This window comes from Rhinoderma darwinii, chromosome 2, assembly GCF_050947455.1.
Source record: "Rhinoderma darwinii isolate aRhiDar2 chromosome 2, aRhiDar2.hap1, whole genome shotgun sequence".
Lineage (NCBI taxonomy): Eukaryota > Metazoa > Chordata > Amphibia > Anura > Rhinodermatidae > Rhinoderma > Rhinoderma darwinii.
This window is the reverse complement of record NC_134688.1, coordinates 470,795,669-470,939,847: the sequence shown is the minus strand read 5'-3', so window position 1 is coordinate 470,939,847 and position 144,179 is coordinate 470,795,669. Positions and strand designations below refer to the sequence as shown.

The window sequence follows — 144,179 nt, the reverse complement described above, 5'->3', positions numbered from 1 at the left end:
ACACTTATATACATTATATGCGGGACACTTATATACATTATATGCGGGACACTTATATACATTATATGCGGGACACTTATATACATTATATGCAGGACACTTATATACATTATATGCGGGACACTTATATACATTATATGCAGGACACATATACATTATATGCGGGGCACTTATATACATTATATGCAGGACACTTATATACATTATATGCAGGACACTTATATACATTATATGCAGGACACTTATATACATTATATGCAGGACACTTCTATACATTATATGCGGGACACTTATATACATTATATGCGGGACACTTATATACATTATATGCGGGACACTTATATACATTATATGCGAGACACTTATATACATTATATGCGGGACACTTATATACATTATATGCGGGACACTTATATACATTATATGCGGGACACTTATATACATTATATGCGGGACACTTATATACATTATATGCGGGACACTTATATACATTATATGCGGGACACTTATATACATTATATGCGGGACACTTATATACATTATATGCAGGACACTTATATACATTATATGCGGGACACTAATATACATTATATGCGGGACACTTATATACATTATATGCGGGACACTTATATACATTATATGCGGGACACTTATATACATTATATGCAGGACACTTATATACATTATATGCGGGACACTTCTATACATTATATGCGGGACACTTATATACATTATATGCTGGACACTTATATACATTATATGCTGGACACTTCTATACATTATATGCAGGACACTTATATACATTATATGCAGGACACTTATATACATTATATGCAGGACACTTATATACATTATATGCTGGACACTTATATACATTATATGCTGGACACTTATATACATTATATGCGGGACACTTATATACATTATATGCGGGACACTTATATACATTATATGCGGGACACTTATATACATTATATGCTGGACACTTCTATACATTATATGCGGGACACTTATATACATTATATGCGGGACACTTATATACATTATATGCGGGACACTTATATACATTATATGCGGGACACTTATATACATTATATGCGGGACACTTATATACATTATATGCGGGACACTTATATACATTATATGCTGGACACTTATATACATTATATGCGGGACACTTATATACATTATATGCGGGACACTTATATACATTATATGCAGGACACTTCTATACATTATATGCGGGACACTTATATACATTATATGCAGGACACTTATATACATTATATGCGGGACACTTATATACATTATATGCGGGACACTTATATACATTATATGCGGGACACTTATATACATTATATGCAGGACACTTATATACATTATATGCGGGACACTTATATACATTATATACAGGACACTTATATACATCATATACAGGACACTTATATACATTATATGCAGGACACTTATATACATTATATACAGGACACTTATATACATTATATACAGGACACTTATATACATTATATGCAGGACACTTATATACATTATATGCGGGACACTTATATACATTATATGCGGGACACATATACATTATATGCGGGGCACTTATATACATTATATGCGGGACACTTATATACATTATATGCGGGACACTTATATACATTATATGCGGGACACTTATATACATTATATGCAGGACACTTATATACATTATATGCGGGACACTTATATACATTATATGCGGGACACTTATATACATTATATGCGGGACACTTATATACATTATATGCGGGACACATATACATTATATGCGGGGCACTTATATACATTATATGCGGGACACTTATATACATTATATGCGGGACACTTATATACATTATATGCAGGACACTTCTATACATTATATGCGGGACACTTATATACATTATATGCTGGACACTTATATACATTATATGCTGGACACTTCTATACATTATATGCAGGACACTTATATACATTATATGCAGGACACTTATATACATTATATGCAGGACACTTATATACATTATATGCTGGACACTTATATACATTATATGCTGGACACTTATATACATTATATGCGGGACACTTATATACATTATATGCGGGACACTTATATACATTATATGCGGGACACTTATATACATTATATGCTGGACACTTCTATACATTATATGCGGGACACTTATATACATTATATGCAGGACACTTATATACATTATATGCGGGACACTTATATACATTATATGCGGGACACTTATATACATTATATGCGGGACACTTATATACATTATATGCAGGACACTTATATACATTATATGCAGGACACTTATATACATTATATGCGGGACACTTATATACATTATATGCGGGACACTTATATACATTATATGCGGGACACTTATATACATTATATGCAGGACACTTATATACATTATATGCGGGACACTTATATACATTATATGCGGGACACTTATATACATTATATGCTGGACACTTATATACATTATATGCGGGACACTTATATACATTATATGCGGGACACTTATATACATTATATGCAGGACACTTCTATACATTATATGCGGGACACTTATATACATTATATGCAGGACACTTATATACATTATATGCGGGACACTTATATACATTATATGCGGGACACTTATATACATTATATGCGGGACACTTATATACATTATATGCAGGACACTTATATACATTATATGCGGGACACTTATATACATTATATACAGGACACTTATATACATTATATGCAGGACACTTATATACATTATATACAGGACACTTATATACATTATATACAGGACACTTATATACATTATATGCAGGGCACTTATATACATTATATGCAGGACACTTATATACATTATATGCAGGACACTTATATACATTATATGCAGGACACTTCTTGGGACGTAATTTGAGCCGTTTTTCATTGAATCCAATGAAGAACAGCTCCAAATTACGTCCGTAATGGACGCCCCGCAAAACGCGAGTACGAGCAATTACGTCTGAAATGCAGGAGCTGTTTTCTCCTGAAAACAGCTCCGTAATTTCAGCCGTAATTGACGCTATCGTGTGCACATACCCTGAGGGTATGTGCACACGACCTCTTTTCAGACGTAACGGAAGCGTATTACGCCTCGAATTACGCCTGAAAAGACGGCTCCAATACGTCGGCAAACATCTGCCCACTGCTTACAATGGGCTTTACTATGTTCTGTTCAGACGAGCTGTCATTTTACGCGTCGCTGTCAAAATACGGCGCGTAAAATGACGGCTCGTCAAAAGAAGTGCAGGACACTTCTTGGGACGTTTTTGGAGCCGTTTTCTCATAGACTGTATTGAAAACAGCTCCAAAAACGGCCGTAAAAAACGCAGCAAAAAACGCGAGTTGCTCAAAAAACTTCTGAAAATCAGGAGCTGTTTTTCCTTGAAAACAGCTCCGTATTTTCAGACGTATTTTGTTAATCGTGTGAACATAGCCTGACAGTCATTGACACCCTCCACAAGGAGAAGAAGCCACATAAGGACATTGCTAAAGAAGCGACTGTTCACAGAGATCTGTATCCAAGCAGATTAATTCAAAGTTGAAAGGAAGGAAAAAGTGTGGTAGAAAAAGGTGCACAAGCAACAGGGATAACCGCAGCCTGGAAAGGATTGTCAGGAAAAGGCCATTCAAGAATCTGGGGGAAATTCACAAGGACTGGACTGCGGCTGGAGTCAGTGATTCAAGAGCCGCCGCGCACAGACGTATCCAGTACGGGAGAAAACTGCCGCATTCCTGGTGTCAGCCACTCCTGACCCAGAGACAACGTCAGAAGCGTCTTACCCGGGCTAAGGAGAAAAAGGACGGGTCTGCTGCTCCGTGTCCACAGTCCTGTTTTCAGATGAAAGTCAATTTTGCATTTCATTTGGAAATCTCGGTCCCGGAGTCTGGAGGGAGAGTGGAGAGGCGTCAGTCCAAGTGTCCTGCGGTCCAGTGTGAAGTTTCCAGTCAGTGATGGTTTGGGGGCCGTGTCGTCTGCTGGTGTTGGTCCACTGTGTTATATCAAGTCCAGAGTCAGCGCAGCGTCTAGCAGGACATTTCCCAGCACTTCATGCTTCCCTCTGCTGACAGCTTTATGGAGATGATGATTTCATTTTCCAGCAGGACTCGGCACCTGCCCGCACTGCCAAAAGTGCCAATACCTGGTGTAATAACCACAGTATCTCTGTGCCTGATTGGCCAGCAAACTCACCCGACCTAAACCCCATAGACAATCTATAGGATATTGTCAAGAGGAAGATGAGACACCAGACCCAACAATGCATGAGCTGAAGGCCGATATCAAAGCAACCTGGGTATCCATAACACCTCAGCAGTGCCACAGACTGATCACCGCCATGCCAAGCCACATTGATAACACCTCAGCAGTGCCACAGACTGATCACCGCCATGCCAAGCCACATTGATAACACCTCAGCAGTGCCACAGGCTGATCGCCTCCATGCCACGCCGCATTGATAACTCCTCAGCAGTGCCACAGGCTGATCGCCCCATGCCACGCCACATTGATGCAGTAATTTACGCAGAGTCGGAGCCCCGACCAAGTATTGAGGGCAGATACTGGATAGACTTCTCAGTAGGACGACATTTCGGTATTAAAAATCATTTTTGAAATTGGGCTTATATAATATTCTAATTTCCTGAGACACAAAATTTTGGGTTTTCATTAACTGTTCCCATAATCATCAACATTAAAAGAAAAAATGCTGGAAATACAGGGTGGGCCATTTATATGGATACACCTAAATAAAATGGGAATGGTTGGTGATATTAACTTCCTGTTTGTGGCACATTAGTATATGGGAGGGGGGAAACTTTTCAAGCTGGGTGTTGACCATGGTGGCCATTTTGAAGTCGGCCATTTTGTATCCAACTTTAGTTTTTTCAATGGGAAGAGGGTCATGTGACACATCAAACTTATCGAGAATTTCACAAGAAAAACAATGGTGTGCTTGGTTTTAACGTTACTTTATTCTTTCATGAGTTATTTACAAGTTTCTGACCACTTATAAAATGTGTTGCCCATTGTGTTGGATTGTCAATGCAACCCTCTTCTCCCACTCATCACACACTGATAGCAACATCGCAGAAGAAATGCTAGCACAGGCTTCCAGTATCCGTAGTTTCAGTTGCTGCACATCTCGTATCTTCACAGCATAGACAATTGCCTACAGATGACCCCAAAGATAAAAGTCTAAGGGGGTCAGATCGGGAGACCTAGGGGGCCATTCAACTGGCCCACGACGACCAATCCACTTTCCAGGAAACTGTTCATCCAGGAATGCGACATGTCAATGGCTGTAAACAAAGAGAAGCTTGTAAATAACTCATGAAAGAATATAGTAACGTTAAAACCAAGCACACCATTGTTTTTCTTGTGATATTCTCGATTAGTTTGATGTGTCACATGACCCTCTTCCCATTGAAAAAACTAAAGTTGGATACAAAATGGCCGACTTCAAAATGGCCGCCATGGTCAACACCTAGCTTGAAAAGTTTCCCCCCTCCCATATACTAATGTGCCACAGACAGGAAGTTAATATCACCAACCATTCCCATTTTATTTAGGTGTATCCATATAAATGGCCCACCCTGTAGATCCCTCTGTGTAATGAATGTATAGAATATATGAGAGACACTTTTAGAACTGAATTTCTGAAATAAATGAACTTTTTGACGATCTTCTAATTCATTGAGGAGGACTTGTATGTGGCTCGGTTATATCTGTATCTAGACTGTGAGCCTTTATGGGGAACTACAAGCCCCAGCATGTTTACCAGATTCTGAGCAGATCCCCCGGCCCCTGTCTTCTGTATAGGATAAATCCACAGACTCGCTTTCACTTATAGATTCCATATCAGCCGCCGCTTTAGTGTAACAACCAATTTACGGCATCCAGGGATATGAGGCGCGGTAACTTCATCACTCGTCCTCAGGTTGGAGCGGATTTTATTACCGGTGACAGATTCTTCGCTGCTTTTCTAACTTGTATCACATCAGAATGCAGCAAATATCCGGAGATACAATGTAACCGCTGAAAAGCCTTTATTATTACATGTGCGGGTCAAGGTTTATCTGATTTTATATAAATAAAGCGTAATCATTAGATAATGACAAGTTCTGCACCTTTCCAATATAATTTGTGTTTCAATTCCTTAACATTTTCAAGATCTCTGATTGCTGTCAGGGAATCAAAACATTCTTGTTTATATCTATGTAATTAGACATCAGCACAGTGTAAGTGAATGGAGCGGGTGGGCACAGCTGGTGATGTCACTCACCAGCATCTGTCCGTCTTCCTCCCTTCTAAAGCTGGAAGAAGGGCCGACTCTCTGATAGTTTGCCACAATGTATCAGTCTGGAGTCCAGGCTTACTGAGGATTGTCTAGACTGGATACAATTGTAACAAACCCTCAGCTGAGAGCAGGACTAGATCTGTATGGGTTTTGAGGAATGGCCTCATTCACTGACAGTAAGCAGAGATCTTGAAAATTATAAAAAAATATGTAAACACAATGTATATTAGACAATTTCATCATTTTTTATTTTCACAATAATTGAGCTTTATTTACAGAAAATAAAAAAAACCTCTAATGGTATATTCAAACGGCGCAGTTGTGCCGCGTTTTTTGACGCAATTGGCCGTGGTTTCCGTACTAACTGGAAAACAACGGTAAATCACAGTAGAAACCAAATTACCAAAAAAAAAATTAAAAACGCGCTGTGTGAATACACCCTAAAGGGGTCTTCCTATCTCATAAATTGATGGTATATATATATATATATAAGTGAATGGGGTAGTGCTGGTGGCCAGAAGCTCCGCTATGCAGACGGGACGCAGCGCTGCGACTCCTTTCTCAGGATAGGCAGCCGGATTCCCACCGATCATAAAGTTATGTCATATGCCATCATATGCCTTTAATCGATAATAAAACTGTAGCAAACCCTCAGCTGTGGGAAGTAGGTGATGAGCTTTCAGCTTCTGGATGTAAACAAGTATGTTCCTATTTTCTGTCAGTAAGCAGAGATCTTGAAAATGGTGAGGAACTGAAACACAAAATCTATTCGAAAGTTGCGCGAACAATCATTTGTGGAGCGCCGCACCCGATGAACATCCCCTGGAGTTGTGCAAGTTGCGCCTGTTATCTTTAGTTGCTGTAATATGTAAAACTAAAGTCATGATACACTCACCACACCGTCACCACACCGCTAAAACAGCAGCAAAAAGAGAGCAAAGAAAAACACATAAAATATACCTGTCAGTATTGTGCCAAATGACAACCTCAACCCTGCTACACTGACAACTCAGCACTGCTACATCTAAACAATAAAGATGTAGGAAAATATAGAGGGCAACAGACCTTTGGTCTGTCCACCTCAACCTGTATCTTTTCTAATTTACTAGTATTTATAGGCAATATATTGTTAGAAATTAAAACAAAAACACCCATGTCCCAGTATTGACCACCAGGTGGCGATACTGTACAGTTTTACATCAAGCTGTACAAAAATGTTATGTGAGGCTCCCTTTAAAAACTGAATGGCACATATGATAATTCAGTAGGTGCCTCCTTTAGTTTATATTATATCTAAAATATGTCTCATATCTTTTTGGGGACCCTGCACCCCAACACCCTCCCACCCTGGCACACTTACGCCTGGTATTGTCCTTTTTTGTGTTACTCTGAGCCCATGGAAGGAAAATCCTTTGCATTTGTCTCCTGTTTAGAGTAATCGTCCTTATTCTGTCAAATTGGGAAAATCACCAACTCCATCCGCGTGCCCGTCCTTATCTGACCGTCAGAAAGCACGGAGCCAAATCCATGCGAGAGTCCCTGCACCGAAACATCCACCAACGCAGTGCGCTTTTCAAGTATGGCTGGAATCTGTCCTCCTTTTCATGTTCTCAGACTGTAAAGTTGTTCCAAGTTTCCTCTGCCTTAGTAAATCCCTTTTTGTGCCCCGTTGTTTGTCCATTTAGGAAGACGGGCGCGATGTCATCATTGGCAAACATACCGGCGTCCAGCATAACGACGAATATTGATATTGGAGTTAACGTTTTCACATATAGACATAATTACCACCTTCCTATTCTGATTCCACGGTACCACAGCAGATCCTGAACCAGCAGGGGGTGCCCGATATTTAACATGCAGATGATGAAAGAGAAACTCCAGCAGTCAATCATTCCCAGCACCCCTAATCTTGCCCGCATTATAACAGTTTTGGTCTATTTCCTCCATGTTATCGCTAACTTGCTTCTTAGAAGGGAAAATTGCATCTTCTGTCAGCAGGCAATAGATCTGATAACTATATGTCCCATGATGCATTGCCCAGGTATCTGATAAGGAGGGATGGGGAGGTCACATCTATCAGTAGGAATAGTTATATACAACTTTACAAATTGTGAGCAGGGTGCTGTAAAAACACAGAATGCAGGTGTAAGGCACAGGAGAGGCGACAGACTGCACCCTGTGCAGCAGCATGCAGCATGTCACAGACAGTGTGAAAACTCCAGTTTACTGCAGGAAGGGACAGATTATTGGTTGGTAATGACCTTACACCATCAGCAGGAGGAGATTCAGTGACAACAGCAGAACACACAGGCCAGAAGATTTGCAGTTGTCACCCAGTTCATTTTTGGGCCCAGGCACGTTGTGTTTGATATTTAATTATTCAGCAATGACATCAAACATCAACAACAGACATCTTGATTACTGGTGAGAAATTAGAGTTTCCCTTTAAAACACATGACTGTTCTGATATAATGGCCACTGCCCCATAATTGGAGCACCAGGGGTAGCAAATAGATGAAAGGTCATGCAGTCTAATAGTTACCTTTTGTAAAAAAAAATATATTATTTTTTCTTTAAAAATTCTAAAATAAAAAAGGAAGCAACTTTGAAAATAGTCGTGATGAGAAATCTCTTCTATCGTTTCCTGTCTACAGCTCCTATACAGAACCATGTGTCTCCATGACAATTAGCAAACCACTCGTCTGCTGACAGTTCATCACGAAGAAGAGGAGGCAGAGGAAACACTTGTAGAAAAACAAGTCTGCAGGATCAGACTACACAGGGTTTGTTTGTAGTCTGTAACCATGGAGACACTTAGGTCTGCATAGGAGCTGTATACATAAAATGGTTCAAAATTTGTAATTAAGACTATTTGCAAAGTTGCGTAATTTTTTTATTTCAGATGTATTAGGCCTTGTTCACACAGAGTTCTTTGGCGCGGTTTTTGATCAATGAGAGGCAGAGAAAGCGGTTTTCTCTGCGTTTTTTGCCCGCGGCGCTCAATTGCCACGACCGAAAAAAAACCTGCAAAGAACGCGGCAAGTTTCTGCCGGCCGGTCAAAATCTACCTCAAAATGACTGAAATTGTGAGGCAGATTTTTCCACCTGCAAAAACTCAGTGTGAACAGGGCCTTACAGCAATATACATTTTTTATTTTTTTTGCAAAATTGTACATACCCCTTAAGGGGTTAATAAATACCCTCAGCATTTAAGGCCGTACATTGTTCAGTAATGATGTCATCCGTGACTCACCTGCATTAATATCTCCACCGGACTCCCCAGGAACTATATATAGGAATTTCATTTCACAAGGCTCTCGGGCGAATCCGGCTCTTCAGAGCAATCCTGTAAGATTGGCGTCCAGGGCCATAAATCATATTTAGCCGTTTACTAATCCAGGAATGATTGTCCCAGCGCCATGCGAATAAAACTACATATTTTCTGCGCTTTTTCCCCCATTTACCATCCCGCCCCCCTGGCTTGGAGCACATTTTGGGCTCCAACATTAAACTCTGAACCGATATCTTTAACTATCACATTACATTTTTTTTTGCGCCTGGAAATGTCACCATCGGTATCGGTAGCTGCAACGTCCTAGTACAACATCTACCTTGTGGAAAGCTGAAACTGGATAATGTGCAAAATATACAAAAATCTGCCGAGAGGAATTCTGGGAAAGTGTCCAAATGACCAAAGTAGAGTAAAAACCTTATAGTCTAAGACTGTCATGATACCAGATTAGGAGATATAAAGATATTAAAAAAAAAAAAGTACAGTAGAATTCCTTTAGTGCAGAATATTAAATATTCTGGATTATCGGACGTCTTTGAAATGTACATATGGAGCTCTGCAGCCCCTTCTCGTGATGGGGGCGGTCCCAATTTTTTTTGTCCCCAAAAAAAACCCCGTAAATATTTGCTCAGTTTTCTGTTTTTGCTCCGGGAAGAAGTGCTGGATTAACAGATTTTCTGGATTATGAAATGGGGATTAAAGGAGAAATCTGTGTATGGAAAATATGGGTAGATACTGGATTACATATTTAAGGCGTAAATTCGTTGCTTTACATATATTGTACTTATTTCTCCAGTCATATCCAGACCTGCATTCAGAATTCTGCAACATTTTGAGCTCCCAGCATTCCCTGCTTGTTCGGTATCTGTACAGACTTTGCCCTGGTGCTTTGCATTATGGGAACCTTTATCTTTCCATAAGGCACTAAACAGGCAAAAACAAACTCTCCCGCTGTATTATTGAAGCTCGGCTAAGATGTTAAAGGCACACAGTTGAAGGTTTCCAATAACAACCAGCAGAATTCTGAGTTCAGCTCTGGAGTGTAATACAGGATCAGTGCAAGATAAATAATGCCATGTATTTACAAACGTTTAAGTGATGATCCAAGATGGACATACCCTTTAAGCTGGGAATAGAGGGAAACAATTGCCCTAAACTAGGGGGCACTATTGGTCCGAATGGATAACCCCTTTAAGAACCAGGATATTGTTCCTCTATACCTCTGCTGTATTACATAACTCAGTCCAAATGACTTATCACCTAGATTGCTAGTGTTGACATTCACGCAGCGTGTTATTTGTTGCCGGGGGGGGGGGGGTCTCTGTGTTCACCGATGGAATAAATGACATCATATAATGAATCTTTTAGTAGATGAGGCCTCGGTTTTATTCTCTGTGCCGCAGGCTATGCAGGAGATAACTGTATAGATTTAATTGCAGAGGATTCGGTAAAATGATCGTCTTTAATATTCACTCAGTGATTTCATTCTGTCTTTACTGGGGCCGGAATTTGCTGCAGGTTTATAGACTGATAAAACTACTTCACTGAAGAGATCAGTCAGACTGCCGCTCCTTCAACATGAGGTGGATATAATCTACAGATATAATCTTCAGTGCATCTCTATGGCACCCGCTCTCCTTTATTACATGCACCCGCTACTGTATGTTGTGTTTAGTAGATGGTTTCACTTGATTCTATTTTAGTATTATTTTACATTTTCTGTCCTGATCTCCCCCTTGCTCTGATCCTTCATCTCCTTTATTGATTACTTTTTTTCCCCTCTCCTGATCCTGTATATTTCTTCTCCCTCCTCAGATCTACTCAGATCCTGTCTATGAATTTTCCTCTTAAGATCCGATATATCCCTTCTTCCTCTTGGAACTCCGTGTATCCCTTCTCCTTGTGTCTCCCTTTTCCCTCCTCAGAGCATGTCTTCCCCCTTCTTCCTCCTCAGATCCTAGGTCTGCCTTTTTCCTACTAAGATCTTCTCTGTTCCGTCATCATCCTTAGATCTTTTTTCTCCTTCTTGGGATCCCAAGTTTCCCATCTCCATCTTCAGATCACATATTTTCCTTTTCATTCCTCATACTCTGTCTTTCCTTTCATCCTCCTTAATCCGGTGTTTTCCTTCTCCCTATTCGGATCATCTCTATTCCTTCACCATTTTTAAACTCTGTATCTCCCTTCTCCCTCCTGGGATCCCATGTAATCCTCCTCGTTCCTGGGATCCCATATATTCCTTCTTGTTCCTGGGATCTCATGAATTCCTTCTCGTTCCTGGGATCTCATGTATTCCTTCTCGTTCCTGGGATCCCATGTTTCCTTCTCCCTCCTGGGATCTCATGTATTCCTTCTCGTTCCTGGGATCTCATGTATTCCTTCTCCCTCCTGGGATCTCATGTATTCCTTCTCGTTCCTGGGATCTCATGTATTCCTTCACCCTCCTGGGATCCCATGTATTCCTTCACCCTCCTGGGATCCCATGTATTCCTTGTCCCCCCTGGGATTCCATGTATTCCTTCTCCCTCCTGGGATCCCATGTATTCCTTCTCCCTCCTGGGATTCCATGTATTCCTTCTCCCTCCTGGGATCCCATGTTTTCCTTCTCCCTCCTGGGATCTCATGTATTCCTTCTCTCTCCTGGGATTCCATGTTTTCCTTCTTCCTGGGATCCCATGTATTCCTTCTCTCTCCTGGGATCTCATGTTTTCCTTCTCCCTCCTGGAATCTCATGTATTCCTTCTCCCTCCTGGGATTCCATGTTTTCCTTCTTCCTGGGATCCCATGTATTCCTTCACCCTCCTGGGATCCCATGTATAACTTCTCCCTCCTGGGATCCCATGTATTACTTCTCCCTCCTTTCTCCCCTCTCCCTTTTCCTTCCTCAGATCCTAGGACTCTTTCCTACCTTATAATTTCCCATCCTTCTCTTTCTAAGGATCCCATGTATCCATTATTTTGTCCTCCGATCCCACCTACCGCTTCCTTCTCCTTAGATCATGTCTTTCCCTTTTTCCTCCTCAGATCCGTTTTCCCTACTAAGGTCCTCTGTTAAGGATCAGCGTCTGTATCCACGCCCATAGGTAATCAGCCTGCACCTGCTTCTATGTCTGTGATACTGACTCCATCTTCCACCACTCAGGATGGCAGGCTTAGGAGTGGGAGAGCCTATCACAGCCTGGCCAGACGGAGCTAGCTCCCGCCTTCTGTCTATTTATACCTGCCTTTCCTGTTCCTCCTTGCTTGTGATTCTTGTTTTGTTTCCTGGCCCTGCTGCAGCTTCTTTAACCATTTGACCCTGCTTCATATCGACCCTGGCTTACTGACTACTCTCCTGCTCTTCGTTTGGTACCTCGTACACTCCTGGTTTGACTCGGCTTGTTCACTACTCTCCTGCTCTGCGTTTGGTACCTCGTACACTCCTGGTTTGACTCGGCTCGTTCACCACTCTTGTTGCTCGCGGTGTTGCCGTGGGCAACTGCCCCATTTCCCTTAGCTTCTGTGTACCCTTGTCTGTTTGTCTGTCGAGCACTTATTGAGCGTAGGGACCGTCGCCCAGTTGTACCCCGTCGCCTAGGGCGGGTCGTTGCAAGTAGGCAGGGACTGAGTGGCGGGTAGATTAGGGCTCACTTGTCTGTTTCCTTACCCCGACATTACATAATCACAAGCCCATATACCTACTCTACCCTGGTCCCTCTCACTACTATGGACCCCCTTGAGACCCTGGTTCAGCAAATGCAGGGTCTCTCCCTACAGGTCCAGGCCCTGGCTCAGAGGGTCAACCAGCCTGATGCTACCATGGTAGTGCCCCTCACCTCACCTCTTGAACCCCACCTCAAGTTGCCTGACCGGTTCTCAGGGGACCGGAAAACTTTTCTCTCCTTTCGGGAGAGTTGTAGGCTCTATTTTCGTTTAAAGCCCCACTCCTCAGGTTCTGAGAGCCAGCGGGTGGGTATAATTATGTCCCGGCTCCAGGAAGGGCCCCAAGAATGGGCCTTCTCCTTGGCTCCTGACGCCCCTGAACTTTCCTCCGTTGATCTTTTCTTTTCTGCTCTCGGACTCATTTATGACGAGACTGACAGGACTGCCTTTGCCGAGAGTCAGCTGGTGACCTTACGTCAGGGTAAGAGACCTGTTGAGGAGTATTGCTCTGACTTTAGGAAGTGGTGCGTAGCGTCTCGGTGGAATGACCCTGCCTTAAGGTGCCAGTTTAGGTTGGGTCTGTCGAACGCCCTGAAAGACCTGCTAGTTAGCTATCCCTCTTCTGACTCCCTAGACCAGGTTATTGCTTTAGCGGTACGACTTGACCGACGTCTCAGGGAACGACAACGTGAACGTTTTTGTGTTTTCTCCTCTGACTCCCCCATGATGCCTCCCGAGGTTCCGTTGCTTCGTTCTTCCACGGAAGACTCGGAGGTACCTATGCAACTCGGGGCCTCCGTGTCCCCCCAACAACGTAGAGAGTTCCGCAGGAAAAATGGTCTCTGCTTCTATTGTGGGGATGACAAGCATCAAGTGAACACCTGTCCTAGGCGTAAGAATAAGCAGCCGGAAAACTTCTGCGCCTAAGTGATCATCGGGGAGGTCACTTGGCCGCACAGGTATTTCCCGTAAATATGTAATGTCGGGGTAAGGAAACAGACAAGTGAGCTCTAATCTACCCGCCACTCAGTCCCTGCCTACTTGCAACGACCCGCCCTAGGCGACGGGGTACAAGTGGGCGACGGTCCCTACGCTCAATAAGTGCTCGACAGACAAACAGACAAGGGTACACAGAAGCAAGGGAAAAGGGGCAGTTGCCCACGGCAACACCGCGAGCAATAAGAGTGGTGAACGAGCCGAGTCAAACCAGGAGTGTACGAGGTACCAAACGCAGAGCAGGAGAGTAGTCAGTAAGCCAGGGTCGATATGAAGCAGGGTCAAATGGATAAGAAGCTGCAGCAGGGCCAGGAAACAAAACAAGAATCACAAGCAAGGAGAAACAGGAAAGGCAGGTATAAATAGACAGAGGGCGGGAGCTAGCTCCGTCTGGCCAGGCTGTGATAGGCTCTCCCACTCCTAAGCCTGCCATCCTGAGTGGTGGAAGATGGAGTCAGTCTCACAGACATAGAAGCAGGTGCAGGCTGATTACCTATGGGCGTGGATACAGACGCTGTGCCTGGCAGATCCTTAACACCTCTCTATTTCTTCACCCTCCTTAGATTCTGTTTCTGACTTCTTCCTCTTTTGGATTCCATGTATCCCTTCTCCATCCTCATATCCCATATCTCCCTTTTCCTTCCTAAAATTTGATCAATCCCTGCACCCTCCTTTATCTTGTGTCTCCCTTTTCCTTACTCAGGGTCTAAATTTCTTCACCATCATTAGATCATGTATCTCCCTTCTCCTTCCTGAGATGTCATGTATTCCTTCATTCTTCTCAGATCCCGTGACTCCCTTCTCCCTTGACATTTATTACACATCCTTCTCCTTCCAAGGATCCCATGTGTCCTTTTTGGTCTTTATATCCCACCTACCCCTTCTCTTTCCTAAGATCATATATATCTTTTCTCAGACCCTCTGTCTCCATCTTCTATACTTAGATCCTCTCTAGTCCTTCATCCTCCTTGGATCCTGTTTCTCTCTTCTTTCTCTTGGGATCCCATATGTCCCTTCTCCCTCCTCAGATTCCATGTCTCCCTTTTCCCACCTCAAATCCTCTCTATGCCTTCTCCTTCCTTAATGCTATGTCCCATGTATCCATTGATGTTCTCATATCCTATTTACCCAGTCTCCCACCTCAGATTTCATCAATCCTTTCATTCTCCTTTGCCTACAATTAAATTTTTCCTCCTGAGATCCCATGACTCTCTTCTGCCTTGTAAGACCTCATGAATCCTTTGTTAGATCCCATGAATTCCCTCTCTCTCTCTTGAGAAGATCCCATATATCCCTTCTTCCTCCTCAGATCCCATGTCTCCTTCTTCACTCCTTAGTGTTGTCTCTGCAATCCCGTCTTTCCAAGGTTTCAATGTATACATTTTTGTGCTTTTGTCCCATCTACCCCTTCTCTTCCTCCTTGGATTTCATCAATCCCTACATTCTCCTTTACCCACTGTCTCATTTTTCCCTCCTCAGATCCCATCACTCTCTTCTGCCTTGTGAGACCTCATGAATCCTTTCTTATGCCATGTATCCCCTCTCTCTCCGTAGAAGATCCCATATATCCCTTCTTTATCCTCAGATCCCATGTCTCCCTTTTCACTCCTTTCTCATGTGTCTCGATTCTCAGATCTCATGCAATCTCGTCTTTCCAAGGATCCAATGTATCAATTATTATTATTTTTTTTAAATCTCTTTTTATTTGTTTAAATCAAAAAATACAGAGTTTTATCAATAAACAATAAAGACTCAAAAGACAAGAAATGACAATGAACATTTCAAAATCAGTACAGTATCACTGCAGGATAGTTTGACAATAGGAAAATTCGGATATTCATCAGCTTAATACATCATGCAAAATAGTATCGAAATTTCCAAAATGTTCACCAAAATAGTTAACTAAAAACGATATACAAATGTCCCTATCTTTTGTGAGGTATACGCAGAGGTTCAGATGAATAAGGTAAATCTACTTGGTAAGGAAGTGACAAATAAATTATGTGAAGCGATAAAGTATGACAATAAAAACGGGATCCGAATCCTAGCAGCCCAAACCAAAGCTCTGGTGGAAAAAAACAGGAGCTTTCTTTAATCTATATGTACCAGGGCACTTATTTTACTAGGTCTGAGCGAGTAAGTGTCCATGGTCTCCAGGAATTTTTCGTGTCTACCTAATTTCCAACTGGATAATTCCTCCATTCCTCCTGCACAACATATCGAGCTTGGCAACCCAGTCAGTGATGGAGAGGATCTGCTCAGATCCCCAATGTGAGGGAATGAGAATTTCCTCCGCAGTTAGAAGGTGGGTCAGCAAGTCATTTTTTGGGGGGTGAAACCGCCTGAAGGAAGCCAGAATAGGATCAGAGAAGGTGTCAGTCCAATCTGTTGACTGGTAATCAAATTACAGCAAGATTCCATTTCTGCCCAAAAAGTTTGTATACGGGGACAGAACTACCATAGATGAGAGATAGGACCTCTAAGTGTGTCGCTTCTCCATCATGTGTCCGACTCCGTCGGATAAATTTTGTGTAGGAACTCAGGAGTCCTATACCACCTGGTCACTGTCTTATAAGAGTTCTCTTGCACCCTTAGGCCTCATGCACACGACCGTAGCCATATGCACGGCCGTGATTTTCGGGTCGGACGGCTACGGAGTTCACCCGCGTGCATTAATTTCAATGAGCCTGGACCGCAGAACACGGCCGCTTCCTTCTCCTTAGATCATGTCTTTCCCTTTTTCCTCCTCAGATCCGTTTTCCCTACTAAGGTCCTCTGTTAAGGATCAGCGTCTGTATCCACGCCCATAGGTAATCAGCCTGCACCTGCTTCTATGTCTGTGATACTGACTCCATCTTCCACCACTCAGGATGGCAGGCTTAGGAGTGGGAGAGCCTATCACAGCCTGGCCAGACGGAGCTAGCTCCCGCCTTCTGTCTATTTATACCTGCCTTTCCTGTTCCTCCTTGCTTGTGATTCTTGTTTTGTTTCCTGGCCCTGCTGCAGCTTCTTTAACCATTTGACCCTGCTTCATATCGACCCTGGCTTACTGACTACTCTCCTGCTCTTCGTTTGGTACCTCGTACACTCCTGGTTTGACTCGGCTTGTTCACTACTCTCCTGCTCTGCGTTTGGTACCTCGTACACTCCTGGTTTGACTCGGCTCGTTCACCACTCTTGTTGCTCGCGGTGTTGCCGTGGGCAACTGCCCCATTTCCCTTAGCTTCTGTGTACCCTTGTCTGTTTGTCTGTCGAGCACTTATTGAGCGTAGGGACCGTCGCCCAGTTGTACCCCGTCGCCTAGGGCGGGTCGTTGCAAGTAGGCAGGGACTGAGTGGCGGGTAGATTAGGGCTCACTTGTCTGTTTCCTTACCCCGACATTACATAATCACAAGCCCATATACCTACTCTACCCTGGTCCCTCTCACTACTATGGACCCCCTTGAGACCCTGGTTCAGCAAATGCAGGGTCTCTCCCTACAGGTCCAGGCCCTGGCTCAGAGGGTCAACCAGCCTGATGCTACCATGGTAGTGCCCCTCACCTCACCTCTTGAACCCCACCTCAAGTTGCCTGACCGGTTCTCAGGGGACCGGAAAACTTTTCTCTCCTTTCGGGAGAGTTGTAGGCTCTATTTTCGTTTAAAGCCCCACTCCTCAGGTTCTGAGAGCCAGCGGGTGGGTATAATTATGTCCCGGCTCCAGGAAGGGCCCCAAGAATGGGCCTTCTCCTTGGCTCCTGACGCCCCTGAACTTTCCTCCGTTGATCTTTTCTTTTCTGCTCTCGGACTCATTTATGACGAGACTGACAGGACTGCCTTTGCCGAGAGTCAGCTGGTGACCTTACGTCAGGGTAAGAGACCTGTTGAGGAGTATTGCTCTGACTTTAGGAAGTGGTGCGTAGCGTCTCGGTGGAATGACCCTGCCTTAAGGTGCCAGTTTAGGTTGGGTCTGTCGAACGCCCTGAAAGACCTGCTAGTTAGCTATCCCTCTTCTGACTCCCTAGACCAGGTTATTGCTTTAGCGGTACGACTTGACCGACGTCTCAGGGAACGACAACGTGAACGTTTTTGTGTTTTCTCCTCTGACTCCCCCATGATGCCTCCCGAGGTTCCGTTGCTTCGTTCTTCCACGGAAGACTCGGAGGTACCTATGCAACTCGGGGCCTCCGTGTCCCCCCAACAACGTAGAGAGTTCCGCAGGAAAAATGGTCTCTGCTTCTATTGTGGGGATGACAAGCATCAAGTGAACACCTGTCCTAGGCGTAAGAATAAGCAGCCGGAAAACTTCTGCGCCTAAGTGATCATCGGGGAGGTCACTTGGCCGCACAGGTATTTCCCGTAAATATGTAATGTCGGGGTAAGGAAACAGACAAGTGAGCTCTAATCTACCCGCCACTCAGTCCCTGCCTACTTGCAACGACCCGCCCTAGGCGACGGGGTACAAGTGGGCGACGGTCCCTACGCTCAATAAGTGCTCGACAGACAAACAGACAAGGGTACACAGAAGCAAGGGAAAAGGGGCAGTTGCCCACGGCAACACCGCGAGCAATAAGAGTGGTGAACGAGCCGAGTCAAACCAGGAGTGTACGAGGTACCAAACGCAGAGCAGGAGAGTAGTCAGTAAGCCAGGGTCGATATGAAGCAGGGTCAAATGGATAAGAAGCTGCAGCAGGGCCAGGAAACAAAACAAGAATCACAAGCAAGGAGAAACAGGAAAGGCAGGTATAAATAGACAGAGGGCGGGAGCTAGCTCCGTCTGGCCAGGCTGTGATAGGCTCTCCCACTCCTAAGCCTGCCATCCTGAGTGGTGGAAGATGGAGTCAGTCTCACAGACATAGAAGCAGGTGCAGGCTGATTACCTATGGGCGTGGATACAGACGCTGTGCCTGGCAGATCCTTAACACCTCTCTATTTCTTCACCCTCCTTAGATTCTGTTTCTGACTTCTTCCTCTTTTGGATTCCATGTATCCCTTCTCCATCCTCATATCCCATATCTCCCTTTTCCTTCCTAAAATTTGATCAATCCCTGCACCCTCCTTTATCTTGTGTCTCCCTTTTCCTTACTCAGGGTCTAAATTTCTTCACCATCATTAGATCATGTATCTCCCTTCTCCTTCCTGAGATGTCATGTATTCCTTCATTCTTCTCAGATCCCGTGACTCCCTTCTCCCTTGACATTTATTACACATCCTTCTCCTTCCAAGGATCCCATGTGTCCTTTTTGGTCTTTATATCCCACCTACCCCTTCTCTTTCCTAAGATCATATATATCTTTTCTCAGACCCTCTGTCTCCATCTTCTATACTTAGATCCTCTCTAGTCCTTCATCCTCCTTGGATCCTGTTTCTCTCTTCTTTCTCTTGGGATCCCATATGTCCCTTCTCCCTCCTCAGATTCCATGTCTCCCTTTTCCCACCTCAAATCCTCTCTATGCCTTCTCCTTCCTTAATGCTATGTCCCATGTATCCATTGATGTTCTCATATCCTATTTACCCAGTCTCCCACCTCAGATTTCATCAATCCTTTCATTCTCCTTTGCCTACAATTAAATTTTTCCTCCTGAGATCCCATGACTCTCTTCTGCCTTGTAAGACCTCATGAATCCTTTGTTAGATCCCATGAATTCCCTCTCTCTCTCTTGAGAAGATCCCATATATCCCTTCTTCCTCCTCAGATCCCATGTCTCCTTCTTCACTCCTTAGTGTTGTCTCTGCAATCCCGTCTTTCCAAGGTTTCAATGTATACATTTTTGTGCTTTTGTCCCATCTACCCCTTCTCTTCCTCCTTGGATTTCATCAATCCCTACATTCTCCTTTACCCACTGTCTCATTTTTCCCTCCTCAGATCCCATCACTCTCTTCTGCCTTGTGAGACCTCATGAATCCTTTCTTATGCCATGTATCCCCTCTCTCTCCGTAGAAGATCCCATATATCCCTTCTTTATCCTCAGATCCCATGTCTCCCTTTTCACTCCTTTCTCATGTGTCTCGATTCTCAGATCTCATGCAATCTCGTCTTTCCAAGGATCCAATGTATCAATTATTATTATTTTTTTTAAATCTCTTTTTATTTGTTTAAATCAAAAAATACAGAGTTTTATCAATAAACAATAAAGACTCAAAAGACAAGAAATGACAATGAACATTTCAAAATCAGTACAGTATCACTGCAGGATAGTTTGACAATAGGAAAATTCGGATATTCATCAGCTTAATACATCATGCAAAATAGTATCGAAATTTCCAAAATGTTCACCAAAATAGTTAACTAAAAACGATATACAAATGTCCCTATCTTTTGTGAGGTATACGCAGAGGTTCAGATGAATAAGGTAAATCTACTTGGTAAGGAAGTGACAAATAAATTATGTGAAGCGATAAAGTATGACAATAAAAACGGGATCCGAATCCTAGCAGCCCAAACCAAAGCTCTGGTGGAAAAAAACAGGAGCTTTCTTTAATCTATATGTACCAGGGCACTTATTTTACTAGGTCTGAGCGAGTAAGTGTCCATGGTCTCCAGGAATTTTTCGTGTCTACCTAATTTCCAACTGGATAATTCCTCCATTCCTCCTGCACAACATATCGAGCTTGGCAACCCAGTCAGTGATGGAGAGGATCTGCTCAGATCCCCAATGTGAGGGAATGAGAATTTCCTCCGCAGTTAGAAGGTGGGTCAGCAAGTCATTTTTTGGGGGGTGAAACCGCCTGAAGGAAGCCAGAATAGGATCAGAGAAGGTGTCAGTCCAATCTGTTGACTGGTAATCAAATTACAGCAAGATTCCATTTCTGCCCAAAAAGTTTGTATACGGGGACAGAACTACCATAGATGAGAGATAGGACCTCTAAGTGTGTCGCTTCTCCATCATGTGTCCGACTCCGTCGGATAAATTTTGTGTAGGAACTCAGGAGTCCTATACCACCTGGTCACTGTCTTATAAGAGTTCTCTTGCACCCTTAGGCCTCATGCACACGACCGTAGCCATATGCACGGCCGTGATTTTCGGGTCGGACGGCTACGGAGTTCACCCGCGTGCATTAATTTCAATGAGCCTGGACCGCAGAACACGGCCGTAATAAGACATGGCCGTTCTTTCTGCGGTCCAGGCTCCTGGGCCATGCATGGACGGTCGTGAGCATGGGCCCATAGAAATGAATGGGGCCGCAATTCTCCTGTGGATTTTCGGGGGAATAGCGGCCGTGAAAGCACGTTCGTGTGCATGGGGCCTAACACAACTTGAGAAACCATGAGAGTTACTTAGAAGGCGGGGGATTTCATCTTTAGTAAAAGTCCTATCAAGTTCCTCTTCCCAGGCAAAAACAAAGTTTGACGTAGTTTGATCTCCGTTCCTGAGTAGCCCGGAATATAGTTTTGATAGTAACCCCTTTTACTGGGTTAGGGAGTAAGATATAGGTTACAAGCCAGGATTGTTCTTGGATGCTCACGAACTTTTGTCGAAACACAGAGCAAACCTTTTGAAAGTGAATAGTGTCCAGAAAGGAGGGACCAGGCAGACCCCGAGACGATAGTAAAACATTTAAGTCTAGTGAATCTGTGTCTTTGAACGCCTCAAAAATGTTTTGCTCAGTCAACTTTTCCCAAAACACTGGGGTAGGGCCCTTAAAATCTGTAAAATAAGGTAACAACTGTAACGGAGCTAGTGAGGAAATCGACCTAGATGGAGCCAGAGAGTTTAAATAATTGTGAAAAACTGAAATAATTCCTCTAATAGTTGGGCTAGGTTTGAGGGAGTGGTTAAGCTTAGTACTAGAACACCATAATTGCGCTAGTCCTGATTTGCCCAATAGGGCTCCTTCGGCATCTAGTTTAGGGGAATTACCAGTGTGTCTAAGTAATGTATCAATTTTTGTGCTCATATCCGAGCTCCCCCTTCTATCCTCCTCCGATTTCATCAATCCCTACCTTCTCCTTTAATCACTGTCTCATTCTTCCCTCCTCAGATCTCATGACTCTCTTCTTCCTTGTTAGACCTCCGGCTGTAACCCTCTTCAGATTCCTTGTGATCCTTCTCTCCTGAACTTTCTTCTTCCCCTGAGGGCTCCCTTCTCAGATCTCATGTGTTTCTACTCGGGTCCGGTGTACTCCTTCTTTCATCCTCCTCACACCCTGTGTGTTCCTCCTGGTTCTTCACATCCTTTGTTTCCCGTTTGCCCTTTCTAGTTTATTGTTCCGTTTCTCCTCCTACAACCCTATAACAGGCCTCATTTTTATGAACCAATTAACCATATAACATGAGATTAAAGATGTCTTTAGGGACTTGTGACTCAAACTCTTAATCTCAGATCTTTACTATAGGATTTTATGAGAATTTCCTTCTTTTTCATCTTGGGTTTTATGGAACCTAAACGGCTTTTCAGACAAATTGCATTACTAGACAAATGGCACTTATGGCTTCGCAATGGGATCTCTGTATAAAACACATCAAGAAAAAATGCTGTGGACAGTTGTGGAAACATAGAAACAAAGAAGGGAAGAACCAATGAAGAATAAGATGTACCGTAGTCCCACCTTGGAGGAGCACTCCGTGAAGTGAAGTTGTAGGGTTCAGAATCTCCTCGCTAAAGTACAGCAGCTGGCAATCCCATTCTAGGGTCATTTTATTCTGCATCACCAATGACTTCTGATGGTCCCACAGGGATTTTCCACCTTTTATGGCAACCCAATTAGATATGTCATAAGTGTCCCACATGGGTACAGGTCCAGCAGCTGGGATGCCAGGAGAGGATAGGTGCCGAGACTGGTATTGATAGACAACTGACCTTGCTTTTGTGGATGTTCCACCTTTAAAATTAATGGGGGTTATTGATACCTGTGGCTGCTCTGACTTAACTTTCATTGATTCTCGTGAAATGGTTACGGCCCATGGATGGTTTACTCGCCATTAAACCAGTTCCAGTACCTTCTCATACTTCTCATACTCTGCCTTGATGGGGTTCCCAGCTGTTGTACTTTAGCAGGGAATTTCTGAACCCTACAACTTCAACATCACTTCTGGGAGTGCTTCTCGAAAGTAAATCCCGGTATACCTTTGGAAATCTCTGTAGGACCAGTGGCGTAACTATAGGGGTCGCAGCGGTCGCAATTTCGACCGGGCCCCGAAGTCAAGGGGGCCCACGGCCCCCCACACCACATCAAAGAAAAGTTACTACAGTAACTAGGGCCTATGTAATAAACTCCATGGGCCCCCATTACTATAGTAACTGACAGTACTTACATTCCTTCAAAAGGTGCGAAGCGGAGGTCCTGACGTCACAGCGCTGTGCGCTGCGCACAACATCCCGACCCTGGATGGAGTCAGGACCTCCAGTGCGGCCGAAGAGGAGGGTAAGTTTTATACCACTGTCTGCTGGTGCAAATAGGTCGGGGTCCGACTACCGAGACCCCCGCCAATCAGCTGTTTTGAAGGGGATGCAGTGCTCATACGAACGCTACTTCCCCCTTTATTCCGATCACTTTCTCACACTGAATCACCGACACGGACGTGCCAGCGATTCACAGTGTAAGCAAGTAAGAGAAGTGAAGGGGAAGCAACACTCATACGAGCTATGCACCCCCTTCAAAACAGCTGATTGGTGGGGTCCTGGGAGTCAGACCATGACCCATCAGCTATTGATGGCCTATCCTGAGGACAGGCCATCAGTGTTTTTTGGGGCTGGACAAACCCTTTTAAGCCGACCATGTGTTAGGCTTAGATACAGGACCCCAGCTTATACTGAACAAGAATACTGTCTGCTGGACCCTGTATCTAAGTAATGGACGCTGTCAATCAGCCATGATACAAGGACGTAGAAAAAAAAAAAGGTTTATTGAAATAAAAAAAACACACATTCCTCATTAACCATGTTATTGATAATAAAAAAACGCCGTTATCGACGTAGTCCAACAACCGAACCTGTAAAAATGTCGGCGAGCTGGGCCCTGTAACTAATCCTATCATGTGTGATACTGTCTGCTGAGCCCTGTATCTAATCCAATCATGTCTGATACTGTCTGCTGAGCTGGTGTATCTAATCCTATCGTGTGATACTGTCTGCTGAGCCCTGTATCTAATCCTATCATGTGTGATACTGTCTGCTGAGCCCTATATCTAATCCTATCATGTGTGATACTGTCTGCTGAGCCACTGTATCTAATCCTATCATGTGTGATACTGTCTGCTGAGCCACTGTATCTAATCCTATCATGTGTGATACTGTCTGCTGAGCCACTATATCTAATCCTATCATGTGTGATACTGTCTGCTGAGCCACTGTATCTAATCCTATCATGTGTGATACTGTCTGCTGAGCCACTGTATCTAATCCTATCATGCGTGATACTGTCTGCTGAGCCACTGTATCTAATCCTATCATGTGTGATACTGTCTGCTGAGCCACTTTATCTAAGCCTATCATGTGTGATACTGTGTGCTGAACCACTGTATCTAATCCTATCCATAGCTATAGGGTCGTAGTGCTATAGATATGCAGTCTTCTATATACACATATACATACACACACACATTTTCTTGGGGGGGGGGGGGCACATATGTATTGAGGATATTCCCCCTGATGTTTTAAGTCCTTAGTGACGCCCCTGGCTGCTAGTGCTGCATTGTTGGATAACTTAGGCCGTCGGCCATGAGAAGTTTGGGGGGCCCAAGAGGAACCTTGGCATCGGGGCCCATGAGCCTTTAGCTCCGCCCCTGTGTTGGACGATCAGAGGTCATTGCTGACCCAGTATAAATGTACTCCAGAATTCTTCTATTACCTCTAATAGTCATAGTATTGACGTTTTTTTCCATACTTGGTCCATAAAGAGGAGCAGTAAAGGACATCAAGTGATTGAGGATGGTTTTCTGGTATGTGGTGGGGTCGGACCTGATCTTCAGAATGAATAGGAACTTTTGACTTAGATGGTTTGCGCGTTATATCATTGATGGTGCCAGTTTTGACCAGTTCAATCCCCAAGACGTCCTCCTTTATCATCTTCTTCTTACCTCTGCTCAGTCTTCTCCTTATTACCATAAGAATAAGTAAAGACCAGTCTTCTAGGGATGATTTTCCATCACTGATTCTAATTTCTGTCTTTTCTTTCCTCTTTCTCTTCCAGGCAAGACAGGGGTGCTTGCTGATCTGTTGCCCAGTTTTGAAGTGGAAATTATGCCAGGTACCCAGTGTCATCTTCTAAGTGTTTCTACAGATCTGTTATTCATCCATCTGTCTCTTCCATCTGTCTTCACTCTCCGCCAGGTCAGGTTTTCCTAATAGGACGATCTCTGTGTTATGCTGTTCATGTCTGAGGAAGCGATGAACTGTTACTGGGTGTATTCTATAGGATCCTATGGTTCTATAGGATTTGGGATCCAGTTAATATATTCAAGATTTGGGGTAGACAAAAACAACAGAGGGCCGCGCGTGAGAGCACTTGAGGGCCCCTTTGCTCTTAAGTCCAGAGGCATACACTGATATACATACAGACAGATATACATACATACATACATACATACATGCACTCATACATGCAGACAGACAGATACATACATACATATATACATACATACATACACTCAAACATACAAACAGATACATACAGAAACACATACATACATACATACATAGATACAGATACATCCATACACTCAAACATACAGATAGATACATACAGAAACACATACATACATACATACATACATGCACTCATACATGCAGACAGACAGATACATACAGAAACACATACATACATACATACATACATACATACATACAGATACATCCATACACTCAAACATACAAACAGATACATACAGAAACACATACATACATACATACATACATACATACAGATACATCCATACACTCAAACATACAGATAGATACATACAGAAACACATACATACATACATACATACATACATATAGATACATCCATACACTCATACATACATCCATACACTCATACATACAGACAGATACATACAGAAACACATCCATACACACATACATACAGACATATAAATACAGAAACACATACATACATACATACATACACTCATACATACATACAGACATATAAATACATAAACACATACATACATACATACATACATACCGTACATACTTTTATACACTCATACATACAGATAGATACATACATACATACATTTATACCTTCATACAGACACACAAACAAATACAGACGCATAGATATACATTCAGACAAATACAATACAAAGACCTGCATACAGACACATTTATACACACATACATAGAGACATGCATACATACATACATGCATACATACAGGCAGATATATACATACATACAAAGAGATATACTTATAGACATACATACTGATTTACGCATATACATACAGACATCATTCACACATGCATGCATAGATACAGGCAGGCACACAGACAGATATGTACATATCTACATGCACGTATTCATGTAAAGATACATATATACATAGCGACTCACAAATATACATACAGACACATTCATTCATTCATACAAGCAAACACAAATACATGCAGACACACATACAACCACACAGATATACATTTAGACATACATACAGATAATTATATACACAGTCACAGACATAAAATGACAGTATATACACACACACACACACACACACACACACACATATATATATATATATATATATATATATATATATAAATACAGGCAGTCTCATATATATGCATACATGCAAAAACAAAAAGATGCCTATACGCACATGCATGAATATACACAGTCACACAGACTAAAATATAGATACATTCATACTCACATACAGTAATACATACCCATCACATTCATACATACATACACGCACATAAATAATAGCAGAAAAGCATGTAGACACAAAAACATACATATAAGCGCACAGATATATATATATATATATATATATATATATATATATAGACGTACATATAGATGTCCAGATATACATACAGGTAATTACATACATACTCACAGACATACAGACACTCATATGTAAGCAAGCGCAATGCCTACAGACACATTTATACACGTATACACAAGACAGATATATGCATACATACATACATACATACATACATGTACAAATGCATACAGATTCTCCGACATACATAGACACATATATACATATATACAGATACAGAGAGACATACATAGAAACACACACAAAAATAGTCACAGTCATACACAAATACCTACGTACAGATGAAGACACACATACATAGACGTACAGACTAACAGACACATTCATGCAGACATGCATACAGTCGCATTCATACATGCATAGACTCACAGACATACATAGAGACACAGAGATATACATAGAGATACATTTACATACACACACACACACATATATATATATATATATATATATATACATACAGACAGACATAGAAACACACAAACATTCATAGATACACATGCATGCACACATACATGGAGATACAGACACACATATATACATACATACATACGTACACATACATACAAACACACATATAGAGACAAACATAGTTGCTTTTATACACTCATTTAGACATACATACAGTCATACTCATACACGCATAGACATGCTTACAGTCACATTCATACACACATACAGACGTGCATATAGTCACATTCATACACGCTTACATACAGACAAACATACAGTCACGTTCATACATGTATACAGATATACATACAGTTACAATCACATACACATACAGACATGCAAAGTCACATTCATACATGCACACAGACATGCTTTCTGTCACATTCATACACACATAAATACAGTTACGTTCATACACGCTAACATACATTCATACACGCATACATACAGTTACATTCATACACGCATACAGACATAAACACATTCACAATCATACACGCATACAGTCAAACATACAGTCACATTCATACATGCATACAGATATACATACAGTCACAATTATGCACACATACATAGAGTCACATTCATATACGCATACATAGACATACATACAGTCACATACGAATACAGACATACACTCACAATTATATACACATACATACAGACATACATATACTCACAATCATATATACGCATACATACAGACATACATACACTCACAATCATATACGTATACAGACAGACATACACTCACAATCATATACGCATACAGGCAAACATACAGATACAGACATACAATCACAATCATACACGCATACATACAGACATGCATACAGTTACATTCATATACGCATACATACATACAGTCACATACGCATACAGACATACATATACTCACAATCATATACGCATACATACAAACATGCATACATACAGACATACATAAACTCACAATCATATACGCATACAGACATTCATACACTCACAATCATATACGCATACAGACATTCATACAGTTACATTCATATACGCATACATACATACATACATACAGTCACATACGCATACAGACATACATATACTCACAATCATATACGCATACATACATTCATACACTCACAATCATATACGCGGACAGACATTCATACACTCACAATCATATACGCGGACAGACATACATACAATCACAATCATATACGCATACATACAAACATGCATACATACAGACATACATAAACTCACAATCATATACGCATACAGACATTCATACACTCACAATCATATACGCATACGGACATTCATACAAGCATAAACACACAAATAAAGGCAGACAGTAGACACAAAGACACATATCAGAGAAATGTCTTTCCTTAGGAGTGATGTGAAGAGTTCATACAGCGCTCTCCTCAGCACATCATCTGGCACATAATGCCTCATCCTTCAGTGAGAGATAAAAATATTGATTCACACGTCCAGTTGTAGATCTGAATGAAAATGAGGTACTTGGAAAACATATTGATATTGATCCAACTAGGGAGCCCACGTGCCAGTACCGGGTGACCATATTCATGCGGGTCCCTACTCCAATATTGATTACAACCAGGAACGCAACATGAAGCTCCGGAGCCCCAGTACAAATCTGTAACAGGGTCCCCACCTACCATGTGCCATTTATAATACTGGTGTCTTCGTACGTAGCAGGGGGGCCTTTTAACCCTGTCAGATACCAGCGCCGGGGTGCGACTGCTACCTCTGCACCCCCTATAGCTACACCCCTGATTATTACACCGTACTGCGACCACCGCCGCTGCTACTCAGCCAGCACAAGCGTGCAGACTGCGGCCACATATAGAGGTGCTATGTTGCTGCAGTGTTTAGTCTCCATTTGTTCTTCTTTGCCGCTTGCTCAACACGCCAGAACAGTCTACCAACATTATGTATGCCAGGACATAGCCAGTAACACATAGCGACCTCAGGTTGTTCCGACAAGACAACCGTTCCATGGATCCTGTCTTATTTGATGTATTATGTATTGGACAGGGCAGCACATTTATATTTTGGGCCGTTCTTGCTAATTTCACGCATAGGAACAGCATCGGAACAAAGTGCAAGCGTTATGTACAACCCGACCGTAGAACCTACGGAGAGGAAAATAAAAAAATGAAAAAAAAAATATGATCAGACTGTTTGACATCACATGTATAATAATGTTATGCCCCCCCCCCCCCCATAGACTTACATTAGGGGTGATATCACACTACGTTTGTAGCGTCAATGTATTTGTGTGATGATCGGCCCATTATGTCCCTCTGGGTCCCTCGCCTAAACTACGTACATAGAAAAGACTTGCGGTGCTACCCCTTTAAAGAAGTTGTCTCATCAAACACCCCGGCAAACAGCTGATTTTGTTGGGTGAAGCCTCAGCCGGCCAGACATATGCCCTGCAGCGCCCACTACAGGGCTAATTTAGTATTACATGGTGGAAAAACAAGCTGGTGGGGGACCTCATCCCACCTCTGGAACCTGGACCATCAGTTGATCCCCATCTTTAAGAGGCATTAAAGAACATTCTTCCAGCACTAAAGCAATCAAATGATCGCATCGTGTAAAAAATTATAAATAAAGTTTAATGAAATAAAACTTTTTTACATAAAAAGTGGTTTATTTTGCAAAAGTGTTAAAAAATGATAATACACATATATATGGTATCGCCGCGATCGTAACGGGCCGTATAATAAATTGAAAAAAAAAGCTAACAAAGTTATAAAAATAACCCCCAAAAAAGAGTTATTAAAAGTTAATCAATAATGTATTTGTACCCCAAAAAGGTGCTATTAAAAAATACAACTCGTTCCTCCTCACCCAGCTCCAACGACGCTTAAATGAAAAAAGTTACGGCTCTCAGAATATAGCGAAAAAGGGATTTTATTGTGCAAAAGTAGTAAAACATTAAAAAAAAATATGGGTCTGCACGACGGCTCCCCCAGTGGTCGTTATTATGACACTTCATGTACCACCATATGGGGCCATCCTGATAAAATTTCTAATGTACATAAAAAGTTGAGCAACTTTGCAAATGTTCTGCTTTACTTAATTTGTACAGATCTTGATTTATATCATGTCTACTCTAGTCCTATCCAAAGCTGCATTCTAAATTCTAAAACATGCTTTGATTTATCCCGTCTCCTCTGTCATACATGTGACATAACAGCGATCTCTGCTCCCGCAATGCATTGCACTCTGGTGAAAGGGAGTCTGCAGAATGCTAAACGCAGCTTCGTATGGGACTGGAGTATAATACAACTCTAGATCGGTGCAATAGAATTATACATTTACTCAACATTATATTTAGATGTAAATTGTGGTGGAAATGTTGCGTTTCGTGAACGTTCCCTTTCGGGCACCTGAATGAAATGTAAAACAAATATTAGACTTGATCTGTAAATGTTATTCCTCCGAAATCAAATTTATTCCATCAATTCCCTGTAAGAAATCCGGGATGAATAATGTATAGACGGGACTGGCGCAGAGTAATGTATCCTATGGATTGCTACTTCATCATTCATGCCCGGGAATGAAATATTCATGTAAAGAGCCGCTGTATACAGAGGAGAGGAAAGCGGCGACGGCAGACAAGGGGTTAACACCTCCGGTTGGCGATTTGCCTATAAAAATTTTAACAGAACGGGGAAATTTCTAATTTTTTTTTTCCTAAAAATGACATTTGCGTAAATGCTCTGCATGAAGAGAAGTGACGCAGCGCTCTCTCCGCTAGACCGGGGGGCACGACAAGGAAATTTCTGTGGCGCATTATAATTACATCACAAGTGGGGGCCCTGCGGATCTTGCTGTTACTGAGGGTCCTGTCGCTGTTCGTGGGGGGTCCTTTACATCTTGTTGGTCCTGGGGGAGACACTATTACAGGGGATCTTGTGGTTGTTACTGGGGGTCTTGTGGCTGTTACTGGGGGTCTTGTGGCTGTTGCTGTTATTGGGGGGGGGGGCTATGGATCTTGCTCTCACTGGGGGTCCTGTAGCTGTTGCTGTTTGTGGGGGGTCCTGCCGATCTTGCTGTTACTGGGAATCCAGTGGAGATGTCTGTTACAGGGGTCCTGTCACTGTTACTGAGTGTCCTGTGGCTGGTACTGGGGGTCCTGTCACTGGGGGTCTTGTTGCTGGAGGGCCCTGCAGATCTTGCTGTCACTGGGTGTCGTGGGGCTGTCACTGTTACTGTAGGATTCTGTGTCTCCCGCTGTTTCTGAGGGTCCTGCTGCTGACACTTTTACTTAAGCATTGTGGCATGGAAGGAGACGCGGCGGTCGAGCATGCGCTGCTTCTCCATTCAAAATGGCACTGATGGAAACAGCCAAGATCTGGGCTCACGGTCAGACCTCCACCAATTTACCATTTATCACCGGTCTAGTAAAATTTTTTTAGGTTGGAATACTCCTGTTATATATTAAAATGACCGTAATGCGTATTATATGCGTATATACTCGCTGCATATCTTTTCTTGTACTGACCCTGCTGATTGTTATTGGAAACAATCAGCAATCTTCTCCTCAAACAATCCCAAAACAGTAAATCTGAGCTCCTATAATGCAAAGGGAGAGTTACATTTGATCTGTGCAGACACTGAACAATCAGGGAATATTGGAAGATTACAGCTCTGAAGTATCAGAATTGTGACTGCAGCTTTGGAGAATAATACGGGCTGTAATTCAGGATCAGTACAGGATAAGCAATGTAATGTATGTACACAGTGACTCCACCAGCAGAATAGTGAGTGCAGCTCTGGAGTATAATACAGGATGTAACTCAGGATCAGTACAGGATAAGTAATGTAATGCATGTACACAGTGACTCCACCAGCAGGATAGTGAGTGCAGCTCTGGAGTATAATACAGGATGTAACTCAGGATCAGTACAGGATAAGTAATGTAATGTATGTACACAGTGACTCCACCAGCAGAATAGTGAATGCAGCTCTGGAGTATAATACAGGATGTAACTCAGGATCAGTACAGGATAAGTAATGTAAGGTATGTACACAGTGACTCCACCAGCAGAATAGTGACTGCAGCTCTGGAGTATAATACAGGATGTAACTCAGGATCAGTACAGGATAAGTAATGTAAAGTATGTACACAGTGACTCCACCAGCAGAATAGTGAGTGCAGCTCTGGAGTATAATACAGGATGTAACTCAGGATCAGTACAGGATAAGTAATGTAATGTATGTACACAGTGACTTCACCAGCAGAATAGTGAGTGCAGCTCTGGAGTATAATATAGGATATAACTCAGGATCAGTACAGGATAAGTAATGTATGTACACAGTGACTCCACCAGAAGAATAGTGAGTGCAGCTCTGGAGTATAATACAGGATGTAACTCAGGATCAGTACAGGATAAGTAATGTAAAGTATGTACACAGTGACTCCACCAGCAGAATAGTGAGTGCAGCTCTGGAGTATAATACAGGATGTAACTCAGGATCAGTACAGGATAAGTAATGTAATGTATGTACACAGTGACTTCACCAGCAGAATAGTGAGTGCAGCTCTGGAGTATAATATAGGATATAACTCAGGATCAGTACAGGATAAGTAATGTATGTACACAGTGACTCCACCAGAAGAATAGTGAGTGCAGCTCTGGAGTATAATACAGGATGTAACTCAGGATCAGTACAGGATAAGTAATGTAATGTATGTACACAGTGACTCCACCAGAAGAATAGTGAGTGCAGCTCTGGAGTATAATACAGGATGTAACTCAGGATCAGTACAGGATAAGTAATGTAATGTATGTACACAGTGACTCCACCAGCAGAATAGTGAGTGCAGCTCTGGAGTATAATACAGGATGTAACTCAGGATCAGTACAGGATAAGTAATGTAATGCATGTACACAGTGACTCCACCAGCAGGATAGTGAGTGCAGCTCTGGAGTATAATACAGGATGTAACTCAGGATCAGTACGGGATAAGTAATGTAATGTATGTACACAGTGACTCCACCAGCAGAATAGTGAATGCAGCTCTGGAGTATAATACAGGATGTAACTCAGGATCAGTACAGGATAAATAATGTAAGGTATGTACACAGTGACTCCACCAGCAGAATAGTGACTGCAGCTCTGGAGTATAATACAGGATGTAACTCAGGATCAGTACAGGATAAGTAATGTAAAGTATGTACACAGTGACTCCACCAGCAGAATAGTGAGTGCAGCTCTGGAGTATAATACAGGATGTAACTCAGGATCAGTACAGGATAAGTAATGTAATGTATGTACACAGTGACTTCACCAGCAGAATAGTGAGTGCAGCTCTGGAGTATAATATAGGATATAACTCAGGATCAGTACAGGATAAGTAATGTATGTACACAGTGACTCCACCAGAAGAATAGTGAGTGCAGCTCTGGAGTATAATACAGGATGTAACTCAGGATCAGTACAGGATAAGTAATGTAATGTATGTACACAGTGACTCCACCAGCAGAATAGTGAGTGCAGCTCTGGAGTATAATACAGGATATAACTCAGGATCAGTACAGGATAAGTAATGTAATGTATGTACTCAGTGACTCCACCAGCAGAATAGTGAGTGCAGCTCTGGAGTATAATACAGGATATAACTCAGGATCAGTACAGGATAAGTAATGTAATGTATGTACTCAGTGACTCCACCAGCAGAATAGTGAGTGCAGCTCTGGAGTATAATACAGGATGTAACTCAGGATCAGTACAGGATAAGTAATGTAATGTATGTACACAGTGACTCCACCAGCAGAATAGTGAGTGCAGCTCTGGAGTATAATACAGGATGTAACTCAGGATCAGTACAGGATAAGTAATGTAATGTATGTACACAGTGACTCCACCAGCAGAATAGTGAGTGCAGCTCTGGAGTATAATATAGGATGTAACTCAGGATCAGTACAGGATAAGTAATGTATGTACACAGTGACTCCACCAGCAGAATAGTGAGTGCAGCTCTGGAGTATAATACAGGATGTAACTCAGGATCAGTACAGGATAAGTAATGTAATGTATGTACACAGTGACTCCACCAGCAGAATAGTGAGTGCAGCTCTGGAGTATAATACAGGATATAACTCAGGATCAGTACAGGATAAGTAATATAATGTATGTACACAGTGACTCCACCAGCAGAATAGTGAGTGCAGCTCTGGAGTATAATACAGGATGTAACTCAGGATCAGTACAAGATATGTAATGTAATGTATATACACAGTGACTCCACCAGCAGGATAGTGAGTGCAGCTCTGGGGTATAATACAGGATGTTACTCAGGATCAGTACAAGATAAGTCATGTATGTACACAGTGACTCTACCAGCAGAATAGCGAGTACAGCTCTGGAGTATAATACAGGATGTTACTCAGGATCAGTACAAGATAAGTAATATAATGTATGTACACTACATATCCGCTCCTTTTAGTTTTGGCCTTTGGAGCTGTTACAGCGCAATAATGCTGCCGCTGGCCCACTCAGTAATGTCGGGTTTGCTTCCGCTAACCAGATGGCTGGGCCTAATTATATGGATTGTAACGTAGGGCAGGGAAAATTTGTGTAACATTAATGAACCTGAATCCCAGTCTAGTAGTCGAGGTAATAACAGCTTAAAAAATTACACAGCGCACCGCTGATTGTATTAATTAACTCTGCTGCTTACAAAAAGTTCTTATGTTTAACCCCTGAACATGCGGCATTCCACTGCCCCTGACATTGATGAGTGAAGCTTTATTTATTTATTTATTTATTTATTTATTTAGGCTATGAACATTTTGAGGGGCACTAAAATAATAATAAAAAAATCTATATGTGTCCTAGAAGGAATTGATTTTGCCCTCCCACCCAGTGCTAGATAATGTGAATCAATGTTTTTGGAAAAGGAGAGGTGCATCAACTGCTTTGTTTGTGGCTGGGAAGCAGCTTGCTGTAACAGAAACCATCCTCCATCCTCCACTGTATAATTCACCCCATCCCGATCGAGTGCCACTCTCCTGCTCACGGCCACCACCTGTCTGCTCAGCTGCAAGCTGCGATACAGGTCTTCTTGACAACCAGCCCGCTTTCATGATGTCACACAAGCGGAAGGTTTAAAGGAGAAGTGTCCTTGTCCTGTTCCTTTAGATTTTTTGTTCGACCTCCTGATATTGACCCATGGCCTGTCTTGTGGTTACGTCTTTGTCTTCCCCTCTGATTAGTCGCACTGTTCCTATCTACGCTTTTCCTACAGCGCATCAGGTGGCTACTCTGGGGACTGCGACCTTTTGCTGGAAGTTCTAGGATGAAGAACGAGGAGATTCCTTAGACCCCACACTCAGTGTAACCAGTACTAGACTGATTGTAGCACAGGGATCTAGACTGATTGTGGCACAGGGATCTAGACTGATTGTGGCACAGGGATCTAGACTGATTGTGGCACAGGGATCTAGACTGATTGTGGCACAGGGATCTAGACTGATTGTGGCACAGGGATCTAGACTGATTGTGGCACAGGGATCTAGACTGATTGTGGCACAGGGATCCACTTCTCTGGTGCAAACCATAAGGCTATGTTCACACACTTAACAAAAAACGTCTGAGAATACGGAGCTATTTTCAGAGAGCCTCTGATTTTCATGCGTTTTTGAAGCTGAAAATGAAGCTTCTTTTAATTCGGAGCTTCTTTTGAGGCGTTTTTTCATAGTGTTCAATGGAAAATCAGCTCCAAAAAACACCTCAAGAAGTGACATGCTACTTCTTTTTACGGAGCGCCTTTTTACGCTCCGTTTTTTAAAACAGCGGCGTAAAAAGACGCCCCGTATGAACTAAATGCTGTTTTTCCCATTGATTTGGCGTCGAGCTTCCGTTTTTCAGGCACTTATCGAGGCGCAAACGCCCCAAAATACGCCTGAAAACACTGCGTGTGAACATACCCTCACACGTTGGTTGCTCCACAATGGAGACCGAGCAAACTAAACCCCACCTCTTTGGTTAAGCCCCGCCCTCTTACTTTATCCTCACCCAAACATGGAAAGCAGGTCTTTAAAGAAACTAGCAAATTGATAAATAGGGAATGCTCATCAGCGGCAGGCAGTAGCTCATGGGATCACAAGCGGGATGACGGCTGTAACGGGAGCTCAGGAAAAAACAACTAATGTCTGCAGTAAAACCCATACAAGGGCACTGGGACGCATTCGGTGGCCATTTAAAATACTAAGACATTTACATTGTACTCAGCGTTGTCCGTCATCTCGTCCATACCTCTCTTTGATCCACCAGACTTAAGTTCTTCACCCCCATTTAGCATCCACTGTCTTTTGTGTTTTCAAAAGAGTCAAGCTGACTCTAATTTATGGTAACATTTCTCATCCGTTATTTAACATCCCATTTCCATACTCCCTATTAGGGGATTCTGAATTAATAGAGGGGGGTCCTCTGTTTAGGATCCTCATCTCTTGGTTAGAGTGGAGAGCGGTTACATAGAGCGTCTCTCTCTCTGGAGGACCCGTCCTGTATTATACACACACATTGATATGAATGGACACTGTGCAATGCTTCATTTCTCCTGTGGTGGCGCTGCAGGGAAATTCAACACTTACTGCCAGGTTTCTCCACAGATTACAGCTGATCACTGGAGGTCCGATCAGGAGGACACTTTGTGATCTGCTTATTGTCAAGGACACTCCTAACAAGTGGAGTTTGTCCAAAGTGAAGAACCCATTTAAATGGGTTTTCGGTAATGTAAAAATAAGAGTTCATTTGCTGAAAATGTATTAAAAAAACGTAATGTGGATTTTGACCTTATCGGTTCTGCGCCATTCTCATTCCCTGTTTCTCGTGATGTTCATGTGACGTTACATTTTGGGGATTTTGTTTTTTGGTGCAGTTACCCTTTAACTCATCATTTTTGTCATTTGCAGAATGGGCGTTTGTGTGCCTGGTCATAATCGGCACTTTCCTCTTCTTCGCCATGGTGGGTCTTTGTTGGTGCCAATGCTGCCCGCACAGTTGTTGCTGTTACGTTCGCTGCCCATGCTGCCCGGAAACCTGCTGCTGCCCAAGAGCCCGTGAGTATCACATGCATTACTACACATACCCAGTATATTACTGCCAACTTATCCCACCGATCTGCTCCTCCAATTATACTCCCATCCTCCTCATTAAAGGGAGGTAGAAAAAGGGGGATATGACTACGGCGCTGCTACTCAATAAAAATGCAGGAATTATTAATAGTGTTTATTAGTAAGAAGGCTACGCGTTTCAATGCCGCACCGGCATCTTCCTCAGGCCATATAAAATGCAGTCAGAACAAGGCAGCTTTAAATACACCACGCGGAAAAAAAAGCCGCCAATGTGATCGAGGTCAGAGGTCACCAATGACGTAATCGGTACACAGATCTAGAGTTTAACAGAAATAAAAATGTCTATAAACAACAAATGACATTAATACTTAGACAAACAACAATATTAACACATCGTAACATTTGCAGGATAGTTAATATTCCCAAAATTTACCATAACATATACAGAAAGGTTAGTAATGGCCGGAACATAAAATTTAGGTTTAAACACACTGCTCAGAGAAAGAAGAGGGGGCTCAGATGGACATATATAAATCCAATATTCACAAGATAATAACAAAAATAATAATTAGTAGTCATGTAAAGACAAATATATAAAATGAATAAATAAATAAAAACATGGGAGAAAGTAGCCCACAAATAAAAATGCCCGAAAATTTACGCCCGGTAGCTACAAAAAATCGAATGCTAAAATAAGAGCAGCTAGATGGTGAATATGCACGAAGATACAATATAAAATATGTAATGATTGATAAATGAGATCAAAAGAAGTAAAAAATGCATGAATGTACATTGTGTTATGTCAAAAACCTATTAGCATAATGAATAATCAATAGATATATTTAAATAAATTCAAATAGATATAATAGAAGCTAACATAGACAGAAAACATGTAAACATATATCTGCAATAATACAGAGAAAAACACAGAAACCCGGCGGTGAACCAACCAGGCACCCACGTAGCCGCTCGAGAATCAGAACCAAGGACAGCTCCCGAGAACTGAAGAAAGGTTGTAATGTGTACACAGACCATTATACTGCCGAAAAATCATGACGCCAATAGCAGCAAGAAGTAAAAAGACAATACATCAAAAATAATATGTATATATGTCTCTCTAGAAAAATAATCTAAACGCCGACAACAATTGTCTACAGTAATAAACCAAAAGAGTATATCAATGTAAATATGTGTAAGATCTAAACTGAATTAAAAATGAATTATTGATCAGGGGATGATTCAGAGAACAAGATGACAAGACCAACAGAAGTAAATATGTCATCAGAACATTATAATTCCTTAGAAAAATCCGAATGCCAATTATAGCAAAGAGATCAATGTCATCTTAGACAGAAGCCAAACTTATTAACAACGATCAGCCGAAAGATAACAATGTGAATATGTGAAAAAACCGAGAAACAAATTATTAGTCAAGGGATGTTTCAGAAATATCATTTAAACCATTCGGGTGCAGAGTCACTAATTTGAAAATCCAAAAGTTCTCTCTGTTTTCATTTCTGGAAACGATTTGGGACGTCACAGGATATTGGTTCTATAGGGGTGATATTAATTTTGTCAAATTGGCATTTATGAGAGGAGGCGCAGTGCCTTGAAACACTCTGCTTTAGAGAACCTTTAGTAACATTATGCCTGTGTTCATTGATTCTGCTCCGCAGACATTGGATAGTCCGTCCAATGTACTGTAAATGACAGGAGCATTCTAAGAGGTAAATGACGTCGTTACTGGCACAGTTGAGGAAAGTTCTAATGGGGAATATTTCATTAGTAATATTGGAACGAAAAGAGTGCTCTCTGTGTGAAATATTATCACAACATAAGCAACGTCCTTGTCCACATTTAAAAGATCCATTTAAATTAGGAAATTTTTTTGGGGGAATAAATGACTTGGTATTACGAACACGGCTTGGTGCTAATATATTTCTCAAATTTGATGACCGTCTGAAGGTTATGCCCGGTTTATCTGGTAGGAACTCTTTAAGAAATGGATCGTTTTTCAGGATGTGCCAGTGTTTGGACAAAATTGATCTTATGGAGTTATGACCACTATTGTAAGCTGTAACAAAATTGTTTGAGAATTTATTAGTATTCTTATTAGTATTTATTTTACCATTTTCATTTGTGCAATCAGCACATGCCGACACCATTTTTTCAGGGACAACACAGGACTTTTGAGTCAATAAAGCCGCTCTGGAACGGGCGCCCTTGATTAATTGTATTGGAAAATTCTTTTCCTTAAATCTACCCTCAAGAATATTGCATTCCTTATCAAAATTATGGTCAGAAGAACAATTCTTCCTTATTCTCCTAAACTGTCCAAACGGCACATTCCTAATCCACGGGGGGTAATGGGCACTTTTAAAATCAATATAACTATTCACATCGACTGTTTTAAAATGTGTTCTGGTGTTAAAATTATTAGTAGTTCTATCATAGTCAAAGGTGAGATCTAAAAAATCAATGCAAGTAGCAGAAAAAGTATAAGTAAAAGATATTCCATAATCATTTTTGTTGATCATTTCCATAAAACAAATCAACTCTTCTTCCCTCCCATTCCACACTATGAATAAATCATCAATAAAACGTTTATATAAAAGAATATTATTCCTATAATTATGATCGGTGAGGATATACTTCTCCTCAAATTCCCCCATGTAAAGGTTGGCGTATGACGGGGCAAACCTAGAACCCATAGCGCAGCCCTTTATTTGGTTATAAAAATTCTTGCCAAAACTAAAAACATTATGTTTGAGGATATATTCCACACAATTGGTTAAAAATTGGATTTGTGCTATTGGGAACATAGGATTAGAGGCTAAAAATGATTCCACCACTTCCAGTCCCTTATCATGAGGAATGTTACTATATAATGCAGTGACGTCTGCTGTTAAAAAACATATTTTAGTAAAAGAGGGATCGACTATTAGATCCTGTAAATCTTTAATCAACTGAGTAGAATCTCTCAGGTAGGATGGTAGTTGAAGCACAAAAGGTTGGAGATGTAAATCGATGTAGTGAGACAAATTGCTAGTAAGCGACCCAATCCCCGAAATGATGGGCCGGCCTGGAGGATTAGTCACACACTTAGGAAGATGATACATGAATGGTAAACTAGGACATGATACATTTAGAAAATTATTTTCTTTTTTGGTTAAAAGCCCATCATGAAAAGCCGTATCGATCAAATGTCTATACTCACATATATAAGTGGGAAGTGGGTTAACCATTAATTTTAAATAGAATGAACTGTCTGATAGTATCCTGGAGGTCTCATTTAAATAGTCACTTTTGTTCTGAATGATTCAGAACAAAAGTGACTATTTAAATAGATTTTTCTAAATGTATCATGTCCTAGTTTACCATTCATGTATCATCTTCCTAAGTGTGTGACTAATCCTCCAGGCCGGCCCATCATTTCGGGGATTGGGTCGCTTACTAGCAATTTGTCTCACTACATCGATTTACATCTCCATCCTTTTGTGCTTCAACTACCATCCTACCTGAGAGATTCTACTCAGTTGATTAAAGATTTACAGGATCTAATAGTCGATCCCTCTTTTACTAAAATATGTTTTTTAACAGCAGACGTCACTGCATTATATAGTAACATTCCTCATGATAAGGGACTGGAAGTGGTGGAATCATTTTTAGCCTCTAATCCTATGTTCCCAATAGCACAAATCCAATTTTTAACCAATTGTGTGGAATATATCCTCAAACATAATGTTTTTAGTTTTGGCAAGAATTTTTATAACCAAATAAAGGGCTGCGCTATGGGTTCTAGGTTTGCCCCGGCATACGCCAATCTTTACATGGGGGAATTTGAGGAGAAGTATATCCTCACCGATCATAATTATAGGAATAATATTCTTTTATATAAACGTTTTATTGATGATTTATTCATAGTGTGGAATGGGAGGGAAGAAGAATTGATTTGTTTTATGGAAATGATCAACAAAAATGATTATGGAATATCTTTTACTTATACTTTTTCTGCTACTTGCATTGATTTTTTAGATCTCACCATTGACTATGATAGAACTACTAATAATTTTAACACCAGAACACATTTTAAAACAGTCGATGTGAATAGTTATATTGATTTTAAAAGTGCCCATTACCCCCCGTGGATTAGGAATGTGCCGTTTGGACAGTTTAGGAGAATAAGGAAGAATTGTTCTTCTGACCATAATTTTGATAAGGAATGCAATATTCTTGAGGGTAGATTTAAGGAAAAGAATTTTCCAATACAATTAATCAAGGGCGCCCGTTCCAGAGCGGCTTTATTGACTCAAAAGTCCTGTGTTGCCCCTGAAAAAATGGTGTCGGCATGTGCTGATTGCACAAATGAAAATGGTAAAATAAATACTAATAAGAATACTAATAAATTCTCAAACAATTTTGTTACAGCTTACAATAGTGGTCATAATTCCATAAGATCAATTTTGTCCAAACACTGGCACATCCTGAAAAATGATCCATTTCTTAAAGAGTTCCTACCAGATAAACCGGGCATAACCTTCAGACGGTCATCAAATTTGAGAAATATATTAGCACCAAGCCGTGTTCGTAATACCAAGTCATTTATTCCCCAAAATTTTTTTCCTAATTTAAATGGATCTTTTAAATGTGGACAAGGACGTTGCTTATGTTGTGATAATATTTCACACAGAGAGCACTCTTTTCGTTCCAATATTACTAATGAAATATTCCCCATTAGAACTTTCCTCAACTGTGCCAGTAACGACGTCATTTACCTCTTAGAATGCTCCTGTCATTTACAGTACATTGGACGGACTATCCAATGTCTGCGGAGCAGAATCAATAAGCACAGGCATAATGTTACTAAAGGTTTTCTAAAGCACAGTGTTTCAAGGCACTGCGCCTCCTCTCATAAATGCCAATTTGACAAAATTAATATCACCCCTTATAGAACCAATATCCTGTGACGTCCCAAATCGTTTCCAGAAATGAAAACAGAGAGAACTTTTGGATTTTCAAATTAGTGACTCTGCACCCGAATGGTTTAAATGATATTTCTGAAACATCCCTTGACTAATAATTTGTTTCTCGGTTTTTTCACATATTCACATTGTTATCTTTCGGCTGATCGTTGTTAATAAGTTTGGCTTCTGTCTAAGATGACATTGATCTCTTTGCTATAATTGGCATTCGGATTTTTCTAAGGAATTATAATGTTCTGATGACATATTTACTTCTGTTGGTCCTGTCATCTTGTTCTCTGAATCATCCCCTGATCAATAATTCATTTTTCATTCAGTTTAGATCTTACACATATTTACATTGATATACTCTTTTGGTTTATTACTGTAGACAATTGTTTTGCGGGCGTTTAGATTATTTTTCTAGAGAGACATATATACATATTATTTTTGATGTATTGTCTTTTTACTTCTTGCTGCTATTGGCGTCATGATTTTTCGGCAGTATAATGGTCTGTGTACACATTACAACCTTTCTTCAGTTCTCGGGAGCTGTCCTTGGTTCTGATTCTCGAGCGGCTACGTGGGTGCCTGGTTGGTTCACCGCCGGGTTTCTGTGTTTTTCTCTGTATTATTGCAGATATAGGTTTACATGTTTTCTGTCTATGTTAGCTTCTATTATATCTATTTGAATTTATTTAAATATATCTATTGATTATTCATTATGCTGATAGGTTTTTGACATAACACAATGTACATTCATGCATTTTTTACTTCTTTTGATCTCATTTATCAATCATGACATATTTTATATTGTATCTTCGTGCATATTCACCATCTAGCTGCTCTTATTTTAGCATTCGATTTTTTGTAGCTACCGGGCGTAAATTTTCGGGCATTTTTATTTGTGGGCTACTTTCTCCCATGTTTTTATTTATTTATTCATTTTATATATTTGTCTTTACATGACTACTGATTATTATCTTGTGAATATTGGATTTATATATGTCCATCTGAGCCCCCTCTTCTTTCTCTGAGCAGTGTGTTTAAACCTAAATTTTATGTTCCGGCCATTACTAACCTTTCTGTATATGTTATGGTAAATTTTGGGAATATTAACTATCCTGCAAATGTTACGATGTGTTAATATTGTTGTTTGTTTAAGTATTAATGTCATTTGTTGTTTATAGACATTTTTATTTCTGTTAAACTCTAGATCTGTGTACCGATTACATCATTGGTGCCCTCTGACCTCGATCACATTGAACGCCATAAAAAAAACTAAACAATATTAGAATTGCTTTATTTTGATCATCCAGACTCCATACGCAATAGAAAGTGATCAAAAAGTCATTTGTAGACCAAAAATGGTACCAATAAAAACGTCAACAAGTCCCGCAAAAGACACAAAAATAAAAAGTTACGGCTCTCATAATATGTGACACAAAAACAAAAGATTTTTTTTAAGTGCTTTTATTGTGCAAAAGTACTAAAACATTAAAAAAAATAAAACAAATTGGTATTGCCGTAATTGTACTGACTCGCAGAATAACGTTAATATGATATTTGTACTGCTCGGTGGACGCTGTGAAAATAAAACCCCAAAAACAATGGCGGAATTGCTGTTTTTTTCCAAACTCCCCCCCCCCCCCCCAGTGCCACCAAAAAAACAAAAACCTAAATAATAAAAGCTATACAATACATTATTGCTATTAAAAAAAAAAAATTATGGCTTATGGAATGCGACATAGGAAAAATAAATAAATTGTCGCGTCCTGAAGGGGTTAAAAAAGCATGTGTTAAATTTTCAATACAAAAAAAATGTAACGTAAAAAAAATGTATTTCCATATTTTTTATGCCACCATATTTCTTCTTTCTCTCCTGCAGTATATGAAGCGGGGAAGGCTGCAAAGATTGGGTATCCTCCCGCCGTGCCCACTGCCTGCCCTCCATATTACATCTCCACCGTTCCTGTTGCACCAGTCCCAGCACCAATGCTAATGGAAAAACAGCACGTCCCACCCTTAGTCCAGAGCGACTCGTTAGGAGGGCAAAATGGTAAATCCAACAGAACTAATGTGTCCGGTGAACGAGCGCCCTTGAGAGTCAGATCCATGACATCATCATGGATCGGTGACATCACTGAACCTGGGAGGCGATTTTAGACAGAGGCTGGAATGGCATTCTACTGCTAGTGTCATACAGCTGATGAACATGGGTTAAAACTTCATTATTTTCTGCAGATCCTTTCACATTGGTCATTATTCTACTATGGAGAAAAGTGGCTGCCAGAACTACTATGCCGCTTATCTCAAGAAAATAATCAGGATCTTAAAAATCATACAACACCGTGTTCCCCCAAATAAAAGATGTCGGGTGACATTTGAAACATTAAATTGATGGCAGGATGTGTTGTTTAATACCCAATACCTGTTGCCTGCTGAAAAGTTAGATGTGGCACAGAGTATTTAAGGTGATGCATGTGTTGGTCTGACAAGAAAGTTAGTGATGATGTTAGTGAGGCCTAATTCACACGGACCTATATAATTCAATGTGGCCGTTCACACGGCTGTTGTTTCAACGGAGCGTGTGAAGGGTCCATGAGAAAATAGGACATGCACGGCTGCACGCCGTTTTTCACGTCCGAGATGCGCAACGCCAGTGTGAATCCGGCCTGAGGGCAGGACTGACCATGTCATGATGTCAGGAAGGGTCACATACTGAGCGTTACATAGTGGGAGGGCCCGATTCCTCCAGCAGCGCAGAGTATTTCAGGAGAGGAGTGTGCTGATCTTGTAGGGGGCAGTAACCTGTCCAATCGTGATAATGATAGCGAGGACAAGGCTTCATGTGACAGGGGCAGTTTCATGATGTCAGGAGGAGAAGGGAGACAAGTGGGAGGTCACAGACCAAAAATTATATAGTGGAGGAAACAGCAGTACAGAGTATTTTAGGAGGAGTGTGCTGATCTTGTGGGCGGCAGTGACCTGTCCACTTGTGATGATTTTGGACAGGACTGCATGTGACAGAGGCAGAGTTTCATAGGGGAAGAAGTGTCTTTCAGCAGCACAGAGCATTTCAGGAGAGGTGTGTATTGGCCTTGTGGGGGGGGGACAGTGACCTGTCAATTAATGTGATGATTTTAGTGAGGACAGGACTACATGAGGAAGAGTTACATAGTGGGAGGAGCTGGGTTTGGAGCAGCACAGAGTATTTGAGGAGTCAACATATTTCTGACCTTGAAATGTGCTCAGCGCAGATGCGGTCAGATACATTTCCCACGCTAATATAATATGTCCGTGTCTTCATCAGTGCGTAAAGGGTACCGCATCCAGGCGGACAAGGAGCGCGATTCCATGAAGGTGCTGTACTACGTGGAGAAGGAGCTGGCTCAGTTTGACCCGGCCCACAGGATGCGAGAACGATGTAAGTGCTCGGCCCCGTACAGAACGTCCTTTCTCTCGTAGCTAATTCCATCTCGAGTGTTTGCGGGTTTAATCCAAGATTTCTGAAACTGTTCAACGGAGTCATAGATCTGAACTCGGAGGCCGCCTACACAGTGAGTCACCGGCTCTCCGTCATTTCCAGCCTCGTGTTGTCCCAGCGCAGAAATAAATTCAGTTCAGCCGAGAGGAACGTAAACACAGACACATTAGTAGGGTCTCCGGATGAGCCACATTTATAGGGATATGGCCACGTCCCTGTGTCTAATTACTGACGCTGGGAACCCTGACGGAGCCCATTATAAGTTACTGGGATCGGCAAGATTCATTGGGATCCATTTGAATACGGAGCCGCCATTATGAACGGAAGCCATGACACTAGTGTGAACAGAGCCACCGCAAGTCAATCCAATGAATTAAAGGGTTGTCACAGAATATCTGTAGAATATGCCATCCATGTCTGATGGGCGGCGCTGGGAAACCTGAAGGCTCTGATTTTTTCGGGGGCCCATTATCGTTAATGGCCGATTATACAGCCAAAAAGATGAACAGAGCCGACCGATGATGAAGTTGTACATCGCTTTCTTAGCACTGCTCCATCCTCGTTCTAGCGATCGGCGGCGTTTACAGCGGTCAGATCCTAGCGATGCCACCAATGTCTATGTCTAAGTGAATATATAAATCCTGGACTCGTCCTTTTCTGTTGAGTCGTTAAAAATTATTTGTTAATATCTGCATGGAGGAAAGCCGGGTGACAACCAATGTGGTCGCCATTGCAGCCCCCACAGAGCTTTTTCAGACTCCTGAATGTCAAGTCTGTCTAGGCAGGAACATAAGGGAATATGACTGATGGGTGCACAGATAAGAGAAAGGGCCGCATAGTAAATATCAAAAAGGGCTCCCAGTTATGGTGCCAGGTTTTGCCACCCGGGACAGAAGGGCCTGGTGTTTGTTTACCCCTTTCCATGACCTTTGGGCCACTTATTTGGAGATGCATTGGTGGCCGTAGTTGTAGTCACCCAGTTTTCTCAGAAATATATGTAGAACTTATTTCAAACTTTTAACAAGAAGAGGGGGGGGGATGGACTCAGGGATTTTGTAAATTGGGCCAAATGCCCCTTTGTTTTTGTAAGGTTCCGGTTCATTGATTCTGTTCTCACCGTCTTCCTTCAGATAGTCACACAATCTCAGAGCTAAGCTCCCTGCACGAAGACAACGCTCACTATAACCGCTCCTATCGGCAAGTCCGCAGGAACCCATTACCTACCAGTTGCACCATTGACGGAGATAAGGAATACTGGTCAGGGGTGGTGGGGGCCACAGCCAGACCCTCGGCGTGCTCCAAATTCCGAGATGACAACTTCAGGAGTAGGTGAGTGATTCCCAGGCTATTATCTTTGTTATTGAATCAGGGAGGTACGTGATACTATGTATTAACCCTTGGAGCAAGTTATGTCTCTAAATCCTCTGCTTCCATTCCACAGCCATAAAGTTAAATGATAAAATGATGTCTTCCTGCAGCTACCACTAGGGGGAGCTCACTGCATACTTTCTTATTAGTTCAGTGGATGAGTCCTGTGAGCTCCCCCTAGTGGTGGCTGCAGGCAGACAGAATTTTATCATTACTTCTATGTCTGTGCAGGTATTTCACCAACAAAAACTTTTTTCCAATTCCAATATCTAATTAAGTTGACTGGATTCCTAAAACCTAACTTATTAGGATTTCTGTTAAAATAATGATCTCTTATTTATCGGCACCTTATTTTAAAACATTTAGATAGTGTAGCACATACCTGCCAAAAACAAAAATGAACTACTTATCCATTATAATTAAGAAAAAAAAAATTGTTTCTCTACTGCTGGTTGTCATTGGAAACAGTCTGCGAGCTTGTCGGCAAACACTCCCTAAATTGCTCAAAGAGATATTTCCATTACACAAAGTGACAGCATAACCCCTTATTAGTTTTCCCTGCAGATCCTCCTCCTCCCGCCTTTCTCTGCTGCTATTGGCTGTGTTGCTTGGCACCAAAGGGGCTAAGGGAATCTCAAAAGGTGGGTGTCCCAGAGATGAGACACCCGGCCTATCAGACGTATGACATATACTAAAGATATACCATAAATGTCAATGGTTGGGATACCACTTCAAGATAAGCCAGTGTGACCATGTTTACACTCAAGAGAACGTTAACCCCTTAATGACCGTATTAGAAAAAAAAAGTAATAATGCCCGCTAACGTGTCTGAAGGCCTAGCCCCAACATAAGTCCAATAACTAGTTTGTTATATATCAAGATAAATAGCAGACACAAATCTAAAAAAAAATTACGGTTTCTCTGTGTTAAACTTTGAAAATGTATTGTTTATTAAACCCAATAATTGTAAAAGAAATGTGTGTAAAAATTATCAAAAAAAATAAAGACCTATCTGTCACAAAAAAGACAAAACAATCACTTTAAAGGCATTGTCCAGTTTAGAAAACTCATTTTCATACCCCCTATTAGGGAATTCTGGGTTAATAGAGGGGGGTCCCCTGTTCAGGATCCTCATCGCTTGTCCAGAGTGAAGAGCGGCTACAAAGAGTGTCTCTCCTTCTGGAGGACCCGTCCTGACCTGTATTACACAGACAACACATTGATATGAATGGACACCGTGTAATGCTTCATTTCTCCTGTGGTGGCACTGCAGAGAAATTGAACACTTACTGCCAGGTTTCCTCACAGATTACAGCTGATCGCAGGGGGTCCTAGCAGGGGGACTCTTTGTGATCAGCTTATTGTCAAGGGACCCTTCTTACAAGAAGAGATTGTCCAAAGCAGAGATCTCCTTTAATAGCAAAAAAGTTATACCTATTTAAACAGCATGAGCAGAAAATCTCTAAAAGTCGCCTAGTCATTGAGGCCCAAAATACGTTCCGTATGAAGAGATTAACCCCTTCCCGCACCTTGACGTAACTGCACGTCAATGTGTGCAGTAAGTTCGCGCACCTTGACGTGCAGTTACGTCTGTTCTTTGACAGTTAACCGCCGCACGGCGCTTCACCGCAGCGGCGGTTAACTGTGCAGGGTGTCTGCCCTGCATTCCCCGTTGCTGATCAGCGGCCCATCGCCGCTGATTTCGGCAGTTAACCCCTTCGATGCGGCGGTCGATTCCGATCACCACATCGAAGGATTTTAGCGCCGATCGGCAGCCCCCACGTGAAATCATGGGGGCTGGCGATGGTACCCATGGCAACCGGACACCAGAAAATGGCTTCCGGGCTGCCATGTACAGAAGCCTATGAGGACCAGCCGGAGGGTGGTCGTCGTAGGCTTCCTGTCAGTGTGACAGTTACGTCACAATGACAGTTAGAACAGATTACACTACGTGTGTAGTGTAATGTATTCCAGCAGCGATCAGAGCTGCAAGTCTAAGTGTCCCCTAGTGGGACAAGTAAAAAAAGTAAAAAAAAGAATAAAAATGTTTTAAAAAAGTGTAAAAATAAAAGTTATAAGTGACATAAACAAGAACTGCTTTTTTTCCTATAATAAGTCTTTTATTATAGGAAAAAAATGAACACGTAAAAAAAAGTACACATATTGGGTATCACCGCGTTCGTAACGACCCCAACTATAAAACTATAATATTATTTTTCCCGCACGTTGAACACCGCAAAAAAAATAAATGAAAAACAATGCGAGAATCACTATTTTTTGGTCACCACCCCTCCCAAAATATACAATAAAAAGTGATCAAAAAGTTGCATGTACGCCAAAATAGTACCGATACAAACTACAACCTGTCCCGCAAAAAACAAGCCCTTACACAGCTTTTTTGACTGAAAAATAAAAAAGTTATGGCTCTCAGAATACGGTGACAGAAAATAAATTATTTTCTAAATAAGTTATTTTATTGCGCAAACGCTGCAAAACATAAAAAAAATATATACATCTGGTATCGCCATAATCGTACCGACCCGCAGAATAAAATATAATGGTCATTTATAGCCCAGGGTAAACGCAGTAAAAAATAAATAAAAATCATTGTCAGAATTGATGGTTTTTGGTCACCCGGCTTGCCGAAAAATTGAATAAAAAGTGATCAACAAAATGGCATGTACCCCAAAATATTACCAATGAAAATTACAGATTGTCCCGCAACAAATAAGCCCTCACACGGCTCCGGTGGTGAAAAAATAAAAAAAGTTCCGGCTAACAGATTATGGCGATGCAAAATGTACAGCATTCCAAAAGCGGATAAGATCGGGCGCCATTTATCAGTGCGGGCCACACATCTGCGGATTATTATTTATTTAACCCATTATTATACCGTCGTATTATGCCCCTGATGTACTCTGCCCAGCCTACATTTGCCCCCACATTATAAACTGAAATGCCAGCAAAACGCCAGAGCTACTACCAAGCAAAATCTGTGCTCCAAAAGCCAAATGCCGCTCCCTCCCTTCTGAGCCCTACAACGTGCCCAAACAGCCGTTTACGTCCACCGATATGGCATCGCCATACCCGGTTAATATTTTATAAGGTATTTGTGGCACAAACTGGGCACAACATATAGTGCACTAAAATGGCACATCAGTGGAAAATTAACATTTTCACTCTGCACCATCCGCTGCGCATTAAACCCTTCGCGCACCATGACTTAATAGCGTGGTGTGGGGGGTGATATATGGAGCGTCTCACGCGCTGAGCCCGTGCCATACGCTGCGGGTGTCAGCTGTGTATTACAGCTGATACCCGGGACTAACGGACAGAAACAGCGAACACGCTGATACGGGAGCCTGTAAAAATGACAATACATTAGTATTGCAGTGTATTCTACCAGTGATCTAACGATCGGTGGTTCAAGTCTCCCAGGGGGACTAATAAAATATGTAAAAACAAAAGTAAATAGTTATTATTAGAGGAAAAAATTAAATAAATATTTAAAGTCCAAAAAGAAACCCTTTTCACATTTTTTCACTAAAGTAATGTAAAAAAATACACAAAATTGGTATCGCTGCGTCCGTAAAAGTCCAAGCTATTACAATATACCATTATTGAACTCGCACGGTGAACGCCGTGAAAAATAAAGAATTTTAAACTGCAAAATCGCAGATTTTTGGTCACCTTGGCTCTACCAAAAAATTTAATAAAAAGTGCTCAAAAAGTCTTATGTACCAAAAAATGATACCAATAAAAACTACAGCTCGTCCCGCAAAAAATAAGCCCCCACACCGCTCTATTGATGGAAAAATAAAAAAGTTGTGGCTCTCGGAAAGCGGGGAGGAAAAACGAAAAAGAAAAAAGCAAAACATGGATCCGTTCGGAAAGGGTTAATTACTTTCTAATGAAAAACCATTTATGACCACATGTGGGGTATTGCCGTACTCGGGAGAAATTGCTTTACAAATGTTGGGTGGCTTTTTCTCCTTTATCCTTTGTGAAATTGAAAAAATTTAACATTTTAGTGGAAATAATGTTGATATCAATTTTCACGGCCTAATTCTAATAAATTCTGCAAAAGACGTGTGGGGCCTAAATGCTCACTATACCCCTAGATAGATTCCTTAAGTGGTGTCGTTTCCCAAATGGGGTTACTTTTGGGGGGCTTCCACTGTTTCGGTCTCTCAGGGGCTTTGCAAATTCGACATGACACCCAAAAACTATTCCAGCTAAATTTGAGCTCCAAAAGCCAAATAGCGCTCCTTCCCTTCTAAGCCCCGGTGTGGGTCCAAACAGCAGTTTATTACCACATATGGGGTATTTACATAATCAGGAGAACTTGTTTTACAAATGTTGGGGTGCTTTTTCTCCTTTATTCCTTGTAAAAATTAAAAATGTCTAAGTTCTTACAGAAAAAAAGTAGATTTTTACCTTTACATACTAATTCAAATAAATTTAGCAAAAAAACTGTGTGTTCAAAATGCTAACTATAACCATAGATAAATTCCTTGAGGGGTATAGTTTCCAAAATGGGGTCACTTTTGGGGGGTCTTTACTGTTTTGGTACCACAAGACCTATTCAAACCTGACATGGTGCCTGAAATATATTCTAGAAAAAGGAGGCCCCAAAATCCACTAGGTGCTCCTTTGCTTCTGAGGCCGGTGTTTCAGTCCATTACCGCACTAGGGCCACATGTGGGATATTTCTAAAAACTGCAGAATCTGGGCAACAAATATTGAGTTGCATTTCTTGGGTAAAACCTTCTGTGGTACAAAAAAAATGTATTAGAAATGAATTTTCGAAAAAGAAAAATGAAATTTGTCAATTTCCCCTCTACTTTGCTTTAATTCCTGTGACACGCCTAAAGGGTTAAAACACTTTCTGAATGCTGTTGTGAATACTTTGAGGGGTGCCGTTTTTAAAATGGGGTGATTTATGGGGATTTTCTAATATATAAGGCCCTCAAAGCCACTTCAGAACTGAACTGGTCCCTGAAAAAATAGGCTTTTGAAATTTTCTTGAAAATATGAGAAATTGCTGCTAAACTTAAGTCTTGTGACGTCCTAGAAAAATAAAAGCACGTTCAAAACACGATGCAAACATAAAGTAGACATATGGGAAATATAAACTAGTAAGTATTTTGTGTGGTATTACTATCTGTCTTACAAGCAAATACATTTAAATTTAGAAATATGCAAATTTATGCTAATTTTCTCTAAATGTTGGTGTTTTTTACAAACAAATATTGAATTTATCGACCAAATTTTTTCACTAACATAAAGTACAATATGTCACGAGAAAACATTCTCAGAATCACTTGGATAGGTAAAAGTAATCCAGAGTTATTACCACATAAAGGGACACAAGCCAGATTTGAAAAATCGGCTTCGTCCTGAAGGCCAAAACAGGCTCAGTCCTGAAGGGGTTAAAAATTCACATGCGGTATTGAGCCCTTAGACCAGAATTTGTATTCAGAAGCAGAGATATATTCATTGATTTCATTTATAGGGTTTAAAGATTGATGATCAAATTGAACATACTGTATGGGTGGGGGGGGGGGGGGGTCATGCTGTTTGCGGGCCCCAGTTGTCTATATAACAGGACACGGGAAAATGGATTGTATAAATGTTATAATAATTAATTATATAATGATTTTAAATACTGAGTTCTAATGTATTCTGCTGAATAGAAGAGTTGGTCAGTTCCCCGTTAAGGGGGGGGGGCAACAATCTATTAAAATTTTTATACACGGGAATCCATTCTGATTTTTGTTTCCTTCCACAGTCTCCAGAGACCAACATCAGAAGTCTTAGAGAGGAAAGCCTTTCCAATGGCAGTCCAAGCCGTCTCTACGGATGAATTAGCCGTATTCGCAGACTCCTATAAACAACGGCCCCGTAGGTCCGACAGCCGAGGTCCCGGAACAGGGCCCAGGTGTGAGAGGCCCGAATTGAGAGGAAGATCTCTATACCAGGACACCTCAACCGATGACTACTATGGAAAGAGAAACCACTGCAGGGAACTGTTTTCAGACAGCGAAAGAGGCTGGTCATTCAGCCCATCCAGGATACGAGCCCCAGAGGACAAGCATCTGCCCAAAAGGATATGCCGAATGGGGCAGAGTTACGACGATGCTTATCTTAGCAGTATTCTTGAAAGGAAATCAAGGGGTATTGAGGAAACCATCGTAACCCCGTCCAAACTGAGCTTGCGGCAAAATTCCAGTCGCAGCTATGGTCGGTCGCCAACATTCAAGACGGGAGACAGCAAAGATCAAAAAGTTGAGGAAGAAGACTCGCTTCCTCCGTACTGCGAGAGAGAGCTTGCCAGGGCTCTCCCGTTTCGCTCAAGAGAACACTCCTATCTCAGCGCCTCAGACAAGAGGAAGAAAAAGGACCAACCAAGTAAAACAGTGAGAAAAGCCTTCTTTTTTTACATGAATGGGTCACAGGCCAAATGGGGTTGGCGGGCTTTGTCAAAAATTTAAGAAAGTTGGGTAGAATGTGTGTGTGAGGACACTATTATACAATACCGTATATCGTGCCATTATGGAAATGTTGGTGGACCATTAACATGATAACGCATGCTGTGTATGGCAGCTCCTGTACAACAATACTGTTTGACCACATTTCGAAACAGGGACTTTTTGTCCTCTTTTTCGGGTATGTTAAAAAAAAAAATAACAAGAAAAACTTGGGCTGTTCGGACAATTCTCCATGCTATGGACAATGAGTGGTTAAATATGTCTTTTTTTTATATACATATATATATATATATATTCTGTATATTGGGCTCCAGATGTAACTTGTCTTGTGCAGGCATGGTCGAAATTGGGATACATGTTGAAAATCTTTGTAAAACAAATAAACAAATACAATGTGGGCGTTCGGGTGGTTCCGATCTTTTAGGTTGATTTTTTTTGTGGTTATTTTATTGCTGTTATGGAACTAGGAATGAAATGTTGTAGAAAACAAAAAAGTCAAAAAGTAAAGGCTGCGTTGTCTGGGCGAGAGCGGAAGCTGCTTCAAAAAGACTGAATTTTAAATTCACCCGACCAGAAATCTATTTTTTTTTGCAACAATAAAAAAAAATACAAAAACATTCTAAACTGACCACATGTACAGATATGAAACTGTTTGTGTTGCTGCTGCTAATTATTTTTGTTCCCAAATTAATTTACATGAATCTGTAAATGTGGCAGCTTTTTTTATTAAATGTATAAAACTTTTTGAAATGTATTAAATTGAAGAAAAAAAAAAAAGTAAAAATCAAAAACAGATGGGTGGTTTCCTTTCTTCTTCAATAACCATGTTCTCTCTTCTTATAATTATGTGGTTTTGAGGGAAACCTCTGAGCACAAGAAAAAAAAAAATTATATATAAATTTTTTCCCATCCATCCAATATAAGACACCCCACTCCATATGTCGCCATGTCCTTCCATCTCTGCATGTCATGGATCACGTGTTTGACATCTGTCTAAGAACTGCCCTGTGTTACCTGTTGGTTTTGTGGCATTGTCATTTGGGTGGCACGTGGCTAGGTGTATTGTTATAGTCTAGGATGTCCTATAAAGAAATTTTGTCAATTTAAAAAAAAAATTGGGCCATCAGCTGGGGGTACCGATTGTCTTGCCCCGAGAACAGGAAGAGGTTTATCATTTTGTTCTCCATTTTGTCATGTTCATATCTTACTGTTTATTATTTTTCACAGGGTGATTTTCCAAACAGGATGTCCCTCGTTGTCTGACACCGTGAAAGACTTAAGGAAGATTCTCTTTGGAGGAGGTACTGAGGCAGTCCTGGTTACAAGAGACAGAGCCATTAGCCACTGTGCTCCAAGGAACCCCTTCTTGACGTGGAAGATCTTTAAGTAGCCTATTTCCCATTGGCTAGTAGACCATATGCATTGGGCCTTAAGTTGGACGCAATGGTCTCCTGCTGGGTATACAACCCAACAAGTAATGGACCTCAAAAATTAAAAATGTGGAGTATAGCGGGACATCACAACATTAGATTGTGTTAGGACTAGCCTTAGTATAAAATTGATCTTACTCCTGTTCCTAAACGTAACTAACAGGGGTGGAAATTGCCTCCATTCTCCAACATTCCTTATGTCTCACACTCAAACAGTGTTATTTTTGTACCATCAAACCTCTCTGTGGCTCCCATTAACAGTGTCTGCAAAAAGGACGAGTGATGTCTTTGTGTAAAGTGGCCCGAATTCACAGACCAAAAATTTTAAATAAATAAATATATGCCGTATATTTACATTTTCAATTTCCACAAAACATAAAATATGTCCTGAAATGCCAGAGAAATTTCTAGAAAATTCTAAAAATATAAATTTTTTTATATTTTAAATTGCCCAAATAAAATACATTTAAATAAAATAAAAAAATCGAATTAGAGCCAGACATATTGAAAATATTCTCTAATAATTATATCCACTTTTAAAGCCTTATATTTTCGAGTGGAATTAATTAAAAAAGATTGTCTTTTTTTTTTTACAGATATTCAAATTTTTGGATTTCTCAAATATTATTTAAAAATCTTGTCTGCTTACTAATAGTCCTATCATCCTGTCTGTGAATTCGGTCAAGTGTCCCTTTTGTTTACATGGAAAGGTGCTACCTACGTACGTGGTTTTTTTTTGGTTTTTTTGCAGTTCATGTAAAAATTGTCACTGCTGCCATATATCTGTATTCGCTTCCCCCTCCTTTCTGTTTATGACATATCATATTTAAGTTTAATGCAAGAAACGCTTTTCGTTATAGAAGGAAAACTGTTTTGTATCTATTTTTGGGAACAGCTCACAAAATTCTTGGAGTTTTTGTAAGAATTTTGGGATCTTGCCAACCGAGAGCAAACTCCTAGAAGGGGTGAATGTACTGTGAATGTATTGTATTGCTTTTTGAGGTTTTTATTATTTAGTATTTAGTATTTTAGTTTTCGGCATCAGTATCTTTATGATAACAAAGCTAAAAATATAGATTTTCAAAACCTTGTTGCATTTAAGAAAAAAAATAATTATTTTGCCTTTGCTGTTTTTGTTAAAAGATGTAACTTGCATGGGTTCCCTGTCATATTTCTGCATCCAAACATAATTGACACATTTTACTTTTAGATTCATAGCTCACTTCATTACACAGCATAAAGATTCACTAGATTTAAACTATGGGCCGTTTTCCCATAAATGAATGTGAAAAAATTACCAAAAAGTTTGAAAACAAAATAATTTGTAGAATATCATGTTATTACATTTAGCGCCACATGGAGTCACTACAGCCCTGTAGTATCGAGCCTTAGGGACTCCATGTGCTGTCATATATTGCTCCATATGGCACCGTATTACGGAGATATTCTCCTCTATAATCAGTGCTTCTAGGTGAGACTAGCTCCGTAATACATTACCTAATGGAACATCCTCCAATTCCGTTTGCCTCTGTATGAAATCTGAGCCATATAGATCTACAGTAGTGCCCGTAGACTCTGTAATGGTTCTGTAAAACTCAGAGGTTGTACGGAGCCATAATACACATTTATGAGCCCTTAAAGGGGTTGTCCATTTTGGACAATCCCTACTTGTTAAAAGCATTCCTTGACATTAAGCTAATCTCAAAATGTCCCACGGCGATCAGCTGTAATCTATGGGGAAACCTGGTGTTAAGTGTTCAGTTTCCCTGCAGCACCACCACAGGGGAAATGAAGCATTACACCATGTCCATTTATATCAATGTATTGTCTGTGTAATACAATACAAGACAGGTCCACCAGACAGAGCGACGCTATTTCTTTCCGCTCTCTACTCCGGCCAAGAGATGAAGACCCTGAACAGAAGACCACCTAGGGTGTATGAATATGTTGAGAAAAAATTTAAATATTACATTTAGGTGCAAAAAAATTGTCATTCTTACTTTTAACAGTAAATTTTAAATTATATAAATTTTTCAATTAAAGAAAAAATATTATTAACTGTTAAAAATATTTAACTATGAAAAACACAATGGGCAGTTGTCTAAGATTTAGACAGAATAGACTTAGACCAGGCAGCCTGAAGATGAGCCAAGTGATGCACACTACGAAAAATTTGGCGCGTCTTGCCAGACCCTTTTCTCTTCCTGATTCCACCTCTTAGTTGGCATCATTTTCATTTGGCACATTTTTTTAATATGCGATTATGAGAATTTGCCCCATTGTGATTATCTAGATGAATTTTTTCATTTTCTATCAGCTGATGGCACATCTAATTTACGGTAATTAATTACGTTTTTAATAACGGCTTATTGCCCGACAGTCAAGTCATATTTATTTAGTAGAGTTTTTCTTGTTTGTTTTTTTTTTTAGAAAACATTATCAATTATTTCAAATTTGTTTAATTATTAAAAGTGTAAAAAGACGGATTTAACTAAATTAAATCATAAATTTAAGAAATGAATTTTCATTGTACTAACTACAGCATGTTGGATTTAATTTTTTTTCTAATTTACAATGAGCGCAACCTTATATGCAGAAGCTATAAATTGATTCTCAGCTACAACCGGCTATTTTTTTCAGCCACTTGCTCCAAAGACGGACAATATGTCTATATTAGATTCAAATTATTTTTGTATTGGTCAGTGGTGCTGACATTATCTTCAGCATTGCATGATGGGATATTCACATACATTGTTAATTGGGGTAAGTACTAGAAGGTCGGTCTTATTGTATATACATTGTCTTTCAATTTCTAGAAAGACTTGTGTTCTTAAGATGAATTGCTCATAACCGTTTCCGGGTGATAAACATATATTGTATAATTGTACCGTTTGCATTGTTCTCTGGAAAAGTACTGTGAACAGAATATTCCGCTGCCTTTGAAATGATTCGTTTTCTCTTATGATTTTGTTATTAAAAAGAAAAAAAAATTGTTATCTAAATATGGTTGTATCCTTATTCTCAGTCAGTGTCATAAAAGTGTTGCAGAATAATTGGGCTCTAATGTAATTTTTTTAAATAACAATACAAAGCGGAATTTAAAAATTAAAATTTTTGAATTTTTAAAAAAAATTATATTCTAGTATTTAATGAATTTTTTTTTTAGCATAAATCTCCCAGAATTGTCCATATAATTATTTCTGGGCATGTAATAAATGCATCATTTTTTTACTATTAGCACAATAGCATAGCCCTCATTAAAAAAAATAGTGGTTTGGCTTATTCTTAATGGACCTCCCATCATGCCCGAGATCGGAGCAAAGATTTTAACCCTGGAAGAAACTTTCTGTTGTCCTCATTGTTGCCCGCACTAAGGGATGTATTTTATATGAGCTGCTAAGAGGAGTGGGGAAAGAAAAGAGACAACAGGTCTGTGTAACTTGAGTCCCTTACAAAATTGTCTGTTACATTTGAAACCTATTTAGCTTCTGTCCTGACGGAACAAGTATTGTATCATTATCACATCAGTACAAGGGAGAGTTCACATGGCGTTTTTGGTCAGGCAAAAAAATCTGCCTCAAAATTCCTTCAGGAATTTTGAAACATATTTTTAATTGCCATCGTTTTTGGTTTTTTTTTCGCTTTTTTTTACTTTGCTGCGGCATAAACTGACGCAAAAAAAACAACTGCTCAGAATGAGCGCTGCAGGTTTTTTCTGCCTCTCATTGATTTCAATGGGAGTTCAGAGGCAGAAACTGCTAAAAAAAAGAGCATGGCACTTTTTTTTTCTGCGATCAGCCAAAAGCTGCCTGGGAAAAAAAGTCTCTGCCTCCCATTGAAATCAATGGGGGGCGATTTGGGGGGTTTCTTGGCACTGATTCCGACGCGGTGTTCACGTCAAAATCAGCGCCAAAAAATGTGGTGTGAACCACGTCTTATCTGCCTCCTATGTACAAGAACATAACTACTATAATACTGCCCCCTATATACAAGAATATAACTACTATAATACTGCCCCCTATATACAAGAATATAACTACTATAATACTGCCCCCTATATACAAGAATATAACTACTATAATACTGCTCCTATATACAAGAATATTACTACTATAATACTGCCCCTATATACAAGAATATAACTACTATAATACTGCCCCCTATATACAAGAATATAACTACTATAATACTGCACCTATATACAAGAATATAACTACTATAATACTGCCTCCTATATACAAGAATATAACTACTATAATACTGCCCTATATAAAAGAATATAACTACTATAATACTGGCCCCTATATACAAGAATATAACTACTATAATACTGCTCCTATATACAAGAATATTAACTACTATAATACTGCCCCCTATGTACAAGAATATAACTACTATAATACTGCTCCTATATACTAAAATATAACTACTATAATACTGCCCCCTATATACAAGAATATAACTACTATAATACTGCCCCCTATATACAAGAATATAACTACTATAATACTGCTCCTATATACAAGAATATAACTACTATAATACTGCCCCTATATACAAGAATATAACTACTATAATTATCTTTTTTATTTGAAAACTTGCAACAAAATATTACAATACCTTTGCAATACACTCATAACAGATAAAGAAAATAAACGTATGTCTCTTAATAACATCACAATCATTAGACAAACCATAATATATGAATATTGCGCCAGTATAGATTGTTTCAACTATTTTCCATGATATTATTCTAGACAGTATTACAGGAGAGTTCTTCTTTATTGGTGACCGGGCAGCATCGCAAACACCACAGATGGTACACGGTCACCACATTTATGACATATAGTGAACCTCTATGATATAAACGGAGTTCGGGGTAGAAGTCTCCATACAGCAACTGAGAGTTTCACTGTCCCACTAGATGTGGTGACTGCAGGGACACAGCAGGGACATTACTCTGTAGATAAGTCTCTTGTATAGAGATGACATTGGTTTTGTCGTCAGACAGACGCTGGAATATCGCCTGCCGCCTGCTCCTATTCTTCACACTGTTCACATTAATAGGAGGTGATTTTCAGCCTCATCTTGGTTACATGTCTTTCCTACTTTTTTTCCTTCTTCCACTGCTATGTCCTGTAACACCCCATCTTTTGGTGGACATTGCGGGGTCAGCGTCTTCATCCTGAGGTTCGTTGTCTGGGTTGTGTGAGGAGACTTGCTCCATCTCTGCTTCTTCTTCCTGTTCATCTTCCTCCAGCGCACAGTAACGTCCACCAGTTATCACCAGCACTGGAGACTCCGGTGATTTCTTTGCAGCAGTGATTTTTTTACTAGAAGAATCATCTGTTTTACTTCTCCTTTTAACCGTCTGAAATCCCTCCTCATCGATACTGGTCGCTGCGGCTGGATCAGCTGGTTTTTTACTGGTCGCTGCGGCTGGATCAGCTGTTTTTTTTCTGGTAGCTGCGGCTGGATCAGCTGGTTTTTTACTGGTCGCTGCGGCTGGATCAGCAGGTTCCTTACTGGTGTCGGGCAGATGTTTGGTGACAGAGTGACTGGATATTTTGCTTTTAGCATGACCTCTATTTTCAGTGGCTGGTGACACTTGTGCAGCATCCACAGATGGGACATTCGTCTCTGGAGCACGATCTCTGGTACTTTGGCTCACATCATCGTTGGGGCTTCCAGGTTCTGGGGTTGTATCTACACATATGGAGACATCCTCCTGCTCTTCCTCCATAGCTTCTTTAAAGGTCTCCTCTTTATTATGTTCTGCATGTGGACACTCCCGGAATGTATGTCCAGGTCCTAAGCACAGGTTACAGATAACAGGTCCTGTACACTCGTCCTTCACATGCCCAAACTGACCACATAGTGAGCACTTAATACGGGAACAGTTAAATGCCAGGTGTCTGCCCCCACATCTATGGCACAGTCGCGGTTGACCAGGGTAGTAACATATGCCTCTCTCCGAGCCCAGGTAGAAGGAGTGCGGCAGATGTCTGGTCACTCCATTCTCCTGAACCAGCTGGATCTTGACAGAATATCCTCCATTCCAGATCTCCTCCTCATCATAGATCTTTGTTGGCAGTCTCTTCACCTCACAATATCTGCTCAACCAGTGCTGCAAATCTGCCAGAGCCACCACCTCAGACTGGAACAGGACGGTGGCGGTGACTACCTGGGTTTTAGTCAGCTGGATGACATGTAGATGCTCCCACATCGCGTGCTCCTTTGTATCGTTATAAATACTCCAGAACAAGTCTAGACTATATTGCAGCTTGAAACTGATGTCATAATTCCTGCTGGAGGGAACGTGGATCAGAGCGAACACCTCAGAAGCTTTAAACTTCATAAACTCCTTCAACAAAACTTTCCCAATGTGGAGTCTGGAGGGGAGGTTTTCCTCTGGTCCTGAGTACCTGATTCTGACCGCGTTCCTCCTCTGAGGTGCGGGGTTAGTCGGTCTTGTGACGCTGGAGAACAGTCTCCTGTACTGAGGTCTGTCAGCAGGTGGGTCAGGACTGGACCTCTCCTCAGCTGATTGTACTGCAGATCCTCCTGTGTCTGCTCCTGATCACTGTGTAACCTGCACTCCATTCACTGACACCGCGGACGGCTGAACCTCCAGAACAGGGTCTGCAATGTCCGCCTCAGCCTGTGCCGCTAGTTCATCAGATATCAGACTGTCAATCACCGCGGTGAGCGAGGTCTCACTTATAATATCAGGACATGAGGCACTTTCTTGCTCACTCCCAGGAGTGCCACTCGCATTCACTTCATCAGTACTGCACATCAAGTCTACTGCAGTTAACCCCCTCGTCAGCTGGCACACATTTCTCTGCAGCTTTAGCAGCATTTGTGTTGGCTGATTGCACAGACCCCACACATGATGAGAGATGTGATCCTCCAGCCACTGCACAATCATATCTTCCAGGGTTTCCCTGCTCCACAATATTATAGTCAGTGTCTTTTTTTGCAATGATATTTTTTCTCTTCACAGTTTGGGCTCTGGTCTCCCTTTTGTTCTCAATTGCCCGGTTCTTTATTTTGGGTACTGTGCATGATTCTTTCTGCAATCTCTCCTTCAATATCACCAGCTCACGTGTGCAAACATCCAGACACTCACATTTCATCAGCTTTGCCTTTGGATCAGTCTCTTGGTTAATTTCAGTTCTCAATTTGCGAACTTGCATTTCCATTTTAAAGATATTTTTCTTTGTCATTTTTGTGCACAATTCACCAACATCATGAGATTCAGTTGACTCACCAGCCACCATTTCCAGATCATCACCTCCACCATCTCCATGCTGCAGGTCAAACTCCAGACTCTGGGCTTTCCCAGGATCATCAGCCCAGGACCCCTCCCCTCCACCTGGGTCAGAAGCCATGCATAGTCCTAACAGGGAGCTCACAAGCACACGTCTATCCTCTCCTATGGACAAGAATAGAACTACTATAATACTGCCCCCTATGTACAAGAATATAACTACTATAATACTGCTCCCTATATACAATAATAAAACTACTATAATACTGCTCCTATATACAAGAATATAACTACTATAATACTGCCCCCTATATACAAGAATATAACTACTATAATACTGCTCCCTATATACAAGAATATACACCGCAGAAGAAATGCCTCCCGATCTGACCCCCTTAGACTTTTATCTTTGGGGTCATCTGAAGGCAATTGTCTATGCTGTAAAGATACAAGATGTGCAGCAACTGAAACTACGGATACTGGAAGCCTGTGCTAGCATTTCTTCTGCGGTGTTGCTATCAGTGTGTGAAGAGTGGGAGAAGAGGGTTGCATTGACAATCCAACACAATGGGCAGCACTTTGAACACATTTTATAAGTGGTCAGAAACTTGTAAATAACTCATGAAAGAATATAGTAACGTTAAAACCAAGCACACCATTGTTTTTCTTGTGAAATTCTCGATAAGTCTGATGTGTCACATGACCCTCTTCCCATTGAAAAAACTAAAGTTGGATACAAAATGGCCGACTTCAAAATGGCCGCCATGGTCAACACCCAGCTTGAAAAGTTTCCCCCATCCCATATACTAATGTGCCACAGACAGGAAGTTAATATCACCAACCATTCCCATTTTTTTTAGGTGTATCCATATAAATGGCCCACCCTGTACACTACCGTTCAAAAGTTTAGGGTCACTTAGAAATGTCCTTATTTTTTAAAGAAAAGCACAGTTTTTTTCAATGAAGATAACATTAAATCAATCAGAAATACACTCTATACATTGTTAATGTGCTAAATGACTATTCTAGCTGCAAACGTCTGGTTTTTAATGCAATATCTACATAGGTGTATAGAGGCCCATTTCCAGCAACGATCACTCCAGTGTTCTAATGGTACATTGTGTTTGCTAACTGTGATAGAAGGCTAATGGATGATTAGAAAACACTTGAAAACCCTTGTGCAATTATGTTAGCACCGCTGTAAACAATTTTGCTGTTTAGAGGAGCTATAAAACTGACCTTCCTTTGAGCTAGTTGAGAATCTGGAGCATTACATTTGTGGGTTCGATTAAACTCTCAAAATGGCTAGAAAAAGAGAGCTTTCATGTGAAACTCGACAGTCTATTCTTGTTCTTATAAATGAAGATTTCCTACAACGGTGTGTACTACTCCCTTCAGAGGACAGCACAAACAGGCTCTCACAAGAGTAGAAAGAGAAGTGGGAGGCCCCGCTGCACAACTGAGCAACAAGACAAGTACATTAGAGTCTCTAGTTTGAGAAATAGACGCCTCACAGGTCCTCAACTGGCAGCTTCATTAAATAGTACCCGCAAAACGCCAGTGTCAATGTCTACAGTGAAGAGGCGACTCCGGGATGCTGGCCTTCAGGGCAGAGTGGCAAAGAAAAAGCCATATCTGAGACTGGCTAATAAAAGGAAAAGATTAATATGGGCAAAAGCACACAGACATTGGACAGAGGAAGATTGGAAAAAAGTGTTATGGACAGATGAATCGAAGTTTGAGGTGTTTGGATCACACAGAAGAACATTTGTGAGACGCAGAACAACTGAAAAGATGCTGGAAGAGTGCCGGACGCCATCTGTCAAGCATGGTGGAGGTCATGTGATGGTCTTGGGTTGCTTTGGTGCTGGTAAAGTGGGAGATTTGTACAAGGTAAAAGGGACTTTGAATAAGGAAGGCTATCACTCCATTTTGCAACGCCATGCCATACCCTGTGGACAGCGCTTGATTGGAGCCAATTTCATCCTACAACAGGACAATGACCCAAAGCACACCTCCAAATGATGCAAGAACTATTTAGGGAAGAAGCCGGCAGCTGGTATTCTATCTGTAATGGAGTGGCCAGCGCAGTCACCAGATCTCAACCCCATAGAGCTGTTGTGGGAGCTGCTTGACCGTATGGTACGCAAGAAGTGCCCATCAAGCCGATCCAACTTGTGGGAGGGGCTTCTGGAAGCATGGGGGGAAATTTCTCCCGATGACCTCAGCAAATTAACAGCTAGAATGCCAAAGGTCTGCAATTCTGGAATTGCTGCAAATGGAGCATTCCAAGACGAAAGCAAAGTTTAAAGGAGAAAATTATTATTTCAAATAAAAATGATTATTTCTAACCTTGTCAATGTCTTGACTATATTTTCTAGTCATTTTGCAACTCATTTGATAAATATAAGTCTGAGTTTTCATGGAAAACACAAAATTGTCTGGGTGAGCCCAAACTTTTGAACGGTAGTGTAACTACTATAATACTGCCCCTATATACAAGAATATAACTACCATAATACTGCCCCCTATATACAAGAATATAACTAATATAATACTGCCCCTATATACAAGAATATAACTACTGTAATACTGCCCCTATATACAAGAATATAACTACTATAATACTGCCCCTATATACAAGAATATAATTACTATAATACTGCACCCTATATACAAGAATATAACTACTATAAGGGCATGACCACACATGGCGGAATTCCTCCGCAACTGTCCGCATCAATGCCGCACAGAATCTGCGTTGCAGATTCTGCAGCGGATCTGCACAAAATGTGCAGAAAATTGATGCGGACTGGCCGCTGCGGACTGCAGGAAAAGTGCTTCTCTTCTCCCTATTCAGTGCAGGATAGAGAGAAGGGACAGCACTTTCCCTAGTGAAAGTCAAAGAAATTCATACTTACCGCCCGTTGTCTTGGTGACGCGTCCCTCTTTCGGCATCCGGCCCGACCTCCCTGGATGACGCTCCAGTCCATGTGACCGCTGCAGCCTGTGCTTGGCCTGTGATTGGCTGCAGCCGTCACTTACACTGAAACGTCATCCTGGGAGGCCGGACTGGAGACAGACGCAGGGAGTTCTCGGTAAGTATGAACTTATATTTTTTTTTACAGATACTTGTATATTGAGATCGGTAGTCACTGTCCCGGGTGCAGAAACAGTTACTGCCGATCGCGTAACTCTTTCAGCACCCTGGACAGTGACTATTTACAGACGTCTCCTAGCAACGCTCCCGTCATTACGGGAGCCCCATTGACTTCCTCAGTCTGGCTGTAGACCTAGAAATACATAGGTCCAGCCAGAATGAAGAAATGTCATGGTAGTAAAAACAATACGCTCCGCAGCACACATAAGATCTGCGGACTTCATTGCGGAATTTTGACTCTCCATTGAAGTCAATGGAGAAATTCCGCCATGAGTCCGCAACCAGTCCGCCACTGCTCCGCAACAGACAGAGCATGCTGCGGACACCAAATTCCGCTCCGCAGCCTATGCTCCGCAGCGGAATTGTACGCATCGTGTAAACGAACACTGCTAAATTAAAGTGAAAGTCAATGGAGAAACGGCTCCGCTGCGGATTAACGCTGCGGAGTGTCCGCAGCGGAATTTAAGTGAAATTCCGCTATGTGTGAACCCGCCCTAATACTGCCCCCTATGTACAAGAATATAACTACTATAATACTGCCGCTATATATAAGAATATAACTACTATAATACTGCCCCCTATGTACACAAATATAACTACTATAATACTGCCCCTATATATAAGAATATAACTACTATAATACTGCCCCTATATATAAGAATATAACTACTATAATACTGCCCCCTATGTACAAGAATATAACTACTATAATACTGCCCCTATGTACAAGAATATAACTACTATAATACTGCCCCCTATATACAAGAATATAACTACTATAATACTGTTCCTATATACAAGAATATAACTACTATAATACTGCCCCTATATACAAGAATATAACTACTATAATACTGCCCCTATATACAAGAATATAACTACTATAATACTGCCCCTATATACAAGAATATAATTACTATAATACTGCACCCTATATACAAGAATATAACTACTATAATACTGCCCCTAAATATAAGAATATAACTACTATAATACTGCACCCTATATACAAGAATATAACTACTATAATACTGCCCCTATATACAAGAATATAACTACTATAATACTGCCCCTATATACAAGAATATAACTACTATAATACTGCCCCCTATGTACAAGAACATAACTACTATAATACTGCCCCCTATATACAAGAATATAACTACTAAAATACTGTTCATATATACAAGAATATAACTACTATAACACTGCCCCTATATACAAGAATATAACTACTAAAATACTGTTCATATATACAAGAATATAACTACTATAACACTGCCCCTATATACAAGAATATAATTACTATAATACTGCACCCTATATACAAGAATATAACTACTATAATACTGCCCCTAAATATAAGAATATAACTACTATAATACTGCTCCTATATACAAGAATATATCTACTATAATACTGCTCCTATATACAAGAATATAACTACTATAATACTGCCCCTATATACAAGAATATAATTACTATAATACTGCACCCTATATACAAGAATATAACTACTATAATACTGCCCCTAAATATAAGAATATAACTACTATAATACTGCACCCTATATACAAGAATATAACTACTATAATACTGCCCCTATATACAAGAATATAACTACTATAATACTGCCCCTATATACAAGAATATAACTACTATAATACTGCACCCTATATACAAGAATATAACTACTATAATACGGCTCCTATATACAAGAATATAACTACTATAATACTGCTCATATATACAGGAATATAACTACTATAATACTGCCTCTATATACAAGAATATAACTAGTATAATACTGCCCTTATATACAAGAATATATCTACTATAATACTGCCCTTATATACAAGAATATAACGACTATAATACTACCCCCTATATACAAGAATATAACTACTATAATACTGCTCCTATATACAAGAATATAACTACTATAATACTGCTCCTATATACAAGAATATAACTACTATAATACTACCCCCTATATACAAGAATATAACTACTATAATACTCCACCTATATACAAGAATATAACTACTATAATACTGCCCTTATATACAAGAATATATCTACTATAATACTTTCCCTATATACAAGAATATAGCTACTATAATACTGCCCTCTATATACAAGAATATAACTAGTATAATACTGCTCCTATATACAAGAATATAACTACTATAATACTGCCCCTATATACAAGAATATAACTACTATAATACTGCTCCTATATACAAGAATATAACTACTATAATACTCCACCTATATACAAGAATATAACTACTATAATACTGCCCTTATATACAAGAATATATCTACTATAATACTGCCCTTATATACAAGAATATAACGACTATAATACTACCCCCTATATACAAGAATATAACTACTATAATACTGCTCCTATATACAAGAATATAACTACTATAATACTGCTCCTATATACAAGAATATAACTACTATAATACTACCCCCTATATACAAGAATATAACTACTATAATACTCCACCTATATACAAGAATATAACTACTATAATACTGCCCTTATATACAAGAATATATCTACTATAATACTTTCCCTATATACAAGAATATAGCTACTATAATACTGCCCTCTATATACAAGAATATAACTACTATAATACTGCTCCTATATACAAGAATATAACTACTATAATACTGCTCCTATATACAAGAATATAACTACTATAATACTACCCCCTATATACAAGAATATAACTACTATAATACTCCACCTATATACAAGAATATAACTACTATAATACTGCCCTTATATACAAGAATATATCTACTATAATACTTTCCCTATATACAAGAATATAGCTACTATAATACTGCCCTCTATATACAAGAATATAACTAGTATAATACTGCTCCTATATACAAGAATATAACTACTATAATACTGCCCCTATATACAAGAATATAACTACTATAATACTGCTCCTATATACAAGAATATAACTACTATAATACTCCACCTATATACAAGAATATAACTACTATAATACTGCCCTTATATACAAGAATATATCTACTATAATACTTTCCCTATATACAAGAATATAGCTACTATAATACTGCCCTCTATATACAAGAATATAACTAGTATAATACTGCTCCTATATACAAGAATATAACTACTATAATACTGCCCCTATATACAAGAATATAACTACTATAATACTGCTCCTATATCCAAGTATATAACTACTATAATACTGCCCACTATATACAAGAATATAACTACTATAATACTGCCCTTATATACAAGAATATAACTACTATAATACTGCCCCCTATATACAAGAATATTACTACTATAATACTGCCCCTATATACAAGAATATAACTACTATAATACTGGTCCCTATATACAAGAATATAACTACTATAATACTGCCCCTATGTACAAGAACATAACTACTATAATACTGCCCCCCTATATACAAGAATATAACTACTAAAATACTGTTCATATATACAAGAATATAACTACTATAACACTGCCCCTATATACAAGACTATAACTACTATAATACTGCTCCTATATACAAGAATATAACTACTATAATACTGCTCCTATATACAAGAATATAACTACTATAATACTGCCCCTATATACAAGAATATAATTACTATAATACTGCACCCTATATACAAGAATATAACTACTATAATACTGCCCCTAAATATAAGAATATAACTACTATAATACTGCACCCTATATACAAGAATATAACTACTATAATACTGCCCCTATATACAAGAATATAACTACTATAATACTGCACCCTATATACAAGAATATAACTACTATAATACTGCCCCTATATACAAGAATATAACTACTATAATACTGCCCCCTATGTACAAGAACATAACTACTATAATACTGCCCCCTATATACAAGAATATAACTACTAAAATACTGTTCATATATACAAGAATATAACTACTATAACACTGCCCCTATATACAAGACTATAACTACTATAATACTGCTCCTATATACAAGAATATAACTACTATAATACTGCTCCTATATACAAGAATATAACTACTATAATACTGCTCCTATATACAAGAATATAACTACTATAATACTGCTCCGTATATACAAGAATATAACTACTATAATACTGCCCCTATATACAAGAATATAACTACTATAATACTGCTCCTATATACAAGAATATAACTACTATAATACTGCTCCTATATACAAGAATATAACTACTATAATACTGCCCCTATATACAAGAATATAACTCCTATAATACTGCCCCCTATATACAAGAATATAACTACTATAATACTGCCCCCTATATACAAGAATATAACTACTATAATACTGCCCCAATATACAAGAATATAACTACTATAAGGGCATGACCACACATGGCGGAATTCCTCCGCAACTGTCCGCATCAATGCCGCACCTAATCCGGGTTGCGGATTACGGCTGCGGATCTGCACAAAATGTGCAGAAAATTGATGCGGACTGGCCGCTGCGGACTGCAGGAAAAGTGCTTCCCTTCTCCCTATTCAGTGCAGGATAGAGAGAAGGGACAGCACTTTCCCTAGTGAAAGTCAAAGAAATTCATACTTACCGCCCGTTGTCTTGGTGACGCGTCCCTCTTTCGGCATCCAGCCCGACCTCCCTGGATGACGCTCCAGTCCATGTGACCGCTGCAGCCTGTGCTTGGCCTGTGATTGGCTGCAGCCGTCACTTACACTGAAACGTCATCCTGGGAGGCCGGACTGGAGACAGACGCAGGGAGTTCTCGGTAAGTATGAACTTATATTTTTTTACAGGTTGCTGTATATTGAGATCGGTAGTCACTGTCCCGGGTGCAGAAACAGTTACTGCCGATCGCGTAACTCTTTCAGCACCCTGGACAGTGACTATTTACAGACGTCTCCTAGCAACGCTCCCGTCATTACGGGAGCCCCATTGACTTCCTCAGTCTGGCTGTAGACCTAGAAATACATAGGTCCAGCCAGAATGAAGAAATGTCATGGTAGTAAAAACAATACGCTCCGCAGCACACATAAGATCTGCGGACTTCATTGCGGAATTTTGACTCTCCATTGAAGTCAATGGAGAAATTCCGCCATGAGTCCGCAACCAGTCCGCCACTGCTCCGCAACAGACAGATCATGCTGCGGACACCAAATTCCGCTCCGCAGCCTATGCTCCGCAGCGGAATTGTACGCATCGTGTAAACGAACACTGCTAAATTAAAGTGAAAGTCAATGGAGAAACGGCTCCGCTGCGGATTAACGCTGCGGAGTGTCCGCAGCGGAATTTAAGTGAAATTCCGCCATGTGTGAACCCGCCCTTATACGGCCCCAATATACAAGAATATAACTACTATAATACTGCCCCTATATACAAGAATATAACTACTATAATACTGCCCTTATATACAAGAATATATCTACTATAATACTGCCCCTATATACAAGAATATAACGACTATAATACTACCCCCTATATACAAGAATATAACTACTATAATACTGCTCCTATATACAAGAATATAACTACTATAATACTGCTCCTATATACAAGAATATAACTACTATAATACTACCCCCTATATACAAGAATATAACTACTATAATACTCCACCTATATACAAGAATATAACTACTATAATACTGCCCTTATATACAAGAATATATCTACTATAATACTTTCCCTATATACAAGAATATAGCTACTATAATACTGCCCTCTATATACAAGAATATAACTACTATAATACTGCCCCTATATACAAGAATATAACTACTATAATACTGCTCCTATATACAAGAATATAACTACTATAATACTGCCTCCTATATACAAGAATATAACTACTATAATACTGCTCCTATATCCAAGTATATAACTACTATAATACTGCCCACTATATACAAGAATATAACTACTATAATACTGCCCTTATATACAAGAATATAACTACTATAATACTGCCCCCTATATACAAGAATATTACTACTATAATACTGCCCCTATATACAAGAATATAACTACTATAATACTGCCCCCTATATACAAGAATATAACTACTATAATACTGCCCCCTATATACAAGAATATATCTACTATAATACTGCCCCTATATACAATATAACTACTATAATACTGCCCCTATATACAAGAATGTAACTACTATAATACTGCCCCTATATACAAGAATATAACTACTATAATACTGCATCCATGTACCAGGATGTGACTCTAAGGCTGTGTTCACACGAGCATGTTCGGTCCATAAAGGACGGAACGTATTTCGGCCGCTAATCCCGGACCGAACACAGTGCAGGGAGCCGGGCTCCTAGCATCATAGTGATGTACGATGCTAGGAGTCCCTGTCTCTCTGTGGAACTACTGTCCCGTACTGAATACATGATTACAGTACAGGACAGTTGTCCTGCAGCGAGGCAGGGACTCCTAGTGTCGTACATAACTATGATGCTAGGAGCCCGGCTCCCTGCAGAGTGTTCGGTCCGGGATTAGCGTCCGAAATACGTTCCGTCCATTACGGACGTAATGTGCTCGTGTGAATCCAGCCTAACAGGTAGGAGGATTTCATGTGATAATACAGATAGAAATTCAGCTTTGAACCATAGACATTAGAAGTACATAATACATTTGTAGTTTGTTCTATATGTAGATCACGTCTGTTGCTGCTGCGTCTCTTCTTCATGCTGGTGTTTATAATGGACATTGTGTCTGTGTTTTGCTTTGTTTTTGTGCATTGAAATGTAAATAAAGATGAGCAGTCATTTCTATACAATCATCTCCATATAATCATCTGCGCGCTGCATGATCTGTAATCGGAAGAATCATAGTTTATAGTTGGAGGAAACAAAAGCCCTTTATTTGTAAAGATTGGTAATTCACCAGATGCATTCAGCGCTGACAACAATGAATGGAACGGACAGATAATCCACAGGTGCAGAAATCTCAGAAAAAAGATAAGTATAAACATAGTCATATGATTGTCCACAGCCCCAAGTATGATTTTCTTCCTTGTTGTCATCACAAATTGAAATGTTACTGTATATGTGTAGGATAGATAGATAGATAGATAGATAGATAGATAGATAGATAGATAGATAGATATGAGATAGATAGATAGATAGATAGATAGATAGATAGATAGATAGATAGATATGAGATAGATAGATAGATAGATTGTATTTACGGACCCATTCAGTTCTATTGACTACGGACACCTTCCCGTATATTTACGGGAAGGTGTCCAGGCTGTAGAAAGCCGCCACATAAGATAGGACATGTTCTATCTTTTGGGACCGTGCTCCCATACTTTGTATGGGAGCACGGGCCGAAAATGCGGGTGGCTGTCCAAGGCGTACGTGCCCGCAATCACGGACAGTGATTATGGGCACGGCCATGTGCATGAGGCCTTAAAGGGTAAATAAACGTTCAACAAACTTCTGACATGACATAGTGACAAGTCAGAAGTTTTGATGGCTGGAGGTCTAAACACTGAGACCCCACCGATCCCTAAAACGAAGCGGCGAAAGCTCTTGTGTGAGCGCTGAGCCGCTTTGTTTCTGTTCGGCATTTCTCGGAAAGCCAATGTAGCGGTGTACGGGCTCTTAGACTTTCTATTGAGTCCATACGACAAAAGCTGAACAGAAAACAAGCGGCACAGTGCTCACACGAGCGCTTCTGCCGCTTCGTTTTAGCGAACGCTGGGGGTCTCAGTGTTTAGACCTCCAGCGATCAAAACTTCTGACATTTCACTGTCATGTCAGAAGTTTGTTGAACTTTTAGTTACTCTTTAAAGTAAGATTAGATTAAGATACGTCAGAGATTAATTATAGATCATCCATCAGTACATTGGACCGGTTATCAAATCCCCTGCCCTGTAGTAATAATAATGGGATGACTCTGCTTATTCTGTCCTAGTCTATGCAGCAAAGCTGACATGTGAGCTGCAGTAAACAGGAAGTGTCAACTTATTGTGACTACCTGAGTAGCAAGTATGAGGACGGCAATATTTCAAAATAATACAAAAAAACACCATTATATGGGCTTTCAGCAGTGCATTAGAGTTGTCATAAACCCGTTGCCCTCTAATGATAATGAGATGGCTCTGCTCACAATCTCAGTCTGCACAGTAAAGCTGACAAGTGAGCTACAGAAAATAGGAAAAGTGATGGGGTATAGTCCCACAGACCATGGAGTCACAGGGGAGCTGACTATAAAGCCTTATTTGTGTATACAGTGTATAGTGTTACTACCTGCCTTATCTAAGACTCAAGCAGTACTCTATAGCTGTAATAAAATCCCCCGCCCTCTAATGATCGTAAGATGACTCTGCTTATCCTCTACCAGTCTATAGAGCGAAGTTGACAAGTGACCTACAGAAAACAGGAATTGCAATAACAGCTTATTGTGACTACTCTAGTGGCCAGTGTGAGAACCGCAATATTTAAAGATAAAACAAAAACACAATTAATAATAAAAGAAAATGTATAATAAAAACCTGATTAAAGTAATATGTCAATTTATGATGATACATTTTCTTTAAGTTAATTCAAATCAACATCCCCATTAATAGCTACATCCTACCTGGCTCCAATTCTAGCAGTTATTAGCTTCAAATGTGTGAACATTGATGTGAATGGTGATTGAAACCCTCACATATCAGCGCAGAAATCAGTTGACATATTATCAGAATCTCTCAGTAGTGCAGCCTCAGGCTTTGGGCCTTTAAAATGTCTGCGGTCACATACTTGGAAATATATATCCTAGGTCACATAAACGCGTCCCCTGTGATGTTATTACAGTTTTGGGGGATATATAGGAATTGATTCTCCTGTGACTTGTCATTATATCTCCAGGCTTCTCACTGACGCACCCGTCTGGTGAATGACAGGAGGATATTTCAGCTATAATAACACATTATTAGTGTCTTGCGGGGAAATTCCAGCAAAATGAAAGGATCTGAGATTTCAACTAAACTGAATGAAATGGCTATGACGAAGCCACTGGAATAATCAATGGACTGTAAGTCTTTTTCAGGAGGTAAGTGACCCTAAATCAGGGAGCTCACACTCTCTATTGACCCGTGATTAATAAACCAACATCAGGACCCGATGTGACCTTAAAGGCCATCTCCACTGAAGTGACAAGTAACATAAAATGTCATTACAATTTCATATTGTAAGTCGGTGTTGTTTTGTCTTTTTGGAGCTTAACCTTGTGTATTTTGCAGGCTGTGATAGCTCCGGTTGCCTAGCAACCACATGACTATCTCTCTGGGTGACCACCAATTGAGTACATGGACGTTTTGTCTGCTATACAATAACCTGCCTCTCCATGCTGCACAGGCTTGTACGATCCTTCTCATTTGGCAACTGGAACTGAAAGCAAGAGAAGATTGCACAAAAAAATGGCACTCAGCTTTGATTGACAGCTGCTCTCCGATGGCAACGGATGGAATCCAAGAGAACGATGGCGGAGTTGTTTATTTATGCTCTCTAACATTTTTTAAATAATATATATATATATATATAATATACTATTTTATATGCACCGTAAAACAATGAACTCATCCCGCAAAAAAACAAAGCCTCAAGCAGCGATGTAGTCATAATAATAATAATTAAAAAAATTCAGTCTGACAGAATGTGGAAAGGCAAAAACTTTACATTTCTTGCGGTTCTTAAATGGCCATGGTCTTTAAGGGTTTAATTTGTAGTGAAAGGAACACTGATACACTGTGTTAGGCCTTATGTCCGTGCGGAGCATGACACGGATACAAGAAAACACCAAAGAGAATGACTGTGTCATGCTCCGCCCCCTCAGGCGCAGCACTAGGCATAACCCAGTGTATCATCTTTGCTCAGAGTGTTCCTTTAATAAGATATTCGAGACAAAGCAGGTCACATGGGGCTGTATATTTGTTTATTACGCAAAAACTGATACTCTCAATTGTACCCCTTAAGAGGCCCTTGAAGTGGGACAACCTCCTGACTTCTATGATTCTTCAGGCTTGCAGGATAGCATCATATGCGCCCCCCCCCCTTCTCTCTCCCAAATGGCAGAGAAGAGTTAGCATTAATGATCAACTTTTTGAAGTTCTACTTAACCCTTTAAAGAAGTGGTATAAAACTTGTGGCTCTCAATCTGTTGCAAAACTACAACTCCCAGCATGCCCATCAAATGTGTTTCTTTTGGGACCTTTCAAAAATGCCCTGAGTAAAGGAAGTTGTCATAATGACCCATTCCCTTTATCAAATAACTGCTGGACATAGGATCATCGCATATTCAGGGCGCACTGGGGGTGCCTAGTACAAGTAACACCCCTCTAAAGCATTCAAGAGAAGTTAAATGATAAAATTATTTCTGCCACCACTAGGGGGAGCTCACTACATATGGATTTATTATATAGTGGTCAATGGGAGCTGTATGGATCCTTATGCAGAGCTCCCCCTAGTGGTGGCTGCCGGCATCCAGAATTTTATCATGTACTGGAGGGAAGCAGAAAATTTGGGGCTTTGTATAATAAAAAACAAGTCTCTGACCCCTATATAAAAAAAAATTGGACCTATTGAGGAGCAAATAAAATTAAACTATAGGTACTCTTCCATTTACCATCCAGGGATATCTGTTGAACCTTAATCCCTGTACTACCTGTAAATTTGTAGGGATGAGGGCATTTTGCCACCTCGACCACCTGCACGAAGCGCTCGGAAACCCCTTGATACTATTGACACAGGAGGAAAGGCTGGTCATACTACAAACTTTTTTTTATTTTTATGAATGGGAATATGTACACAGTACCCAAGCAGGGCACTATCGGGTAACAAGGGCTCCTTGGTGTATACATCACAGCGTTACCATGGAGACCTTTATTGACTGCGCATCACTTAACAAAAGGGCATGTGAAGCGTGATGTCTCGAGCCTTGCCGGCTCCCAGCGGGAATACAACACCACGGCAGACATCCGGCATTCTCTCCTAATGAGCTGTAAACCCTGGAAAACGAAAAGCACAACATTTACAAAAAAAAAAAAGACACAATGTATCAACTTTTTGGAAATGTCAATAACAATTGGTGTTAATATATTTTTAAATATTTATATGATTTGAACAAATATGTGGCCCCATGTGAGCGGGTTTTGCTACAAAATGTAGTCGGATTAATGCAGCGTCGGTTTTACGAGAGCCCAAAAAAATTGGGAATGTGATGAACTAACAAAAGAAAACATTACTCAGTGATGGCGGGCCCGCTGCCCGCACGTGACCACCGAAGCCAATCACTGGCCTTAGCGGTGATCATGTACAAAGATCGGCGGGATCACGGGAGCAGCGGCACTGGAGCGGCAGGGGATAAACCAGGTGTCATGTTTTTTGGTATTTTATCACATTACCTGCCTTTGGCCAAATGTTTTTAGCTCTCGGAAAAACCCCTTTAAGGACACTTAGTTTTTCCTGTTTTTTATTTTCCCTGTAGCCGTATAAAGGCTGTTTTGTTTTTTTTGCAGAATGTTTTATATTTAAATGGCTCCGTTTTGGGGTACAAATATTGTTTTGTATAATTTTTAGTTTTTTGTGTCGCCGTATTCTAAGAGCCATAACATTTTGTTACGTAGGACGAGCTATATTTTTTACAGTTAGGTGTACAACATTTTGATCACTTTTTCTTGTTTTTGGGGGAGGCAGGAAGAAAAAAAACAAAAACAGCAATTCTGGCACTTTTTTTTTTTTTTGCGACGCTCACCGTGTGGGCTAAACAACATGATCATTTTATATTACGCTACGTATGTGACCATATCAGTTATGTTTTGTTTTTCGATTTTTTTTTTATAAAAAAAAATTTTGGGGAGATTTTTCTTTTTCTTTAAACCTTATTAAACTTTTTTTTCTTACTTTTTCTTCAGTCCCCCTATGGGACTTCAACATTCGATCTCCCGATTCTGTAATACATTGCAATATTTCAGTATCATTTTTCAAAATTTCATTATCATATTCACAATTAAGGTAATGCAGGGTCTAATAATTTATCGTACTTGGTAGACCTGGGGGCTATTGTTAGGCCCCCGCTGGCCATAGTAACCCATCACCGCCAGTTAGGAGCAACGTCACGCTCACCGCGACGTTATATTAGGTCACAGGATGGAAAGGGGTTAAAATGAATCTACAGTTATTGCCGTAAAAAATGTAAAGGGTCCATGCCCCTCAGAATGGTGAATTAAATGAATACTTATACGCTGGGTTATGCCTAGCACAGGACATGAGGGGGCGGTGTATATTGCAGGGGTTATAAAAAAACAAAAACATGTTCCGCCCCCTCAGGTCTTACACTAAGCAGAACAGTTTTGCCCAGAGCGCTGCTTAACCCCTTAGTGACCACTAATACGCCTTTTCACGTGATTCACTACTGGGCTTTAGGCTAGGCTGACGCCTTTTCACGTCAGCCTAGTCTAAGTCCTGCACGGGTCTCCCGTGCAGGCAGGAGCCGGGGCTCTGCTGTCTGATGACAGCTGAGCTCCTGCTCCAACGCCCGCGATCGAAGTTTACTTCGATCGCGGCCGTTTAACCCGTTAAATGCCGCCGTCAATAGCGACCGCGGCATTTAACTTTGTTTACAGAGGGAGTGCGCTCCCTCTGTCACCCATCGGCGGCCCGCGAATGAAATCGCGGGTCTCCGATGGGGTGTCATGGCAGCCGGGGGACTGATAAAAGCCCCCTGGTCTGCCCTGGACATATGCCTGTTAGGACGCGCCGGAGGCACGTCCTAACAGATTGCCTGTCAGATTTACACTGACAGGCAATAATGCTCTGGTATACGAAGTATACCAGAGCATTATAGCAGCGATCGGAACATCGCACAGTAAAGTCCCCTAGTGGGACTAATAAAATAAGTCATCAAAGTGAAATAAAGATTATTAATAAAAAGTACAGTAAAAAAATAAATAAAACCATTTTTTTCCATAAAAAGTGGTTTTATTTAGTATAAGTGTAAAAAAAAAAAAAAAGTACACATATGTGGTATCGCCGCGACCGTAATGACTCCATTAATAAAGTTAATATGTAATTTAAACCGCAAAGTGAACACCGTAAAAAAAAAACGCCAAAAACTATGGCGAAATTGCAATTTTTTTCCATTGCCCCCCAAAAAAGTCATAATAAAAATGAATCAATAAGTCCCATGTACCCCAAAACAGTACCATTCAAAACTACGTCTTGTCCCGCAGAAAACAAGCCCAAAAAATCACTACATTGATGGAAAAATAAAAAAATTACGGCTCTTGGAAAGCGACGATGCAAAAACAAATAATTTTAGTTCAAAAGTGTTTTTATTGTGCAAAAGTCGTAAAACATAAAAAAACCTCCACATATGTGGTATCGCCGTAATCGTACCGACCCATAGAATAAAGGTCACATGTTAATTACGTCGCACAGTGAACGGCGTCAATTTAAAAACGCATAGAACAATGGCGGAATTTCAGTTTTTTTTTATAATCCCCCCCAAAAAGGTTAATAAAAGTTAATATAAAAATTATATGTACCCAAAAATGGTGCCATTAAAAAGCACAACTAATCCCGCAAAAAACAAGTCCTCATACAGCTATGTAGACAAAAAAATAAAAACGTTATAGCTCTTTGAATGCGACTATAGAAAAACGAATAAAATAGCTTGGTCATTAAGGCCTAAAATGGGCTGGTCACTAAGGGGTTAAAATCAGGATGACTTAGGTCTTTCTTGGTTTCTCTTTCTCTGTTGCCGTACATCAAACACTGCATTAACCGAATAGGAAGAGCCACATAAAAGAGGAGGGGGAGGAGTGTGCAGGGGCTATGCATTTGTATAAAGTCGGAGTGACTCCACGACAAGATCAGAGTTCTAAAGGTGGTAAACATGGAAGGTGGTAAACATGGAAGCCGACAGCAGCACACATTGATGCCTAAAGGACGTACATAGCAAGCCATCATTTGGCAATCCCTAATACTATAGTAGGCTGTATTGGAGACCTCGCCTCATAGCATAATTCTTAACAATGCCCCCTAATGGTGCGGGTTCACCCAAAAACACTACTTTATATCGCTTGCAACGTGTTGGTTCATGGAGATAATTCCCACAAAAGTCTCCAAAAACCCCATTGCCTTGGCTACAAATGCACTTGGCTTTGACCGGTGCAGATTTCTAGGTTGAGGTCCATAAAGACCTCGATGTTCATGAGTGTCGGAAGGTTTGAAGTTACACGTGGCCAAGGATCGCCTCATACAACCTTCAGGACGGGTTGACATATTGCGTAAATACTGCGGATTATCCAGATAGTGACATGCGGTGCGGAATTTTACTCCGTTGCATGTCAATTGCATTTGCGTAAACGCTGCTTATTTGTTGCGGGTTTAACCCATTGACTTCAATGAAGATGTAAAACCTGCGACAAATAGCAGTTGTTGCGTTTTTTTGTGGCGGAATCCCTGCTCAGAAAAAAATAAATCTTATACTTACCCTGAAGTCTGTGTTCCTTCCTCCAGGCTGGCCTCCTGGGATGACGTTTAAGCCCATGTGACTGCTGCAGCCATTTACAGGCTACTACTGGGATGAGACGTAATCCCAGGAGGCCAGTCTGCTAGCAGGACGGCTAAATGCGGCAGTTTTCCGCAGCGGACATTCCTCGCAGCAGAGTTTGGTGCGGTTTTTCGCCCGGAATTCCCTGCGGCCACCTGGTCGGATGCACTGTAACTTTACGCAGCGTAACTTTATCCGCCCCGTGTGAACTCAGCCTTAGGCTATGTTCACACGGGGTCTTTTGCCGAGTTTTTTGACGCGGAAACCGCGTCGCAAAACTCGGCAGAAACGGCCCGAGAACGCCTCCCATTGATTTCAATGGGAGGCGTCGGCGTCTTTTTCCCGCGAGCAGTAAAACTGCCTCGCGGGAAAAAGAAGCGACATGCCCTATCTTCGGGCGCTTCCGCCTCCGACCTCCCATTGACTTCAATGGGAGGCAGGAGAAAGCGTGTTTTATGCCCGCGGCGCTCAATGGCCGCGGGCGAAAAACGGCGCGATAATTGCTATTCACACGGAGTATTTTGGGGGAGGAATATCTGCCTCAAAATTCCGTTTGGAGCTTTGAGGCAGATATTCCTCCCCCAAAATACTCCGTGTGAACATAGCCTTAGTCTATATGGGAAAGCAGCAGGGAAATCCTCGGTAGGTGAGCTATAAATGAACTCATATTCACACAGAGTTTTTTGACAAGTTTTTTGGGGCAGAAACCGCGCCAAAAAACTCCTCAAAAACCGCCCGAAAATGCCTCCCATTGATTTCAATGGGAGGCAGACGAGTTTTTTTACCACGAGTAAAAAAAACTCGTCGTGGTAAAAAGAAGCAACATGACCCATCTTGAGGCGGTTTCCGCCTCCAAAACCCCATTTCAATGAGTCAGAAAGAGGAAAAAAAAACCTCGACGAGTGTTTTGACGAGTTTTTGTCAAACCACTGTGCAAAAACCTACTGGAGCAGTTTTTGCAGGAGGAATTTTCCTCCTGCAAAAAACTTTGTGTTTACTGTATGAGATGTATTATGCTTTTTAATTGGATAGTTAGTTTTTTTGCACTTGGCACTTTGCGATCCTTAAAGGGATAGGCTCTACAATATGGATTATGAATTATATATATTTATCAGTGTTTAGTATTAATTGGATGTAATTATTGGATTGCACTATGTACCCTGTGTTGTGCACACTATTGAATTGCTTGAGAAAGGCCCAAGATGGGCGAATAAAGAATCCCTTTTTCACTTGATAATCACATGGAGCGGTATATCAAAACCTACATATGTACCCAACAGAAGGATAAAGCTTGCAACAGATATATAAAATGATAGGAGACCATGTATCTGGGATGCCAAAAGGTTTCTCTGACCATCTGTGTAGATACAATAGTGAAGTGCCATAAGGTCAAATGGTCCCTAGAAACACCCAAATGAACATGCAACCAGTCTGTGATGCCAAATCATTAGTATACGCTAACCCATAAAAAGAAAAGAGAAAGCCCAAGCGGGAAAAAACCAACAAAAAAAAATAAAATAAATCTATATATGTGCTCTGAGCTATGCACAAGTCAAAGAATGAATGTCAGAGACCTATGGATATGATGGAAACCAACTTTATACTGTGGGCCATGATGGGAAAGTCCTTGGAAGGATGTAGAACAAAACATGACGCGCGTTTCGCCTATGGCTCTGTCCGGAGGCTAATGGTGGCTAAAAGACCAGGATATATAAAGGGAAGAAATTCTGAACCGATGCTGCTACACCTGAGCCACGGGCAACAGTAGAGCGGCTCCGCCATGATGGAACCGCCTATATCCCCCGAGTGCCGCAACCATTGTTATGACGTGATGCCAAAACATCCATAGGACGTCATACATCAGTGGTAATGGGAACGCTCATGCTAAGCGGCACCAAGGGATGCGGCGGGACCAGCGAATGCGCGGTCCGCTACAGCTATCATAGCACAGGGGAGGCTGCACAAGAAGGCAGGGAAAAGGGGGCGGGATTAATTTTAATGGGCTGGAGTGGATATAAGTAGCTCAAAATGACATGAAGCTTCCCCTTTAAGACAAAGTTTTTCTCCTTTTTTTTATAGAACATTTTGCATTGTGTCTTTTTCCCACCAATTTTCATATGTTCTCGACTCTCGTGTAACAGAACAGATCTTTCTATTACAGCATTTACTTTCATAAACTATATTTGAAGCGTCTTTTAGGATGATCACAGCTGCTCTGGTAATCCCAAAGTAGGTGCGGGGAGCAGGCCACATTAGAAATTGATTATCTAACTTGTTGGACGCCATCTGTAATTCCCCCAGTAATGAGTGAGGAGCCTCGTGTAGAAGTCTGGATCGTGCACCATATGCACATTATTAATGCACAGACGGCCGGTGTGAGCGCAGATACTGAAGAGATAACAATGTGTGGAGGATGTGTCCCCAATTAGTGCCGCAAATCCTCAGTGCCCTACAACCCAATGTAATAATAGCAGAAAATAAAATTTCATTGGCCAAACATCAACGCTGGCGCTTAGACCTACCAATAAGATATAATCATTGAACCCAGGTTTTTTTTATATGGGGCCCTAGAAGTGTCGATATTTAAGCTTATGCCACTTGGTAAATTTACCTTCTTGAAATAAGAAAAAACATTCAGATTTTTTTTTTAAATATATGGAAATACAATGAAAATAAGAAACCAAAGAGGGCATAGAACAGCGATGGAAAAAATAATATACATTTTTGTAAGTATTTTCATATTGACTTGGTGGCTCCAAACCGTACACAAGCTCTTTGAGGAGAAAGGACGGCCAAGTGCTCACTTGTATTTTGGAACTTCACCCAAGTAATAGTCAGATCTTACATGGAGGCTGTGAACAGGGTTGGACTGGCCCACCAGAGTATCCTCCAGTTGGCCCAGCTTCTTCCACAAAAATGTGCCCCCAAAGCTCCAGCAGAAGACAACCCCATGTGGATTTGGAGACAATCACTCTTCACTAGGGTCTACTTCTTATGGAAAAATTTACAGCAAAAATAAAATTAAAAGTGGACGAGCGCATGTTTTACATAGCTGGAGGATGCCCCCTCCAAATTATCTTCTCTGGTAGGCGCAAGGAACCCAAACCCAACTTTAGCTGTGAGGACCACCATTCTTATCAACTCATTAACCCTGGATATCTATTGAGCTAAAAGGATGAAGACTGGTGGCATCTTCTCCATCTTGCTCCTCTTCACCTCAAGGACTCCCCAATAAATATTTATCAACAGTCACAACTATCTTTGGAGAATGCAAATTTGTAATTTGGAAAGACTTCTGGAAAAAATAAGTAAAATACAGTAAAACCTCTTTGAGACGATCATCCAAAATTGTAGTGAAAAATGGTCGTCAAGAGGGGCTGTCTTCTCAACGAGGAGGCCAATATACAATGGATATAAGGGAACTGAGAAAATGTCACAGAAAAATCTGGTATAGATCAGGGGTGGTCTTCTCAAAGAGGTGGTCTTCTGCAGACGTTTGCTTCTTAAAGAAAAAAATCCTTTAATAAATGCATGTCGAGATGTTTGGAGATCATGGCCAATTTTTAGTGTCTAGGGCCCACTTGCACGGAGGCAGTATATATTTTAGTAAGACTCATTTTGTCAATTAACTAGGAATAGTGAGATACCTGATGCCTCGTGCAGTGATATCCCTGGATTCTGTATCCCTCAATGTATTTTTCATAGTCCTGAAATTTGGGCCCATGATGCTTGTCAACGGGCTACACAATCAATCTGCTCCTAGCCTGGGCAGTTTTCTTCACGAATGTACATGGCAAGTCGTGTGTCCTTCCAGTAGACATTCCTGGACAAGTCCAATCAGGGGTGTAGCTATAGTATATGTGGACATGGCAGTCGCACATGGGACTTGATGCTTGAAGGGGCCCAAAGGTTCCTGTCACATAAGAGGACATCAGTATTATAAATGGCACATGGCAGATGACGGCTCCACTACAAATTTTTCATTGGGACCCAGGAGCTTCAAATTAAGCCTCTGAAGCCAATAGAACTTATCCCAGTCAACATTTTCCGTGGTAGATGGATGGAACAGCAGATAGGTTAAAAAAACTATGATACCACCTGATTTTTTTTTGTGCTTTCATTGTCTGAAAGTGTGAACTAGAGTACGCCTAGTCTTTCGAGTGATATCATCAATAATTTTGGTCAGATGGGTTCAGCTTCATGTGCTGGTCCATGACACAACACTGGCCCCCTTGATGTGTCCTACTCAACCCTTGTAGAAGACAAGAGCAGAATCAACCTTTGGCCTGTTCTCCACCAACCTTGTTGGCTAACATTGTGGTAAATGTAGACAACAGGAGTCATGCCAAGAGCCATACCACCTACGAAATGGGGCATGGAACCAAACTTTGCTTGTCTTCCACCCCCATAGCACCTACCTCCTCTATATTACATACACCCAGACATATATACTGTAGATATCTATAGAATGTGAACTAAGATATAGCCGGCTATCGATCAGGACAGCAGCTATTTTAGGTCTATTCTAATGTTCTAAGGCAGATCTCCCCTCCCAACATTTAAATACCAATTCGCGGCATGACCCACAAAACCTCCCAGAAATGCCCATTTTGTGGCACATTTACATAAGCCCTGTACCCTGTGAAACCCTTTTTACAATCTTTCAGAAAATGGTACGGTGGGGAGGCATGTTCTAGGGTCTTATGGTGGATTCATTTTCTTCTGTTTGCCGGCCTTTAGATTGAACATTTAGAAATATTTTCCATTTGTAACGTAACAGGATCTTCCGTCTCCTACCCTGCTGATCGCTCCCTGTATGACTAATATGCAGACTTTATCTGTCATTAAATTGGACATAATTTGCAAAGCCATGGAGGACTTGTCTCGAGTGTGAAGGTTTAAGTTGCTATCCATCAAAGTAACTGTAAGACCCGGGGCACCGTATTACAGCAGGGTGACAGGTGGTAGACAGATTGTCCTAGTGTGCCCAACAGAAAAAAATATTAAAGGGCTCTGTCCTGGAAATGACAATATTTCTACTTATGTATTTTTACTGTCATAGCGCTATATATTCTGTGGATTTATAATACTATACAATGTCCAGATATATAGTGCCCAGCGAGTGCCACACAGCACCCATCTACGGCATTCAATGCACACATACTATACACAGAATGCAGGGTTAGTGCCATTCATTGCCCAGATACATAGTGCCTACGACATTGCTCAGAGTGCCATTCTATGCAGTATTAGTGTCATGCAATGCCCATATAAAACAAAACACACACAGTGTCATGCTTTCCTTACATAGTGACAATCAGTGCAAAGAAAGTGCCATAACTTGCACACGAGGAGCTAAGCTGTGTCATTGTATTGCCAAATGATGCCCACAAAGAAACAAAAAGTGCCCACATAGATCCATACTGTGCTCATTAGTAGGGCAAAATAAATATGGCCAAAGGGTGTCATACATTACTCAGATAAAAAGGCTATCCAGTACCCATTTAGTGCCTACTGTTTCGATCACAGGGTATGTGGACCCACTAGGCCGCTCCGCTGTAGCGGAGAGGCAGCTGGCCTAGTCACAGTCTATCCAAAAGTCTATAGCAGTTTGTAACACACGGGTATCTGAACTAGTCATGACAGTGGCTTCAGCACGGATGGAGGTAGGTAAAGCAGGTTGCGCTGGACGTGACGGACAGTACTAGACGTGGCAGACGACACTGGACGTGGCAGAAGACACTGGACGTGGCAAACGACAGCAGGTGCAGTAGGGCACGACTCCAACACTAGGAGGCTCAGAAACGAGAACACAGCACGGGATACGGGTAACAGGGCACGGGTAACAACTGGAACGGGAAACACTAAGGGACCATTTGCAAGACAGACTTGGGATACATTAACAACGCTCAGGCAAGGATCAGAAGGGCAGGACCCCTCTTATAGTCCAGGAAATCATGTGTAGTTGATGATGATTTTTCACAGCGGACCGGAGCGGAAGTGAGCGTTGGCGTCTACTAGGAAGGAGATGCGAGCCAGCGCTCACTGATCCATGGCTGCGGGCGTCAACAGGTGAGTAAACCCGACGGCCTGCGGCCATGGGCGCTACACCTACAGTGCCCACAGGACCTCTGTAATAGATGAGCCCACACTTAACCCTTCCTTGTTTCAACACAGAAGACTTATGCTGCCCTATGCTGGCAGAAGCCAATTAAACTAGTAATGTCAATGGTATTAATAGTTTTATGCTATTAGAAATCATTAGTGATCACCAGCTCTACATTACGAGGAACTTACCAAACAACTCCTCAATTATAAACTTCCTGGACTCCTGTAAATATATCCTGGAAAAAGTATTAGGGTCAAGTGTTCACACATGTGTTTTCACGTTTAGATAGAAAAAAAAAATAAAAATATTTGATTCTGTCAAGAACTGTGTTTGCTATTTTTTTCATTCCATTTTTCCTCAGCTTAGATTTCACCTTTGCTCAGCGTTGACCTTGTTCAGTATTTTCAGCAATTCACCTTGGATGAAAATTACCAAAAGGAGTGGGGGAAGGGAAGTGAAATTCTGTGAGCACAATTCTAGCTTACAAAAGTTATACTGTGAAGGAATATAACCATTATTATATGAATCCCTATTAAAAAAGAATATAACTACTATAATACTGCCCCTATGTACAAGAATATAACTACTATAATACTGCCTCCTATATACAAGAATATAACTACTATAATACTGCCCCCTATATACAAGAATATAACTACTATAATACTGCCCCCTATATACAAGTATATAACTACTATAATACTGCTTCCTATATACAAGAATATAACTACTATAATACTGTCATATATACAAGAATATAACTACTATAATACTGTGCCCTATATACAAGAATAGAACGACTATAATACTGCCCCTATATACAAGAATATAACTACTATAATACTGCACCCTATATACAAGAATATAACGACTATAATACTGCCCCTATATACAAGAATATAACTACTATAATACTGCCCCTATATACAAGAATATAACTACTATAATACTGCCACCTATATACAAGAATATAACTACTATAATACTGCCCCTATATACAAGAATATAACTACTATAATACTGCCCCTATATACAAGAATATAACTACTATAATACTGCCCTCTATATACAAGAATATAAATACTATAATACTGCCCCCTATATACAAGAATATAACTACTATAATACTGCTTCTATATACAAGAATATGATTACTATAATACTGCTCCTATATACAAGAATATAACTACTATAATACTGCCCTATAAACAAGAATATAACTACTATAATACTGCTCCTATATACAAGAATATAACTACTATAATACTGCCTCCTATGTACAAGAATATAACGACTATAATACTGCCCCTATATACAAGAATATAACTACTATAATACTGCTCCTATATACAAGAATATAACTACTATAATACTGTCCCCTATATACAAGAATATAACTACTATAATACTGCTCCTATATACAAGAATATAACTACCATAATACTGCTCCTATATACACGAATATAACTACTATAATACTGCCCCTATGTACAAGAATATAGTTACTATAATACTGCCCCTATATACAAGAATATAACTACTATAACACTGCTCCTATATACAAGAATATAACTACTATAATACTGCCCTCTATATACAGGATTATAACTACTATAATACTGCTCCTATATACAAGAATATAACTACTATAATACTGCCCCTATATACAAGAATATAACTACTATAATACTACCTCCTATGTACAAGAATATAACCACTATAATACTGCTCCTATATACAAGAATATAACTACTATAATACTGCCCCTATATACAAGAATATAACTACTATAATACTGCCCCTATATACAAGAATATAACTACTATAATACTGCCCCTATGTACAAGAATATAACTACTATAATACTGCCCCCTATGTATAAGAATATAACTACTATAATACTGCCCTATAAACAAGAATATAACTACTATAATACTGCCCTATAAACAAGAATATAACTACTATAATACTGCCCCCTATATACAAGAATATAACTACTATAATACTGCTCCCTATATACAAGAATATAACTACTATAATACTGCTCCTATATACAAGAATATAACTACTACAATACTGCCCCCTATATACAAGAATATAACTACTATAATACTGCCCCTACGTACAAGAATATAACTACTATAATACTGCCCCTATATACAAGAATATAACTACTATAATACTGTCCCTATATACAAGAATATAACTACTATAATACTGCTCCTATATACAAGAATATAACTACTATAATACTGCCCCTATATACAAGAATATAACTACTATAATACTGCCCCCTATATACAAGAATATAACCACTATAATACTGCTCCTATATACAAGAATATAACTACTATAATACTGCTCCTATATACAAGAATATAACTACTATAATACTGCTCCTATATACAAGAATATAACTACTATAATACTGCCCCTATATACAAGAATATAACTACTATAATACTGCTCCTATATACAAGAATATAACTACTATAATACTGCTCCTATATACAAGAATATAACTACTATAATACTGCTCCTATATACAAGAATATAACTACAATAATACTGCCCCTATATACAAGAATATAACTACTATAATTATCTTTTTTATTTGAAAACTTGCAACAAATTATTACAATACCTTTGCAATACACTCATAACAGATAAAGAAAATAAACATTTGTCTCTTAATAACATCACAATCATTAAACAAGCCATAATATATGAATATTGCTCCAGTATAGATTGTTTCAACTATTTTTCATGATATTATTCTAGACAGTATTACAGGAGAGTTCTTCTTTATTGATAACCGGGCAGCATCGCGCACACCACAGAGGGTACACGGTCACCACAATGATGGCATATAGTGAACCTCTATGATATAAACGGAGTTTGGGGTAGAAGTCTCCATACAGCAGCTGAGAGTTTCACTGTCCCACTAGATGTGGTGACTGCAGGGACACTGCAGGGACATTACTCTGTAGATTTGTCTCTTGTATAAAGATGACATTGGTTTTGTCGCCAGACAGACGCTGGAATATCGCCTGCCGCCTGCTCCTATTCTTCACACTGTTCACATTAATAGGAGGCGATTTTCAGCCTCATCCTGGTTACATGTCTTTCCTACTTTTTTTCCTTCTTCCACTGCTATGTCCTGTAACACCCCATCTTTTGGTGTACATTGGGGGGTCAGCATCTTCATCCTGAGGTTCGTCATCTGGGTTGTGTGAGCAGACTTGCTCCATCTCTGCTTCTTCTTCCTGGTCATCTTCTCCCAGCGCACAGTAACGTCCCCCAGTTATCGCCAGCACTGGAGACTCCGGTGATTTCTTTGCAGCAGTGATTTTTTTCCTAGAAGAATTATCTGTTTTACTTATCCTTTTAACCGTCTGAAATCCCTCCTCATCGATACTGGTCGCTGCGGCTGGATCAGCTGGTTCCTTACTGGTCACTGCGGCTGGATCAGCTGGTTTTTTACTGGTCGCTGCGGCTGGCCCAGCTGGTTTTTTACTGGTCGCTGCGGCTGGATCAGCTGGTTCCTTACTGGTCACTGCGGCTGGATCAGCTGGTTCCTTACTGGTGTTGGGCAGATGTTTAGATGTTTTGGTGACAGAGTGACTGGATATTTTGCTTTTAGCATGACCTCTATTTTCAGTGGCTGGTGACACTTGTGCAGCATCCACAGGTGGTACATTCGTCTCTGGAGCAGGGTCTCTGGTACTTCGGCTCACATCATCACTGGGACCTCCAGGTTCTGGGGTTGTATCTACACATATGGAGACATCCTCATGGTCTTCCTCCATGGCTTCTTTAAAGGTCTCCTCCTTATTATGCTCTGCATGTGGACACTCCCGGAATGTATGTCCAGGTCCTAAGCACAGGTTACAGATGACAGGTCCTGTACAATCGTCCTTCACGTGCCCAAACTGACCACATAGTGAGCACTTAATACGGGAACAGTTGAATGCCAGGTGTCTGCCCCCACATCTATGGCACAGTCGTGGTTGACCAGGGTAGTAACATACGCCTCTCTCCGAGCCCAGGTAGAAGTAGTGCGGCAGCTGTCTGGTCACTCCATTCTCCTGAAACAGCTGGATCTTGGCAGAATATCCTCCATTCCAGAGCTCCTCCTCATCATAGATCTTTGTTGGCAGTCTCTTCACCTCACAATATCTGCTCAACCAGTGCTGCAAATCTGCCAGAGCCACCACCTCAGACTGGAACAGGACGGTGGCGGTGACTACCTGGGGTTTAGTCAGCTGGATGACATGTAGATGCTCCCACATCGCGTGCTCCTTTGTATCGTTATAAATACTCCAGAACAAATCTAGACTATATTGCAGCTTGAAACTAATGTCATAATTCCTGCTGGAGGGAACGTGGATCAGAGCGAACACCTCAGAAGCTTTAAACTTCATAAACTCCTTCAACAAAACTTTCCCAATGTGAAGTCTGGAGGGGAGGTTTTCCTCTGGTCCTGAGTACCTGATTCTGACCGCGTTCCTCCTCTGAGGTGTGGGGTTAGTCGGTCTTGTGACGCTGGAGAACAGTCTCCTGTACTGAGGTCTGTCAGCAGGTGGGTCAGGACTGGACCTCTCCTCAGCTGATTGTACTGCAGATCCTCCTGTGTCTGCTCCTGATCGCTGTGTAACCTGCACTCCATTCATTGACACTGCGGACGGCTGAACCTCCAGAACAGGGTCTGCAATGTCCGCCTCAGCCTGTGCCGCTGGTTCATCAGATATCAGACTGTCAATCACCGCGCTGAGCGAGGTCTCACTTATAATATCAGGACATGAGGCACTTTCTTGCTCACTCCCAGGAGTGCCACTCGCATTCACTTCATCAGTACTGCACATCAAGTCTACTGCAGTTAACCCCCTCGTCAGCTGGCACACATTTCTCTGCAGCTTTAGCAGCATTTGTGTTGGCTGATTGCACAGACCCCACACATGATGAGAGATGTGATCCTCCAGCCACTGCACACTCATATCTTCCAGGGTTTCCCTGCTCCACAATATTATAGTCAGTGTCTTTTTTTGCAATGATATTTTTTCTCTTCACAGTTTGAGCTCTGGTCTCCCTTTTGTTCTCTATTGCCCGGTTCTTTATTTTGGGACTGTGCATGATTCTTTCTGCAATCTCTCCTTCAATATCACCAGCTCACGTGTGCAAACATCCAGACACTCACATTTCATCAGCTTTGCCTTTGGATCAGTCTCTTGGTTAATTTCAGTTCTCAACTTGCGAACTTGCATTTCCATTTTAAAGATATTTTTCTTTGTCATTTTTGTGCACAATTCACCAACATCATGAGATTCAGTTGACTCACCAGCCACCATTTCCAGATCTTCACCTCCACCATCTCCATGCTGCAGGTCAAACTCCAGACTCTAGGCTTTCCCAGGATCATCAGCCCAGGACCCCTCCCCTCCACCTGGGTCAGAAGCCATGCATAGTCCTAACAGGGAGCTCACAAGCACACATCTATCCTCTTCTATGGACAAGAATATAGCTACTATAATACTGCCCCCTATATACAAGAATATAACTACTATATTACTGCCCCTATATACAAGAATATAACTACTATAATACTGCTCCTATATACAAGAATATAACTACTATAATGCTGCCCCCTATATACAAGAATATAACTACTATAATACTGCCTCTATATACAAGAATATAACTATTATAATACTGTTCCTATATACAAGAATATAACTACTATAATACTGCCTCTATATACAAGAATATAACTACTATAATACTGCCTCCTATATACAAGAATATAACTACTATAATACTGCCCCTATATACAAGAATATAACTACTCTAATACTGCCCCTATATACAAGAATATAACTACTATAATACTGCCCCTATATACAAGAATATAACTACTATAATACTGCCCCTATATACAAGAATATAACTACTATAATACTGCCCCTATATACAAGAATATAACTACTATAATACTGCCCCTATATACAAGAATATAACTACTATAATACAGCCCCCTATATACAAGTATATAACTACTATAATACTGCCCCTATATACAAGAATATAACTACTATAATACTGCCCCCTATATACAAGAATATAACGACTATAATACTGCCTCCTATATACAAGGCTATAACTACTATAATACTGCCCCTATATACAAGAATATAACTACTATAATACTGACCCTATATACAAGAATATAACTACTATAATACTGCCCCCTGTATACAAGAATATAACTACTATAATACGGAAGGCTTAAACGCAATGCATCCTGTACCTCTTCTCCCTACTGATCTTTCTAGCTAACATTTATGGGTTGTTGGTCCACGTCAGTAAACGTTCTAGATTCTGAATTACCAGATGATCCGTGTTATGCCTCTGAGTGGCAATATGGACCTCCGAGTCCAGAAAAGCTTCCTCTAGCCAATATACTCTGTAAATTGTTAGGCTATGTTCACACGCTTAACAAAAAAACGTCTGTAAATACAGAGCTGTTTTTAAGGGAAAACAGTCGCTGATTTTCAGCCTTTTTTTTAACCCCTTTAGGACACAGCCTGTTTTGGCCTTGTGGACACAGCCTATTTTTTAAAATCTGACATGTGTCACTTTATGTGGTAATAACTCCGGAATGCTTTTACCTATCCAAGCGATTCTGAGATTGTTTTCTCGTGACATATTGTACTTTATGTTAGTGAAAAAATTTGGTCGATAAATTCAATATTTATTTGTGAAAAACTTCAAATTTTAGCAAAAATTTGCAAAAATTTGCATTTTTCTAAATTTAAATGTATTTGCTTGTGAAACAGATAGTAATACCACACAAAATAGTTACTAGTTAACATCCCCTATATGTCTACTTTATGTTTGCATCATTTTTTTTCACGTACTTTTATTTTTCTAGGACGTTACAAGGCTTAGAACTTTAGCAGCAATTTCTCATATTTTCAATAAAATTTCAAAAGGCTATTTTTTCAGGGACCAGTTCAGTTCTGAAGTGGCTTTGAGGGCCTTATATATTAGAAAGTCCCCATAAATCACCCCATTTTGAAAACTGCACCCCTCAAGGTATTCAAAACCACATTCAGAAAATATTTTAACCCTTTAGGCGTTTCACAGGAATTAAGGCAAAGTAGAGGTGAAATTTACAAATTTCATTTTTTTTGCCGAAATTCATTTGTAATAAAAAAAAATCTGTAACACAGAAGGTTTTACCAGGGAAACGCAACTCAATATTTATTGCCCATATTCTGCAGATTTTAGAAATATCCAACATGTGGCCCTAGTGTCCTAATGGACTGAAACACAGGCCTCAGAAGCAAAGGAGCAGCTAGTGGATTTCGGGGCCTCCTTTTTTTAGGAATATATTTTAGGCACCATGTCAGGTTTGAGGCGGTCTTGTGGTACCTAAACAGCCGAAACCCCTCCAAAGTGACCCCATTTTGGAAACTACACCCCTCAAGGCATTTTTCTAGGGGTATAGATAGCATATTGACCCCACAGTTTTTTTGCAGAATTTAGTGGAATTAGTCTGTGAAGATGAAAATCACCTATTTTTCTGTGGAAACATAGAATTTTTTCATTTTTACAAGGAATAAAGGAGAAAAAGCACCCCAAAATTTGTAAAGCAATTTCTCCCGATTACGGCAATACCCCATATGTGGTCGTAAACTGATGTTTGGACCCACAGCAGGGCTCAGGAGGGAAGGAGCGCCTTTTGGATTTTGGAGCGCAGATTTTGCTGGATTGGTTTTCAGTGCCATGTCGGGTTTGCAACGCCCCGGAGGGACCAAAACAGTGTAAACCCCCCAAAAGTGACCCCATTTTGGAATCTACACCCCTCAAGGAATTTTTCTAGGGGTATAGTGAGATTTTGGCCCCTCAGGATCTTTTTTAGAGCTAAGGTGACCAAAAAACAGCGATTTTGGCGCTTTAAATTCTTTATTTATTACAGCGTTCACCGTGCGCAATAAATTACGTTTTAATTTATTCTGCCGGTCGGTACGATTATGGCGATACCATATGTGTATAGATTTTTTTACGTTTTGCAGCGTTTGCACAATAAAATTAAGTTTCTATAAAATAATTTATTTTCTGGGACACGCTATTTTGAGCCGTAACGTTTTTATTTTTTCGTCAAAAAAGCTGTGGGAGGTCTTGTTTTTTGCGGGACGGGTTGTAGTTTTTATTGGTACCATTTTGGGGTAAATGCGACTTTTTGATCACTTTTTATTCTATATCTTGGGAGGGGTGGTGACTAAAAAATAGCGATGCTGACAGTTTTCCGTTTATTTTGTTTGCGGCGTTCACCGTGCGGAAAAATTAACATTATAGTTTCATAGATTGGGTCGTTACGAACGCGGCGATACCAAATATGTGTACTTTTTTTTTAACGTTTTCATTTTTTCCCTATAATAAATGACTTATTATAGGAAAACAAAACCTTTTATTTTTACACTTTTATAAAAAAAATTTATTAACTTTTTTTTACTTTTTACACTTTATATTTTTGTTTATTAACTTTTCTTTTACTTTTTACACTTTCTTTTTTTGACCTGCAGCTCTGATCGCTGCTAGAATACATTACACTACCTAGGTAGTGTAATGTATTCCAACTGTCAGTGTGACATCACAGTCACTCTGACAGTTGGTCTACGAGGATCAACAGAGGCTGATCCTCATAGGCTGACATACATGGCAGACCTGGGGGCCGTTGTCTGGCCCCCGGGTGCCATCACAAGCATCAGAAGCCCCCACGATTCCATGGGGGCTGCTGATGCGCTACAAACCCGCTACATGCGGAGATCGCAATCGAGCCCCGCATGTAACGGGTTAATTGCCGAAATCAGCGGCGATGAGCCGCTGATCGGCAACACTGGAGAGTGTCAGCTGTCGGGGACAGCTGATCTCCAAGTTCCCGATGCACACTGTCGCCGACAGTGTGCATCGGGAACGGCACAGTGACTTTCTGTCACTCTGACAGGAAGCCTATCAGGACCAGCCGAAGGTTGGTCCTGATGGGCTTCTGTCCATGGCAGACCCGGAAGCCATTGTTTGGCTTCCGTTTGCCATACTAACTATCGGCAGACCCCGCGATTTCAGACGGGGGTCTGCCGATATGTTAGAAACCCCTAAAATTCGGCGATTGCACCCGATCGCCGAATTTAAGGGGTTAATGCGCCGAAATCAGCGGCAAAGGACCGCTGGCCGGCAAGAGGGGAGTGTCAGCTGTCGGCGACAGCTGACCTCCTGGTTCCCGGTGCACACTGTCGCCGACAGTGTGCACCGGGATTAACTCAGTAACTGTACGTCCTCGTGCGGGAAGTAACTTCCCGCAACGACGTACAGTTACGTCCTGGTGCGGGTAGGGGTTAAGCAACTTGCGTTTTTGGAGATGTTTTTCTATTGAGTCAATGAAAAATGACTCCAAAAACGGCTCAAGAAGTGACTTGCACTTGTTTTTACGAGCACATGACACAACCCCGTCTATCAGAGTCTCCTATTATAATGCACTGCACACGGTTTCCTGGTGCGCAAGCGCAGATGAAAGTAATAAATGAAGGGGAAATAATAAAATAAAACGGGGAAGAACTTCTAAACACAATATTTTAGTTAGTCCCATATATCCACTTTTTAAAAAACATTATATATAAAGTGGCCAACCTCTTTATAAGCCAGCATTAGTAATGTCATCCACCTATACCCCTCAAAACCGTCTGCCTGCGCCACGAACCCCAAAAGTTTAAAATGTTGACGAATACAAGACTTTTTGGAAACTTGGACTAATCATAGGGGCTAAAAAACTGGAGTATAGAAAGAAGGACATTTATTAGGCATTCAAATGTTCCCACCTAGAGGAGAGGGATCACAATCATGGCAGCCTGTCTTGGTGACTGAGAGCACAAAGGTCTTCTTAGAAGTCGTCTAGTGTGAGGTCGAAGGTCTACTGGCCTCCAATCATTCAGGAAAGTCCACCTCGGAATGGATATGTTGGGCAACCCAAGAGACTGCAGAAAGTCCTGAAGTACAGTCAAGCCTCGTAACATCATAAGTTCCCACACAGATGGCGTACGCTGCAGTGAATGGAACGGCTCCCGTTCGCATTCTCTATGGGGATGTATGTGTAAAGGATCTGCCAGGCACAACTTCTGTGTATACGCCCATAGGTAATCAGTCTGCACCTGAGTCTATGTCTGTGAGACTGACTCCATCTTCCACCACTCAGGATGGCAGGCTTAGGAGTGGGAGAGCCTATCGCAGCCTGGCCAGACGGAGCTAGCTCCCGCCCTCTGTCTATTTATACCTGCCTTTCCTGTTCCTCCTTTGCTTGTGATTCTTCTCGTGTGGTTTCCTGGCCCAGCTACAGCTTCTACTATTTGATCCTGCTCCATACTGACCCTGGCTTTCTGACTACTCTCCTGCTCTGCGTTTGGTACCTCGTTCACTCCTGGTTTGACTCGGCTCGTTCACCACTCTTGTTGCTCACGGTGTTGCCGTGGGCAACTGCCCCATTTCCCTTAGCTTGTGTACCCTTGTCTGTTTGTCTCGTGCACTTACTGAGCGTAGGGACCGCCGCCCAGTTGTACCCCGTCGCCTAGGGCGGGTCGTTGCAAGTAGGCAGGGACAGAGTGGCGGGTAAATTAGGGCTCACTTGTCCGTTTCCCTACCCCTATCATTACATAATGTGCCGTATTCCATCTCTGCGTCGTTAATCGACACATACAGAGATGAAAAAAAAAAATGGCAGCCCCCATAGAGAAGTAAAAGAAAGAAAAAAGTAAAACACAAATAAATAACATTTATTTTAATAACATACTAAAAGCAAAAACATATAAAAAAAAATTTTTTCGTGACACCTTCCCTTTAAGGAACATCTTAATATTAATTCCTGCCGTCTGTCTCACTTAATTTGGATGAAGGAAATGAAGCTCCTCACATCACTTAACAGCCGCTCATCATATAGAAGAATTATTGTCTCCGTTTTACGACAGGGATTATTATGTGTCTTTCTCTATAATATTACGAGCTCCACCTCTATGGCTCTGTTCACACAGATTTTTTTGCAGGCGGAAAAAAAATGTCTCCGAATTCCTTCAGGAATTTCGAGGCAAATTTTGAACTCCCCGTACCTATTTTTCTGTGTTTTTTCGGCCACAGCCATTGAAGCGAATGCAAGGACCGCAGGGAAAAAACGACTCAGAAACGAGCGCTGGTTTTTTCTGATTCTCATTGATTCAATGGGAGGTCAAAGGCGGAAACTGCAGCAAGAAAGGACATGGCGCTTTTTGTTCCCGCAAGTGGCCAAGAGCCATTCGGGAGAAAAAGTGCCTAGGCCTCCCATTGAATGGGGGGGGGGGGGGGTTCTGAAGATTTTTGGCAGTGATTCCGACGCAGTTTCCGAGTCAAAATCAGTGCCAAAAAACTCTGTGTGAACTGACCCTATGAGCTCCAACATGTGAAGTTTTTTTCACAGGGTTTAGTCGTTAACCCCTTCACCAGGGGCGTAGCTATAGGCTCATGGGCCTGGGTGCAAGAATTCAGCTTGGGCCCCCCTACCCCTCCCAACAACACCATCACCAGACTCCTGCGCGCTCCTATGCCCAGACGCCTTGCCAAACAGCCCCCATAGTATAATGCCCCCACACAGTATAATGCTCCCATAGCTGCCCCACACATTATAATGCCCCATAACTGCCCATACATTATAATGCCCCCCATATCAGCCCCTACAGTATAATGCCCCCCATACAGTATAATGCCCCCATATCAGCTCCCCATACAGTATAATTCCCCCATATCAGCCCCTACAGTATACTGCCCCACATAGCTGCGCCTATACAGTATAATAATGCCCCCATATCTGCTCTCCATACAGTATAATAATGCCCCCATATCAGCTCTCCATACAGTATAATTCCCCCATATCAGCTCTCCATACAGTATAATTCCCCCATATCAGCTCTCCATACAGTATAATGCCCCCATATCAGCTCCACATACAGTATAATGCCGCCCATATCAGCCCCCCCCGCCATATCAGCCCCCCCCATACAGTATAATGCCGCCCATATCAGCCCCCCATGCAGTATAATTCCCCCCTATCTTATCAGCCCCCATGCCATATCAGCCACCCATGCAGTATAATGCCCCCCCGCCATATCAGCCCCCCCCCCCATACAGTATAATGCCCCCATATGTGCATAATAGAAAAATAGCATAATTACTTACCTATCCCCGTTCCGACGCCGGGTGGAGGATCTTTCGCTTCCTCCGGTGCGCGCTATGAGTGACTCGGAGCAGGCAGGCCCGATTATGTCGCTACATCCCGCCTGCCTGCGTTGAGCCGCTCAGGGCACAGTGAACGCTGGAGCAAGGAGACGTCAGCTCCTTGCTCCAGCATTGAATGGAACCGGGATCTCGCTGAGTGACTCGCATCCCCCCGGAGGTCTTCACATGAATCCCCAGGGGGACGCGACCCACAGTGTGTAATGTATTGTGTTGTATTGTGCAGTTTGCGGTGGAGAGAGGAGGGGGGCTGTAATTTAACGGGCCCCCCCTCTCCACCGCAAAACACAGACAGCACAATACAACACAATACATTACAACACAACACAATACAATACAGTCTCTGCAGCTCACCTAGAGTTCTCCGCACCGGCTCTTCCACTGCACTGACTGGAAGACGTGTCACGTGACGTCACGGTCACATGGTACACTAAGTATACCATGTGACCGTAACCAGGAAGAGCCGGCTTCACGGCACAGAAAATTTATTTAACCAGCATGCTGTATGGCAACGGGGGCCCCCCCAGGCTTAAGGGCCCGATCGCAACTGCGACCCCTATAGCTACGCCACTGCCCTTCCCGCCGTAGCCATTTTTCGGATTTTCACTTTTCGTTTTTTCCTCCCCACCTTCCAAAAGCCGTAACTTTTTTATTCTTCCATCAATATTGCCGTATGAGGGCTTGTTTTTAGCGGGACGAGTTGTAGATTTTCAGAGCACCATTTACTGTAAAATAATATATGTGGGGTGGAATAGGGAAAAAAACGATTCCTCAATCTTTTGGGTGGTTTTGTTTTGACGCCGTTCACCGTGCGGCCTGTTACCTTTATTCTACCAGTCAATACGATGACGGCGATACCCAATTTATATCCTTATTTTATTATGTCTTACAAAGAAACTGATTGTTTAAAATAAAATTTGTGTTTTGTCACTTTTATATTTTTCCGTCGATTTGGCGGTATGAGGGCTTATATTTTGCGGAGCGAGTTGTAGTTTATATTGGTACCATTTTGGGGTACATGAGACTTTTTGATCACTTTTTATTTACATTTTTGTGGGAGATGAAGTGACTACAAAACAGCAATTCTGACGGTTTTATTTTTTACGGCGTTCAGACTAAATAACGATATATCGTAACAGTTCAGAGTTTTACGGATGTGTCGATACCAGTTGTCTTAATTTTTATTTTATTTTTACATTGTACTTATGGGAAAACGTTTTTTTTTTTTTTACTTATTAAAAAAACACGTAATTTTACTGTTTTTTTACTTGTCCCTCTAGGGGCTTTGAACCAGTGATCGCTGGATGGCTTGCACGATATACTGCGATACTAATGTAACAGTATATTGTGATGCTGACAGTCTCCTATGAAGCTCTCCTGGAGGCGGGGCTTTATAAGAGTACAAAGATGGCGGACCCATAAGTCAACAAAAGGCACCCCCTGATCGCGCCACCGAGGGGGTGGGGCGTTGGAACGTTACAGAGTCGCCCTTGTTTTTAGTCAATTGAATACAGCCGACACGTACGTTCTATGAAGCGGGCTCAGCCCATGACACGGCTTCATACTCCCTCACCCAACATGCGCTGTATATATACGGCAGATGTTGGGAAGGGGTTAAGGGTACTTATGCCCAGCGCCACCTTTTAATGGCGCTGTGTCGAAAGCTCGGCACGGATGACAGGCTGTCTAAAGACAATTGGGCTCCAATGCTAACGGCTGGGATCAGAGTTACATCTGATCCTGGCCATTTAACCCCTTAGATGCTGCCGTTTCAGAGGGAGCGGGCTCCCTCTGTCAACCCATCGGTACCCCCACGACATGATCACGGGGCCACAATGGTTTCTATGCCAGCATTGTGCCTAGACAGGAGCCACAGGTCTGTCTTGAGTGTATGCCAGAGGCCTAATACACTCTCATACATCAAGGCCAAAAGTAGGCTGGTCACTAAAGGGTTAAAAAGAAAGGTTTGTTTTTTCCCTTCACTCTCGCTCACTATACGAGCGATCTCCAACCTGTGGCTCGCTGGTTGCTGAAAAATGACATCTCTCAGGGCATGCTGGGAGTTGTAGTTTATAAAGTGCGGTCATTCGGCGAGCACGTGAACGATTAATATCGCGTTATGCTGGTAATTTGGGTCATACAGAAGAAAATTTGAGAATTTATATTCCCTGGCCATTTATTTTCTAGAAAGAATTGCTGTCTAAATGCCTCATCACAAGTTCCAGCTGCTGTCACTTCCCCATGCTTTACACTGCAGCTCTGCTTGTTCAGATTGGCTGCTGTGTATAAACACAAGCTCAACAGGAATTCATTGCATGCGGAAGGAATAATTATAAACTACAAGAAACTAAACCACCGGTGAGAAGATGATCAGGCGATCGGCGCACAAAGGGGAGGAGCCTAAATAATTCCTGGAGATCGGTTTGAAATATTACAAGGAAATTAAGGAAAACTGCGATTCTGAAGACTTCTAGAACAATGGACGGGCACTTCTTGCCCTCCCCCTATGATTGGTGTGTAGGGGGGGGGGGGGGGTCATTACTCTATTCAGTGGATCAGTCTTTTGTTTTGTGTGGGACAAGTGAAATAAGTAGGACGGGGGATGGGCACAGGAGACGTCTCTGATCCGGATCCATAGTCACGTCTGGAGTTGTGGCGGCAACAAAACCCGCGGACATCAATATGAATGAAACGCGCGCAGGGTCAGGGCTCATGTGCTTTTGGGGGGGGGGGTCCATGACAAACGGGGTAAACATGATCTACACTTATCAGGGGCAGGGAAGACCTGGGCACAGGGACTGTCACCCAAGGACCTACATCCACCTGGAGCCGACCCCGTAAATATCTGTATGTAGCACTGGGCCTAGAATAAGGGATAGACATGGGTGTGTGCTGCGATGTTCTGCAGAGAGTGGTGTCTAGATAGGGGGCATGGGGTGCCAGATGCAATGTTCTGCAGAGAGTGGTGTCTGAATAGAGAGGAATGGGTGTAGCTGCAATGTTCTGCAGAGTGGTGTCTAAATAGGGGGCATGGGGTGTGAGCTGCAATGTTCTGCAGAGAGTGATGTCTAGATAGGGGGCATGGGGTGCAGCTGCAATGTTCTGCAGAGAGTGATGTCTAGATAGGGGGCATGGGGTGTGAGCTGCAATGTTCTGCAGAGAGTGATGTCTAGATAGGGGGCATGGGGTGCAGCTGCAATGTTCTGCAGAGAGTGATGTCTAGATAGGGGGCATGGGGTGTCAGCTGCAATGTTCTGCAGAGAGTGATGTCTAGATAGGGGGCATGGGGTGTGAGCTGCAATGTTCTGCAGAGAGTAGTGTCTAGTGTCAAAGCTGCAATATTCTGCAGACAGTAATGTCTGGTCAGGGAGGCACAATGTGTCAGCTGCAATGTTCTGCAGAGAGTTGTGCCTGAATAGGGAAGCCTAGGGTGTCAGCTGCAATGTTCTGCAGAGATTACCGTCTGGTGAGGGAGTCATCATGAACTCTTAGGGTATGTTCCCACGGCCTAATTACGGACGTAAATCGGGCGTTTTTGCCCCGAATTACGCCCGAAAATAGCGCCTCAATAGCGCTGACAAACATCTGCCCATTGAAAGCAATGGGCAGACGTTTGTCTGTTCACACGAGGCGTATATTTACGCGCCGCTGTCAAATGACGGCGCGTAAATAGACGCCCGCGTAGAAGAAGTGACCTGTCACTTCTTTGGCCGTAATTGGAGCCGCTATTCATTGACTCCAATGAAAAGCAGCGCTAATTACGGCCGTAATGGACGCGGCGTTCAAGCGCCTGCACATGCCGGTACGGCTGAAATTACGAGGATGTTTTCAGGCTGAAACATCCCCGTAATTTCAGCCGTTACGGACCCCCCCTTAGGGTATGTTCACACGGCGGGGGTCCGTAACGGCTGAAATTACGGGGATGTTTCAGCCTGAAAACATCCCCGTAAATTCAGCCGTACCGGCATGTGCAGGCGCTTGAACGCCGCGTCAATTACGGCCGTAATTAGCGCTGCTATTCATTGGAGTCAATGAATAGCGGCTCCAAATACGGCCAAAGAAGTGACAGGTCACTTCTTCTACGCGGGCGTCTATTTACGCGCTGTCATTTGACAGCGGCGCGTAAATATACGCCTCGTGTGAACAGACGAACGTCTGCCCATTGCTTTCAATGGGCAGATGTTTGTCAGCGCTATTTTCAGACGTAATTCGGGGCAAAAACGCCCGAATTACGTCCGTAAATAGGCCGTGTGAACATACCCTTAGCTGCAATGTTCTACAGAGAGTGGCGTCTGGTCAGGGAAAATGGGGTGTCAGATGCAATGCTCTGCAGAGATTGGTGTCTGAATAGGGCGATTGGGGTGCAATGCTCTGCAGGTTCCTGTGTCCGGAGGTCACGAGGCGCAGTCTGTGCAGAACATTGCCGCTCTCTCTTCAGGAAGAGATGGAGTCAGGTGCAATGCTCTGCACACAGCAGAGCTCCATGTAGAACAGGTTGGAGAAGGTTGCCGGGAGGGGGCGGGGCTGCTGCCAGGGAGGGGCACCGTGTCACCCTTTGCCAGTAGCTGGGGGGGAGGGGAAACAGGTTTCTGGCTGGCAGTGAAGTTCTACTCTCGGGTGTCCCAGGGTCACTGATGGGGGTTGCGGGCGTCTGCAGGATCCTGATGGAGTTATAATCCCGGGCAGGAGGCGATACCTGACGCCGCTGACTTCTGAGGAGGACTACAAGTAGCAGGAAGCCCGCGGAGCTGCTCCGGCCATGACTTTGCGGCTGCTGCTGTGCTGGTGCCTGTACACAGGTCAGTGTGGGGGCTCCCGGGGGTCGCTGCCGGGGGGGATTGTGGGTACAGCGATCTGTGAGAGCACTGCGCATGCGCGGATACACCTAGGACAGGTGTCAGGTAGACGGGGGCTTCTCCTGAGACACCTGTACCTGCAGGGAATTCTGGGGGATCAGGTGCATTCACCCTATACAGAGCAGCAAATAATGAAGGTGTATTTATTTTTCCCCATAATTGCGACATTTAAAAAAAACAAAACACAAAAACAACAACATTGCAAACGCATGTAAAAACCGCGGTTGGAGTTTTTCAATAGCGGTGTAAAGTTCCGCACCGAAATCCGCGTGAAAATCTGTTGCGTGAAACCATCATTTGTGATAAATATTGTACAGGTGTTCAGCCTTTTGGATATAAACAATAGTGTTCCTATTCACTGACGGCAAGCAGAGATATTGAAACACTATGGGAGGAATTTATCCAAGGCTTTATGGCGTAGAAAAGTAAGAAAATATTGCGTACCTTTCCCCACTTTTTAAAAATGGCAAAAAAAGTTGTCGGGGTTTAGCGGGTTAACCCGATTTACCAGAAATTGGCGTAAATTATGGCGCAAATCCGTCTTCGTGTCTGGCGCACGGACAAAGATGCCAAATTTATTATGAGTGCACCTCTTAACCCCTTCCTGTACGTGTAGTGTCAGAAGGGAAAGCATAGAGCAAGCTAGGTTAACCCCTTAGATACCGTGGTACCTAAGCCGGTAGAAAAAGGGGGCGGCTCCCTCTGACAGCTCATCGCTTCCCGCTCCAAAAAAAGTTATGGCTTTCGGAAGGTGGGAAAAACGAAAATGAAAAATGACTGCGGTGGGAAGGGGTTAATAAACGACACTTCAGTTTTAGACGCCGGTCGGTCTTCGTAAAATTCCCCCTCAAGGTTGTGGACGTTTTTCTCATATGATGAGTCCGCGCTGTCTGAGTCGTGTCAGAGCATGCTGGACCTTGTAGTGCTACAGCCGCCAGGTGCCGGATTATGTTGAGGGCTCGGATACACTGGGTCATGTGAGGGGCGCGCTCGTGGGCGGGGGACGCGGCTCTTACACAGGAACACGTTGTATTCTTCTGAATTCCCCATGAAAGGAGCTTTCATTCACCGTGTCCACGTTACATCACGGAACGGGCGGCGCTACGTCCCTGTCCTGCGCTGCGCAGGCAGGTGAAAGGAGAGAATTCATCGACTCCGGAAAGAAAACATAATGGATTGCTGCATAATTGGACAGATCTGCCGTTCAGGACGCTGGGAAAGCTGGGTGATAACCTCTGGAAGCTGTAACGGTCGCCGTATTTATTGTCAGATAGAACCGAGGAACGGTTATGTGGGCTTTACGAACGTAATAAAGCAGACATTCAGGACTCTGGGAAAGTTGGGTGACATCCACGTCACAAAGTCATTGGAAGGAATTCAATGAGAGAAAATCTTGGACATAACTGCGACATGGGAAATGTGTTGCTGTATAATTCGGGAAAATGGCCATTCAGGGCTCTGGTAAAGCTGGGTGATCACCTCTGGGAGCTGTAATGATGATAATATTGTCACCCAGCTTTCCCATCAGTGCGCTTAAATCCTGATTCTAGCAGTGGGTACTGGCGGCCATCTTTAGGCCTGTGCCATCGACGTGCAGCTCCTCCCCCTCCACAGAATACAAGTGACTCCCGTCTTCTCTGTGGCAGCCGGGGGGGTCGAGAGTCGTCACCCGCATACTGTGCAACCTGTTCCTAGGCAACATCCTGAACATATCTAGTCAGCGATTGGTCAAATTCTGTGGGGGTTCCCTAATGAATAGTTACAATGGGAAGCTTCTTTATCCTTACTGGGGTTCCCCTTTACGTTGTCCTACACGTGTATTATTTCCGCTGCTCGGAGGAATCCTAGCGCCCTGTCACCCTAATGACGGATCTTCTGTAATGAGTCTCGGTGAATCGTGTCCGTGCCCTTAGGAATGGTAATGGCGGCACGTGAACTTCACGTCTCCAATTCTAACGAGCGGCGTCTTATCAGACAGGAAGTGACATTTAATGACCCCGGTATTTAGCAGGTGATTGATCGCGTCTTAACGGTCCATGGTTAATCGCAGCACGTGAATAAGACGCACACCGGGAGCCATGACAGTGGGCTGCCCATGGCAACCAATCAGGAGCTTGCTTTCATCTCCTATCATTTTCTTGTAAAATGGTTGCTAGGGCAACCATACTTTCTATACCACCTAGAAACATAACATTTTGTGCGCCCCCCCCCCCCCTCGTGCAGATAAAAGTATATAACGCAGCGGACCAGGGAAAAATTGCGTTCCAAAAAATGCATCTCTTGAAAATCAATAAGGGAGCGAGATGGTCTCCTTTTTATAACCTAGGTGCGCCAAAAACGCATCCGATAATCCAGAAAGTCTGACAATCCGGCACAGAAACGGTAATATAATGTATAATTTCACAAGCGGAAGATGTAGAGGAACGATCAGGAAATTAATTTCAAATCCGTTTGATAATCCGGAAACCATCCGATAATCCAGAATATAGAAACACACTTGTTAACATTGGCGCTTCACTACCCGCCATCTGCCGTACAATATACCAGCCGGTTACGTCTGAAATTACGGAGCTGTTTTCAGGCGAAAACGGCTCCTGAATTTTAGACGTTTTTGCAAGTACTCGCGTTTTTCGCGGCGTCTTTTACGGACGTAATTGGAGCTGTTTTTCAATGGAGTCAATGAAAAATGGCTCCAAAAACGTCCCAAGAAGCGACATGCACATCTTTGACGCGGGCGTCTTTTTACGCACCGTCTTTTGACAGCGACGCGTAAAATTACACCTCGTGGGAACAGAACATCGTAAGACCCATTGCAAGCAACGGGCAGATGTTGGCAGACGTAATGGAGCCGTTTTTTCAGGCGTAAAACGCCCGAATTACGCCTGAAAACACTGCGTGTGAACATACCCCATGGCCTGAAAAACATCTGAAAATAGCCCATGTGAAAATACCCTCGGAGACGTAGAGGTGATTTTGGATAATTCTTGGCACCGTGTTTTTTATGGATCCGTTGGCTGGATCTCCTCATGACTCCGCGATGATGGCTGCACGGGCACGTTAGTTGTCACATGATACGATTTGCAGTTGCCAAGCCTGCGGAGCTGCACCACACATCGGCCATCTTCGTTTGGCTTCACCCCATATCTGGGGGTTAATGGCTGCTTCTGGGAAAGCGGAGTGATAACCAATATGGCCGCCGTTACAGCCGTCACAGTGGTTGCTAAGCAGTTTCGCAACGGAAAAGCTGATTATATATGAAGTAATAGCCACAAAATCCCCTCTCCTCGTCTAGATAAACTTGTCATTCAGCGCTCTAGGAAAGCTGTGTAGAGCGTGCTGTGGGAGATGAAATGGCAGCCATATTGGTTGTATTAGAATGGCGGTCAGTCAGTTTATATACATATATTATAAACTTCGGCCTCCGTATTGACGTTGGCTTCGTGTCCGGTGTTTATCAGTCAGACTTATCGTTATCCGGTAAAGTAAAGTTACTTATCGATATTTACCTGAGATAAGCGGCTAAGGAATGATTTGCCTTTTCTTTCCGACGATGAAAAAAGTTCAGGTGACTGTATAAACACGGAGCCGTGGGCGGGTGATTGACAGGAGTGTATATTAGATATAGCAGAGTTGAATTTGTCATTTTTAACATTTTGGGGAGTAGAATAAATACGAAATGAGGGGCTGCAACACCCGGGACCTGATGGGTGCCAGATTATTGGACGTTTATATAAATAAGGGAGATTAAAAATTGTCCTTGTTGCCTATAGTAACCAATCCTAGAGCAGTTTTCATTTTTCAAGCGAAAGATAACAAATGAAAGCTGCGCTGTGATTGGTTGCTATGGGCACCAAGGACAGTTTTGCTTTCAGTTTTTCATGACTCTCCTGTTGCCATCACTTATTCCTATTAACCGTCGTGTGTTCGGTTTTCTTTGCTTGTCGTCTTGTTCTGATTTTAGAACTTTTTCAGATAAACCCCCCCCCCCCCCCCTGTTCTGTATGGTAAATACGCTGCAATTTATAAAATGTATAGATTATTTCATCCCGGATTAATAATTATCACTACATATAAAATTATTTTAAACCAGCATAAAAAGGACTTTTATAGGTGCCAGATTATCAGACTTTCTAAATTACAGGAAAATCAGAGATTTTGGTCTCAAATTTTTGACGTTTTGTGCTGGAATATTGATACTGGATGAAAGGATCTCTCTGTACTTCCCTTATCCTGCACTGATCCTGAGTTACATCCTGTATTATACTCCAGAGCTGCACTCACTATTCTGCTAGTGGAGTCACTGTGTACATATATTACATTACTTATCCTGTACTGATCCTGAGTTACATCCTGTATTAGGGTATGTTCACACGGCGGGGGTCCGTAACGGCTGAAATTACGGGGATGTTTCAGCCTGAAAACATCCCCGTAATTTCAGCCGTACCGGCATGTGCAGGCGCTTGAACGCCGCGTCAATTACGGCCGTAATTAGCGCTGCTATTCATTGGAGTCAATGAATAGCGGCTCCAATTACGGCCAAAGAAGTGACAGGTCACTTCTTTGACGCGGGCGTCTATTTGCGCGCCGTCATTTGACAACGGCGCGTAAATATACGCCTCGTGTGAACAGACAAACGTCTGCCCATTGCTTTCAATGGGCAGATGTTTGTCAGCGCTATTGAGGCGCTATTTTCAGACGTAATTCGGGGCAAAAACGCCCGAATTACGTCCGTAAATAGGCCGTGTGAACATACCCAAATACTCCAGAGCTGCACTCACTATTCTGCTGGTGGAGTCACTGTGTACATACATTACATTACTTATCCTATACTGATCCTGAGTTACATCCTGTATTATACTCCAGAGCTGCACTCACTATTCTGCTGGTGGAGTCTCTGTGTACATACATTACATAACTTATCCTGTACTGATCCTGAGTTACATCCTGTATTATACTCCAGAGCTGCACTCACTATTCTGCTGGTGGAGTCTCTGTACATACATTACATTACTTATCCTGTACTGATCCTGAGTTACATCCTGTATTATGCTTCAGAGCAGCACTCACTATTCTGCTGGTGGAGTCACTGTATACATACATTACATTACTTATCCTGTACTGATCCTGAGTTACATCCTGTATTATACTCCAGAGCTGCACTCACTATTCTGCTGGTGGAGTCACTGTGTACATACATTACATTACTTATCCTGTACTGATCCTGAGTTACATCCTGTATTATACTCCGGAGCTGCACTCACTATTATGCTGGTGGAGTCACTGTGTACATACATTACATTACTTATCCTGTACTGATCCTGAGTTACATCCTGTATTATACTCCAGAGCTGCACTCACTATTCTGCTGGTGGAGTCACTGTATACATACATTACATTACTTATCCTGTACTGATCCTGAGTTACATCCTGTATTATACTCCAGAGCTGTACTCACTATTCTGCTGGTGGAGTCACTGTATACATACATTACATTACTTATCCTGTACTGATCCTGAGTTACATCCTGTATTATACTCCAGAGCTGCACTCACTATTCTGCTGGTGGAGTCACTGTGTATATACATTACATTACTTATCCTGTACTGATCCTGAGTTACATCCTGTATTATATTCCAGAGCTGCACTCACTATTCTGCTGGTGGAGTCACTGTGTACATACATTACATTACTTATCCTGTACTGATCCTGAGTTACAAAACATAAACTGAAAAACAAATACATAACTAATTCCATATAACCAAAAAGTCACAACCAAATTCTTATAAACAAATTTTCTTATATACATCTCTGTATATGAGAAGAGAAAACTATACCAGACCCGGCCACATACACCCCACTCTTATATACTTACATCTACACTTCATCCGAAGCTAAACAATAACTAGAATATATACAAACATCATATAAACGTAATCAAAAGTACCAACAGAAAATCCCCCGACCCGCGTCAACCAAGGGCCTAAAGAAACAACATAATAATGACAATAATAATCAAACAACATAATAATAACAAATAAAATAATAATAATAAACAAAACAATGTAATCTAAAATATAATAATACTAATCCCCATTTTTTTTATAATATATATATATATATATATATATATATATATATTTATTTTATTTTTTTAATAATACTAATCCAATTATTATTATTTTTTTTAAACACACTATACACATCCTGACTTTCCCTAACCTTACCCATCTTACCTAAACTCCACCACCCCAGCCAGCATCTCGCCTCATGTCCTCTCACTTCCGCATAGTCCAGATGCTGGCCCCCACCACCACACCCAGCCCCCCGCCCCATGTCCGCATAGTCCGGGGCTGGGTCAGGCACCCCCCTCCCAACCTATCTATTAACCCCCTTAAGTCTATCCCTATTCTAACAACACTTTTGCAATATAATACAATACACGTCACCAACTTGTCCAAGTACCAAACCATATACAAAATACATCGTACCCGAAAGCACCAAGTTCGGTCGCTTGTAAACCTTTTTCCTGCCATTTCAATCCTAAACAAAACAAAAATCTTCCTGTGCTTACCTAGCCCATCACCAGAGAGAGAGAAGGGAAAGCACCCCCCAGCACCCCCCCAGAGGCCAAGGTACCACGTCCACCGCTGCACCCTCCCTATCGCTTGCCCTATCTCCTTACCCTATTACTAGCCCTTTTCTTGACCCTATTGAAAGCTGACCCTATGCTGACTCACCTTTCCCTTATTCCGAGCCCTATCGCTATATATATTTTTTTTTTGGTGCCTCAGCGGAGCGCAGACCCCCACCTCCAGTTGAGCACTGGTGACGACCCCCCCTCCCTCATGAAGGCAGACACATTAAGGCACCCAAAAGGAAAAGCCCCTCCAAAGACGAGAGGCTTTGGATGCTCCCAATCTGCCAACCTCCAAAGAATGCACCTTCACCAGGTCACCCATGATATTGCTAATAACCTCATCCACTAGGAGGATTTTCTTCTGGGTAGAAACTAGACATCGTGCATTCCACATAAAGTGCCTGACCACTATACTGACTAGAAACAAGGTGCCATGGTCCCTACCACCGAGGTCTCCGAACACTCCATAGGCCCACCCAGCATAGGAGAGGCTGTTAGGGCTGGCCAACCAATGGAGGCTCCCACCCTCTTGTATACTTCTGTATTGAAAGGGCAATGAAGCAGGAAATGCTCCATGCTTTCCAGCACTCCGCCGCACTCCTCCCGGGGGCAAACCCTATCATCAGAGTTTCTGCACTTTAGATTGCCCCTCACATACAGTCTCCCATGGAAGCAACGCCAAGCCAGATACCAAAACTTCTGGGGAATCCTCGCTGAATTTAAAAGTTTTAATCCCACCCCGAGGTCACTACTTGGACAGTCTTTGAGCGCCAGGGGCTTCTGGAAGTGGGTCATCAGGACCCTCCTGTCAAGAAATTTTCTCGACATAGTCCTGATTACCCACACCTCCAGACCCCACCGGCGAACAATCTTCAGCGCCAGGGTGGCATAAGCCGGGAGATGTCCGTGAGGTGTACGCAGGTCTTTCACTTGCCCTCCTCTCCCATTCCTGGAAGAAAGTGCGAAACCACCCCCTGCAGGAGGATATCCACCAAGGAGCCCTCTCTTGCCAGAGGCTTGCCAGGTTGATCTTAACAAAGGTGTTCACTAGGAACACCACCTGGTTAACCATACCTAACCCGCCTAGTGTCCTTGGTAGGTAGGTAGGTAACCTCCCTCTTGATTAGGTTGAGCCTGTTCCCCCCCCATAACAGCTGGAAGAACAGGCTATAGACCCGAGTCCAGAGAGGTTCTGGCAAGATGCACACACTGCCCAGGTAAAGCAACATGGGCACCAGGTAGGCCTTGGCCAAGTGAACCCTTTCCCTCAGGGTTAAGGACCAACCCTTCCATTGGTCGACCTTCTGGGCAACTATATTCAGCCTATCCTCCCAGTTCTTCTTGGGGTAATCAACCCGGCCAAATTCGACTCCTAAGATCTTAGCAGACCCCTGAGGCTCTGGAAGGGTGTCCGGGAGATCAAAACCAGGATCTCCTCCTCCCAGCCAGAGACTTTTGCACTTATCCCGGTTGATCTTGGACCCAGATGCCAATGAGTAACGCTCCACTTCCAACATTGCCCACTCTGCCTCCCCTCTCGAGGAGACAAAAATGGAGACGTCGTCTGCGTACGCAACCACCCTCTGAGTGGCTTCCGGCCCCTCCAGGCCGGCCCGACTCCCGCCAATGGCCCACGATCGATCCTTTTAAGAAAAGGATCAATTGCGAACGCATATAGCAAAGGGCTCAAGGGACAACCCTGGCGGACACCAGACCCAACCTCAAAGGCGGTTCCAACCCAACCGTTCACCAGCGCAAAAGTCTCAGCCCCAGTGTATAAGGTCTGTAGCCAATTGACAAATTCCCCGGAAGGCCGTACCTCAGAAGGACCGACCAGAGGTACTCGTGGTCTACCCGGTCAAAAGCCTTGGCCTGGTCCAAGGACAGGATGTACCCCTCCCACCGACCAGAATTTCCCTGCTCCACTGCCTCTCTGACACTGAGGACAGCACTAAATGTGCTGCGGCCTGGAACAGAGCAATGCTGGACCGGCGAAAGGAGCCGGGATGCAAACTTCACCAGCCGATTAAACAGTACTTTCGCAAGAACCTTTCTGTCTGTATTGAGAAGCGCCATGGGACGCCAATTCTCAATACAGGTCGAGTCTTTACCCTTTGATAAAATTATCAAGGCCGACCTCCTCATTGACATTGGCAAAGTACCTGAGGAAAGGCACTCATTAAACACCTCAGTCAAGAGGGGAACTAGGGTTCCTTTAAAAGTCTTATAAAACTCAGATGTTAAGCCATCCGGCCCTGGCGATTTTTTTTGAGGGCAAGCCCGTCAATCGCCAGTCCCACTTCCTCTTCCTTGATCGAGTCTATCAAAACACCGAGAGAGGAGTCTACCCCTGGCTCAGGGATGGTTTCAGCCAGGAAAGCCAATATCTCGTCTTGGTTTGGATCTTGCTTCCCCAAGAGGTGTGAGTAGAAGGATCTGACGACCTCCAAGATCCCTGATTTGGATCTCTTCAAAGATCCTGTACTATCAATCAGTCCTGTCACAACCTTACGACTCACTGACATCTTACAGTTCCTAAAATAAATACCTATAACTGTATGTGAAGACAAATCAAATCTCCCAAAAGGGAAAAATAATGACACCAAGTACAGTAAGTAACTTGCAAAAAATATAAATTCTTTATTACAATATACATAAGAACATGTTGGCCATCAGGACCTAAAAACCACAGACAATTAAAATATACAATGTGGAGAACATGAGGCTACTAAGAATGGCCTATATTCAACATTCAATAATACCGGACAGGGTCACTATGACAGTCATGTTATAAATGTACAGTACAAGGATAACCGACACCACAAAATGTGTCTCCAAAAAGCATGCTGAAACAGAACAATGTAATGCAGACCCTGTAAAAAATAGTATTCACGAGAGACTTGTAGCTAACACTGAAATCTCCGTGTAAATAAAGTGGTATAGAGACCAGGGTATCACCAAAAATCAGAGTAGGTCCCAGGAGCCATACCAACCCGTGTATTGCATATCAAGCCAAAAATGAGCTCCACAGCAAGAGCCCCGACGCACGTTTCGCGGTAGCTTTTTCAAGGGGTACTGACTAGTAAGGTGACCGGCGTTGTATTTATACTCAGTGGTGGGAGAGGTTTATTCAGAGATAGCAAATAGCAGCACGATATTCTCAAATCCCCAATGCTGAACACCTGAAATGTACCAGGTGTTCTACATTGGTGAATCAGCATGTCTAAAGTTACCTGAATGCTGATCGGTAAGCAGCAAACACCACCATTGCAAATGTCCAGTGTACGTCTCAAGGAATGTAAACGCGCATGCGCGTGCGCATCAGACCGCAAGCGCCGCAGACAACAGATGTAATAGCTTATATATGACGTATCACACCATAGTGGCCATTTTAAGTATGGGCAAGGACAATACGAGATCAACTTATATGGCAAGAACCAGTATAGGGCATATGTATCACGATCCGATTTTTTTTATGTGAGAAACAGAATATAAATATACAATGGAACTCTAATGTCTCAAAATATAAACAATAATACATATATAGAAAAAATATACATAATTTGATAATACATCAAACCTAGTGTCATACTGTCATTTCATAAAACCATCAATACAAAAAAGACCATATATTGACTTATATATATATATATACAAAAATAAATATATATAACATATAGTAAACCGGGGAAACAATTTTATGAAAGAATATTATTTCATAAAAAATAATAATAAATAATTAATGATAGTGAGAAGTGAGTGAACACACGTGCACAGTGTGGTGATAAAATAAATAAAGTGAAACACACGTGACAAGACCGCAATTAAAATACAATTCTATTTATTAATATAAATAATACATACAATAATGTAACAGATGTACAATGTGATATTTTCTAATATGCTCAAAAAAATATAATGATAAGACATATGTGATTTTATTGTTAGCATGTATATAAATAACAAGCGTGTAAAAATATATATATATATATATTGAGAGTGAATATGTGTAAACATAAATGTGAGTAAATAAAAATATAAATATAAAAAAATATATATATACAACATAACAAGTGTGATGACAATTTATATAAGGATATATAAAGTGGATAATAAATAATGTATAATAAATATGTGTGCAGTGTGTGCACAAACACACGAATAAAAATAAGTACCCCATGAAAAAAGCTAAAAAATGATCAAAATTTAGAGTATGTTCAAAACGTATTGTTGAATAGAGTCCAACCAAAAACATTCTGAGATATAATATGTGATACTTGGTATTCTATTCAGCCCAATAAATACAGATCGTATGGCCCCTATAAAAAGACAAAAATGATGATATTAAAAATGCCACCAAATATGGATACAGCCAAAACGCAATAATGCTTAAACCGACAAGCCCACCAATTATTAACAGCACAGTCCAACCATACCAGTCAAATATATACAGGTTTAAAAAGTTAAAAGATAATGATGCTATAGGACCCAAAAAGAAAATATTGTTATAGGAAGGAAGCGAAGGACATTTTCTCATTGAGCCCCAGTAGTTCCTGTAGGGGTCGGGCGAGCGGTACCTCCCGAAATCCCTCTCAAGAACTAAAGATGTGTGCCTATCATACTGACACCTCCTGAGCAAAGCTTTCACCGCGGAGATCTCCTCCCCACTACCCCCGGTTGAGACCAGATGTTCGAGTTTCCTCCTCAGTTCCTGATGTAGGCGATACCTACTCATGGACCTGAGGCTCGAGAGCCTGCGGAAAAATCCTGCCACCCGGCCTTTAAACAACTCCCACCACTCAGACTTAGTACCACTGAGATCCAACAAAGGTACCTGGCTCTGAAGAAAATCCTCAAAGGCCTGTCTTATTTCCGCTTCTTCCAAGAGAGTAGAATTCAGCCTCCATATACCTCTTCCCATCTGGAGGGACTCTGCAATGTTCAAAGAAAAAATAATCATAGGCCTCATTCACACGGCAAGGTTTCCCGGCCGGGTGCCGGCCGTTCATAAATCGGCCGGCACCCGGCTGCATTAGGAATAATAGACCCCTAATGGGGCTATTCACACGACCGATTTTTTTGACGGCTGGGAAATCCGACCGTCAAAAAATAGGACATGCTCTATCTTCGCCCGGGTACCCGGCCGCCCGGCTCCCATAGAAGTCTATGGGGCCGGGTATTACACGGCCATCACCGGAATGTGTTCCGAGTGATGGCCGGGTTTCCCGGCGCTTGCGCTCTAACTCCTCCTCCTCACAGCGCAGAGTGCATGTGAGGAGGAGGAGTTGATGCCATTCGGACGAATGGCATCGCTGCACACTGTGTGGCAGGGCCGGGGTGTACAGCAGGTGGAAGGGAGCGCTGCGCTGGCTCCCTTCCCCTGCTTGTTAAAAGCACCCTGGCCCGGCGACACCTTCGATGGCGCCGCTAGCAGCTGCTGCTGCGGCTGCTACTACTGTAGCGACGCCATTATAGCAGAGCAGGGAGGTATCTCCCCGCTCTGCTATGTGCTAGCCGCACTTTAGCTCCTTGAAGGAGCGGAATCCCCGTGTGTTCGGGGATTCCACTCCTGCACAGAGCGCTTGATGTCTCTGTCCATATCTGGGCAGTGACATCAGGGGAAACTCCTGAAGCGGAATCCCCGAACACATGGGGATTCCCCTTCAGGAGTTGCCGCTGATGTCACTGTCCGGATCGGCCCGGCCCGGCACGGATGCAAAACTTAATGCAAACCGGCCGGGCAAAATGGCTGATTTTACCGGCCGACACCCGGGCTCGGGAACGACCCGGTCGTGTGAATCCCGCCATACAGTGATCGGAGAACTCCACCTCAACAACGGACACTGGTGAAGAGATGGCCTCCTCCTTCAAAAAAACCTGTCTATCCTAGACCTACAACTACCTCTACGATAGGTGAAACCCGAGTTGCCTTAGGTATGCCTGATGTGGATATCCACCAGGCGAGCATCGCTAACTATACTTTTTAATGCTACAATATCATAGGTCAGTTTTTTTTTTTAAATCTCCGGAACCTCCTCTATCTCGGGGCCTCACGACAGTATTGAAGTCCCCTCCAAAGATAACTTGTTGACCTGAAAAACAGAAAGGCTTAATCCTCATGAAGATACTTTTACGGTCCCATTTGCTCTGGGGTCCGTATATATTAATCTTAATTCCTGTACCCTCATGAGAACATCTAAGATCAAGCACCTCCCCATTTCTAACTCAATCATCCGTCGGCATGTTACCGGTGCGATGAAAAGGACCGCCACTCCGCTATAAGGCTCAGCCGCAAGAGACCAGTAGGAGGGCCCGCGTCGCCACTCCCTCCTAGATTTCACGACGTCTGTCAAAAGTGACAGCCTGGTCTCCTGCAAAAACAAAATGTCGGCTTCAACTCGGCCAAGAAAATCAAAGGCTGAAAATTTCGCCCTATCTGACTTAATGCTGGCAACGTTAATTGATGCCAGCGTCAACGGAGTGGGTGCCGCCATCATGGATGTTTGAGTTAGACGGTTTTCTTCCCACCCCCCTCTATCTGATGAGGACCCCCTTCTTTGCCTCGCTTTTTGCAAATTAAGGAGTCCATACTCCCCACCCTATTCCCATCTTCATCCCCAAGTTCCGGGTCAACCTCCTCTTCTGGGGACAACAGCCCCAGCAGCAGGGGAGGCTCAACAACTCTATGTAACTCTCTTAGTATGAGAGGCTGGAACATCCATGAGAGCATGGTATCTATCAGTAGAGCGCACCAGGGGGGTACAGGATTTACCTTCCTGGGCCAGGGCGGGGCCAGATGTACTTGACCCTTGAGTTTTGCCCGGTTTCCCTTTTGCTGTAGGTTGAGTCCTCTCCTCCTCCCCCACACTTTCATAGTGGGAGGACTGAGAGTCCCCAGCCCTCTGCTCCCTTTGGATCCTCCTCAACTCCTCGTTCAATTCGGCCTCCCCAGGGGCATCCGCTTCAGGGGGGGGGGCATCCAGATCCAAATCCGAGGTCGTCCCAGTTTCCTGGAGCGCCCTCCGCTCCCTCTCCTTCCTTCGCTTCTCCGCCCCTCTCTGGCAAAAAGGGGGACCCTTCTTTGCGTTCTTCCCTTGCCCCTGTGCCCCATCATCTCTGCCCGCACCCTCACCCACGGAGGCCTCCCTCCTTTCATCCTCTGCAGGTTTGGAACAAGCATTGACAACAGAGCGAGGACACCGACTGAACGGGTGACCAAAATCACAACACAGGTTTCAGCGAATCCGGTCACACAATGCGGCTAGATGACCGATCCCCCCACAATGAGCACACTTCTGCACCTTGCAGCCTGCACTCAAATGTGAGGGGTCGCCACATCGGTGACACAGCTTCGGCTGCCCTTGGTAGAAGGCAAGGATCCGATCTCTTCCCAGGAAAGCAGACGATGGTATGTGGGACACCGTCTGTCCCAGATGCCTTAGTTTTACCATGAACGTCCAGGCTCCTGACCAGATGCCAAACTCATCCAAGTTCTTCCGTGGCATCTCTACTACCAGGTCATGATATCAATACAAGAGAGTGACTCGTTACGGGTAAGAACGGTCACTCTCTTGGGACCACTTTGGCGAGAAATTGCTTGTGCAGCAAAGTCTCGCCAGCCAGGCTCGTCCTTCACCAGCTCGTATTTCCCCCAGAAGACCTCAAGGCCCCCTGGGTGAACAAAGCTGATGTCGAACTCGACAGAGCCATGAGGATGTATCAAGGCAAAGATGTCACTCGCCTTGAAGCCCATCCCCAGCAGCAGCTCCACCACCCTTTTTCTGGGAGGGCACGCATCATTGCCACGCCACCGGAGATGGACCACATTCCTCCTAGCTACAGCCTGCTCGGCTGTTGGGAGCGACCACTGATCTCCTCGTTGCTCTCGGAAGGCATTTAGACCATATCTGTCTATCCAGAAAGATCGGTCCTTCTGCACTCCCCCCCCCCTTTGGTTAGGGTTTGCTTTCCCTCTCTTAAAGCGTCCAAGAGACGTTGCAAGTTACCGTCCCCGGACTTTGAGGATGAAGATAGGTGGGCCCGCTGTCCCCCTGCTGCTACACCAGCATAAGACCTACCAGATGTCACAGCAAGAGGAGCGCCAGGCCCATTGCCCCTAGTTGATACCTCATCCCCACCACCACCACACCACCTCAAGACACAGCACTCAACACCCCAGTACCAGCAGACACTCCACCAACTTTATTTACGGACGCCTGCATACCCCCAGCAGTTTCCACATCCGCAACTTTTTTTATTTAACCTACCAGGTCCCCCTGCAGTCATCCTTCCGGCCAGGCCTAGTTCTATAGTATGCGTTTTTCCCATACATTTAGTGTGGGTAGACATTGCTTTAGTCGCCCCATCAGGCACCTTTGCAGGGACGCCACCAGATGTTATAAGCGGTGTCCCCGCAGTGCCCTCATTAACTTCCATCTGTTCTGTGTAAGGAACATTTTTTGGAGGAGAGGGGCCACCGTCATCTCCGGCGCAAGCAGCTCCCTTCTCGCCTACACCGCTTTTTAGCGATGTGGACGAAGGATCCACTGACGTCACTGGAGCCGCCTCCGGCGCCGGACCACTCCCCCCTCCCACAGAGGAGTGGCCAACAGAGCCGGAGCCTCCTCTGTGACCGCCCTTGTTCGGAACGTCTGCCAGCTTTACTGCGTCACCGACAGACATCTGGCTTTCAGACATCACATCCGGTTTTTGGTTTACCCGTTCTCCCGACCCCTGACTCGCGTCAGAGACCACTTTTCCGGGCTCGCCATCCACCGGACACGGAGACACACCCCCTGGCGTCACCAGGCCACCATCACCGCCCCCTTTGCAGGGGTTGGCGTCCGGCGCCATTTTGACCACCACGTGTTTTACTGCCGGACCCGTAACACACTTCCCGCTCCAGCCCCACTGCAAAGGCTGGAGCTGGGGGTCTTGCGGGACCTGTGCCCTGATCCTGACTTTCATCTGGCTCAGAGCACAGGAAGGACCTTGCTGTATACTCCAGTTTAAATGAGCCCTTTGCTGATTTTTTTTTTTTTTTTCCATTTTCCTTTTTTTTTTTTCTTTTCCTCCTCTGCGGGTAACTCCGCACCGAAACAGAATCCCTGGAAGGATACCGGCGACTCCACATTACGGATCTGTGTAAGTAATCCTGGAGGCCGCTCACTGTCAGTTTCAAAATTTCTCTCCACCCTCCTCCTCAGTGCCTCAGAATCTGTGTCTTCTCTGGACTTTACATTTTCACTCTCCATTTTCTCCCCCACATTTTCCTTTGCTGTGTCTTCCTCCATACATTCTATTTTTATAGGTGCTGCCATCTCGGCAAACCTCTCTTCGTTTTTTTAATTTTTCTCCAAACACCCCTCCGCCTGCCACAGTCTCATCACGTCTCTCTTCCACTTCTTTTATTTCCTCCAACAAAGATTTCACTTGTAAACGGTACTGGGAACTCTTACCTCCTGTGGCCTTTGCAGCCCTTCCTCTGGCGACCGCCAAGTCCGCTCGCTTCCTGAGGTCCCGATACTCCTCCAACCGCGTGGCCAGACGGGAGCTGAAGTACTCCACCGTCTCTCCGGTCCTCAGCTGTCCCCATTCCTCCACATGACTGCCATACTGATCCTGAGCTACATCCTGTATTATACCCCAGAGCTGCACTCACTATTCTGCTGGTGGAGTCACTGTGTACATACATTACATTACATATCTTGTACTGATCCTGAGATACATCCTGTATTATACTCCAGAGATGCACTCCCTATTCTGCTGGTGCAGTCACTGTGTACATACATTACATTACTGTAAAGGATCTGCCAGACACAGCTTCTGTGTCGACGTCCGTGGGTAATTCGTCTGCACCTGCTCCTAAGTCTGAGAGAGTGACACGATCTTCTACCAGTCAGGCTGGGAGGCTGAGGAGTGGGAGAGCCTATCACAGCCTGGCCAGACGGAGCTAGCTCCCGCCCTCTGTCTATTTATACCTGCATTTCCTGCTCCTCCTTTGCCTGTGATTCTTTTCTGTTTCCTGGCTCTGCTGCTCCTGCTATGATTATTGACCTTGCTTCATTTTTGACCCTGGCTTTACTGACTACTCTCCTACTCTGCGATTTGTACCCCGTGCACTCCTGGTTTGACTCGGCTCGTTCACTACTCTTGTTGCTCACCGTGTTGCCGTCGGCAACTGTCCCATTTCCCTTAGCTTCTGTGTACCCTTGTCTGTTGTGCACTTATTGAGCGTAGGCACCGTCGCCCAGTTGTACGCCGTCGCCTAGGACGGGCCGTTGCAAGTAGGCAGGGACTGAGTGGCGGGTAGATTAGGGCTCACCTGTCTGTCTCCCTACCCCGTCATTACAATTACTGATCCTGAGTTACATCCTGTATTATACTCCAGAGCTGCACTCACTATTCTGCTGGTGGAGTCACTGTGTACATACATTACATTACTGATCCTGAGTTACATCTTGTATTATACTCCAGAACTGCACTCACTATTCTGCTGGTGGAGTCACTGTGTACATACATTACATTACTTATCCTGTACTGATCCTGAGTAACATCCTGTATTATACTCCAGAGCTGCACTCCCTATTCTGCTGGTTGTTGCCGTTTCTAGTCAATACACTGTTGACATATGCCCGTAACATCAAGGTTGAGCTCCTATAATGCAATGCTCTATGCTGCACTGCATTCTGGGAAAAATCCTGTTTCCAGAATGCATACTGAACAAGCAGGGTTGGCTGGAGCTACAAGCTCAGAATGCTACTCTTTACCCCCCCCCCCCTTACTGCATATAAATGACTGCTGACTTGCATGGTGTCGGTCATGTGCTTCATAGTGCACAGAATCCATACAGCAAATAACCCCTTCCAGACATATTTACCCCATGTGCTACCCCTATTCACCCCCTCCTGGAGCGTAATAACATTGCAATATAAGTGCATTCAAAATTGGGTTCCTAAGAGTTGATCTTGAAGGAGCTCCCCATCTTAAAACGGACTGTGGTTCCCTTTTAAGCAGTGCCCCCTAATATTGGCAAATAGGGATCCTCATATTCCAGGGCTGCAGGAGCTCGGCCCAATATTAGAGTGACATTCCGCTTTAAATCCTTTTAGTGTAAACCGGATTTATTAAGGAATACCCAAGGCAAATCCTCCCACGTGTCACGGCCCGGCGATGAGTCAGATCGCCTCTCGGCATTTCACCGTAGCGTCATTTAATTGGAGGTGTTCAACACGAAATAGCAAAGCGTCAGCATTAGGCGCTCATGTCAAACTCGTACACCTTCGCCAAAGAGGAAAATATAACGAGCTGCATGTATTATATAGTGATAATAAGCTCAGGCCCGCAGGATCAAGCATGGCAGCACTTCTAATGTCAGGCCATTGGGGGTGCTGTTTTATAGGAATACATGGTTGAAATCTCACATCGGTCTGCATAGGAGCTGTGTACACAAAACAGTTGAATATTTTTAATCAAGACTATTAACAAAGTTGCTGCATTTTTCATTTTGGAGCAAGAAAAAATAATTGGTTGTGAAAGTGGACACGCCCTTTAAGGCAATTTTTTTTTATTCCCTGTGTAGGTATCATCCGGGTGAAGTTCCTCTTTTGTGATTCCTGGTACTGATTCTGTCTTTTATCTTCCAGGATGCCTGGCTCTACAGGTCACCGTCCAGGACACGGAGCGATACGCAATGTTATTCTCCACTATCATACTCAAGTGCGAGTACAGCACCTCCGCGCAGATCCAGGACGTAGCCGTCACCTGGCGCTACAAGTCTTTTTGTAAAGACCCCATCTTTGAGTACTACTCCGCATGTAAGTCCATTAAAAAAAATTAAAGGGATTTTCCATTAATCACTCTCTATTGGAATGAATGGAATTTACAGAAACACTTAATCAATAACCCAAGGGGTGGTCACCCAGCTTTCCTAGACTCCGGAATGTCTGCCTCGTCAAAATGCCTGAAAAGTTTTAAACGCCTTTTTCTTTTTCCTCAGCATATCAGGCGGGTTTGAGTCTGAAGCAGGATCCGTCCAACGACTGCAACGACAATCAGCGGGTAGTGCGCATAGTCATCCAGAAACGAGGGCAAAATGAACCAGTGCTGGGCACAGACTACAGGCAGAGGAAGATCACCATCCAGAACAGTAAGTACCACACCAGACATCACGTATATACTGGTACATAGGGGGCAGAATTATAGTTGGTTATATTCTTATATATAGGGGCAGTATTATAGTAGTTATATTCTTGTATATAGGAGGCAGTATTATAGTAGTTATATTCTTGTATATAGGGGGCAGTATTATAGTAGGTATATTCTTGTATATAGGAGCAGTATTATAGTAGTTATATTCTTGTATATAGGAGCAGTATTATAGTAGTTATAGTCTTGTATATAGGAGCAGTGTTATAGTAGTTATATTCTTGTATACAGGGGCAGTATTATAGTAGTTATATTCTTGTACATAGGGGGCAGTATTATAGTAGTTATATTCTTGTATATAGGGGGCAGTATTATAGTAGTTATATTCTTGTATATAGGGGGCAGTATTATAGTAGTTATATTCTTGTATATAGGAGCAGTATTATAGTAGTTATATTCTTGTATATAGGGAGCAGTATTATAGTAGTTATATTCTTGTATGTAGGAGCAGTATTATAGTAGTTATATTCTTGTATATAGCAGCAGTATTATAGTAGTTATATTCTTGTATATAGGAGGCAGTATTATAGTAGTTATATTCTTGTATATAGGCGGCAGTATTATAGTAGTTATATTCTTGTATATAGGCGGCAGTATTATAGTAGTTATATTCTTGTGTATATAGGGGGCAGTATTATAGTAGTTATATTCTTCTATATAGGGAGCAGTATTATAGTAGTTATATTGCAGTATTATAGTAGTTATATTCTTGTATATAGGAGGCAGTATTATAGTAGTTATATTCTTGTATATAGGGGGCAGTATTATAGTAGTTATATTCTTGTATATAGGGAGTAGTATTACAGTAGTTATATTCTTGTATATAGGGAGCAGTATTATAGTAGTTATATTTTTGTATATAGGAGACAGTATTATAGTAGTTATAGTCTTGTATATAGGAGCAGTATTATAGTAGTTATATTCTTGTATATAGGGCACAGTATTATAGTAGTTATATTCTTCGTATATAGGGCACAGTATTATAGCAGTTATATTCTTGTATATAGGAGGCAGTATTATAGTAGTTATCTTCTTGTATATAGAGGGCAGTATTATAGTAGTTATATTCTTGTATATAGGGGGCAGTATTATAGTAGTTATATTCTTGTATATAGGAGCAGTATTATAGTATTTATATTCTTGTATATAGGAGTAGTATTATAGTAGTTATATTCTTGTATATAGGAGCAGTATTATAGTAGTTATATTCTTGTATATAGGGGCAGTATTTATAGTAGTTATATTCTTGTATATAGGGGGCAGTATTATAGTAGTTATATTCTTGTATATAGGAGCATTATTATAGTAGTTATATTCTTGTATATAGGAGCAGTATTATAGTAGTTATATTCTTGTATATAGGAGGCAGTATTATAGTAGTTATATTCTTGTATATAGGGGGCAGTATTATAGTAGTTATATTCTTGTATATAGGGGCAGTATTATAATAGTTATATTCTTGTATATAGGAGCAGTTTTATAGTAGTTATATTCTTGTATATAGGAGCAGTATTATAGTAGTTATATTCTTGTATATAGGAGGCAGTATTATAGTAGTTATATTCTTGTATATAGGCGGCAGTATTATAGTAGTTATATTCTTGTATATAGGCGGCAGTATTATAGTAGTTATATTCTTGTGTATATAGGGGGCAGTATTATAGTAGTTATATTCTTCTATATAGGGAGCAGTATTATAGTAGTTATATTGCAGTATTATAGTAGTTATATTCTTGTATATAGGAGGCAGTATTATAGTAGTTATATTCTTGTATATAGGGGGCAGTATTATAGTAGTTATATTCTTGTATATAGGGAGTAGTATTACAGTAGTTATATTCTTGTATATAGGGAGCAGTATTATAGTAGTTATATTCTTGTATATAGGGGGCAGTATTATAGTAGTTATATTCTTGTATATAGGAGCAGTATTATAGTAGTTATATTCTTGTATATAGGGGCAGTATTTATTGTAGTTATATTCTTGTATATAGGGGGCAGTATTATAGTAGTTATATTCTTGTATATAGGAGCATTATTATAGTAGTTATATTCTTGTATATAGGAGCAGTATTATAGTAGTTATATTCTTGTATATAGGAGCAGTGTTATAGTAGTTATATTCTTGTATATATGGGCAGTATTATAGTAGTTATATTCTTGTATATAGGAGTAGTATTATAGTAGTTATATTCTTGTATATAGGAGCCGTATTATAGTAGTTATATTCTTGTATATAGGGGCAGTATTTATAGTAGTTATATTCTTGTATATAGGGGGAAGTATTATAGTAGTTATATTCTTGTATATAGGAGCATTATTATAGTAGTTATATTCTTGCATATAGGAGCAGTGTTATAGTAGTTATATTCTTGTATATAGGAGCAGTGTTATAGTAGTTATATTCTTGTATATAGGGGGCAGTATTATAGTAGTTATATTCTTGTATATAGGGGGCAGTATTATAGTAGTTATATTCTTGTATATAGGGGGCAGTATTATAGTAGTTATATTCTTGTACATAGGGAGCAGTATTATAGTAGTTATATTCTTGTATATAGGAGGCAGTACTATAGTAGTTATTTTCTTGTATATAGGGAGCAGTATTATAGTAGTTATATTCTTGTATATAGGGGGCAGTATTATAGTAGTTATATTCTTGTACATGGGTCAGTATTATAGTAGTTATATTCTTGTATATAGGGGCAGTATTATAGTAGTTATATTCTTGTACATAGGGGGCAGTATTATAGTAAGTTATATTCTTGTATATAGGAGCAGTATTATAGTAGTTATATTCTTGTATATAGGGGGCAGTATTATAGTAGTTATATTCTTGTATATATGGGGCAGTATTATAGTAGTTATATTCTTGTATATAGGAGCAGTATTATAGTAGTTATATTCTTGTATATAGGGGGCTGTATTATAGTAGTTATATTCTTGTATATAGGAGCAGTATTATAGTAGTTATATTCTTGTATATAGGAGCAGTATTATAGTAGTTATATTCTTGTATATAGGGAGCAGTATTATAGTAGTTATATTCTTGTATATAGGTGACAATATTATAGTAGTTATAGTCTTGTATATAGAGGGCAGTATTACAGTAGTTATATTCTTGTATATAGGAGACAGTATTATAGTAGTTATATTCTTGTATATAGGGGGCAGTATTATAATAGTTATATTCTTGTATATAGGGGGCAGTATTATAGTAGTTATATTCTTGTATATAGGGGCAGTATTATAGTAGTTATATTCTTGTATATAGGGGCAGTATTATAATAGTTATATTCTTGTATATAGGGGGCAGTATTATAGTAGTTATATTCTTGTATATAGGGGCAGTATTATAGTAGTTATATTCTTGTATATAGGGGCAGTATTATAATAGTTATATTCTTGTATATAGGGAGCAGTATTATAGTAGTTATATTCTTGTATATAGGAGCAGTATTATAGTAGTTATATTCTTGTATATAGGAGGCAGTAGTATAGTAGTTATATTCTTGTATATAGGGGGCAGTATTATAGTAGTTATATTCTTGTATATAGGGAGCAGTATTATAGTAGTTATATTGTATATAGGGGGCAGTATTATAGTAGTTATATTCTTGTATATAGGAGCAGTATTATAGTAGTTATATTCTTGTATATAGGAGCAGTATTATAGTAGTTATATTCTTGTATGTAGGAGCAGTATAATAGTAGTTATATTCTTGTATATAGGGAGCAGTATTATAGTAGTTATATTCTTGTATATAGGGAGTAGTATTACAGTAGTTATATTCTTGTATATAGGGGGCAGTATTGTAGTACATATATTCTCGTATATAGGGGGCAGTATTGTGAGGGTGCTGATGATGTAGCTCTGGTTGTTCGGTCTCCGGATTTCTCTTCTCATTGTACATTTATGACAGGTTCAGATTTCGCTGTCACACATAACCATGTTCTTCGCACTTTTAGATATTAAGAGTCGGAAGCAATTTCACAGGATTTCTTTCTTAGTGAGGTGCAGGCTGGTTAACTTCAGGACATTGTGTCCGCACTTCAGAGATTTAATGAGTTGGTGCTTGTCATGTGGTGAAGAATTTGCACGTTCTCCTCCGGCTGCTTCCTAATCCTTCTTATTCCAGGAACTCTAGTGTCTTTGAGATGCATAATAGAAAAGTTCATGTTCTGCAACTGTCTAATACACACTGCTTCCACACTTCACATTTTTCAAGTTCTCTGCTTGCAGTCAGTGAATAGGAACTAAGAGAAAAAAAGGTCTTAAGCAAAGACTTGTTATAGCTGAGGATTTGTTACAATTGTAATTGTCTAGTTAATCTGTGCCAAACAGGCTGCACTCCGGACTGATGCATTTTACCTGCACTAATACATTGTAGCAAACTGTCAGGACAGGAGACAGATGTGTGGCCCTGATGTATTTGGCTTACTGGTTATGTTGCAGCAATATCTTATTGTTGTATATAGGGGGCAGGCAGTGTGATCAGGATTAGGTCGGATTCTATTTTTGCTCCCGTTATGAATATACCGAACTCCTAACCATGAGTCCGATGTATTTTTTGATTGCTCCTATTAGCTAAGTGGCACAATATTTTTTTTGTGCTAATAGGAGAGCGATCCTGCCCCTACACTATGCTGCTCTTACATAAGGGGGCATAGTCAACAGACCTCCGACCTCTTTATTAGGACAGGCACCAATATTTGATCAGTGGGGATCCGACTATGAATAAAAGGGGCTTTGACAATCCAGCGAGCACCGTCTCCTATTCATTCTTCACCCAGGCACAGACAGTGCCACACTTACAGTAGTGGCTGTTTCTGGTACTGCAGCTCAGTACCATTCATGTGATTGACTAGGCACAGCGAGCACCGCATCCCCTTCATTCTTCACCCAGGCACAGTGCCCCACATACAGTTGTGGCTGTCTCTGGTACTGCAGCTCAGTGCCATTAAAATGAATGGGACCAGGCACAGCAAGCACCACAGCCCCTATATTAAATCTGCTTTTTATCCCCCCCCCCTGAACAAATATTACACTCCCGGAAAACCCCTTTTATGTCAGATCCATCCTCCTTGTCCGTGAAGTATCTGACTATACGGCTGCCTTTTGCTTATTTCCTCATATTTTATAAGATAATACATAGAATAATGAACGGCAGTAATTCTGTTCTGTAATAAATATTACCGCGTGTGCTGTGAAGATCTTGTCATGTCGTCGGGGATGGATGTGGCAGCCGTCTTCTCCCTCCGGATCTGCCATTTCTTATGAAGAATTATTAACATGACCACACTGTGTGACCTTTTACTATGGCAGCTCAGCCCAGGGCCCCTCGCCTTTACAGAATGATTCTGACCTTTTCATGGTGATCATCCAGAGCGCCTCAGATCCCCTACTGCAGAACCTCTTGGCTGAGGAAGCTGTCAATCATGCCTCTCTTAAAGGGCACCAGCCAGACGGTTTACTAATAATACACAACAGAAAATACAACATCCGAGGCTCTAGACCAGCCATCTACAACTCGTTGCTTTCCGGCTGCTGTAAAACTACAACTCCCAGCATGCAGGGGGTTGTAGATAGCAACAACTGGAGAACTGCAGGTTGGAGATCACTGCTCCGGACAATATTTATAATGAAGGAGAACATATAAAATTACAAATACAAATTATAGTATTAATTGCTACAAATTGTGTTACATTATAACCTTAGGAAAGGAATTTGATACCTGAGATAAAGCAATGCTGCCACCAAGTGGCTGAAGGTAGGATTGCAGCACCTTCTATATTCCTGGTGTATTCTTTATAAAAAAAAATTGTTTCGTTTTTTATTATAGTGCTATCAACGTCCTTGCTGTCATTTAATAGGATCTTCCAGTGAATTATAATGTCTCGTGGTGACTACACAGGTGCATGGCTTGTTACAGTGCAGTTATCGGTATTGTAACAAGACGTGTACCTGTGTGATCAGAACACAAGAAAAAAAAAACCTCAACGGATTTTACATATAACAAAGGTCCTCCACCCAAAAAACACCTAAAAAATCCTAAGGGTAGGAACACAACCGATTCTTTGCGGAAAATCCGCAGCGTATTACAGTAGCAGCAGTGTCGGTGAGATTTTAACAAATCTCGTCCCCACGCAGCGGAAAAATGCAGCCAAAAAAACGCAAATAAATTGACCTGCTCTGCGGTTTCTTCCGCCGCAGCATGTCCATTAATGCTGCAGAATCGCAGCTCTCCTGTTTTGGGTTTTCAGCATTGAATTCAATGGGGCGCTTAAACCCGCAACAAAGTGGTGTGTGTTGCGACATTTGCAGCGGAAACGCAGCAATTCTCCTGCAAATATCGCAAGTAGTCGTTTTTTTTTTATACTTGCCCAGGGTTCCCTGCTTCTTCTCCAGTCCGGCCTTCTGGGATGACGTTTCATCCCATGTGACCGCTGCAGCCAATCACAGGCTGCATCGGTCACATGACCTGCAACGTCATCCCAGGAGGCCGGACTACCCGCTGAGAAGAAGGAGGGGGTAAATATGGATTTTTTTATTTCTTTTCCGGCGCTGCTTTACTCAGCGGATAATCCACGGTGTGGTGCTTTATTTTGGACGGCATTCCCGCGTTGCTCAGGGCGGATACGCGGCGCAGCTCGATGAACATGCTACTCTAAGGGATGTTTAGAGGCAGATTTTTTTTTTTCTGCTTGACAAAAAATTCTGTGTGAACATTGAATAACACAGCAAGCAGAGATTTTGAAAACCGTGAGGAACTGATACAGGAAGTATGTTGGAAAATATTATTTTATTTCATAGTACAAAGAAAACCCTTTTATTCTCTGAAACACACGACCCCTTTAAGTCGGCCTCTTGGCCACCGAACTATGGTATACGTTAGGCCGATCTGCATATGACTCTACATCTGATGGTGACCACTGCCAGTCCAAAACTATACCTCCTATGACGGAGAACTCACGTTGGCTTTTAGTACAACCTTTTACTGTTGAAAATTAAAATCGAGAAAGTGAAATAGGGGGTGGGGTTCTCTTTTAGGATCCTCTTCTACTGACCAGAGTGGACAGCAGCTACAAAGAGCGTCTCTCACGCTGGAGGACCCGGCACATCTGTACATTACATGGTCCGCACACTAATTTCAATCAGATTTGTGTAATACTTCATTTCCCCAGTGGTGGCGCTGCAGGGAAATTGAACAATTGGGTGGGTTTGTCGCATACTATTTTACATTATACTCCATAATAAAACTGTATGCACTGAGCTCCCCCTAGTGGTAGCTGCTGGTAACTACAATTTGTATAATTTAACCCTTTTAATGACCGCCCATACGACTTTTCACGGCGATCATTAAGAGTGCTTGTGCCACAGTCTTGCCTTTTCATGGCGCTAAGATATTTGTTGCGGGATTTTACCTCCCCATTGAATTCAATGGGGAAAACCCGCAATAAATAAACAGCAATTACGCAAATACAATTGATATGCTGCGGAATAAAACTCCGCACCGCAGACCAGTTTCTGATCGCATAGTAAAGTCCCCTAGTGGGACTAAAAAAAAGATAAGAATTTGTTTCATAAAGTTTATAATAAATGAAAAATCCAATTTTTTTTCCCCTTACAAAATGCCTTATTGTAAAAAAAATAATTTGGTTTCAATTTTTGGTATCGCCACGTCCATAACGACACGAGCTATAAAACCATTACGATATTTAACCCGCATGATGAAAGCCATTAAAAAATAAAATAAAAACTAATGCCAGAATTGTTTTCTGTTCATCCTGCCTTCCCAAAAATTTGATAAAAAGCGATCAAAGTCACGTGTACCCTAAAGTGGTACAAATAAAATCTGCAAGACGTCCCGGAAAAAATAAGCCCTCGTACAGCTGCATCGGGAGAAAAAGAAAAAAGTTATGGCTCTGCGGATATGACGAAGAAAAATAAAAAAAATATTGAATACGCCAAAGAGAATGGTGAAATTTCATTTTTCTCTTTCTATTACCCCCCCCCCCGAAAAAAGTTAATAAAAGTTCATCAATGAATTATATGTACCCCAAAACAGCGCCATTATACGAGACCGATTCACTTCACGCTTTCACAATGGCGACGTCTTCCTCCACATTTGGCGGCAGGAACGCTGATAATCTGTCCCCGAGGCTTTATGAGCCGCAGACTCCCAGGATTGTTCATTTTCTCCTTTTTCGTTAACGCCTAATTGATCTCCTTCCTAACGAGGTCTTGTTTTGGTTCATTAGACGTCGCCATTAGCCCTGCGCTTCGTTTAACCCCGTCTGGGGAGGGATCCTCACTTACGCTTGTTAATAATCTGGGCCAATAAGCAATTAATGAAATAAAATCTATAAATCTTTCCCACTCCCGGAGTCATGGCAACAAGGCCGATTGGTCCTTAAATTACCGGCATTAACGACATCTCGGCAGTTGCGGGAAGCCGCATTGTTAATAATCAGATGGAGTGTGAGGCTGGGATCTCCCGTCGGGGTTTAAATATGTTTTTTTTTGTTGCGAATCACGTATAAACTGCGCCTCTTTGCCACGGTTCGTAGCAGAAAACGCATTTAAATTATGACGTGTGATCCCAGCCCTACGCAGGCAGATAATTGTGTCTCACAGGCGCCACCTGGTGGACGGGTAAATGCACCCTAAAAGAAAGAGAGTTCCTTTTTGGGTGCATACTCTCGTTGTGACAGCCCAAACCATGCCCACATTTGATGGTTATTTGCCGCACGGTTCTGCCGGCAATGCCACAGTGTTACTGGCATAATTGTGCGGCCGCCGCATGCGGGAGTGGTTTATCCTCATGCTGCCGCTCTAGTTTGGGAATGCACCTTAAAGAGAACCGGTCACTGGGTCATATAATTTGAACTGGTTTACTGACCTGAATAGCGCGGTCTCCCTGATTCCAGAACTGTGTTTTTGTTTTTTCTAGCCTCCCCCGTTCCAGAGATACGGCCACTGTTTTGTTGGCTGCCTTTATGCTAATTTACTGTAGTTAGCCAACAGGGCGTGAACTACCCTCAAGCTGCTTTGTGCTGATTGGCCAGCATCCAAGGCATGGGGACAGCGCTATTCAGTTCAGTCAACCAGTCCAACTTATACCACCTAGTGACAGGTTCCCTTTAAGGCTATGTTCACACGCTTCACAAAAAACGGCTGTAAAATACGGAGCTGTTTTCTATGCATCAAGGGTTTTTTGCTGCATTTTTACGGCCGTTTTTTGGAGCTGTTTTTCTATTGACCCAATGAAAAACGGCTCAAGAAGTGACATGCACTTCTTTTTACGAGGCTTTTTTTTCAAACGGCAGCGTAAAAAACCGCCCTGTCGGAACGCAGTGCTGTCTTTCCCATTGAAATCAATGGGCAGATGTTTGGAGTCGTTCAGCCTCCCATATTTTTAGCCATTTTTCAGGGCGTTTACGGCCCGAAAAACGGCGGAAAATAGGCCGTGTGAACATACCCTAAAGGTACACAGCGTATCGGTCTTGTTGCCCGCAGGCCATCCAATGTGATCGCTGCAGCCAATCACAGGTTGCAGCGGTCTCCTGGGATGAGACATTATCCCAGGGCTGCAGAAAGTCAGGACCTCAGAGGGACGCGTCGCCATGGTAAGTATAGCTTTTTTTTTTTTTCAGGATGTCCACAGCGGACATTCTAGGTGAAAAACCGCACCACAATTTGATGCGGTTTTTCAGCTGGAATTACCTGCGGGCAACAGGGCGAATACGCTGTGTACTCTTACGCAGTGTATCCACTCTGTGTATTCAGGATTTGAGGTTAAAACCGCATCCGAGAACCGTGTGTGTTTTTTACCAAAATTTGATTTTGTTTTTCCGTAAAAAATGGAACCGCATCAAATCGCAGTAAAGACGCGTGAAGTTTTCAGATGCGTTTTTTTTTCTATGTGGTTTTATCCGCACCTTTTAAAGAGGTTTTCCCATCAGAGACATTTATGACCTATCCACAGGCTATATCCTAAATGTCAGATAGATGCGGGTCCCACCTATCTCTAGAACGGGGCCCCCTAAACCCTGTTCTACCTCTCTGTGTTGTGGCTGAAGCGTGTGATTCCGGACCATGAATTCCACCATTTACAAGTTACACTTCTGAATGGTGGAAGTTCTTTTAGGCAAATTTGGTTTTTATACAGTGCAAGATTGTGCAGTCTCTATGCTGGCGATGGAGTGTGGACATGTGATTTCTAGAAGTTACAGGCCCAAAGCCTGAGGCTGCACTACCGAGAGCAGATACTGAAAGAGGAAATATGTAGGAAAATGATAGCAAATCACTACTGAGAGATTCTGATGACCACATTCCCCCGTATGATTTGTTGTCATGGAGACCTGGTATGGATCCAATGCACCAAATACGTCAATGTCCATATATATATATATATATATATATATATATATATATATACACATACATGTATATTACTGCCATTATTCCTGCCAGGTAGGATGTAGATCTTGGCATGGATGGTGACCTGGCTCTACACAAGGTCTCCACAGCACCTGACCGAAACCAGAGGGCGACATAATGTCATCAGAATCTCAGTAGTGCAGCCTTAAGCTTTGGGCCTGTAACTTTAAGCGATCATGTTTATATTGATATTTAGTATTAGGTAGGGCCGGGCGATTATGACCTATATCAAAATCACTATTAATTAAACATGTGACCTCAATTACGATCAATGAAGATTTTTAAGCCACACCCCTTTTGCATGCCACACCCCATATTTGCATGCTACACCATTGAATTATTCATTATTTCCTGAGCCTGCTGTGTACTACTGTATATAATATACCCCCTGACACTGCCCCCACACATAATGCCCCCGTAACTGCCCACCACACGGTGTAATGCTTCCCATAACTTCACTCTACACAGTGTATTGCCCCCATAACTGCCTTCTATGCAGTATTATGCCCCGATAGCTGCCCCCTTGCTGTATAATGCCCCGATAGCTGCCCCCACACAGCCCCAATATTGCCTGATAAAAATAAGAATAATATACATAGTTTCCTAACCCCGTACCATTGACGAATTGAGGAGATCCCTCTGGTCTGTGCGGCACGGCGTAGACAGGCGCGATGACGTCACTGCCTCGCGTCCGGCGATACTTAGTGAATAGTAGAGCAGGTCCCCTACCGTTGTATTCAACTCTATCTGTGTCCTGAAGATGCAGATACGGTTTAAACTGAGAAAAAATAATTGATAGAACCGAAATACGCAAGATGACGTCGCTTTAATTGCACAGAATTTTTTTATGAATTGCCCAGCCCTAGTATTCGTGTTCTGGGCTCTTTGCTCACGTATGTGCCCGGTATACAGTCCCGTAATCTGACCCGGATTCTCTGTTCTGTCCAGAAGCCGACCTGGTCATGAGTGAAGTCATGTGGTGGGATCACGGCGTCTATTACTGCTCTGTGGAGGCTCAAGGAGACACCTCCGGGGACCCCGATAAGGAAGTCAAGCTGATCGTCTTGCGTAAGTTGAACTCTGGTGTTTTTCGCTTCGCTTTTGTCTTAAAGTTTTTTTTATTTTGTTTTTTTTCAATCTAAATCCAACGTTCTGCGGGGTATAATTTCTTTTTATTTCTCTATTTTGGTCGGAGCTCCGGTTTTTCTAATATACAGCGCCAAATCCCCTGCATAGACAAAAATGCTAAAATTCTGTATCCCTGCAGCCACCACTAGAGGGAGCTCACTACATACTGTTTATACACTGAGCTCCATAGCAGGCAAACATAATCCTATCATATAACTGTGTGTGTGCAGGGGATTTGGAGCTGTGTATCAGAAAAATGGAGCTCCAACCGCTATAATAATATATTAAGAAATGAATCCACACACAATGTTAATGTTGATGTCTTTTACTTTTATTGCACTGGTAATGATTTACCTGATGACTTCTACTCCAGTCACATCCAGAGCTGCATTCTGTATTCTTCTTGATGGTACTATGATATCTGGAGCTCTGCTGTACGGCTTTGTTGGAGATTTCTTTTAGAAGGGAAAAAGCTGCTGCCAGACTCCTCCGGCAGCAGCTTATCTACCAACGCACAAAAGGATCGGGCATGGGAAAGAGAAGGGTAGGACATGTTGAATTTAAACATTCCCGACCCTTCTCTTCCCCAAGATCTGCCATCTGACATTCCCGGACACCACCATACATATTAGATGGTCGGCCGGACCTGCCAACATACATCTAATGTTAATGACCAGCTTTAGACCTCAGGCTTACATGGCAGCCAATCGAATTACAGGGCCGCTGATAGACATATAGAGAGGGAGCCGCCTCCTTCTGTAAAACCCCTTAGGTTATGTGGTCGCTATTGACCGGGGCATCTAAGGGTTTACAAATGGCTGGGATGGTCGTTTAAAGGGACATCAGCTGTATATTACTGCCAAATAGCGTTGTGCGGGAAGGGGTTAAATAAGGTTACTGCCGGTGTCTGTTTAGACATTTAGACTTTACCGAATACCAGCGCAAGTGCTATATGGGATGGGATGTGCGAACTCAGCAGAATCCTTAATGAAGATCTGGATTTGATTGGAGTATAGGAACGGATGTAATATATCAGTGCAAGAAGAGTGGAGCGGTGTCGGTGCGACACTGTTTATGTGATCTGTGCGGTGACCTTTTGAAATTTGTGGGTTTTTTTTTTTTTGTGGTTTTTTTCAATAAAAATGTCCATCAGGGTGTTTGGTGCAACTTTCAAAATACTTTTTATTAAAAATTATTTTTACTTTTTGAGATACAGCTGCTCTGTATCCTGCACTGAGACCTGAATCCGTCAGGTCCCCGGGACTGACGGGTTCAGTGACAGCGGGTCCTGCGTGTTTTGGATCCACCTGTTATCCATCCCGTCTAAGTTCTGAACTTTAGAAGTGATCGTTAACACGCTGACGCTGAACCCGTCAGTGCCACGGACCTGACGGATTCAGATCTTTGCGCACTATACAGCTGCTCTGTCTACAGGATACAAAGCAGCTATATCTCAAAAAGTACAAATAATTTTTAATAAAAAGTATTTTTAAAGTTGCACCAAACAGACTGATAGGTTTTTTGTTTTTTGTTTTAATAAAAATGTCTATTTCGAAGGTGTACAAAGCCTTGACGGGGTCATGTGGTCAGCGGACAGGAGTGCGATGATTGAATATGCGCCGTGTACTTGTCGCCGCAGGATTTACATGATGTATTTTTCCACAGATTGGCTCACCGTGCTGTTCATCGTCCTGGGGGGGTTATTACTACTCCTCTTCGTTGCTATATGTTGGTGTCAGTGTTGTCCTCACTGTTGCTGTTGCTATGTCCGATGCCCGTGTTGCCCAACTACATGCTGCTGCCCGGAAGAAGGTATCGTACCACGTTACTTTCACTGCCCTTATTAACCTCTTCTCTCCCAGAGCACATACATCGTGTTTAGATGTCATCATTTGCAGCTTTTTTAGTTTTTTTTGTTTTGGCGAACCTAAAATAAAAATATTAAGCAACTTCGCGATTTAGTCTAAATTTAAACTCTCCTACCGTTTTGTGTACGCAGGTCATATGCAGGCCTATGTGTCTCCATGGTTACAGACTACAAACAGACCCTGTATGTAGTCTGATGCTGCAGTTACTGTCTGTGTTACTCTTCTGTTTATCCTGTGAACTATTTGTGGTCAGAGTTACTCCCACAGTCCCCTATATAACCAGTAGATTTAATGGATCAGATATTTGTAGGAAAAGCTCCCATACGTCCCACAAGGCCCTTTAAGGGGGTTCTGCACTTGCTTTATTTCTCTGGTACTTTCCGTGCTCTTCCCATATCCTCACTTTCACTCTCCCTCTCTCGCAGCTATTGCTCGTCACCGATATATGAAGCAAGCTCAGGCCCTTGTCCCGTGGATGATGGAGAAACCGATGTACGCCGGAGCCGACCGCAACTCTGCGCACTCGTCTTATCAGCTCAACCCTTTACTTCAGAGAGGTGGGTGCAAACTTGTATATTTTAAAGGAGCACATCGATCAAAACGATCTAGTGCAGTCAATGAATTGTAGGACCCGAAAGAGAGAATCCAAATGTGTCATGCTCCTCCCCCTCAGGACTGGCACTAGGTATAACTCAGTGTATCAGCTCTTATGGAGTGTTCCTTTAATAATATAAAACTTAGTCATGCAGTTTATAATTTTTGTGGTAATGAATCTCAAAACTTTCTAGGACTTCTGCTGTACCTCCCATGGCCAGTAGAGGCACCATTTTGCTAACCTGTTCCAGCAGTAACTTGGATTGTCAAGTGCGATTTATTTATAATCTTAACTCGGGAAATACAGAAGAAAAGGGGGGGACGCAATGCAAAAATCAAAATGCAGCTAATCTACCATGTATTCAGAAGCTGAAAGCCTGTCCACCTGGCACAGCTGCATGGCTTGTTACAGTGTATGAGTGCTCTATTGTAAAGAGTCCTGCAGCTGTGTCCGCAGGACTGTGCCATCCTGGAGCGGGTGTGCAGCTATCTAATGACAACCTAGCACCCGCTCTAATGGCTGGGATAAAAGGAACCGTCAATCCCGACCATTTAACTCTGTGATCGCCATGATCAGGCCCCGTGGAACCCTTGTACAGCCCTAGGGATCTAGAAAGGACCCCAGGGCTGTCTGTGCACAGCCTGTTGTTAGACCACACTCAGGCCTAGTTCACGTACAGTTTTTTGACAGGCAGTAAAAATCTGACTCAAAATTCCTGAAGGCATTTTGAGGCAGATTTTGAATTGCCAGCGTTGCTTGACGCTTCTATTTTCTCGTTTTTTGGGTTTTTTTGCGGCGGTTTTTACCTGCGTTTTATATTTAAGGGGAACAGTGTCATGGCAAATAATTTTTTTTATATGTTAAAGATGTTAGTGCTTTAATAAAAACGTTTTTATTCATTTGTGTGTTTGTGTTTTACTTTTTCTTATTTTTACACTTTTTCTTCCCTATGGGGGCTGCCATTTTTTGTTCCATTTCTGTGTGTGTCGATTAACGACACACACAGACATGGAGTACGGCAGCCACAGTCCCATAGGGACTGTGAACGGCTCCCGTCCCATTCACGTCCGTGTACGGCGTCTGTGTGGGAACTGCGCATGCGCCGCTCCCACACAGTCCTATTCTAAATTGGCGCCGTCCGGCGCCATTTTCCTGTGGACCGGAAGTCGCGGCCGGACTGTAATATTACTACTTCCGGTCGCGGCTTCCGGACTTGTGCACATGGAACAGCGGCAGCAAAGGGAGCGGACGGGCCGGAGGGAGCCGCGGCGGCAGGAGCAGGTAAGACATTTCAATGTATGTTAGTGTTTGTGTGTGTTTACTACTGTATGTAAACCTACTACACTGTGGGTTACCTCAAAAAATGGCGACACACAGTGTAGGAGGTTAAACCTTTCAAACCCCTCGTTTATCCCGGCACTAGCCAGGATAAAGGAGGGGGGGATGCTGAGAGCTCACTAGAGCGAGGGCTTTTAACCCAATGTTGCAATGCTGCAATTTTGGGAACTAGCTCCATCTAGTGACCAAAAATGGGTAGTATTATAAATTAGAATTAATTTATAATATTTCCTGACTATTTCCTGACTCGTGAAAAAAATAAAAAAAATTTGAACCATGTTTAATCACCCACACACTAAATGTTTAATTTTTTTAAAAAAAACATGTTTTTCTGGCAACACCATGCCTTTTTAAGCTCTGCAGCTAATGCACAAACTGCGGTAAAAAACACTCCAAATGGGCGCTGCTGTTTTTTTTCTTCCTTCCCATTGATTTCAATGGGAGGTCAGAGGTGGAAACTGCTCAAAGAAAGAGCGGCCAAAAACCGCGTGGAAAAAAACCCGCCTCTGCCTCCCATTGAAAGCAATTGGGCTGTTTTTTTGGTGCTGATTCAGATACGGTTTCTGCATCAAAATCCGCACCGAAATACTCAGTGTTAATTGACCTTGTGTTGCCTTGGTAACAGCCTCCGCCATAGTGACCCGTGTGCTAGTGCAATACATTATATGTTTACAATGAAGATGTAAAATGGTAAAAAAAAACAACTAAAAAATAATAAAAATAAAATCTAGAAAAAAATGATACTGGCCGCGATTATTTCATATAACATCGTTACCTTAAACCAAATATCCGTCCTGAAAAAAAAAAAAAAGTTCTGAATTACAGACTTATGTGTAGGTAGCCCTCACCCAGCCACGATCGGGAATGAATTGAACAGTTACGGCTGCCGAAATGCGCAAAAATTTACTGCGTCATTTAGGTTCACACCGGCTTGGTTATTAATGGGTTAAGTAATAATTTTTTTTGTTTGTATTTGGTAGACTTCTCGCAGCAGAACAGCCTTCCAATGACCAGGCAGCCGAACTATCCGCCCGCCAACAACGAGGTGCTGAGTTTTCTGGAGAAAGAAATAAAAAACCTAAACCCGGCACAACCTCTATCAGGGGGCGGCCATCACAGCGGAGCCAGCCATCACCCCAGCATGTTGTCTTCCCTCAGTGAGATGGGGGTTGGGGTACGAGAATTAGAACGTAGGGTTATTCAGCTCCCGCCCATTGTGGAGCATGTGGTCAACTCCCACAGGAGCAGCAACTCCTCCCAGCATCGAAGGCACCATTCATGGGATCAACTAGAAAGTGATCGCGAGAGGAGGAGGAACCGGTCCCCGGACAACTCCTACTCTGCTGACAGCGACTGGCGAGACAGGCAGAGAACTGACCGGCCTCACGGACACAGGAGAGATCTTCAAAGCGATGGCCGACCAAGGAGAGATCTCTCTCCGCCTCGTAGACGCGATCGAACCGGCCCCGCCGATGACTATGATGACCGTCGCGGTCGATCCAACTACAGCTCCGACAGGCAAAGGTCCCCTGAGAGAGAGCAGAGATCCAGGAGGAGAGGAAGTCCCGAACGTTACTCTCGGAGAAGGAGGAGTCATTCTCCACCAAGCGAACGAAACTCTCTAAGTTCTGATGACGAAAGTCATCACCGAGACCGAAGAGAAAGATGCCCGAGGTCGTATGAGTGGCCCGAGGAGAAACCGCCCAGCTACAAATCTCTAGACGTCACTGTAGGGAAAAGCAAAAACCAGCGAAGTGCTGCGGCCCGACAGTCGTCGGTAAGATACTCCGGACTCAATACAGTGGAATTTAGTGTGAAAAGTCATGTCTGTGGGGGTCCGACTGCTCATAGGTGTTCTCCTGATTGAATAGGGGGGGGGGGTTATAGAAACCTTAATGGGACTTATGGGACCACCTCCTAGTGCCACAACCCCTTTAGTTCTAGTTATGTGATGTCCCAGCAGTCGGACCACCATGGTATATCCTGTTCATATCTGTGTTGGAAATGCCTTATCCTATTCCTGCACGTTTTTACTCGAACACAGCAGCGGGGGAGGAGTGTGCTGATCTTGTTGGGGGCAGTGACCTGTCATGTGGTGATAGTGTGGGTGGGACTGTATGTGACGGGCAGTGTCATGATGTGAGGAGGACAACAGAGCTACGTGGTAGGTCACTGTGTAGGGGGGGGTAACACGCTCTTTAGTAACATTGTACGTGTCAGGACACTGAGAAGAGATCCCTCATGGGCTGTAGAAGGAGAAAGCAGTACAGGGATGAAGCTGTGCTGATACATGAGAACTAATGAAGGCAGCAGCATCCTGGGGTCTCTGACGTCACGTCCAACATGTCTTACTGGGAGGGTCTGAAAGTGAATGGAGATTGCAGTCTGAAATTTTATGCAACTGTTTAGAGTCGCTAAAAAACAGATGATCGGCAGAGGTCCCGGGAATCAGACCCCGATCCATCAGTTATTGATGGCCTCTCCTATGGATAGGCCATCAATTTTTAGCGACTGGATAACCCCTTTAACTCCAAGTAACCACTGACCTATATAAAAATGATGAAATTCTTTCAGCCGCCACTAGGGGGAGCTCTCTGCATACGTTTTTATTATAGAGTTCAATGGATATCAATATAAATCCTTGTGCGGTGACCTCCCCGATTAAGGCAAACTGAATTGTATCCTGTAACTATGGCTGTATAATGGGAAGCAGTTCAGGTCCAGACTTCTGTATAAGAGCTCTATTTAGATTAAATACATTGAAACTATAGGTGCCGCTGTACGAACCATCCCAAGCCACCAGGAACATTAGGTGTTAACCAGGGTTACTAACAGTCCATCTAATGTCAGAGCAGTATTTTGCCATCTCCACCATGTTGACCAACAAGCTTGAAAACACCCCTTTAAAAATCCTGCCTTTGTCAATGTGGAGGAGGGGGATGCAGCTGCAGCTTCCTGCTCAGTATTATAGTGAAATAGCATGAAGTGGGGGCAGCATGGCAGACGTGATTGGCTCAGCTCAGCTGAATGAGGGTTGGATTTCATTTTTGAAATGATAGGTGCCCAATGAGATTAAAATAATTTGCATGTTTATGAATATTCATGAATATCTTTTTTTTTTTTTCTATTTTAGGACAGAGGCAGTTCCAGGAGTGGCAGGAGCATGGTCATTTAATAGAAAAGGTTCACTTCGTAAACAGAAACCTGGCACAGAGGTGGCATCATCGCCATGCAAATTCCAATGGCAATATGTAGTCTGGGCACCACACGTCGTATCATTACAGGGGACGTTCCTTATCTATAGGGACCCTTAACGATCATATGCAGATGCCACCTTTACCTCTCTGCCTGGCGATGATCGGCACAGGACAGCAGTCATTTCTAGGGTTACCCTGCGGATGGCAGAGGTGTCACTGGGCCAAGACAACATGGTGACCCCTCGAAATGGCTGATGCTGAATGTTACATCTTATCGGAGGACGTATGGACCATAGATCTTCCGACTTGATCGCCAGGATATGTCGTTTGCAATTTAAAGGGAACCCAACTCATTGGAAAAGTAATGTTACACTGTGCCTTCTACTACCCCCTTACTGTATGCCCTACTAGGCCATACGGATATCATAGAGGGGGATACCCCACTTGGAACCCCCCCAGAGTGTTAGAGCCCTTGGAAAGAGCGCCTGTTGCTCTGGCAGACTATATGTGGCCCTATATTACATAGTCGCCCGTTCACTTGAATGGCCGTCATGTATTGCTGCGTGCGTCCAGAGGACATATGTGGTCTCCAGCTATGGAAGGTGATCGCTGGGGGGTCTTTCTGATAGTACAGCCCCTCTTAAGTAGCGTACATGCTTACATTAGAGCCGGCCTTATATACCTATGCGGATACCAGCTGTGACCAAGACTCAATGATAGCGACTCAGGGACAAGAATGGGCACGTTGTACAGATGTAGCAGAGCTGATCTTAAGTTACATCATATGCTATACTCCAATCACATCCAGGGCTGCATTTAAAAATCGAATAGTTGCCTTAGCCGAGCTCCTATAATGCAGTGCATAACAGAGATGTCGATTTTTCTATACCGGACTAGAAGTGCCTGGTGGAAACACTACATCTCCCACTATGCCATACAGCAGAAGAGAAATCAGCAGTCATGTTTTGTCCTGCAGCCTGTCTGAGAGCTTATAGGAAACCAGCAGTATTATGAATGCAGCTCTGGATGTGACTGGAGTATACAGCCTAATCTAACTTAAGATCGTAAGGCAATGTATTTGCAAAATTATTTAACCCTTTCTGTAGATGTACATTACGAACCAAAATCAGATCTTTGCTCCGTCCGCTCAGCTGTGTACACATGTGGTCTTCGTCCGGGATATATATTTTTTAATTGTACTATTTTTATGACCCTATGATGCCGGATATTAATAGTGATTGTGCCTTTTACTGACCTATCTTACCTCTGATACTGAAGCCTATGTACAGACGATGTAGTGTAAATAAAAGCCTTTATACTGTATGTGCTGCGCCGTCTTGGGCTGTTTATGACTTCTCCTATTTTATGTACTACATGTAGCAGAGCTGAGTGTGTCGTCAGCTGATACTTAACTCTGCCCGTTCTGCCTGACCGCCCCTGACCACTTCCGATTTCTATGGCCAGCAGCCAGTTCTGATGACATCATCCCCAGTTGCAGTTTAACCCCTTCAGGACCGCGGGACTTTGCCACATTCCAAAGGCCATAACTTCCTTTTTTATTTTTTTGTCGATGGAGCTGATTGGCTTGTCTCATTAAAGGGGTTTTAGGATTTAAAAATTGATGGCCTATCCTTAGGCCATCAATATTAGAAGACTGGGGGTCCGACTCTCAGGCCTCCCCACCGATCAGCGGTTTGAACTGGCCACAGCTCTCATACTACCACAGAACCATAGGATTCCTTTCTGTTTTTACTTTCACAGCATCCAATACATTAAAAACACGGAGCTTTAATTCTTAACTTTAAAAGAAAAACTGGAGTTCCCTCCCAAAGAGGGTGACCGCTTATTTTGAAGCGTGAAAGGCTCTCCCAAGCTGACCAAAGCGCCCCAACGATGTCTTGCACCGTCCATGTAATGGGGGGGGGGGGGGGATTTTGCCATCTCCACCGTTGACAACAATAAGCTTAAAAATTGCCCTGTAAAAATCCTGCCTTTGACCATGCACCCCCGCTGATCAGCTGTTTTGAAAGGGCCACAGCGCTGTGGCCCCTTCAAAACCGCTGATCAGTGGGGGGTGTCAGGAGTCGGAACCTGATCGATCACATATTGATGGCTTATTCTGAGGATAGGCCATGAATTTTTTCGGACTGGAAATTCCTTTAACCTGTTTGCAAGGAAATTAAAGTGGAGAGTTTTTCAAAAAGGACAAAAACTTTCGAACGGAAGTTGGAAGAAAGTGACATTCCGGGTCTTTTGGCCTTAGAAGAATTGAATAAATCCGCTCCAAACCCAGAAGGTGAAGGACTCAAAACGACATCCCAAAACCAGAAAACACCCCCTCCCCTTCATAGGAGACTACACTAACGTTGACTTGTTCGTTGAGATGGTAACAGATAGACTGAGAGCTGGAGGAGCCTGGCCGTGGTATTCACAACCTTTCCACACAGGAGAGAATCGCACTCCAAAGCCTCCGCCGTGATCCCTCGTCATCAAGCAGTCTGACAAGGGAGGGAACATCGTGGTAATGGGTCGAGAGGGGAGAGGAAGGGGATAGAGAAGTGTCCCTACAAATCCTCGGGAATAAAGCTTGAGGTCCACAACTTCCTGCACGTCCAAGCAAGTAGTACAAAGAAAAACTGAAACTACTGCAGAAGGCCAGAGATGAAGACCTGATGGACCTCCATGAATACTGCTTTATGCTTCTGGAACGTCCACAGATGGCATCATTTTATGCCATCCCAAAAATTCATAAGGACCACCCCCAATTAAAAGGCCGACCTATAGTCTCTGCTATCAACAATATAACACAAAATACTGGTTTGGTATATTGATCAAGCACTGAGACCGTTTGTAAATTTGATACCCTCATACAGTACGTGAGGGATATAATGGATG

At 42.0% G+C, this 144,179-nt stretch overlaps 2 protein-coding genes and 1 long non-coding RNA gene across 11 annotated transcripts in view; 2 read left to right on the top strand and 1 right to left on the bottom strand.

The window, feature by feature from the left end:
• ILDR2 (immunoglobulin like domain containing receptor 2) overlaps positions 1 to 58,554 on the top strand; it is a 207,848-nt gene extending 149,294 nt beyond the window's left edge. For 2 of the 5 annotated variants that reach the window (XM_075854659.1, XM_075854663.1), the window contains exons 4-9: positions 25,433 to 25,489; positions 37,654 to 37,800; positions 44,665 to 44,835; positions 46,090 to 46,203; positions 47,394 to 47,592; positions 53,423 to 54,858. In XM_075854659.1, coding sequence (XP_075710774.1) covers positions 25,433 to 25,489; positions 37,654 to 37,800; positions 44,665 to 44,835; positions 46,090 to 46,203; positions 47,394 to 47,592; positions 53,423 to 54,125 — 1,391 coding nt within the window. In that variant the 3' untranslated portion in view covers positions 54,126 to 54,858. Of the gene's footprint in view, positions 1 to 25,432; positions 25,490 to 37,653; positions 37,801 to 44,664; positions 44,836 to 46,089; positions 46,204 to 47,393; positions 47,593 to 53,422; positions 54,859 to 55,349 lie in introns of those variants that run through there. The other 3 variants (XM_075854660.1, XM_075854662.1, XM_075854661.1) reach the window with 3 other exon arrangements.
• Positions 58,555 to 76,803: 18,249 nt separating this feature from the next.
• LOC142743675 (uncharacterized) lies at positions 76,804 to 107,621 on the bottom strand. 5 transcript variants are annotated; one of them, XR_012881616.1, is made up of 5 exons: positions 107,377 to 107,621; positions 86,894 to 87,121; positions 84,244 to 84,509; positions 77,944 to 77,990; positions 76,804 to 77,048 (listed from the first exon to the last, which is right to left on the bottom strand). It is a non-coding gene; the product is annotated as an uncharacterized LOC142743675 (long non-coding RNA). The 5 variants fall into 5 exon arrangements; XR_012881615.1 differs by lacking the exon at positions 107,377 to 107,621 and adding an exon at positions 103,711 to 103,852; XR_012881617.1 differs by lacking the exon at positions 86,894 to 87,121.
• ILDR1 (immunoglobulin like domain containing receptor 1) lies at positions 103,574 to 142,607 on the top strand. The gene is made up of 8 exons (XM_075854658.1): positions 103,574 to 103,813; positions 122,153 to 122,323; positions 122,506 to 122,655; positions 134,107 to 134,226; positions 135,952 to 136,098; positions 136,580 to 136,711; positions 139,068 to 139,864; positions 141,221 to 142,607. Exons 1-8 carry the CDS (start codon positions 103,774 to 103,776, stop codon positions 141,260 to 141,262), a joined length of 1,599 nt encoding a protein of 532 aa, XP_075710773.1. The 5' UTR covers positions 103,574 to 103,773; the 3' UTR covers positions 141,263 to 142,607.
• The last annotated feature ends 1,572 nt before the right edge of the window (positions 142,608 to 144,179 follow it).

What these genes read in the sequence shown, in the direction of transcription:
- ILDR1 (XM_075854658.1), top strand. Translation starts at nt 103,774, where the DNA reads ATGACTTTGCGGCTGCTGCTGTGCTGGTGCCTGTACACAG. An exon ending in GTGCTGGTGCCTGTACACAG is followed by an intron (nt 103,814 to 122,152) that starts GTCAGTGTGGGG and finishes TTTATCTTCCAG; the next exon opens with GATGCCTGGCTCTACAGGTC. An exon ending in GAAGATCACCATCCAGAACA is followed by an intron (nt 122,656 to 134,106) that starts GTAAGTACCACA and finishes TGTTCTGTCCAG; the next exon opens with AAGCCGACCTGGTCATGAGT.